The sequence below is a fragment of the Uloborus diversus genome, chromosome 3 (genome assembly GCF_026930045.1).
Source record: "Uloborus diversus isolate 005 chromosome 3, Udiv.v.3.1, whole genome shotgun sequence".
Lineage (NCBI taxonomy): Eukaryota > Metazoa > Arthropoda > Arachnida > Araneae > Uloboridae > Uloborus > Uloborus diversus.
In genome coordinates, this window is record NC_072733.1 from 105,429,124 (window position 1) to 105,567,548 (window position 138,425).

The 138,425-nt window shown below is 33.5% G+C and overlaps 1 protein-coding gene across 1 annotated transcript; it reads left to right on the top strand.

Moving 5' to 3' along the window:
- Positions 1 to 48,358: 48,358 nt before the first annotated feature.
- On the top strand, positions 48,359 to 121,035 carry LOC129218876 (lysine-specific demethylase 6A-like). Its single transcript, XM_054853197.1, has 21 exons — positions 48,359 to 48,426; positions 72,364 to 72,574; positions 81,507 to 81,600; positions 82,606 to 83,004; positions 88,897 to 89,072; positions 89,425 to 89,526; positions 89,670 to 89,759; positions 90,582 to 90,686; positions 90,965 to 91,192; positions 93,679 to 94,230; positions 96,560 to 96,659; positions 99,690 to 99,760; positions 100,888 to 101,022; positions 103,131 to 103,207; positions 103,292 to 103,418; positions 108,218 to 108,432; positions 110,195 to 110,339; positions 112,523 to 112,707; positions 115,842 to 115,968; positions 118,926 to 119,093; positions 120,874 to 121,035. The coding sequence occupies exons 1-21, from the start codon at positions 48,359 to 48,361 to the stop codon at positions 120,898 to 120,900; spliced, it is 3,402 nt and encodes a 1,133-aa protein (XP_054709172.1). The 3' UTR covers positions 120,901 to 121,035.
- The last annotated feature ends 17,390 nt before the right edge of the window (positions 121,036 to 138,425 follow it).

Sequence of the window (138,425 nt, forward strand, 5' to 3'; positions counted from 1 at the left end):
TGAAGAGAGTTAGAGCTATCACAACTAATTATTGACAGGTGAGTAATTGTTAAAAGTATTTTATTAATTGTTTTTCATATTTGTTAGTAACGGATTAGTTTGTTTTCTTCAAAAACATTTTTATTATTGGACTAGTGGTATCCGCACGGCTTTGCCCGTATTTGAAAATTAAAAGGTCTTTTGCCTGTATATTTACAAATAATGTATGGTGAATTTCTCGCCAATTGGCTTGCCCATGTTACGGTTCCACGTTATGATAACTTGGTAATTTACTCGTCCGTCTTATGATAATTTAGCTCGGGAAAATTTTCTTAAAATTGGAATAGGAAAAGAACAAAATTAAATTTTTGAAAAATCGCTTCGAGGTGCACACTCCCATGCTACAAACTAATTTTGTGCCAAATTTCATGAAAATCGTCCGAACGGTCTAGGCGCTATGCGCGTCACAGAGATCCAGACAGAGAGACTTTCAGCTTTATTATTAGTAAAGATGTTATACCTGAGATTGTGAACGGTGATTAAGGGGCTAAATATTTCAGTTGATTTATCTGATAAAGTTCATTGAATTTTTTTTAAAGAATGTATATTTAAAAATAAGGAAGAAGAAATCACATCCTGTTCATAAGTTGAATGATAGTGCACTATTTATTTATTTAGTCAGTTACTTTCGCATTTTGACAATATTTCATGTTTATGTTGATACTACATAATTTTTCTTTTGACATAAGTTGCTTTTGAATAAGTTACAGTTTTTTTTTTTTCAAACCAATAACTGATTGAATTTTGTGAATTTTTCTTCAGAAATCTCGTTTTTAGTTACAAATTTGTGCTTGTTAACAAACCTTCGCTTCAGAGCAACAGTAGGATATCTTGCTGTTGTTTTCAGGCTTAGATATTTTACTGTTATTAAGTTTTTTTTTTTTTTTTTTTTTTGATTTTTTTGGCACTTTTCCGCTGTGTGTGTAATAAATATTAAACATTAAAAATGATTAAAAGAAAAAAAGAGCTGTTTTAAGTTTTAAAATTGCTTCGAAAGAATATAATACACACACACACACAAAGGAGCGGGGAAGAAAATCTCGTTTATTTGACCAAGTGTAAGATATCACTTTGAGTTCGAAATCGAAGAAAAGTTAACGTTTTTCTTTTTATAATTCTGTAAGTTTTTGAAGAGAAACAGCGTTCGAAATGTAGTGAATGCTAAGTGCTCAAATATTTTGCTTAACTAAACTTGATATCATTTTTTTCTCCTTCAGAACTGATTTTTTTTCCCACTTTACTTTAATTGTTCACTCTTGCCAACATTTATTAAGATTTTCAAAGTAAATATTTGTTTACAGATTTTCCATGATATTTGATATAGTATATATATATATATATATATATATATATATGCAGTAAAACCTGTTAAGTTGACCACTAAAGTAGTGCACCTCAAGTGGTCAACTTACACAGGTTTCACTGTATATAATGAAAGAGGGAAATTTCACAGATAAAGAAACGTCTTCTTTATAATATGTTCATAATTTTGTTTTTAATTTCTGATAAAAAATGTAAAAAATTACTTTTCCTTCTTTTTTTAATGTTTAAAACTAAACTAGATTCAAAATAATATGTGTTTGTGTCCATTTTTTCTAATAATAAGCGTTGCTTCATTTTACTCAATTTTACTTCATGTACAAAATCTTTAATGTCACCTACGACATAAAACACGTGATTGCTGTTTAGAAGTAGTCTAGGAATGATGTCGCACTTTGAGAGGGGAGGGGCAGGAGCGGTTTCATATATTTGTGACAAGCGGTAGGACTAGTGTGACGTCACGCACGTTTTAATTACCAGTATGGTAATGAAAAACAGCTTGACATGTTACAAGGGAAGGAGAGGGTGTAAGACTAAGCGTGACACTTTGATAGAGGGAGGGGGGGGGGCAAATGTGAATAGTGTGACTTCATTTATGGACAGTCTTTTAACAATTCTTATCAAATTGAAGATTTCTGTAATAGGTGTTTTACCTCAAAAGATCAAAATTTTTACTAAACATGACAAAAAGTTTTTGTAACCTTCAAACAAGTGTATACGATATTTCGTGCCATTTTTTGATTTAATGACGTTGTCTTTATTGCTTGAAGTTTATTTCTTCTGAATTGATGTTAACAATCGAAATTTGTAAGTTGTGATTTTTTTTTTTTTTTTTTTTTGACTTTCCCTTAATCCGTTTCAATGAACAGAAAAACAGCAAAAAAAGTAAATTAAATAAATAAATAAATAAATAAATAAAATAAAAATAAATAAATAAAAATAAATAAATAAAAATAAAAATAAATAAATTAATTAATAAATAAAATAAAATAATAATAATAAATTCGGTTGAAAACACTAACACTTGTAGTAATGACAGTACTGATGGTACTTAAACATCAGTTAAGAAGATCCAGTAATTCGAATTATTCAAATTTTAATTTGAAAGAGTATATACACTCTACTATATTAGTTCCCCCTCCCCCCTTTTTGGAAGCACAGAATGTTTTAAAGTGATTTTGATTATTTTGTTAAGAGATGTGTTTTGAATATAACTTCAAAGGTATTTAAAGATGCTGGTTATTTTAAAATCCCTCGATTTACACTGAAGACTGGTAAACGAAAAAGAAAAAAAAACCTAAAGTGTGCGTAAAACAAATGTAAGACATCTTGTTAACATAATACTTCATTCACAAAACAAAAAATCTATATGAGCAATATAAGTACATATTTAATCACACCAAAGTCAAGAAACAACAAGGTGTTACCACTCAAGCGATGGTGTGGCAAATTGTTTTTTAGCTCTTGTTTCGGGGTTAAGATTTTTAAGAGATGAATTCAAAAATATTTTTCTCTTTCAAAATTCATCTTTCCCTTTCTTTTAAATATCACTTGGTAGCATATTTAACTGCCGTTTTATTACTGAAAACTTGTAATCCCAATTAAATATTTCTTACTGGATGCATTATAACAGAAAGTATTGTTTTATAGGAATATAATTCAAAAATTTCTTAAAATATTTGTATATGTGAATCTGCAGGGTATTTTACCACTTTTTTTAAAATCATTAATTTAGCAGCCGTTTAAAACTGAAATCATGTAAATTTGCGTGTAAATCGGAGGATAAGTGTATATAAACAAACTACTCTGAATTATTTTAAATGTTTACATTTTATTAGTTACAATTTCTAACTTCTGCTGTTTCTGTATGATTAAAATGGGAAATATGAACATCAAAAAATTAAGCGAAAATAATAAGAGCTCAGGTGGCGTCAATGCCTCTCTAGCGTATATTGTATTTTTATTGTCCTTCTCCCCATCATCTAATTGAACTCGCTTGAGTTATCCCAGATTCTAATATCCTTAAGAGTTGTAAATGTTATGAGCGGACGCACTCTCTCCATTTTATTTCTTTTTTACACTCTCAACACGACATAAGAAAAGTAAGCCGCACCTGGTCTTGGGTATCTTTTCAAAACCCCCAAAAAATCCACGTGACGGTTCGATTTTCGCAAAGTGCGGCTGCGTCATTCCTCCGCTGGGCCATCTGCTCCCAGTCCCAGCCAATCAGCTGACTCAAGAGACGCATCTTTTTTTTTATTATTATAAAAAAGTTGGTCTTTGTCTCCTTTCGTTACCCTCCCTATTCTACCTTTAGTTTGGCCTACGTGCGAATCTACGAAACAAGCATGGCGGCCAATGCCTTTCTAAAAGTCTTTTGTATTTTGATTTCTAGTGTAGTGTGCCCTACTTGGCGACTTATTGCCTACACCTTGGCTGAAAAGGAACAAAGAAATCGATTTTTCGGTACGAGCAGAGATTTCAGCGCTGATTTCTCGCTTATAGAAATTCTAGTATCCCTTGGGGGTCTTACCGCTGATGACGTCATTTTGTCTTTGTTATGTATATTTTTTGATAAAAAAACGATATCCTGAATTGTTTTAACTACCTCAAAGGCCAAATTGTCCTGTAGTTAGATTGAAATTTATTTGCGTACGAAATAGATCATCCTGGAGATTGCGTGAGAGTTTTCATCTGATTACTTCCTTTCGATCGATGCATTCGCGCACGCATTCAGCTCCAGTTGTTTAGAGAGCATTTGGGATCACTTTTGCGCTTAATGTTTTTTGTTTCTAACTTGGCGGGCAACAGGTGATTCTAAAAGTTAATAGCATTTGCTGGAGACATTTAACTTGCTCTTTATTGACTCCGAGAAAATTTGAGTTCAGCAATAATCAAATATCGAATTCCTCACATTGAACCTTTTAAAATGTGTTCATTCATTTTTTTTTTAAATAATCAACCAAATAAAAAGGTGGTACTTTTCACCCCCTCTTCCCCTTTTTTAATCTTTAAGCCTTTTTATGCTTCAGAAAAATATCAAAGATTGTCATCCTATTTTACATTTAATGAATAAAAGGCATACATTACATTTAATGAATAAAAGTGTGGGCACTTTATCGCTGCATGTAGAATTTTCACTTCAGTAATAAGAATCGATTTTCTTTTGTCAGTTTGGCTTTTAATTAGTTTTTTTATTTAAATCGTAGTCGCTGCTTATCCTTTTAAAATCAAATCCCTGTATTTTTTTAAAAATTACTCTTCCTGTTCCCCCACTCTAAAAATGCTTGTTTTTTTCCCTCCTCTCTTTGGTTGAATTGCTGTGTGAAGTAGCATTCTTAAACGCAAGGACACCGATATTATCGTGCTCAAACATAAAGGATTTTTTTTTCTTCGAGTATCAAGTTGCACAGGCAACTAAAATTCGATTTTTTGCAATGAATTTTGCATATTTATTTGTTTCATTATTCTCGTAAACACCATCGAATGAGCGCCAGCTCTTTCGAGCCTTTTATTAAAACAAGATTTATACTATCTTTTATTCAGTGGTGTTAAAATATTTCCGTTTATAGCTTCCGTTTAACTCTAGAAACGCTATCAATTTTAAACTCTAGTTTACTTCTGTGTTGTAAATAATGATTATTTTGCAATCCAATGCCGTTTCAGTTATCCGTACTGTCAGATTACGTCACAGGTAATGAACTTTTCGTTTCGCTCAGTGTCTTTATTTTTATAATACAGTAAGAACTTATTATTCGTTAAATTGATGTAAACACCAGGTTGTACACGTTCTTTTTATCTTCTTCGTGAAATAAGTAATATGAAAAGGAATATGAGAATATATTGTGAAACCTCGATTTTACGTTTCTCAGGGAATGGGATAAAAAATGTAAAACACTAATTCGTCATGGTACCCGATGAAAAAACGTTTGATGCGAAGAAAACGTAGATTCCGGGGTCGCAAAATCGAGGTTGCTATGTACGCAGTCGCTCACACAGTGAATGCAGCTTTTTGTTATTAAATCATCATGTTTTAGTTAAGGTTAATCAAAGTTATGTAATTTCCTTTTAACTTACCCAAATTTCAAAAATACAAAACCTCACTAAATGTTATAGAATCCTCATTTTTAGTCATATAAAAATAACTGAACACATTGTGAATAAATCACGCTATATAAGTTGGATTTTTATCCATTTTATAAGATTTTTATATTACTAACAATAAATTATGAATCGGTGCTATTTTAGTACTTCGAGGAGTACTTACACACCAGCCGTTTATTTATAAGTTTCGTCATCGCCAACGTTTATGACATAAAAATGTGCCGGCATTTATGAAGCTACTTATCTCATCTCACGTGACTCGAGAGAAACACCGGGATTTTATTTCACAATTAATAATCAGACTGAGATTTAAATGGCACATCATGTATCTTATTAATAAATATCCTATATCAGAATATTAATGTTTATCACTTCTCAAACGAAGAGATTAATGGATGGTGATGTTATGGGACATATAAGAGAGTTCGAGGAAATGAGTTTTAAATGATCTTGCTCATATTCTTATATAGTTTATAATTTTAGCATTTTTACAGCACAGTATTGTAGTGTGCTGTTGATATAAAAAAAAATGTTTTCGTTTTTTCCCCTGGGCAGTGCACCTTTCTTATACATACGCTTCAATGGATGGGTCTTGTCGCACTTCAGCATTTAAAGAGACTATTTTGAAGAACTAGTTGAAAGGGAAACTATCCCATACTTAAAATGTTTTCCCCTCGAAAATTTCCATTACTTCACCCAACCGCTCTTATGTTCTAAATTAATGCAAAGTTGTCGTTTTGGTATGTTTTCAGATTATTATTCTGAGGAATTAAAAAAAAATATTGAACTCTGAAGTAATTGCAATCTTTTTTCCGCTATGCACTACATAAAAGTGAAATTATAATAGTTTTTAAAAAATCTACTTTACAGGGTAGTTAACTTTATTTGCTTTAAAAAAAAAAAAAATATTTGCCTTAAAAAAAAAAAAAAAAAAAAAAAAATCAGTTGTAAACTTGCCCATTCAAGAGCAATATTTCACGCTCAACATGGTTCTTAAATATTTAATTTTTAATGTAACTGTAATAATATTAATTGAATCATTTCAGTCAAAACATGCTTCAAACCAAAATCCACATTTCTATAATCAACGTTAAGAAATAAAACATTAGTCAAAGCATGCTTGAAACCGAAATCTTTTCTACTAATTTTATACGTTTCTATTAGCATCCCATGACAACGGAACGAAATGAGGTAGACAGACGTCAAACGAAAACGGGCTGTTATGTTTTTAAATTTATTTTGCTTTGGTTGGAGAGCAGGTGGAGCTGCCGAAAATCGATTCTAGCCAACGAACGTTGATTAGGTAAATGGCCGAATAGCATATCCAATTTGCATGATGAATTGCATTTATTGCATGTGTAGCGGAGATGGGGAACAAAAAAACCATGATATATAGCATTTTACCCTCCTATTATAGCATGCGCAGTTTATTTTTGTCGACGATTACGTAGTAATTCATCAATATTTGATAGCGAGCTGGCTGGAACTTCTTTCTTTTTCCTAAGTAAAGGACGGGGTTTTCTATGTGAGCAAGTAAAATGTACAAATCCTAGAATGTCATGATGCGTTAAAAAATGTATTAGTGTCATTCATTCTACAATGGGTCGTTCCATGTGTCCACCGAGAACTCTACCAGATCGTCTCAGATTTTCATGAAACTTTTAAAAATCTTACTCTTTGATATCTTAAATAAAGATATGACTAAGAAAACCAATCCTTCGTTGATGATGGGTAATTATTTTGAAATATGTTTGAAATCACTTTTCTTAAAGCAACTTACCAGCAGAGCTTTAAATTGTTATAACTTAAGTTCTATGGACGCTAGAGTTGTGTAATAGCTCATTTTAAAGACAATTTAATGCGCTTTGATTTAATAAAGAACTTGAATAATTTTCAAAAAATTTTTTTTTTCAAAGTTTTTAAAAAAAATTCTGAAATTTTTTTTAACGAAATTTTAAAGAAAACCTTTCAAATTTTTGAAAAAAAAAATAATTATTTTTGTAGTTTAATGAATGCATCCGAGTGGGACCATGAACGGATCAACAGTTGCAGTAAATAATGTGTTCCTCCTCAACCCCTTCTCATTACTCCTGTGGAGGCTGTAGGAAAACGATAACTATCACTCGTTAATGTGCCGCAATAAAAAAGCAACCCGCACTTATAAGCCTTGCAAAAAAATCTTTTCTGTTAAAAATCTAGATTCCTTAAGTCCAATGGTACTGATCTCAAGAATTCCGCATATTATTCTGCTTCTAAAAATATGAATCCCCTCCCTGCCCCTTCCCTTATTATTCTGATTAAAAAACACATTCGTCTACCTTAGTAGTGATTGAGCGTGGGTGGTCTCAGTAATAGCGCTTCTGCTTACGGCAGCCAAAAGAGAGATTCGATACCACGTGATGCTCTTTGATAACAGAAAAAAATAGGAACTATTTCAGTTCTGATGTCAAGGTTGCATTTTAAATTAACGAAATGAACGGTATTGACAATTTCGTCAAAAACGAATATTATCTAAGAATTCGAAGAAAAACTGTGGACCTCGAAATTAGTTTTAACAAAGCATTTGAGTTTCCCGTAATCGGCACTCGAGGCATTTTTTAAAAAATTAAAAAATAGGTTGGTTTTAATAACTGTTATTCGAAAAAGAGAGATTCAATCTGAAAAAAAAAAAAAATATATATATATATATATATATATATATATATATATATTCTTGCTGTAGTTAAAAGAAAGTCGTCGGTCTGTTAACGAACAGCTTACAAATTCAACCGTAAAATTGCCAAAATGTTAAGAGGAAATTTCTTCTTTCTTATTAACAACTAGCCGCCTGCGGCGACCAGCTGGTCCGCCTTCTTACGCAATTCACCTTTTTGCGCCAGGGTTGCCGCCTTCGGCGGCTGATTAGACAGTTTAGCGACGGTATTAATCATGTTTTTCTCTATATATCAATATTATCATTCGCCTTTTTAAGCCAACGTTGACTTCTTCGGCAGCTGCTTAAATAAATTTTGTGTTGAATAAAGTATCTTCTCGATCTATCCCCCGTTATGTCCTTTGTAATATTTTTAAAGGGGGGAGGGAGGCACAAAGGGACTCTTCATGCAAATTTTGCCGGAAAATAACAAAAAGCACTTCCACTTTTATGTGAAAGCATTGTTTTTTCAAAGTCATGGTGTGTGTTTGTGTGTGTGTGGGGGGGGGGGGCGGGGTCATTGATCCCCCGTTGAAATTCCTCTATTTCTTACTGTCCATCTACTGTATCCACCTCTATATTTGTCCATATATAGTTCCTCTTTCTCTCTAGCTATCTATCTATACGATCCATGCATATCTACCTCTGATAGTAATTAACAAGCCTTTTCTATGTAAAAAAATATTTAAAAAAAAAACATTTTTTGCTCACTTAATATCATCTCTCTATCTACCAAACCTAACCACCAATCCCTACAAAAACCATGCAAAATACGGCGGGCTTTATTTATTTACTTAAAATTGCACGCAAAAAAAAGGCTCTAAGTACCCATAAATATAGCAAAACGTCCAGAAAAAAAAAAAAAAAAAGAAGTTGGGGAAAATAAAAATATGAAATCTTTGAACGTTGGAAAAAAAAAAAAAAAGTGAAAAGAAAGCAAACGATTTCAGTTAGGTCACGTGATTAGGAAGTGCGGAACTCAGCCAGCAATGCTTACAGGTCGCGTCGTGTTCTGCATTTAAAAAATTGTAATAAAAAATCTTTTGCGTATTTTTAAAAACTTTTTTCTTCTGAAGGGGGCGGAATGTTTTTACTATTACCAACTAAAATTTTGGAATTGAGGGCTCAATACTTTTTGCAGGATGGGTTTCGAAAAAAACTAAACCCAGAAAAAAATGCGAAATAAAGGTTTTTTTCAAAAATTTATAAAAAATACAAAAATTGCTCTATCTTCAAAATTTTTTCATTCATCCTATTTAAAATTAAATTTCCTACACTATAGTACAAAAAATATTTGTGTGGTGCGTTTGGTTCGGGGTCTGTGAGGTAAAAAGTACTAAAAAGTGCAAAAGAAACGCATAAAACATTAAATAACTTTTTTTCTAATTAAAATATCAAAAATCGAAGCCCGAGGTGCACAACTTCAGCAAAAACTACACCTGTATACCAAATTTCATCTTTCTAGGCCTTAACCGTTTTCCCAGGATGCGCGCCACACACACACACACACACACAAACAAACATCTTATTTTATTATACGTATAGAAGATAAGTCCCCATTTCATTTCAAGCATTTTTGTCAATTTTTATCCATTTGAGTACAATATTCCATGCGTTATTACTTTTTCAAATGTATACTCATTCTCTGGTCACCCGGTATATATATATATATATATATATATAATATATATATATATATATATACATACATACAGTCGACGCTCATTATAACGACCAGTGGTAGAAGTCCCAACTTTGTTCTTATGAACTTTATGTTAATTTGCTTTCGTTATAACGACCGTTCTGTATCGTCTAATCCAATACAGCGACCGAATCAGCGGACGCTACTTCTTGTGTTCTTTCCAATAAAACAAATTTGTACACTACTGGCCATTAAAATTGCTACACCAGGAGGAAATGCAGATAACAAAATGATATTTATTGGACACATATATTATGTTAGAAATAAAAAATGATTAAATTTTCAAGAAATTTGGGTGGATAGATCCTGAGAAATCAGTACCCAGAACAACCACCTCTGGCAGTAATAACAGCAGTTATACGCCTGGGCATTGAGTCAAACAGAGATTGGATTGCATGTACAGGTACAGATGCCCATGCAGCTTCAACACGATGCCACAGTTCATCAACCGTAGTGACTGGCGTTTGGTGACGAGCCAGTCGCTCGGCAACCATTGACCAGACGTTTTCGATTGGTGAAAGATCTGGAGAACGTGCTGGCCAGGGCAACAGCCGAACATGTTCCGTATCAAGGAAGGTCCGTACAATACGGGCAACATGCGGTCGGGCATTATCCTGCTGAAACGTAGGGTTTCGCAGGGCTCGAATAAAGGGTAGAGCCACGGGTCGTAAAACATCAAAAATGTAACGTGCACTGTTCAAAGTGCCGTCAATGCGAACAAGAGGTGACCGAGACGTGTATCCAATGGCGCCCCATACCATCACGCCAGGTGATGGGCCAGTATGACGATGACGAATGCACGCTGCCAGTGTGCGTCCACCACGATGCCGCCAAACACGGATGCGACCATCATGATGATGTACACAGAACCTGGATTCATCTGAAAAGATGACGTCTCGCCATTCGTGCGCCCAGGCTCGTCGTTGATCACACCATTGAAGGCGCTCCTGTCTATGACGCAGCGTCAAGGGAAGCCGCAGCCATGGTCTCCGAGCTGAGAGTCCATGCTGCTGCAAACGTCTTCGAACTGTTCGTGCAGACACTTGTTGTCTTCCAAACGAGCCCGTTTCTTGACTCACGGCTCGTGACGTGGTTGCACGATCCATTAAAGCCATGCGGATAATATGCCTGTCTTCTCGGCTGCTAGTGATAGGTGGCCTTTGAGATCCCGCACGGCGTTCCGTATTACCGTCCTGAACCCATCGATTCCATATTCTGCTAACAGTCATTGGATCTCGACCGACGCGAGCAGCAATACTGCGATAAGATAAACCGCAATCCCGGTAGGCTACAATTCGACCTTTATCAAAGTCAGAAACGTGCTGGTACGCATTTCTCCTTCTTACACGAGGCATCACAACAATTTTCCAACACGCAGCAACGTTCAAACTGAATTAGCACGTGGGAAAATGTCTGTACAATTTCCTTATTTAAACACATTGTAGGTGTCGCTGCGGGCGCGTGCGCTGTCTAAATGCGCTGAAAAGCTAATCATTTGCATATCATATCATCTTCTTCCTGTCGTTTAAATTTCATGTCTGTACTATGTCGCCTTCTTGGTGTAGCAATTTTAATGGCCAGTAGTGTAGCTTAAAATGACATTGATTATTGTTTACGGACATCTGCCTGAAGTTTTCAATGTCAAATCCAACTTTAAGAGGGGGTGGGGGGGGGGGAGATTACCATTCACCACAGCTAGCACAAAAAAAATACTGGAAGGAAAAATCGAGAAAATTCCAGATTCCTAAGAAAAGGGAGTTGACAGATGTATTGGTAGTTTGGTATTTGAATCTACTATTTTTAAAGATTTGGGGTTCTCGGGGGACTTTTAAATGTTTCTTTGGAAAGCAAGAGAAACACAATTTATCACCTATATCTGAAACAGAAAATAATGATTTGCAAAAATCACGTCTGTTAAAAAGGCAGACCTCTGTTTCTGGTTTTATCTTCAGAAATTGTTGTGGTAGAAGTAGTAGTAGTAGATCTGAAAGTGTGTAACATTTTCCTCCCTATATTTTCTACTTTAAAACTTGTTTAATATTCTATCATAATATTTTGCACACTACTTTTCTAAAAATTCCTATGATAAAAAACATTTGGGCATTTACTTGGGCATGCATGATGACGGTGTACATTTTTTAAATTTATACCTCTTATAACGACCACTCGTTATAAAGATCTTTTTCTCTGGGACGGAGATGGTCGTTATATCGAGCATCGACTGTGTATATATATATATATATATATATATATATATGTATATATATATATATATTAAATAAAATGATTAATTGATGGTTTAGGCTCTCTCGATTAACCGGGATTTCTCTTAACCTTGCTATGCTTACGTTCGGTCTCAATTAGAATGGTTAAAGGAGGTTGGTTCTACAATAAGTCAAAACAGCTTTGTGGTGTGTTTGCTTCTAAATAAAACACATGTTTTTTTTTTTTTTTCATTTAAAACTTTGCGAACTTCTGCTATTGAACAGCTATTCAACTTATGAAAAGAAGCAAAAAATGGATTTCTTCCAATTCGTTTTTGTCAACACTTCACAGATTTCATTGTACCTGCATTCCTTTATTAGATAGATTTCTTTCTTCTATAATATGGTCTGTCACGTAGAAATAAAATCTAGTCATAATTTTTATATATAGTGTGGTGGTGTCGTAAAGTATTATAATATATTCTAGTCCTTCTATTGTTCTTCACTCTTTTTTTGAGCATAAGCATTTCATATTTTCCCCCTCAATTGCAAACTTAGTTCAAGGCTTTTCTAAGTCGGTTTCGCTTGTAACTGTTCATCATAAATATTTCTTTTAAAATACCGCAGTGTGGAATGAATTACTGAAATTGTTTATTTCAGTTCATGTTTCCCTTTTTTACTTATCAAGCAGTGCAAGTAGAGTTGAGGTTTGATCAATTCCAATTTTTCATATGTTGTAATATTGCTAGTCGAATTAAAAAATAAAAAAAAAATGCTCAATTCAACTTTTTTTGAAAACACATTAATTTTTGCTTGTAAATGATAAATGATGATTTAAAAAATATATATATTTAAAATTGTATGTCATTGGCTGAATTAACCATTGACATTGAGAGGGATAAAAGGTGGAGAAAGTGAAGAAGGATCTCAAGTCACGTGATATATTTTAAAGTTTAGTATTGGAAGAACTTGGTTTTCTTTGACTCGCTTCACGTGAAACGTGTGTTCTATTCGTCCTAGTTGAGCCATGTGACTTGGGATCTTCGCCTCAGTGTTCCATAAGCCAATGATTGAATTTTTCTCTCCAGGTAAGAATTCCTGCTCTAAGGAGGTAACTAGTAGGTACTAACTGCAAATTTGAAAAAAAAAAACAAACAAACTTTAGTTGAAAATATTTATTGGAAAGAAGACATAAAATACTTCTAATTAAAATTTAAAAATAATAGTCTAATAACATTTAATTCAATTCTTCACATTCCCCGAAAATCATGATAAAACCTTAATTCCCATTTGTTGTGCTTTCATAGAAGCAGTATTAAAAAACTAAATTGTAGTTACCTACTTGGGTAGTATTCACCCCACGATATGTTTGAACATGTGTGCAGGGGGGGGGGGGGGAGTTTTGGAATGGTGAAAGGTGACGAATCTGTTCATTAATTATTAAAATGGGCTTTTAACTCTTAAACAATTGTCAATTTAATTGTACTGGAATAAAGAAAAAGATGAATATAACACATACTAATTTCGTTCATTAATGTTCATTTATGGCTGGGTAAAGGAAATCTTCCTTAATTTATGTCGCTGTTATTACCAGGGCTGCGGAGTCGGAAGGAAAATGACCGACTCCGACTCCGGATTTATTTTTTATTTTTTAAAATTGTAGTTTTTCAATTCCCTCTCACCCTTCAAGGGAAGGGGGAAAACCTCTAAACAGAGATTGAAATATTAATTCCTTTTTATGAAAATTCCGCGTTTTGTTTTTTATTGCAAATCCAAGACGCATACAACGCTGGAAATTCAATTTGAAAAACAAATTTTCCAATAGTTACGAGTTTAAAAGTGTGATGACTTAAAAATCTCTTAAAAAATGAAAAGTATTACTGTAACCCCCCCCCCCCCTTTATTGTTTAACTAATAGATATTGATCAAATCGTGTGCTTTCAATTTTTAAAAGCTGTAACTTGAGAGAAAAAAGCTTTTTTATAAGTCCAAGTTCTTGAGAGGGGTTGTTTGCCCCGGGTGACACCCATCTGGTGACACCCAAAGTTAATTTCAGAGTTAATAAAAAATGTAAATATTTTATTTTTGAAAATTTTCTCGAATGTATTTTAAATTATATTTCATCAATAAAATTTCAACGAAAATAGGGCACATATACGTCAGTAGCTAATTTAACACAACATGCGGCGGTATACTAATTTGTACGAATAGCTTTTACTATACCTGTATTTCTTCTTCGCTAAATTTTTAATTTAAATTTTATTGGCTGCTTTAGAATTAACCTTAATATGAAGATTTTAAGATTAACTGCAATTATTGAGTGTTGTAATCAAGAAATTATTTACACTTATTTCGTTTCATACTTTTTAGTGAGAACCAAGCTTATAGAAATAGTCTTAATAAAGAAAAAAAAAAAAAACATTAGATTATTTCATCGGATCTTTTGGATTCGTACTTTCGCGCCAGAACTTATTTCAATTTGCCGATCACCCTCAAAAGTTTCCACCTGAGCTACGGGCCTCGACTTACTAAAGTGTTACGTTCTTTTTACTATTTTATAACTGAGATCGAACATAACATTATATTTCTATTTTTATTTGAAAGTGATTACTTGAAAATGTTAGGCTACAAAACCGTTTTGCTGACAGTTGCTATTAATTAAGTTAAAAAGCAAGCAAACTAGGGGACGGCTACAGAAAGTTCGGTAAGCACTGAAGCTAGCTGATTGCCATAATGGCAGTTATTTTCTCATTAGTAGCTTTTTATACATGTAATCGAACCAATTGGTAGTCAGTTTTTAAAAAAATGCAAGGAGAGTCAGTGAAAATGAAAGAAAAAAAAGAAGCCCGTAGTCCGAGTCGGCATATTTTCTAACGACTTCGATTCCTTTACCCCAAATTCAGTCCGACTCCGACTCTTCGACTCTGAATCCACAGTCCTGGTTATTATACTACTCTATTATAACTACGCAACGGAAAGGGTAAAGAAAATCGTGTCATTTCAAATTCTGTCCACATTCTCTTTAACATTAATATATCTATTAATTAGAACATATATATTCATATATCCGAACTAAATGTATCTGTATGCGTTGTTTCTATGAAAATGTAAGGATTGTTTTTGCACCAACCCTCTCCCTCCCTCCCCTCGCAAAAAAAAAAAAAAAAAAAAAAAAAAAAACTTTTTGTGCTTATTTCCTTTTCTGCTTTTTAGTATAATCGATACTTAAAATTTTTCTTAGCTTATAAGGTTGTTAATACTGTTACTATGCGTATGACGGATTATATCAGAGGTGCCCTACCCCCAAAAGGAAGTAAGACTCAGGGGCGCCCCATGGAAGGTCACTGTGACATCCCAAAAATTTCCTTATTCAGCGAATGTTCTCTGACTATATGGCAAATTTGGGGAAATTGCAAATAAAATTGCAATTTTTAAATGCACGAGTGCCCCATTTCATTCGATGTTCTTATATGTGCATACCTGTAATTTTATCATTTGGCAAAACTTGGGGTTCCATCCGGCAAATTAGAAATTTCTGCCCTCCCAAAAATTTAAATTCAGGACACCCCTGGTAAGACCCTTTAAACATTCTAAAAATTACAACGGCTCAGTCAGCACGATGACCCCTTCCCCACTCCTGGACACCCCAGTCTAAATTGATAGTTACATGCTATTAGCAATTGATGGTGATCTGCAACGATGATCTTGAGTTGCTTTGAGGTTGCATTTTGATTAGCCAGAAAGAAATTAATCCCTAAATAGGTTTTCTTTTTGAAGAAGGAAGGTCCCACATTTTTTTTTTATTTCAAAACATTATGAAGAATCAGAATTAAAAAAATGCTACGGCCGCGCTATTTCGGCCTCATTTATAAATGTCAACTGCATAAGTATTTGCTAATATCTTAAAACTACATACTTTATTTGTGTGCATAATTGAACTTCGTTTATGGATGTAACTACGTTTGAATTTAAATAAATATATATTTTAAGAGTCTCACTTCGAAAATTTTCCGCCCGAGACAGGTATTTTTATGCGCAAAAAGGGAATTTTTATTTGATACCATCCAAGATTTATTCTCCTCTAAGTTGTTATGGTACCGACCCTTTTAAAGATGCCCTTATTAGTATTCATCTAACGCTATCTTCGGAGAATGTATTATAGACATCGTTTACAATGCGATTGGATTCTTGGAATGTTGAGAGGTGTTGTAGACGTCTGTGTGATGGTTGTAAGAATATATCTGGGAATTTTGCAGACAGGATATACGACTCATTTGATTTTATACGAGGTTTTTTTTTTTTTTCCCCAAGGTCTGATCGATCGCAAAGTGAAAACCAGAAAGTCAAACCGATGACGCTGTGCGTAGATTTGTTGCGCCGTCTCTTAAGTAAGATTGTGAAGAGCATCAGGTCACTGTGGTTATTCCGGAGCACGCAGTAAACGAGGAAACATGCCTCAAACAATTGCGTCTCCCGGTAAGTGCGAAGTGCGTGCTGTAATTCAATTTCTGAAAGCTGAAGAAAGGGCAATTCATAACAAACCTAGAGGAATGATGTTATCAGGCATTGTCCCTCTGCATGACAATGCGCGCCCACACACTGCTGTTTTAACCAAAAATCTCCTGCAGCAGTTTCGTTGGACAGTGTTTGACCATCCTCCATACAGCCCAGACTAGGCCCTATCCGATTACCATCTCTTTGGTCACATAAAACGCTAGCTAAGAAGACAGACGTTTGACTCCGACGCCGAGCTGCAGACCAGCGTACAGAATTACAGTCTAAAAGCACAGGCGGCTGCCTTCTATGACGAGGGTATCTAAAAAATGGTACCACGCTACGACAAATGTCTTAATCGGAGCGGCGACTACGTCGATAAGTAGTTGGAAGGTGTACGTACATATTCCAAATAAAAGAGTTTTCATTGTCTTTGCGGTCTTCATTTCGCGATAGATCGTACCTTGAAAAAAAAAAAAAAAAAACTTGTATCTACGTTTTATTTTACTTCTGCTTTGGCTGTATGCATATATAATTTCTTAGTATTTTTACATCTCTCTCACTCTCTCCGGTAATGGTTGTGGGATCTCTTGCTCGTATATATTGGGCAATCAATTTAATAATTGTATTTATCAATGTTGTATAATTACTTCGTATTGAGAAAAATGAAGTTCACGTTGCAGGAAAAAAATCTCAAAAAATAAATGGAAAAACCAGTAGCGGGAAATCTTTCTTAACCGTGAATATAAAATATTTAGACGCAAAAAAAAAAATAAATAAATAAATAAATAAAAAATAAAAAATAAATAAAAAAATAAATAAATTAATTAATTAAAAAAAATTAATTGATAAATAAACAAAAAACAATTCAATAAAAGTTAATGAAGACCTTTCTTGCTTTAAATATGTAAAATGATGTATTTAAATTATGTTTACCAAAAACAGCCAAACATCGGCCAGAGCCTATATTTCTCTCTTTTTCTCTCTCTCTCAAATACACGCACACACGACATTTAAATTTCTTTCTTAATATTTATTTAGTTTTGGCTGCAGCGAAGATAATATTAACAAATTTTTTCTTAATAATTTTCTGCTTTTTAGAACGAAGAAATTTACTTGGAAACATTCTTATATTTCATCAAGCTGTACCCTTTATCTTTTGCCTCTACAAATGTTTCGCAGTTGGAAAACATTTCGATTTTACAAAACTATTCTTAAAAAGCATTGTTCAGGAAATATTCTTATGTGTATCAGTATCTTCGCCTAATGAAGGATTCATATTTCTGATAACGTATGGCTTTGTTTTATGTTGTTTTATTTCATTTTCCCCAAACCTTTATCTAATATCCAATACAATGGCGCGATGCAACTCTTGTGTCTTTTTGCGATATTTCAAGCAAGTTTTTATTGCTTTGAAACATATGCGTGTGCCGTATGCCCAGATAATATTGTTTTTCAGGCGCCAATTGATTGACTCGTTGCATATTTGTTTGCAACAAATGTGCAGTTAATGTATAGCTTAATTGCTGTTTTTTTTTCTTTTTTTTAACACGCTTTTATTAGCTTCACTTGCATGTTTGTGAGTAACTCTCCTTTGGACTAAGAGCTAGTGGCTTATTACTGTTAATACATTCCACCACTTTATGAGCGTTCGTGGCCGAGCGGTCTAAGGCGCAGATCTTCGCTGACGTTCACCTCCGGGAATCATTGGGCGTGCGTTCTAATCCCGTCTACACCGAAATTAAATTTATAATCTTGCAACTCAGTTTTCGCCCACTTTTTGTGATCGGATTCTTTTAAAATTTGGAATGCAACCTCAGACCCGATGACAATGCAATATTCTATAATCAAATTAATTTATTAACGATAAGTTATTAGTTTTTTCTAATTAACATGCTTTTATTAGCTTAAAATTTATTTTTGTAGGTATGTTTGTAAGTCCAACTTTCCTTTAGACAAATAGCCAGTGGCTTATTAGAATTACTTACAACGTACAAATCAGAGCTGCGGGATGTAACAATGTTTGCACATGAATTTACTAGAAAGCATTCAAAATGTCCGATGCAAATAATGCAATAGAATACTAAGATACATTCCATTATAAAAATCGAACTCACGCACAAAGATTTCATTTAAGAGTTACAAGTGTTAGCAATATTTAGTATCTAAATCTTATTTGAAAAAAAAAAATAAATAAAATAAAGAAATAAAATAATAGTTTAAAAAACTAAAAAGACACGCTTTAGTAACAAAATGAACTAAAAAGTTCAAAATAATCTTTGGATGACAAGTATATAAAGTAATTGACCAAGCACTTAATTTTACTGTAATAGAATACGAGCTAATGTGTAAATCACATGACTTCCTTTTACCCCAATTTAATGTCATTTCCCCATTACTGCCAATTTTAATGTGATTCAATAGTTTACTCTCTAAATATCACCAAAAGTAGCCATATTGAAATCAGATTTAAAAAAAAAAAAAAAAAAAAGCCAAATTTTTCGCCTGTTGGCAACAAAACTTGACGACCAAAAAACTGGCGATATATCGCCAAGTGTCCGCCAAATTATAACACCACTTGAGTTTACATCGAAATTAACAATGATTTCCCCTCAAAAAATGGGCAAAAGACCCCTTTAGAAACACCCGAATGCAACCAAAAGGGGAGGTGCACAACTAGACCCCACCAAGAGTTTACGTACCAAATTTCAACTTTCTAGGACATACTGTTCTTGTGTTATGCGACATACATACGCACATCCGCACATACATACGTACATACAGACATCACGAGAAAACTCGTTGTAATAAACTCGGGCATCGTCAAAATGGATATTTCGCGTGTCTATACATTCTTAGACACTTATCCACGTGTGGTCGAGCCGAAAAAAAAAAAACCTCATCAATCATTCGGGGGTGAGTAAAATGGAAATTAAGGTCGATTTTTGAGTGAAAATTTTTTCGCGAATACAATACTTCCTTTTTTGTAAAAGGAAGTAAAAAACGTGGGGGGCTTCTGATCAGTTGTCTAAGTGTTTGGTCAATTACTTTATATATTTGTCATCCAAAGATTATTTTTTAGTTCATTTTGCTACTAAAGCGTGTTTTTTTAGTTTTTTAAATTCTGGAGGAGTTTTGGTAGTTACTGGTAATTTTATCGAATTGTGCACTAATAACAAGCAATACTGATTTTAGAGAGTTTGCAGGTAATACTGTATCTGAAAATGTATGTTATTCCAAACAAAATTATGATTATAGTTAGTACTCTCGTTTTCTTTTTTTTCCTCCACGATTGCTTATTGTTCTCACTTGACCGTCATTGATGTCCGGTTCCTGTTTCAGCTAGGACCAGGGGCCTCTGCAGCACCACCGCAGGCAGATCCCGCTTCTCCAGTTCGGATGCTCGGTTGCGTCATGTCCTACACACACGCACGCTCGCACACTCACACACGCCTTCACACACATACACACACGCCTACAAGTGTATACACAGGTCTACGCATACACACAACTATACACACGTGACCGCCCAGGAGGAGGGGCAGGTTTGGGGGAACAGGAGCCGTTTCTAGAAACAATAACTCGAATGGGTAGGGTTCTGTCGCAACTCGTGATTGAAATTTCAGAATTCAAATTATTTTTTTATTTATTTTATTTATTTATTTTTTGAGCAATCACGATTGCTAATTGTTTTCACTTGACCGTCCTTGATGTCCGGATCCTTTTTCAACCCCACCGCCTTCTGCAGGTGAGGCTCTGGCGCGACTCCTCTGGTCCTGAGCACTGTCTCCCGGTAGCCGCTGCTCCTGGCCGGTGGCGTCCATGTACTCAGACACGCACGCTCATACACACTCACACACATACACACACGCCAGCATGCATACATACAAATCTACGCACATACACAAGCCTACATATACATACACAACTATACACACGTAACAGCCCAAGAGGAGGGACAGGAACCGTTTCTAGAAACAAGCGAGTGGGGTAATGACCAATGAGTAGGATCCTGTCGTAACTCGTGATTGCGAAAAACATAATTTGAATTCCAAATTTCAGAATTCAAATTAATTTTGAAAAATCGAAAGTTTTGTTTCCTTTACGTTACAGAAAGGGGGGGAAATGTTCATTTAAGTGTTGGTAAATTGACGTTTTCAAAAAAAAAAAAAAAAACCTTTGATAATTCATTTTGATGTTAATAACACTGAATGTAATTAATGCATTCAAAATTTTACTGTAAAAATGGAAATTATTTTTATTTGCTTCATACAGAGGCACTGCGAGGGGTTTGCTTTTTAAAGTCCTTGTGTGTGTGTGTGTGTGTGTGTGTGTGTGTTTTGCCATATTCCCAATCCTAGTCACGAGAGAAGAAACTTGTCCAGGGTGAACTTTTTTTTCTTCTTTTGATGACAAATCCCGTTATTCTAGTAAGAAAAACTTTTGAATAGTTTATACCGTCACGTCGGCGATCAAAAATTTTTTTACACCCTTTTTGACAATGCACTTATTCTACTCACATTGATACTTTTTATGAGCTGACTTAACTTAGGCATAATTCTGGTCACAGCATAAAATAACTCTATTGATTCTGAACTGAGAGCAAAACTAAAAACTGAAGCTTATAATAATAATAATAATAATAATCAAGTTTCTTGCTACGCGCAAAACATCGCTTACCCACACTGTAAAAGGACGGTCTACTACGGAAAATAATTTTAGAAAATGGTTAAAACATTTTTCTTTGATCTCTACGCCATCTTGCAAGATAATTTTATTTTGCATTGTTTCTTTGTGCTTAGTGAAAAGAATAGAATCATAATTCCTGTCATTTTCAGCTACTAAATAATGAATGTTCAAAATCTGTGTTTAAGTCTTGTTTGTTGTTTTCATCCGGTCAACTTTACTGTTTGATATTGGCACGCTTAATTTATCTGTTGAGTTATTTATAGGTTTTCTGCGATTCCGTTATAAAATCTTCTGTTCTCTACCTGTATTATTTTATTGATGTATTTGTTTATTTATTTATTTTTTTGTGCAAGATACAGTACTGAGCCCAGTGGCGGATCTAGAACTCGAACAGGGGGGGGGGGGTGACTTAGAGGGACAGATACCCATGTTTAAACAATAAGAAATTTTCTCTACAAGCGATCCCTCGTCCTTCTTCCGAAAAATTTAGGACTTTAAATGTGGTTTTTTAATTGAAATAAACTCATATAGAATGTAATCTGAAGAATATAGTTACTTCGCGAACGTTTTAAAGGTCTGAAAGCACTATATACATCTCAATTGGAGATATAGCTACAAATCACCGCGCCATTGCCAGAGCTAAGGCGGAATTGGAAGCAAACACCGAAAAGGTCAGTTACCTCATCCAGATATTGCAGCTTTGCTCTAGCTTCATGCTCAGGAGTCTAGAGTAGCTAAAACCATGCTCAGGCAAAAACCTCAGATAAAGCTGAGTATATTATCACATTAGTAGGTAAAAATACATTCGCATAACAGAAAGAGGTATGCTAACATGATGGTATGGCTCCCGATCGAAAAAGTGAAGATAAAAGCTTGGGATAAACATTATACCCCAGCTATTGCTAGAGAGAGAGAGAGAGAGGTAGTGAAAAGAAGCGGATGCGTGATGGGGGTCAGGACCCTCGCATAAACATTTAGAAAATTGTTGTCAAAAACGCAATTTTTGGAACGTTTTTGTGGTAAGGTTAGGTGAGATGGGGTTGAGGTTCCTTCCCGAGTATTTTTCCTAGCTATAGTCAATTTCAAGCTTCTTTAGCGAAATTAGGCTTTAGGGGATCGAATGTGCTTTCCAGAAATTTACAGAAATAAAAGTTTAAAAAACGCAATTTTATTCTGTCTGTGATAACATTAAATTGATGGAGAAGGTCCAGTCCAGGGTCTCTCTCTGAAAGTTTTTCGCTGTGAAACTCGGGGGAAACACAATTATAGGCTATTTTTGGGAGCGTTTAGGAGAAGAATTCTTTGGTGATTTACTTTGGAAATTTTTCAAAATTTTAGTCTTTAAGAAGGAGTTATACTCAATTCCTGGTGAATCTATGTTACTAGGCGTCTCTCCTCCGGATATTTTTCGACATTGAACACGTAAATTTAGGCTATAACTGATGACGTTTAGGAAATTCGATCGGAGGCCCTCTGGAAAGGTTTCGCCGCAGTAAAGTCTGAAAGACACAATTTTAGTCGATGTTTGGTTACGTTTAGGAATCGGAAAGTTTTGGAGGCTCTCTATGAAAATGTTTTAACAACTAAAGCTTCATAGGGCTGTCTTTAGTGGCGTTTCATTTGGGAAATGGGAAAGGTTTATGGTCTGTCTCTAGAAGTTTTTTGACCCTAAAGTTCGAAAAAAAAACTCAATTGTACGTCTTCCTCGTCAACGTTAGGGGTATGTCGAAAGTAAAGTCAGGTCTTTATTCCGTTTTTTTTTTTTTTTCAAAATTAAGGTCCTAAAGAAGTGACTTAAGGTTTACGTTTCTTAAAGATAGAGGAAAGAGGAACCCGGCCTCCTTTTTTGATCTTTACCTCCTTCTCTCCCGAAATCTCTTTCTAACAGTCATTTTTAGGTTGTATATGAAGAAGAAAGGTTCGGGGATTTTCCAACGGAATTTTCTGAAACGAAATTTAAAGCTATCTGTGCTGATACTAGGGGGGAGGTGCTCGAGGGGATCCTCCGGAAAATTATCAAATTGAAGTCTTAGAGGCGCAATTTTTGGATGCGTTTAAAGACTTTAGGCTCGTAGGGAAGAATTTAGGTATCTTCTTCGGCTAAATTTAGAAATTGAAATTTTAGATACACAATTTATTTTATCTTTTATAGTAGTAATATTAGAAAGAGTGTTCGGAGCTCTTCTCCAGAACTTTAAAACGCGTTTCCGGCTCTCTTGGACGATGCTAAATGACGCGTTGGGGTTCGAGGGCTATCTTCTGAAGTTTTCGTATATTAAAGTTCTGAAAATACAGTTTTAGGTTATATTTTGATGGAATGGGTTGTCTCCCAAGGAAATGTTTCAAGCTTGAAGGCCTAAAAATGAATTTTTTTATTATTCATGTTAAGGGAACGAAGACTTTTATTTTTTAAAAATTTTAGCTAACTTTAAAAATTTTTCTTTTTTTTTAAATTAAGATTTTAGGATTATGGCATTTTTGGAGCAAAATAATTATTTGCGCAACTATTAAGTGTTCACTCAACTGTTGTTTTATTAAAGTTCATTTTGCTCATTCCTTTGCATTTTATGATAAATATCATTTGAATGGACGAAATGTAGGCGTGGCTAAGAATTTATTTTTTAAAAAAACTTACTTCACGGTCATTGTTGCACTTGCTAAATACTATTTGACTTTGGGCTTACCCTCAAAAAAGCTTAGAATTTTGAACAAATGTTTTGATATCATATGATTCAAGATACGAAAGCTTCCCAAGGTACAATTATCTCCTCTATATACAGTAGAGCCTCAATGAACCGAATTGAGATTGAGACTGAATCACTTTCAGTTCATCGGAAATTCCGGATAAAAGAAAGACAAAAAAAAAAAAAAAAAAAAAAGGCTGTCAGAAGACTGCAGGAACTTTTAAGACTGGATTTAAATGTATTTGCAAAATAACAATTATTTCAAATGTATTACAGATACGCTGTTAAATTTTATTACTGAAAGTATAAAGGTTAACTTGCTCAATAAATGTAACACAAGTCAGAAAACGGCTTATTTAATAGCACAGTGAACTTCACATTTGTTTTTCAAAAAGTAATTAAAAAGCAATAAATAAATAATAATTATACAGCAATACTTTTAGTTTCGATCGTTTCTGACTTGAGTAGCATTTTAAAAACTTGGCATTATTTGGAGTTTGCATTTCAAAAAATAACTGGTTGGAGTGAGGAAGGGAAACCTCTCCTTAAAAAACACGGCAGTGAAAAGCAATAAATAAATAATAATTGTAGAACAATACTTTCAGTTTCGATCGAATCTGACTTCAGTTGCATTTTAAAAACTTGGCATTATTTGGAGTTTGCATTTCAAAAAATAACTAGCTGGAGTGAGGAGGGGGGGAAACATACGGCAGTGAGATATAACGCGGTGCATTCCGCAGAATCGACCCTTTTCGAGTGACCTTGAGTGATATTGTTGGCTTACCGAAAGAAATAAATTGAGGAGCTCGAATTCAGCTAAAAGAATTTCTGATAAACGAGGATCTACTGTACTAATTTTTAAGACACATTTTTTTTTTTTTTTTCGTTAGAAGCAGAAGGGACCGAGTCTTTTCGGCGCAGATGTTCAGATGTCACAGATCATTGAAAGTTACAGAGCATAAAAATTTCCATTCGGTGCAACATTTGTCTTTCAAAACATTACTCTTTGACCTTTCACAAGCCATCTGTTCCCTTTAAGTTTACGCCGAGTACGTGATTTTTGAAGTTTTTCGGTAGAACTAAGGATAAACACTTGCTTGATTTCCCACGGAATCTTTCTGTTTCGGAGGCTCACTCTGGGGACTAGAATGACATATTTAATGCCGCCACCCCCTTTTTTCGATATGTTAACAAATAAATGTTAGGATAAAAAAACGGAGACATGTTTATTCATCATCGGCACACCTTTGATAATTCCGGCATCTGACCCCGTTTGTGTGCTAGCATAATTCAGAAACCAATTTTCTTGCAAAGGGTGCTATATGAGCCGAGACGATTGAATAATGGCAGTATTTTTTTTTTTTTTTTTTGCTGCATGTGTTATATACATATGCGAAGCTATCAAGATTTCTCTCAGTTGTTTCAGTGATGTTTCCTTGCACTGTCGCGTTGTCTCGTTTCTGTGCAAGGGGATTCTAAACTATTTCTTTGAATGCCCGATTGTATGATCATGGCCTGCCCCGTGCCATGGTCATTGTCCTAGAAAATTATTTCAAATGAACTTTCAATTGGTGGACTCATGGATTTCTAGAATTAGTGTATTACTTCTCTATTTCAATCTTCCGTCTCTTACCTCACGAATTCTTTATTTAGCTAGTAGGATTTCTAGCAATTTGCTCTCTGGCAACATATTGCACTAACAGTAATGGAATTATTGCAAGAAAGCTATTGGACTTTTTTTATGTGGTGCACTTAAAGTTGTGTAAATTGTTGCTAGAAAACTGCTGGGCTTATATATAAGTGATGCACTTTCTAGTAATGTAAATTATTGCAAGCAAACTTTTGGACATGCGTATAAGTGAACTCGTTTGGACAGCTGTTTTACTGTAGTCCTGCTGCACTGATATATCAACTGCTCTCCCCAGCAGATTAATCCTGGTATGCTTTTTGTTGCTCCAAATAGTTGTCAATTAAGAGATTTCTGATGAGCAATAACTTTTCAATCGTTATATCAAGTTTACTATATTTTCGTACATTTAAGGTAAAAATTCATTTACATTCTTTTGATTTTATAACATATTTGTCTTTTAGTTTCATGCAAGTTATTCAAGCACCGTAAGTTCCTAGTAATACGGCCTCAAATGTATATTTTGTTGCTACAAAAAAGCAAAAAATGGTTATACTGATATTCTTCACCGTTAATTTATTCTTTTTGTAACATCTTAGTGGAAGGAAGAGCAGTACGAAAAATTTAGTTTGAGTAATAAATCAATCTTTATTATTTTGCGTAAAACTCTTTGTCAATTTATTCTTTTTTTTTCTCTCTCTCTTTTACCAGTATCAAGTGACAGTATATGATTCATTTTGTTTCTTTTAAACTTTTATTTCGAAAATTTTAATTATAAAGGGTAAACTTGTCAATCGAATCTTACTTTGTTGACTTTAATTCCCTAAAAAGATAAGTTTCAATCCTGTAACTATCGATTACGAATGTGAAAGTGCTCTTGACCTTCTCCAATTAAACATTTGCTATCGTGTTTTCTAACATTGACTAATTCAAAGTTCAAATGTGAAAGATCGAAATGAGCTGTTGATGAAATAATCGTTCAACTTAAGTCAACAATTTAATGAAGGGAACTTTTTTTTTCTTTTGGCACTATGATCAAGGTGGGGAAAAAAAACGTTTCCGTTAGTATAATTTCTTACATATTCATTAAGAGATTAGTAATATTTTTTAATGCCGAACATGGCAGTTTTTATTCACGTAATTTATTTCACATCAATGTCATTAGTAATAACGTGCTACATAATTATTAACGAAATAAATAAGCAAAAAAGGGTAATTAAATATGGATGTGGAAAAATGTTATACTATTGTTCTAGGTTTCTTTTCTAGATTTTCAGAATGTGAGGGAAGCATAACGTTTTCATTTGTAGATTCAAAAAATTCTTTAAAATCAAATTGCTCAAACTTAATATAATCGGCAGTCACCTGTTTTGAGACATTGCTAATTTAAGCTTTCGAATCGTTATGGGGGAGATAAAATAATGAATAAAAATTAATTTACCGACCAATCACTCCTACAGGAGAAGTTTACTGATGTGACTCTCAAATTTTATATAATTGGCTGGTATCATGAATAACTAACTGGCTGTGAATTCTAATTGACTGGCAGTAGTCTTTCGTTCTTTCTTTCTTTTTCGGAGGGGGGGGGGGAGGATAAATGTCTTCGTCTGAATACATACCGTATGTTTAGAAAATTGCAATAAAATGCTTGAATTATAAGAGCTTCATTTTAATGTTGTTAAATGTCTTTTTATTCTTACAATGATTTGCTGTACATTGTATTAAGTGACATGTATAAAGCTTACCAAAAGGAAACCTTTATTTATTATTTAGATGCAGAGTATTTTACATGTGAATCAAAATAGATTTTGTTTTCGTACCTGTATTTATTATATTAAAAATTGCAAGATTTTCAATAAATAAAAATTTGTTTCCCGATCCGTTTGATATTTGAAATTGATGCAGGAGTATCTGTAAGTAAAACCGAAATCAAAACAGATCTTCTAAAGGTGCTTTTCCAAATGTCGCCAAATTTTGGCGATAAATCTCTCTCTTATGGCAGCCAAGCGCCACTGTTGCAGTACTACGGCAACCCTACTATTTTCCCCCTTCCCTGGCGATAAACTGCTCTCATAGCAAACCGGCGCCACTACGGGGATACTACGGAAACCCCTTTATTTCTCTGACCCTACAACCCACCGTACGGAGCGGAGCGCCCTCTGCCTTTCCCCCCACCCCCGCTTTTCGCATTTCGGATGGGAGTGCAGTGGTAAATTCAGGCCAAATTTTTTTTAAATTAATTTAAATTGGGCGTCTTTCTTTTTTCAAAAAACTAAGAGGATCTTATTGAAAACCTGCAAGCAGTGAGTACAACTTTTAACTTTTTTTGAATTTAAATTTGTAAAATAGTTTTTATAAAACGGCATGGGATTCAGTGATTTCATTGTTACATAACCACCCCCTCTTTTGTAGTGCTTCATTTTACAAAAATAATTAATTTCTTGGAGTCTAATATCTATTTTAATCCTAAATTTACAGAAGTTGGTCGGTGCTTCATTACATTTCCGGCGGTCGGGTCTGCAATATCTAGTTTTCGCAGTATTTTATTGTATTGTTTAGGGTTTATTTATTTAGATTAGTTTATAATTAGTGTTTTTGTGCATAAAATTATTCGAATTAATTTCTCTTTTAATAGGTTAATTATTTGTTTTAATGCTTTTTACCGTTTTTTTAAAGAATTTTTTTTGCCTAGTTTTCTTTGCATTTCAATGTAATTTTCAGTGTTTATTTGATTAGATTTGTTCATATTTAGTGTTTTTAAGCTGTTGAGTTTTTTAGTATTTTTATCGAGATTTAGTTGTTTTTGAACCTTTTGTTTACATTTTAATGCTCCAATTTCTTGTATTTCTGATGCAAAAACTCCATTTCATTCATTTTCCAGTAGGTTAGTAAAAAAAACATACATGTTTCTCCCTTTTTTTCATTGGCAGAGCGGGAAAAATAGCGCCTAGACTTTGGCGCCAAAAAATTTGGCGAACTTTGAAAAAGTCGCCAAGACGCACCTTTATCGAAAACTTCCCTCTACTTTTAATATTATGACACTTAATATCAAATTAATCTTTTGCCTGTGTGGTCTTAAATGTCCTACTTATATTTTGTGATGCTAAAACACAATAGTTTAACTGTGTGGCACATTTAGCGCAGAATTCACCTTGTCACTTGACAAACTGAAAGCGTCATCGTGTGTTCTTCCCCTTCCTGTCGAACTCTTTTATTTACCCCTAAGCATTGGCGATACTTGATGTTTCAGCAACCCTGTATAGCGACCATTTTACTCATTGCCCCGATGTTACTTTTAGCATTCCGGCCTCGGTACAGGCATATCCTAGCTTCTTCCGGCTTTTCTTGGATTCCGTGGGATCGATAAAAAGCACTTGAAAGATACCGAAATCATCGAGCGTTATTAAAGGGTGTTTGGCAAGCACAATTGGTGGAAAGGAAGTAGGGGTTTTTGAGCGGGACAAACTGAAGCTTTGGTGACTTGGTGGGACCAGCCTAGGGGGTTATTCCGCGAGAAGAAGGGCTATGAAAACCAAGGTGACGTTATGCATTTTAGGAGATTCGATTCGTTCGCCTGAAAGGAGATACTGGCTGGGTGATTTTGTATTGCAGTATGTTGTCATCAGAGTTTGTAGTTAATTATGGTGAAGATGAAACTTCATTAATGGAGTTTTACATCGTAGAAAATTATTTTTAGTATTGTGACCCTTGATCAAAAATTTTTCGTGATATTATGACTCTTGATCAGAAATTATTTTTAATTTTATAAGAAGGCCCCGAAGTAGATGTCTAAAAAATAAATAAATAAACCAAAATTGTTCTGAAAACACGCAAAAGTGAATTAAAATTGAAAAATGTTTTTAAAATTTTGAAAAAGCACTTAAGGTATAAGTAAACGAGCTGATGTGTGCATCACATGATTTCCTTTTACGCCAATTTAATGATAACAGCGCCGTGGAGTAAGCAAGGAAAACACTAAATACTTTCACCCCTAGTTTTTTGCGAACCGAAGCAAAAAAAAAAAAGTTTCGCACAGATTTATTTCCCCATTATTGGCAATTTTAATGTGAGTCAGTGGTTAACTCTTTAAATATCACCAACATTGGCCAAATTAAAACCAGATTTAAAAATTTAAAAAGAAAAAAAATCGCCAAATTTTTCGCCATCGAGTCACTCACTCTTTGTATTTTCTCCACTTAAAACACCTGCGACGTTCACTTTACTTCTCTTTATAAAGTGAACAAACAATGAGTAGGATTATTTCCTCCAACTGATGGCATCATACACGATGTTCATGATAATTGGTACTGTAAACTTTTGACTTAAAATTTCAAAATTTAATTTATACATCAAATTTTTTTTCGAAAGGAAGAAAAGACTGAAGCTAAGAGAAATGCCCTGAAAAATCATAAAAAGTTTTTATGCACGAAAACGGGAAAAACGTAATGTACGTAAAAAATGCAGTGAAAAGTCCATTATCATAAACTTTTGGGGCCTAGTTGTGATACTTGATCGAAAATTTTCTACTGTTATGCCAGTTAATCCAAAATTATTTATAGAGTTATGACACTTGATCAAAAATACAAAATATTTGTGAATAAATGGCGAAACCTGGAGTTAACTTATTAAGTCTTCTTATAATTTTTAGTTTATCTTATTTAGATGAGAAATTATTCAATAGATGAGAGCTTACAATGAATTATCTTCGTTGTGTTACACAAAAAAAAATAAATAAATAAAAAATAAATAAATAAATAAAAACAAAAAAACCCGACTGCGTAAAAACCAAAAAAACTAAAAAGGAAAATGTATAAGCCCAGTAGTTTAGAATGTATTAAGTACTACTGAATAACTACACCGTTGAAAACTACTGGGCTTATACATTTTCCTTTTTAGTTTTTTTGGTTTTTACGCAGTCGGGTTTTTTGTTTTTATTTAATATTTTTTTATTTTACACTTTTTAGTTAACTTTCATTGACTTAGTTATTATGGTTATAAGACGGTACATTTCGCAACCTTGTCATTTCTTTGAAAGAGTTTGTTTGTATCGTGAGGTTTATTAAGTAACTTGCGGTGGTCTAAACTACTGAGTAATTAGTCCCTCTAAGGACCTAACTCGTCTTAAAGCTACATGTGCTTGACCTTCGGCAAAAATGCGCGAACTTAAGTCAACCACAGCAAAGCTATATAAACAGCCGTGCATAAACAGTATAACTGATGATGACGCGAAATCGGAAGCGTCCCCCCCCCCCCCCCCCCCACCATCAATCAAATCTTTCTCACAAAACTTAAAAAGCCTCTCAAGAAAGTACACGTCGCGAAACTCAGTCCCTTGAATCAAAGCAAAAACAATTGCAACATGTTAGAGATGGAAATCGAATTAGTAGATCTTCTTTTGGTGCTTATTGCACGGGTTTGTTTTGATGAGGACTACAATCTGAGTGTCTTGCCTTCGTTACGCATGATATATTTTTTATTACAGTACAGAATGCATATAAAGAACACATGAAAGAATTTACATCAGAAAGAGGGAAAAGTACATCCAGAGCGAGGGTGTCTTGACCCACCGCCTCAAGTGGGAGAAGCGATCGCTTAGACCACTCGACCATTGAGACCCCAATTAGTAGTAGACTTAGTAAACAAAAAAATTCAGGCAGCGAAAACTACCTGCATTTTTCACACGCAGGTAGCGTGTGACACAGTGTGCAACACCCAACGTTCTCCGATCCCGAAATGACAAAATGACAACCGGTTTTTGAAATGGTACTTTTGATTACTTTCATGTGTTTAGTGACACTCCCAAGGTTAAGAGAAATTGATTGACGTAATAATTACAAAAATTGGCCAAGGCGTTTAGCCTGTAGAACGCCACATAGAAACGGACATACATACATAGACTGAAACACATTACCCTTCTTTGCGTCTCGCACGCGCAGTCGGGTAAAAACAAACCTGACGGAAATATCTTCAAATAATTTTACCGAAAACTTTCTTCCAGTTTACAACAGCTGTGCATTTTCCACAGAAATCTTACCGATTTTTCATCTCGCCACGCGTAGATTTTCTTTATCAGGGGTTGGGGGAGAGGGCGTAGAGAAAGAACATCCGTCTCCTTTCTTTTCCTAAACCTCTTACCAAAATATTAAGTGATGCACCTGGCTTTCTAATAAGCACGATTCTTGTGGAAAAGGATTGGTATTTGCCTCCGGCTTTCACGATCTTAAAATTTTGCCCTTAACGGACAATTGTACGTTCACATTTCATTTAATGAAATGTGTCTCGTTGGTTGTATATAGTAAATGAGTCTTTGTGCCGTTGATATTTTTTATCCATCAAATCCTCCATTACAATTTGCATCGTTTACTTTTTTAACCTTTTTTTTGGGGGGGGGGAGGGGGGGAGTATGAAATATAAAAGAAAAAGGGAAAAGCAGGTGTTTTTCAGTGTAACTATTATAGTGTTATTGTTATATTATCATGTTTTCATGTGAGATGCATGCATCAGGATGCAGTGGGAGGTCCGTCTCCCAAAAATTGCCAATCCTATATAATATCACCTGAGCTGCTATCTTTTACTCCTCTAAAAGGTTAATATTGATATATAAGTATCTTTTTCTAAATCATTGTGGCAGTACGGTTTATTTACGTTTTTATTTCATTTTTGTGGCTGGTATTTCTGATATTTTTCTGTTGTTTTGTATTGCTTTACTCATATTGTGGATAATTCGAAGGTCGAGGCGTCGAAAAAAGCTCGAAGTTCAATTTATTAAATCATTTGGAAAACGAAAGGGTGAATGAAAATTGAACCACAAGTCATCATAGTTAACTATCGGAAAAATCTTTTTTTTTCCCTTCAAATTTTTCAGGTTACCAGATCCAAGTCAATGGCATTGTTAACCATTTTTAGGGCCAAATACATTGTCCTTGGCTTCTTTCGTGTCATTTTTCCCCCGCGATGACTTAATTTCTTACAGTCTGACGGGAAAGATCGTCTCTGTATTTTCTTTTTCATTATCTTCGGCTGTGTTACCCCCCCCCCCCCCCCCCCCCAAAAAAAAAAAAAAAATAGAAATCCTGAATCTTATTTCTTAGTAACATTTACCCAATTGCTTTTGTGTACGCTGATAATATCATCTCTGTTTTCTATTCAGTATTTCTATTTTCTCAAGAATCGTTACGTTTGATTTTCATCTCGGAAAAGAGGATGTGTTCTTGTATTTATTACTCAAGTAAATATTATCACTGATAAGGTTTCACGCCGATTAACGCAATAGTTTTGTTTCTCAGGAGGGAACCTGAGATGCACTGCAGTTGACTTCCTTTGTTTCATGTAAACCGCCATAGGGTTCGTTGTTTTTTCATTTACCTATCTATTTGTTGGCAACCATTTTTTCCGGTTAACCTTGGTGGGAAAAAGTTCATCCGCCATTCATAATAGGTAGTTGCTTAATATGACGAAAAGGAAATGAAACTTTGTCGGTTTTAGCTTGCACATATGCTCATAAGTTATAAGTGTCAGTATCTTTGAGCCCCGGAACACTAAAGTTCATTTTGCTCAAGATGTACTTGTCTTTTTTACCTTTTTTTCTTTTCTTTTACTTTTTGTGAGTGTGAGCGTATCTTGGATGTTGATGATGACCAACAGGATATGATCTATCATCTGCATGCCTTTCATTAATCTTTATTTATTTATTTATTTGCATTTCGTATTAATCATAAACTTACGTGTTCTAAATAACTAGTGTTGCTACCCTCTGATAAGAAAATTTAAAATGTAAAAATGTATTGATAATTTTCCAAAACGTTTTTCACTCGATTAAAAGAAATTTAATTATTTACTTTGCACTAACTCCCATAAATTTATTACAAAAATCGAACGGGAAACCATTCGCTCCCAGACTATTTCCTAATCGTCTATACTGAATTTGTACAAGATTATAGCAAGCTTATATATTTTATCAGCTTTCTGATATCTTTCTGTATCTTTTCTTTCAAACGGTCTCAATTGAGTGCCTATGTGTTGATCTCTGTAAATATAATTCTACATTCCTGTTTTTATTCAAATATTTTGGACAGCAAATGATTTTAACAGAAAATATGAAGTTTTTCTGTTCTTTTACCTAAAATTTACAATGTTGGCATAATAAAAGAAAAAGTCACAGTTTCAATAAATTTTTTGTTTCGTTCAAAAATACTTTCTATAATCTACAACTGAAAGAAACACTTCTACAAATCGTTATAAACTCATTCATAAACTCACATCTTTTACAATGAAAGCTCTTAATAGCTCCGAAACACACTGTAATTTAATTCGGATGTTTATGCGTTATAATAATGTTATTGCTGATTTTAAGCATTTTACACTTTGAAAACTTGTTGTAAACCAAGAAATGTTGAATATATAACTGTTTTATGTTTGCAGTTACAACCACCCTGCCTCCCCCCCCCCCCTGCGGTATTTTTGGGGGTAGCAACATCCAAATTCGTTTTCCTCGTGCCAATACCCTTCAGAAAAACTAACTTCCATAATTGTATCACAAAAATTGAACGGAAAACAACTTGCTCTCCAACGCAGTTATAACCCCCCCCCCCCCTGCCCCCTCTGCACCCCTTTTCGGGGTTGACAACATCCAAATTCGATTTTCTCGTACTAATACCTTTCAGAAAATCTTTCTCCCATAATTGTATCACAAAACTTGAACGGAAAACCACTTGCCCCCTGGCGCACTTATAACCGCCCCCCCTGCATCATTATCGGGGGTGCCAACATCCGAATTCGTTTTCCTCGTGCCAATACCTTCCAGAAAAACTAACTCTCATAATTGTATCACAAAAATCGCACGGGAGCCAAATTTTGACCGTTTGCGCCTCCACTAAAAGATGTAAATAATAGTAAACTATAGATAAAATTAGTGATATTCACCCTTACAACAGTCCAAAATTAAAGAGCGAATTAAATATGTACGAAATTATTTCAAGTTCAGTGTTAAAATGTTGAAACAAATAATTTGATGTGTTTGTGTGCGTAAAGATATAGTTAATGCTCTGGTAAAAAGATCTTTGACCTTGGACGCGCTCTTGGGATGAAAAATGAAACATTTTTAAATTGGAACAATGCAAACAATCGTTATCGACAACTCCTCATCCCTTATCTTTTTAACCACTGCCTAACTATGTAGCTTATTGGTATCGCTAATGTCTGAACCCAAACTGCCTTTTTGTCAGAAAAATATAATGATATTTCTATCGACAGCAAATATCGAAAAATAAATCGAACTTATTTTCCCGGTATTTCCTGGAAGTAGATTTTTAAACCGCCTCTCCCTTCCATTATAGACCAATAAACTCAGCTTGTTTGAGAGGAAAAGAAGGGGTGAGGTTTGATTTTATGCTTTTGATCAATAACAGAAAAAATTCTAAAATCGAATTCCATGTTAGGTCAACAGTGGAGCGTGCGTAATTTTTAAACTTGACATGTTTAAAACATACTACAATTTTCATGCTTGTTTAAAAAAGTATATTAATAAAGTAATATACTTGCCGTGGGAAGGTAAAACACATTATCTGCAAATATTTCGTTGTTTTGCTTTTATGTCATCTATTATAATTAAGGTTTAACTCCAACATTTCTCTATCATTAGTATAGCATCCAAAACGCGTTTCTTCAAATATCTCAGAAACACATTTCTGCAGATACTACACTTTACCTTCCTACACTGTTAAAACTACAGGTTGCATTCGGCACCTTTCAGGGGTGAAACGCTTGTTCACCAGCGGCACCCAATACGGAGCCGAAATTTCACCTCTAACTAGGGTGAAAAACAGGCACCTTTCAAAAAGTAGGCAGCCGGGGTGAAAAGAATGAACCTTCGGAGAGAGAAATGGCACCCTTACTGTAGATCCTCCCCCCCTCCCCCGTATTGTGTGCGTTTTTGAATACAGTTGTGTATTTTTCTTTTTTTAATAGTTTTGTTTTGATTCATGATAGTCTACGTTTTGCACACTTTTCACATTGCATGAATTCAGTACTGGAAATGATTAAAACTTGTAATTACAGCATTTGACCATATTTCAGAGTTTTCAACATAGTTAAGAAGTGCTCATTGCTTTAATTCATCTGATCGTTCTCTACATCAGTGTTTCTCAACCTCTTTTGACCCACGGGTCGGTAAAAACAAATGAAAAACATTGCGGACCTGTGAAATTTTTATCCTTTTCTTAAAAATAAATAAAATAAATAATAATAATTATAGTAACTCTCGGGGCGGGAAAAAACTTGTAAAAAAATTCTGCGTACTGATGAGTTTTTTTTTTTTTTTTTTTTGTTTTACAAAGTAATATTAAAGATGAATAAAACAATAAATATCTACAGACTTTATTTGGTATCAAAGAGTTGTCACAAATATATTTAAAGTTAAAGACGAGTAATTATTTGAATAATCATAGTTAAGTTAATGATCATTTGTGAGAAATAACCGCACCGAAAGTAAAGTGTAGATGTACTTATGAATTATTTACATGAACAGCCAAAAATATTCTGGAATATTCAAGTTACGATAAAACAAAATCGTTTCTCAAACGTTCAACATTTCAATCAAAGTAACAATAAAATAAAATGCGCATAAAATTTTTCGACAGTTAAAAATTTAAAGAAACTCCTAACACTATCGAATAACCGCTAACAGGAAATGATTCAAACACTTGAACGAAAAAGCAAAAGAAAAAGATAGACGGAGAGAGATTTCTTTTTTATTTTTTACGTTCGCTACACGAAGCACAAGAATCATTTTTATTTAGGTTCTCACTTGTTGGTTATTGAAAATATCATTGCGGTTACTATTTCGGTGATTAAATGTTGCTTATCGAGTACTCAAGAAAATAATGATAGATACATTTAGTAGCGTTTTGTGTGAATGATGGAATTTTCACGATAGTAACGGTAACCTGAAAATAAACAACTAACGGTACTACGGTATCGTAACGGACTAACGGTAACTGAAAAGCATTAAACGTACTTTTAACTATGTTTGAAAGCCCTAAAAGCTACAAAGTGATCAAAAGCTGTACTTACTTGTTATTTTAAAGAATTATCCTACAAAAGTTGAGATTTAATCCAATAGTGTACTTCATTCAATGTGAAAGACGTAGAAGCCACGCGTAGTGCAACCTATCATTCGTCCGCCATATTGAAGTGGTTGAATGGTGAATGTATGTCGGAAGCGCATGCGCCAGCAAGTCATTTAGCGATTGCTTGCTGTTTTGGCACCCCTGTCTACGACTGTCTGCTACTTTCGCACCTCTGCTTTACTTCCTGGCCAGTATGGCACCCTTGGTCACCATGCTTTCACCTTAGGGGGAATATATTCACCCGTCTGGAACCTCTGGTTATAACAGTGTACTGCAGTACTGGTTAGTAAATATTTGTCAAACACATGATTTTCTGTTTAAAATGCTTCAAATAATTTGCTGTTGAACATTTATGAACATTGCATTTGTGTGCGTAAAGTTATAGTTTATGCGTATGAATAATAATGATGAAAAGAGTTTTCAGTTTCCTCGTAAACTTATTTATTAGAACTTTAAAACTTTCTGGTAAAACGACAAACAGTGGTAAATCATGTTTTTAAATCCTGAAAAGAAATGTGTAACTTTTCATTCATTTTATTTTCAGTACTTTCACAACGAACTTAAATGACATTACAAAAATGGGATCATGATCATACACAAAGGGATACATAGGGGGGAATACATAAAGGGATCATGTTGTTTAAATTTAGTTTCGAGAAAAGGTTATGGGGGGTGCACTCGATTTTATTTGTTTTTTCGGTCATAGGCAGACAGTGCCTTTAGTAAATGTACGAAAGTATTTGACATCACAAGTGAAGTTACCGATTGCCGTGGCGCTAAAATCAATATTACTGATTAAAAGTGCGTTGATTAAAAGTCTTTATCGGTTTGTGATTCGGTTGACATTCAAATGTATACGTAAAACATATTTTTGATATTGATTTGATAACGATAAAAAGAATCATGTGCATTGTTCTAGAAAATCCCCAAATTATAACGACTCATTTCCTTCTTATCTCTTGTTCATCAGAGCATTATGAGTGTTATATAATGATTTTATCTATTTTTAAAAAGAAGAGAAATACATAACTCTCGCTGTGCTGTAGTCAGGGGCGCCCCGATGGGAGGTCACGGAATGGTCACTGTGACCTGCCCAAAAATTTCTTCATTCGGCTAATTTTTTCAGTCGATTCGACAAAGGGATCATCATTCGGCAGAATTTGGAGTTTCATTCGGCAAAATTATCATCATTCGGCAAAATTTCGAGTTCTAGTCCACAAAATTATCATAATTCGGCGAAATGTGGAGTTTTATTCGGCAAACTTATCAGCATTCGGTAAAATTTAGAGTTCCGTTCGGCAAATTGACTCTCTGCCCTCCCAAAAATTTCAAATCTGGGGCGCTCCTAGCTGTATTTTGTACATCTTCGCCACAACTTAAAGCAAAGTTGTCTTCTTTTACCTTATTCCCAATAAAATAACCTTTAGAGCTTTTGACTGGTTTCAAAAATATTTTCTAATAGGCACGTTTTAATGCTATAGTGTAGAGCAAAATTCAATAATTCTTTTTTGCACTCGCAGCCTATCTCATTTTTATTGAGAAAATAAAAATGTTATGTTTTTGTTTTCATGGGCAATAATAACTAAGTTAAAGAGAAAAATTTGCTGCTCCTAAGTACCTACACTGCCTATTAAGAAACTCGGTATTGCACCTTATAATATACTTTACTCATTTTTGTTAAAAAACAACTTAACCGGTTTTGCAGACGCAACCAGAGTATGTTACTGTTACATTCATTAATGAAAGTAAACTCTCAATAAGTCAGTAACATTCTCCAGTGTAAGAGCCATTGTACACAGTAGCGTAACTTCGGGGTCTGACGTCCCTGACGAACTTAAGAAATTGCGCCCCCCCCCCCGCAGGGTCACCGGAGGTCACCGTGACCTCCCTACATGGGACATGGGGGGGGGACATGGACTAATTGATTCGACAAATTAGGAGACAGAATTGCAACTAAAATATTCTCTTTTTTTTAATAGTTTTCAATGATGCCCAATGTTCCTTCGCAGTAGATGTAATGTATGTATATGTGTGCATGTTCGAATTTTATCATTCGGTAAAATTGGGATTTCATTCGACGAATTGAGAAATGTTAAATGTAAGATACGGTAGACGAGCAGGGGAAAAAGAGAGTCAGAAAAGTGTTCCCAAAAGACCTTGAGCAAGAATTCCCCTTTTATGGAATTTTTCAAAATTTTTTAAAAAGGTGCTAAAACAAAGATTTCATAACTCAAGTTGTAAGTTACTTTTTATAATTTTCATACCTACTTGTAATATATATATATACTAATTATTAAACTATTTTTTTTTTTTTGTTTATTTAGCTTGTTTCAAAAACTTTTTAGCAATAACATTATTTCCTTCATATATGTAGCTATTGATTTATTATTAATTCGTTTCAAGACAGATGTTGTCAATTTAGAGAGGTAAATGAAATTTCCCCGCTTAATCAAATACCCCGCTTAATCGAATAATATTTCTTGTGGAACCGACGATATTAGGCGGAGCCGACAGTATATATATATATATATATATATATATATATATATATATATATATATATATATATATATATATATATATATATATATATATATTTATTTAACCCCCCCCCCCCCCAGGTTTTATACAACGAGACATATATTTTCGACATTGGGCTTATAACAGTAATTCCTGTACACAGGTTTTATGATAAAAAATAACTGAAAATATTATGAATTAATTTCATGGAAAAAAAATCGAGTTGACCATTTTTCTAATATTTCAGGGGGTAAGCCCCCATAAGTCTCTCAACTTGCCCCAACTGTTTAAAATTTTGAGCTTTGCACTTTTCTAGCTAGCCCCTCAAAACAACTCTCCAAATAAAAAAATATCTATGAAACTGCCAAAAAGTGTGGGGGGAGGGGGAAACGGGGTTGCAATTTCAAAAAAGTGGAGGGAGGGGTGGAACGGTGGTCATATTTGGATTTAGATTGACACTTTACATAAGATCAGCACAGACAAATTTTTCGGTGTCGAAAATTAGCTCGGTGGACATCACTGTCGTTGCTGGTCGCGCGTTTGGTGTAGAAAGATAATGCTGTTTTTATAAGGAAACTCTCTGCCCGGCAAGCTCGACTTGGAACACTAGCAGCGGCCAAACGCTCAAAAAGTTACGCCAAAAAGCCGTTTGAAATGATCCAACATAAGCTGCAGGAACCTTATCGCTGGTCATCAATCAGAGTGCTAATGAGGGAGGGTGCTAATCAGTCGCTCTCAGTAGCGTCGCGAATTTACGCGGAGTGTAGAAGGGCTCTAAGTGACTCGAGATTATATTGCTTGTGAGCAGTACGTAATGAAGCACTGGTAATTAAACTGTGACTTTTTTTTTTTTTTTTTTGAAAGCGTCCCACTGCTTCGAATACCTGGCCACTTTTCAACCTGCTCGAAGAAAGACCAGGCTTGAAAGGTATAAAAAATCGAGTTTATAGAAATTCCCTGTGGCGTATACCCACCCCTATTTGGTTCCTCCTGCACTGAAAGTTTGGAAAGCTATCACTTTATATAACTAATTGCCCCTCCAAGCGACAGGCCATTTTAGGAACCATGGGAGAAGAGGGGGAGGGGATGCACCATCGCTTTCTCGTTCACCTTCCTCGGCTTGTGTATAACTTCTCTTGGGTGGTTTTAAATTATATTGACGTCCTAACTGTCCTGGTGCTATTTGGATAGAGTCACTAAAAGTTTTCTGACTACAGATGGCAGTCTCTCAAAAGCAATCACCTTTAGTTCCATCCGGTACCCTACTATTAAGGAAAACACGTTGTCACTTGTCAATGGAGGTCCTTTGAAAATGAGTAATAGCGTTAAGTTATGAATTAAAAAAAAAATCTTCAATAATAAAAGTTTTAACTATCGCCATAAATTGTAGTAAAATTTTCTTTAGAATTCATGCATTTCAATCATTGTTTAGCATATTGAGGCTGAAATTTGTTAGGATTGAGTTAAATAGGGACTTCTAGAACTGGGAACTAATTGTTTAATCCTCCTTGAACTGAATATTTTAGAAGTGTTACTTATCTCAGTTGTGTATCGTTTCCAGGTTCGTCATTTAAGGGGGTCAATTTTCCCCTGGCTTCGGAAACTTAATGTTTTTACATATAAGTGGGCGTTATTTTTGCTGTTTTCGATAACATTTTGGAAAGGGGGGGGGGGGAGATGATTTCAATGAAAATTTTGTTAGGGTACCGTATACACGCGTATATATTGTAAATGTCCAAGAATACTTTGTTGCGTTAATTGTCATTTGTTTGTCTACAAAATGTTTAAATAATAATGAGTTTATTAGTATACTAAAGAAATAAACCAATTTCAAAAAAAGTAACTTTATATAACGTATAGTCAGAACTTAATTTGCATACAGGCTATTTACGTATGAAAATAAGCTTACAAAACTCTACGGTTCCCGCACTTGTTTTGTTAAAAACTAAACTGTGCTTGTAGTAGCCCCCAGTACTTTTTCTATACCACATATTTCGATTCGAGTATTCCTGGCTTGGTTTTAGAAGCTTTGAACTGCATGCCCACTTACCTTGAAAAAGGAAAGCGAAAATAATTTTCTTCATTCTCCCAAATAATGATTATGTAGTTGCTTTAATGGTCTTTCAGATCCCCAAAACTTATTTTTTGAAGGAATTAGCCGGAGGCTTGTTCCTATCAAATGCACATCACGCACCTTGTCTTTGAGGTCATGCTAAGGTCATGTAGCCAGCTCTCACGTTTCCCTTTAAGGCCGAAGGTGCGCACTGAACTTGAAATCCAGTCAGGTTTTACAATTAGAACGCTGACTTGATAAAAGTGGCATGTTCTGTTGTTGACTTTTTTTTTCCAATGTGTCTGTCGCGCGCTTGTTGTGGGCATCCTGAAATTAGTTCTGACTCTTTTAAGTGGGCAGAAGTTGAAGCATTTAATCTTCTCTAAATTCATTCATAATACTAATCTAGAACCATTTTCACTAATATTTATTATTATATATTTTTTATAATTATTATTTTACTGCCACCTGGATTTAGTTTTGAACCAGTGATTAATGTAATTACATCATTACATAATGTCTTGTATGCAAGTAAATATTTTTACAGACACAAAATGTTTTATTGTATATGTACTGCGTGAAAGTTTTCAAAAACATTTCGTGGAATGTATCACTTTACATTAACACAACTGAGAAGATGACGTTCAAAAAAAAAAAAAAAAAAGTTCAATCACAAGCATTATATCAGTATAAGCAAAAAACTCACTTCAATATGCTACATGAATAAGCAGCAAGGGAATTTTTTTCAAGCGCATTTTAGTTGAAGTATAATTCCATTTTTTGAAAATTTCTTTTCTTCTAAAATATTCATAATAACTAAGTTATTTTATTCGAAGTGTTGGAATACGTTGCTTTTAATAGACCTGTTAGAATTAAATTCTATTTTACTGGACCTATAATGATGGATTAAACCCTTTCTGAATAAAACTATGTCTAGCAGTTAACCGCTGTATTAAGTAAAAATGGAAAATAAAACATCTTTCTTTTAGTTGACAAGCTGTATTATGGCCTTTGGCAAAGGATTATGGGAGATTAAAGTCTCTAAGATTGTACTATTGTGCAATAGTTCTTCTTTTTTCTTTCCCTTTTTTTTTTTTTTTTTTTTTTTTGAGAACGGAAACAGAATACTTTCTTTTCGAGCAAAACTGATTTTCTCTACGCGATTTTTATTTATATATTTATTTATTTTATTATTATTTTTTTTTTGTTTATTTATTTTTGTTGTTGTTGTTGTCGGTGTAAACTATTTTATAATGCGGTTATTCGGAACTCCAGCGCTCGAATACGCTACCTTGCGGTGATTTACATAACTGCCGAAAAAACTAAAACATGGCGTTCCACGTATGTCTGTTGACGTAAACATAGGCAGTTTGTTATGAGTATTTATTAGCGCATTATTCGATGTGTCTTGGATTGCTTTCAGCAACAGAAAGTGTTTTGTTCCTTAATGGTATTCTCGAGCTCCTCAAAATAATGTTAGTTTTCATTATTTCCCTCTAAAAAGTGAGTTGACTGTCGTAAATGGAATGTCATAATGCCCTAAACACAAGAAAATTCTGGATTAACAAACTTCGCATTTGCAAGTCTATTCGAAGCATTTTTTTTTTCGAAGAGGATAACTTTATGTCAGGTAATTTTTTTATTGTTTTGTGTGAATTTGAAAGAATATGTTTTCTTTGAGCAATCACGATTGCTTATTGCTTTTATTTGACTGTTTTTGACGTTAGCTGATTTTATTTTCCCACCGCCACCCTCCGCACCATCGCCGTCGACAGGCTCCTCACGATGCTGCACCTATAGCGAAAGCCGTCTCCAGGTTGCGTCCATGTCCTACACTCACGCGCATACATACACGCACACACACCCATACACACACAAACACATACACATACATAAACCTACACACAAACACATATGCCTACACACATACACATACCCCCCCACACACATTCATACACACAACTACCCACACACTTATGCCAGCACACACATACCCCCTACACACACACACACTCGTGATTGCGAAAAACATAATTTGAATTCAAGATGTCAAAATTCAAATTAATTTTTTTTTCTTTTCTTTTTTTTTCTTTTTTTTTTTTTTTTTTTTATCTTAAGCTCAAAAGAAGAATAGTATGCAAAATATTTTCTTGAATATATTATCGTAGAACGAAATGAAAAATGTTTAACGCTGAGAATTTTCATCACCAAAATAGTGGTATTTTAGTTTAGGGTTATGGTTTTAGTATTGTGCGTGCGGAGAACAATTGGCGAGATTTTGCATGTCAGTTGTTTACCATTTTTATTTTTTATCCTGTGTGGATTAAAATGGTAGAAAGATAACAGAATTCGATAAGTTTAAAGAAATAATGGAAGATCAATTAAAAAGAAAACTACCGCTATGTATCCGTGCGAATTTTGTTGATGATGCATGACAGAATTAAATCATAATTCAGAAAGTAGAAACATACGAAACCGAATGTAAAACAATTAGCGCTAGCCAAACAAAACAAAGAACTTTCGTCTTCCTCTTTTGACAACACTGATAAACAAAGGTTTATTTACATGAAATATTTATAGTGTTCATATGGCTACAATACAAATGTAGTTTCATCAAGAATTGTTAAATTTCGAATTCAACATCGTGGAAATGGCTGCTTCAGAACAACTTACTGTGTGTTCTGCATTAATTTTTTACTTTCGTAATACCTTTTGATTTCTAATCTCTTTCTACATGGGTCAGAATAACCAAAAGACTTTGAAAAATATTTTCAAATGAATAAAGAACAAAAAAATCATGCATGCGAACAAAAATTACTCTCATTTCCTAAGTTTAGAAGCAATTTACACGTTACAGCGTGTGTTTGTTTTAGTTTTTTCGTCCGCCATTAGACAGTGACTGCAGCGCCCCCTATAGTTTGTTGGAGTTGCGAATTAACTAGCTAAAGAAGAATAAACCTCAAGTTCTCATTTTCTTTCTTTCTTTTCTTTATGTGATTAAATTTGTTTTGAAAGTCAACACCTCAACTCTCCCTAACGCGGAATGTTTTTCAGTCAAATAAGTTTTTGCATTGTGTCGCAATAAGGTCATTGTGCTTTTGCCCGGCTTTTATGCAAATTATTTGCCGCACTCTGGCTGTGGTAAACTTTGTTCAAACCCCAACAGTTTTGTTTTCATGGTCGGTTGCAAACTGCATAGTCACTGTTGTTTCCTATTTCTACTTTCTTCTGGTCTTCAGTTTTACGTTATTACTTACGCTCGTCAGTTTGTCTTTATAAGCATATCATTATGTGTGTGCTATCTGGCATTTAATAATGGGGAGGGGGATCCACGCTTTCATTCTGCCGACATATTTAGTGCTGGATTATTGCGAATTCCAGGAAAACTAGAAGAAGCCGGAAGCGTCCCAAGTTTTTGCATCTATGTACTAAATACTATAATATCCCAGGACCCTATAATATCCTAGTCCTGATAATATCCTAGCTTCGTTTTATCGTATGAAGTGTTCATTTTGCTTCTACACCGTTGCTGGTATACCGTTTAAGTACAAGGTTTTTTAAAAGTAGAAAATGTGGTGTGTTAATTTTAAACGTAGAAACTTATAGAAATATCCCCCCCCCCTTCATATTTTAGCTATAGTGTTTTTTATTTCGAAAGAAAACCCAGTTTTGCAACAATTTTTAAAAAAATACATATTGAAGATTTTCTCTCTTTCTTCTGCATACACGATAATTTTTAGCTGGAAAAGTTTTAAACATAACTTCTGAATACAAGAAACTATTTGACTTAACTTTTATAATTGAAATTTTGTTTATTTCAGTAGAGGAGTCTTTTGAAAATGCTAAAATGTTCTAATAATATCAGCTAAAGTGATTGCATTGTTAGCAATTCTTTGCGGTCATCGCTCGTTATTAGACTCGGTATGTCATATCTGTAATGGACAAAATTGCTTATTTTTCTTTCTTACTAAAGCTGAAGTTGTGTGTGTATGTGTGTTTTTAATAATAATAATAATTATTATTATAATGATAAAAATAATAATATTTACAATAATAATAATAGTTATTATTATATTTTTAGGCTGTAGTTTGGTTTTAAACTCAAAAGCCATAGAAAAACAAACAATACTTATCAAATAAATCCAATATTTAAATTCAATTGAAATTACTTGAATGATATTTTAGGTGAACCATTGCTCAAATATAAAAAGCTATATTTTCGATCGCCGTGTATAAGACCTGTGTACCAAACAATGCATTAAAACACAAAATCATGAGAAAAATTAACAATACTGTTCTGTGTTCTAGAGTTACATGGAATCTCTTCATTACAACATAGAAATAACGAAACTTTTTCTATTTGCAATTTGACCAAAACTTTTTGTCTGATAATCGGATTGCTAAAATGTCCAAATTACTTTTGTGGGGATTTTTTTTTAATGCAAGTTTGGAAATAAAATTGTGGTAACGTGTTTCATTGAATGCCGAGAATCTTTGTCGTACAACGTCCTTAGGCAACAATAGTTCGCTCTTACTGTGTAAGAAAATAAACTCTACCTGAAATTAAAGTGATACGAATTGTTATTTATCTGGAAATAACATTCAGCATGAAAAAACATTCAATTCGTGTAATAAAAATATGCTTCATAGGCTGTTGAAAGTGTCGAGGGTTCCTGAAAAGCGCGTGCGCCAATTTAAAATGGCTTCAGCAGACGACAGGGATATTTAAAGACATAAATGTTAATAATGCTAGAGTTCAGCTGTATTTTCATAGAATGTTTCATTTGAGAGATCACATGCCGCCTCAGCTGTTTATTTACATCGAAAAGATTGTCTAATCTTGCGTCTAGAGACAGGCCAATGCTCCTTACGCTTGTTGCATAAGTATCATTTTTCACGATGACTTTTTCGTTCGACACGACAGAATTTTCAGCTGTTTTTTTTTCCTTTGCATTTTTTTACTTGATTAAAAAATGACAGTATCGAGCACAGCCTTCTATATATCAGGCCTACGCGCTGTATTGCGCAATCGATGTCACGTGACCTCAAGGAGGCTTTGAGCGGGAAAACCCATTTAGTTCAAACAGTGTTGTGGACTTCAAGTAGCTGCTCGTTGCGGATGCAATATTGTATTTCATCTTACAACTTTAGTATCAAATAGCAAAGTAATATTTATTCCAAATGTGTGAATACGTTATCAACTGTCTTTATGGAGACTTGAAATGATGTTTTCTTTTTTGCTCTTTGTATTTGACTGTGCTAAATCGTTACGTTTCGTCAAGTTTACATTATAAGCCGTTGGGATACTTTGGTGGTGAAAATTTAACGTATCAAATGTTTAACATCTCCAAATATGTTTGAAGCTACTATTGTTGGATTAAAAAATGTTAAGAAGGTAAGTGTGGTTACCAATGGTTATTTTTAAGCAGAATTGATAATAAAAATAAATACAGTAAAATCCCTCCTAACGGATACCCCTCATATGTGGACAGTATTTAATTCCTCAATTCTAAAGTAAAATTAAAAGGTATTAAACCTTTGTCATGCGGACACCCCTCTATTGCGAACAAAAAATTTTGTCTTGTTAGTGTCCATATTAGAGGAGTTTTACTGTACTTGTTAAATAATATTTTGAGGATTTTTTACTTGTAAGGGACGAATTTTTATGTATGTTCTTTCATGCTACATATTTTTATCACTTTCAATTTTAATGACGAAGCTTTTTTGCCCTCAATTTGTGTAATGATTATTTTTTGTAACTATTGTTTCAAGGAACTTTTTAACATGAATTGGCTGAAGAGTGCTGTTTAATATATACATTAGATCGCGGTTCATTAAAAAGAGCAACTGTTTTAACTTTTAAAGCAGTTTCTATTTCTGTAAGGTACTGTACTCTATCATTGAAAGGTACACATTTTTATTTATGTTTTTTTTCATGTAATACACATTTATTACTTTCGATTTTAATGACGAAGCTTTTTGCCCTCACTTTGGTAAATGATTATTTTTTGTAACTAAAATTTCAAGGAGCTTTTTATTATGAATTCTCTGAAGAGTGCAGTTTAATAGATACATGAAATCGTGACTTTTGAAAAACACCAACTTTTTCTTTTAAACCCAGCTTCTATTTGTATAAATGTATTTTAAAATGTTGTGGATTTTTTTTTTTTTTTTTTTTTGGAGGATTTCATAGCAAATGAAAATGAATTAAAGCTTTTAACAACTATTAGCGAGCCATGCATTAGAAATGTGGTACATGACCATTACAAGCTTAGCTCTCACACCATTTTCTTGATTTTGAGAAATATTATGCAAACGATTTATAACATACTGTTAAATAACTTCTCCAAAAAAAAAAATCTCACAGATAACTCATGATAAATCTAATTATATTTTTTACTCTGAAATATATGCATCAGTATTGTCCTTTATACCAATTGTTTAGTTTGTTTCAATTGTTCAGATGTTTTGTAATTATTATTGGGTATTGGAGTGATTTTTCTCTCAAAAATGTATACTGTTTCTTTTGTTTGTAACAGTTAGAAATATGGCTAAATATTGGTTTATTTTATTCCATCTTATTTTTTTTCATTTGTCTGTATTTTTATCAAAGGAAATCAATACTACTGTAAATCATTCGTGTGAAAAATTCAAAATATTTATTAGTTTATGAATAAGAAATATGCACTTCCCGTTTATCTTCCCTGTCTGTCTTAATCATTTTACAATTTACATTAAGCAAAATTTATTTCGTACTTTCTTTTGCATTATGATTTGAAGTTGAAGTGTATTTTCTTTTTACCCATTAAAATTTTCATTTTTATTCATTATCTATATATTTATTACGAATATAATATGTAATGTGTCATGCATGAATTTTAATTTAGTTTACTATTTAAGAACTATTTGTGTCGATATTAAAACTCGAACGATATAAATTTTTAATTTAGAGATGTATCGGAGTATTTCATGTAAAAATTAACTTTTTTTTTAATGGATTATAAAAAAATCTAAATTTTTATTCACGGTAGAGCTATTATGAGATGTAAACAAACCGCCTTCACGGGCGGCCATGTTGAATGAGCGCGCAGGCCTTGTGTTAAGATGGCTGTGTATCGAGTGACGGACGCGACTTCCGCTTTAGCTTTGAAACCACGTGACGTGTATGAAAGGTTCTGTTGTTTTTCCTCGCAAAATTTTCTTAGATATTCTGTTGTTTCCGGATTGAAATAAAAAGTGACATTTTGTAACCGAAAGAAACGATCCGCCCGGCATTGTTTTTTCGTTGTAGTTTTTCGGCATTTTTGCATTAATTTTTCAAAACCAGGGGAGACTCCTTTAAATGACGAGCCTGGGCGGAAATTTTGCTAATTTGAAAGCTTTAGTAAACACGAAGAAATGTATGCAACTGCGTTCCTTAAATAAGTCAGTTTTTCTTGAAATGTAAGCAATTGACAAACTAAGAAAAAAAAAAAAAAACAATCATCGATAAAACTACGGAAGTTTTCTATAAGTTTATTAAATGTTTCTGTATAAACATGCTTAGAAAACTCTGCGGAACTACATGGGGATCAAGACCTAAAACCCTAAAAAGTGCTTATTGCTCTATCATTAGACCAGAACTTGAATATGCTGCCCCAATCTGGTGTCCGGCATCCGCCACTTCCAAACTTAAATTAGATTCAATACAACACCGAGCATCAAAAATTATTATTGGCGCAGTCTCTTTCACTAATAACGAAAAATCTGAACAGGAATGTGGTCTGCCTCCTCTGGAGTGTAGGCGCAATCTTACCACCATTACAAACTACATTGCTACAATAAAGACCATATCTCCACCAGAGTGTTCAACGAATGGAAAGACAGAAAAAGGCTTAAAAGATCATCAACGCTCCAACTTGATGGAGACATCAGGAGCCAAATAAAGTTAGAGCATTCCACCTTGAACTTTTTGCAAGAGCCTCTATTTCCCAGAAAGCCACCAAAGGAAACAAAGATTAATTTGAACCTCCTACAGCCATGCTCGAAAAAAGAAGACCCACAGACACTCAGACAAAAAGGCCTTGAGACGATTGAAAAGTTCTCCCAGGGTAACTTTGACTGTCTATACGGACGGCTCATCTGACATATCCCTCAACAAAGGAGGTGCTGGCATTCTCTTCCTCCTTCCAAATGGAGATAAATATATACATAAAATCAACACAGGCATAATTGCTTCTAACTTCACCAGCGAACTTCTTGCGATTAAGGAGGCACTCACTTTTTACATGACCAATCAAGAGATCTCAGTCCCAACTGATGGATTGGCAATCTTCTCTGACTCAAAAGCGGCCTTAGAAGCAATCAAAAACGGAGCAACCAACATCACCTCTGCCATAAATGCCCTACTCGAAGACTTGCACGGCAATGGGAAATCCTGCATGCTGCAATGGATACCGGCACACGTGAATATTGAAGGGAATGAGTGTGCGGATTCCCTAGCAAAAGAAGGCAGAAACATTGGCAAACCTTGCACCACCATCACGCTAGCAGACGCAAATGCTGTCGCAAAACATAGACTTCTGCCACATACCTTTAAGAAGCCCCTCATCACCGACTTTGATTGCCCCAGAATCCTAACATCTACAATTGCAAGATTAAGAACAAACCACTATAAAGGGATGAAAATTCTTCCCGACAAAACGAGAACTTATATTCCCTGCAAGAACTGCACCGATGCCCAACTGACTCCGGATCACATTCTTGAGTGCCCGGCCCTTATCCCAATGTTCTGCAGCTGGGTATGGTGCCACTGGCTTCAGAACTTCGAGAGGTCCTCTGCAGCACAGATGCGTTGCAGCTAGCAGACGCGGTCTTGAAGACACACGGAGCCATTTAATTGTCCATGGACACGACAAAAAAAAAAAAAAAATGTTTCTGTAATGCATCCGCTGTGATACCGTTTTGAGAAAATTCTTGATGAAGCTTTCAGAGCTAAAGTAGATCAGTTCAAAATTATTAAAAAATAAAAAAAAACTTGTTATCTGAGATTAATGATTTAAATTATGTACTTTCGGAGCTATAATGATTATCTGCGATTGATATTAGCAACTTTTGCTACAAGGTCAAAGTAAATCAAGTCTAGTGAAGTAGCTGCTTAGGTCAGGGGGCGAAAAAAAAATACAAAACAAAAGCACACAAATTTAATAGCGCCAAAAAAATAAAAAAAAAGACGTCAGTCCCCCCCTGCAGTTTAACCTGATTTAAAAATAGAATGGCTACCTTAATAACTCCTGTTGAGGTTTAAAATTATGACCCATATTTAAGATAGCGTTCATGCTACACCAATAAAAAAAAGAGATTCTCCTATACCTAATGATTAAATTTCCTTCAGGTTTCAAGTGGTAATAAACTTTTTAATCTTAATTATACCAAATTTACAATTTTTCAACTTGATCCACTTCAGCTCTGAATGCCTCATCTCATGTGATGATAGGTAAAAGTGCTAGTTTGGTTTTATCCACAGCTATTTAAATAAAGATGAGCCATTTCTAGGATCTCCGGATGTCTCTTAAGGTCAAGTTACATCTGAATGAATGAAAGCAAGTTATATACTCTCCATTTTACGTTTAACCGCGAAAAGAGAGTTTTTTTTTTCCTTTTAATTTTTTATTTTTTATAAACACAATTGCGTTCGGGCGAGACCTTCGAGACAGGAAGGCCATCCAACTAGCAAATGACGTCATCGTTTGTCGATCCACAATGTTATTGGGAAGTGAGCACTTCGATTAATATTTTGGTTAAATAAAACTATTTGGTTTATTTATTATTGACTTCTGTTATTTTAGTAGCATTACAAGTTCTACTTTTTCATTTGAAAACATAAAAAGGAACCGATAATCATACATTAAAAAATACACTGAGCTTAATTCATAGTATTTGACATAAAAACATTTATAAGTATTACAAAGTATTCAAATAACTAAACACGATTTTATTTTACAATCATGTTAAAACAAAGTGATAAATAAACACAGTTTCATTTTTCATTGGAAATTGTTTTTTAACTAATCGCATTTTAACTACTCGTATATTGTATTGAAACATTAAGTCTTAAGAAGTATTCAAATAAATAAATGAACTTTCATTTTACAATTACATCAAAACAAAAAATAATATTACTATTGTATTTGAATAAGAATTCAATGAAATTTTAAAAAATAAATAAACATTTTTACTTAAGAAAACGGGAAACATGACTGCAATATGTTTCAAAGACATAACATCAAATTAAAGTACATAATACCATATTATTAATGTTAACTTAGCTGAGCAAATTTATGCTTTTCAAAAGACGTGAATGCTTGGGTGCCATCCCCCAAAGTAGACGGTGCCCTACCCCCTTCAATTATGAAAACTTCCAAAAAAAAAAAAAAAAGAAACCCAAAACATCCCCATCTCCCTTAAAATTTCAAGGGCACAGTTATTTATAACTATAGCCGTTGAAAAGCTATCATTACTATGAGACTATGATTCCGACCCCCCCCCCCCCTTCGGTGGGCACTCTCGAAAAATTACACAGGAATTCAACTTGAAAAACGTTAATTAAAGAATGTATAATACAACATCATGAATACTGTATGTTGTACATCCAAAAAATGTATTCAATATCTAAACCGCCCTTTTTTTTTTTTTTTTTGGAATTCGGCTACTTTTCCATTTTCAGCTTTTTCTGCTGCTAATGATTCTTGTGTGAGGGGGGGGGGGGGTTAATAGTTCATCATTTTAGGCTTTTGAAAAATTATTTTAAAAAGCATTAATTGATGACAAAGTAACCTTTTTCAAAAAACTTTTCATAAAATGACCATTTTAGCAACTTTCTTTAATACTTAAAACCACATATATGTTAAATTTAGATCAACATTTTGCTGAGTATGCTCTTTTAGGAAATCAATGTGACAGTTTTGTGACAGGGGGAAGGGAGGGGATAACAAGAAGTGTGACATCACGCGTTGTTTATAACAATATGCTCATGTTGAACAGCGTTACATGTAACAAGGAGGAGGGGGGGGGAATTTGTTCAAAAGTTTGCATAATACTTTATAGACAGCCCCTTAATTTAATTTATGTTACAGTTTCAGAGTTCCTGAAAGCTTATTAACAGAAAACCCAAGGAGTTCAAAAAATATGTAGTTCAAGATATTTTGCCCTTTTTAAGCATAAACAAACAAGCACAGAGCATTTGGCAAAAACACGTTGTGTATCCACTGCTCAAAACTAATCTTTCGCAAGCCCAGAAATTATGAATACCGTTAACTTAAGCACAATGTGTGCATAAATATCATAAAACTTAAAGACAACAGTGAAAAAAAACCGTATATATTTTTTTTAATTTACGCACAGAACCAGCTTGTTTGAATAACATTGCAGGGGCGTAGTTGGGGGGAAATGTTTGAGTATCGGACCCACGACCTCCGGCGTTCAAATCTAATCTTCTATCTCAGAACTACGGAAGCCCATCAAGGAATGTTTTTTGATCAAAATAACACATGCTAGCGTATGAAACAATTTAATCGAAACGGAAAATATAAGATTAGTTCAGTTAAAACCCTGTTTCAATAAACTTGCTTACATATTAACTGAATATCAACACCAAGTTACGTTGCTTCTGATAGCAACAAGTATATCTGCAGAAAATTTTGACATATGTATATTGTCAGCTTGGAAAATCCATTTCGAATAAATGCGTGTACAAAGTTGAAAAAATAAAGAAATAAAAAGTTGCAAGTTAACCGTTTCAAATATTAAAGCAGTATACTAAAATTACAAATTACAGACAAAGATATCAGAAAGGAAACTGACAATTGTTCGTGTAATGGAGGAAAACTTAAGTAATCTTAACTGCATAAAATGTAAATTGGTTTATCTGAGAAAAGTACTTACCTCTGAACTTTAAAATTTATTCCATGAGACGCCCAGCTTTTTTCTTCACATGCAGGTTGTTCGGAAGCGGAAATCGCTGACTCAAATTCACTCAGCAAACACTTATATTATATATATATTTTTTAATTGCCTCTACATTCCGGTACGTGGAAAGGATGAGATAAATCCAACAGTATTGTATTCAAAAATGTGCAGCCGAAGTTAATATTTCCTATTTCATCTATTTCAACCAGACCAAGAAGCACTATTGTTTAACTGGTAGACTGCACTGCTTTCAAAGTTTCGCGCCAAGTTCAAAGATCGACTACTGGTGGCGTAACGAAGCGGGGGGGAGGGGAGTTGTCTGGCCTGTTATCACGTGGGTCTCGGTTCGGGTTATTCCAATACCCGCTTATCTAATCACATTCATCCGCGGTTACAAATACGATTACTCACAGTTCTTTCTGTTACGCAGAGCTTGTAAAAGTGTCTTCCGGATTCGTACTTTCAATGCAGTGCTTTTATTTCTCGGTTTATCCAGTATGAGAGTCAAGTTCTTTTCTTTAAAGCATTGTTTGGGTCAATATTTTTGATTTAGTAGGTTATTATCATTTGTTTCTTGCACTTTGCTTTCTGTTATTATCGTATTTGTGATGTTAAAGAAGATATTTTGATATGTCTGTCAAATTTTATTTCTAAAAGGTATTGTGTTTTCAAGTGTTTTAGCATTTTCGTATATTTTATTTCAATGTTCTTGCTCTTCAGTTATGCCAATTAGGATTTCAAGTGATTTTTTTTGTTTAGGTTTAGTATTTATTTCATCGTTTTTCATGTGTAAGATTTTTTTTTCTATCCAAATGTATTGTTATTTCATTTTAAGTTGGTATTTGAAATTGTTGCTATCATCATATATTGTTCAATAAACCCATGTTCAACTCATACCATGAGTTGATTTTACAAGCTATTCAAAGTAATAACGACAATAATGTAATAAAAAAGAAAAATATTTAATCATTTTCACGCGGTGTCATTTACCGATTTGATTTTTTTTCATTCAAAAGCAAATTTTTCTTTTTAATTAAATTGTCATTTAATTTAACGTTTGTATGTTAAACGATTTCTATTACTGTCTTATAAGCATTTTCATAAATTTAATCCGCATGGTTAGTTGATCTTGATAGCTATTTAATACGAAACCGCTTATCATTTTTGCGCGGTATTTTAGTACCTAGCTGATTTCAAAATACTCTTTGAGGCAATGTTAACACTCATGTTGATCCATTTAAATTACGTTTTGCAGAAAAATAATTGGTTTTATCAGCATACTTTTTTGAAAGGAATAAAATGGCCAAAGGAGTTATGATATAAATTGGTCATACCCTGGCGTAATGTTTTCCTGGAATTGCGTGTGGAAAACATTTCCCATTCGCCTACCCTCTCTCGCATCCATGGAATTACTTATATTGTCATCACGATGAGAATTGCACTCGGGGCAGATTACCCCATTGACATTGTTAGTGGGTGTTTTTAGAGGTCTCTTTTCGCGTTTCGGGTTGTATCATTATATTGGGGGGGGGATATGGCAGGGGTGCCCACCTAGTTTTGACACTTTTTAGGGGTTGTTTTCACTTAGTTTTTACTGGTAATTTTCACTTTTTTTTGGGGTGGTCTTCGCGATAATTGAGGGGGGGGGGCGCACTTGGTTTTGGAGTTTTGTTTTTTTTTTTTTTTTTGATGAAAATCGGCTCACTGGACTCATGTGAAAATTCTTTTCCTTTTAACTTTTTTTTATTAATTTTGAGAAAATATTTTCTCTTGAAGACATCACTTAGTTGCAGTGATTCTTAGTAACTTGTTATCTGTTGGCTTTGACCTCTTTTATTCATTGCTTCGCTTTTCAGGCGGAGATTCCATCCGCTTTACAATCGAGTTGACCTTGACTTTGTCACAATATAATGGGTTGTCCCAACTTGCCTGAAGCTTTTGCTTCAAGCCATGCACTTTCTTCTAGCTGGAAATGGCTGCCATCGGAAGAGTTATTGTCGAGGGAATTTTTGTGTGGCTTTTTAGCTTTCTTCCTTCAAATTGTAAGCATTCTAGTATCAGGTGTTTGTTCTTGGTCAGGTGTGTCAAGTGGCATAAATGTCTGTTTTCACGCTCGTTTTTGTCCCCAAGGGCTTATATCTATTGTTCGATTTCTATCCAGATTTGCGCATTAAATAAATGCCATTCTGAATTGCTCCAACTGCTGGTAATTTGTATGAATCTGAAAATAAGTTGTAATTGTTCTTTCCAATACTTTATTCATTTTATTTAAGTATATTTTAATCTCATTTCTTGCAGGATTTCAAGCGAGCTTTAATTTTTTTCTTCGGTATATCACCCATGTTTTTTAGTCAGTGCATGTTTAATAGTTTTCATTAATTGTGTGATTTCAAACGAGCTTCATTTTTTTCTTCAGTTCATCTATATTTTTACTTAGTTCTATTAATTATGAATTTGGTTTCATGTTTTTTAGACTTAAATTTTTCTGTTAAGTATTTTTCATCAACTCTCGAATAAGTACAGCATAACTTCACTGTTTATTCTTTTAACAGTCGTATTTCAGTATTATATGGTATCTAGGAAATACGTGACTTTTTTCACATTGTTTGTACTACTAACTATACTTTTTAGAAGAAAGACGCATAAGCAAACATTATGCTCGATGTGACGCTTTTCGTTTTAGTTGCAAAATGTTTAGTATTTGGGGCTTTCTACAAATGAGGTAGGGAGAAGCAAAGGGATGCAAGTGGCAAAATTAAAAATTTGGAGATAACCAGTACAAATGGTAGGTGAACCTCTCATCTGTCTTTGGGGCGAGAGATTGTAATAGTAGCCCTGGTAGGTGCTGCAGTACAGCATGATTTAGAAAAAAATTTCAATGAAAGCCTACCTAGCATCTGATCTTTAAACGCGTTTTACTCGAAACTTTAAATAGTCCACTTGCATCCCTTTGCTTCTCGCTGCCTCAAATGATGTCACGCTTTCAGGGGGGAGGGGCGTTCGTGAAATTGTGAGTTTGTGACTAGGGGTAAGGAAGGGGTAACAAGAAGTGTGGCGACACACATTTTTTTTTTTTTTAAAAAGAATATTTTTGTGATTATGTCACCCTTAATTTTATCCCTTGAGAACTAGTGCCAGTTCGAACTACTCCTGCGCTATAGTGCCTAGAAAGACTAGTGTGCCGATCGACGGGGAAAAAGTGAGGTCAGATCTGAGGAAAAACCAGATGGCGCTGCGCTCGAGGTGTACGTTATGCTCCTCAATCAGACTCGTTTTAAATCAGCGATTGCATGCTCATTTCGCAGTTTAAAAGCCCCGTTTTTCGGATTGAACTTATTTCTGCGCAAAAGACAAATTCTGTAATAAGTGTGCTATTTGTTACGTGGGTGTTCATTTATTTTTTGAAGAATATAAAATGACCTTATGCTAATTTATCTTCAATGAAAATAGTAGACTATAAGGGGCCATTCATTAAATATGTAAGGGTCCCGAGGGGAGGGGGGTTGGAAAAGCCTCTACGTACCTTTGGGGGGTAGGGGTCAAACTCATTCTTACGTAATATTTTCCAAGTCGGTATTTCACATTAGAAATTGCGCGGTCAACAAGTGATATGGCGGAGATTATGTTCCATTTGCGTATGGAAGGTAAGAAACGTGTTAGGATAAGATGTTTTTTTATTTTTTTTACAAAGAATGAATAGTGTAAAATATAATAAAAGAGTCGCATTATGTATGGCATGTTTTATTTTTAATTAATATCACATCAAAAAAAAAGTCGAAAAAACATTCAGTTTAGATTCTAACTTTTCAGTAACTATTTCTTTACGCAAAAAGTTAAATTTAATGACGTGAATTTATTAACGATTCCAGTGATGTAACGATTCCAAGATTTGCTACTTTATCGTTTTGAAAAACGAAATGGAATCTTACGTAAGAATAGGGGGGGGGGGGTGAAAAATCTTACGTACCCGGGGGGATTTTTCGTACGGGGGGAGGGGGATCAAAAATTGCCAAAATCATCCTTACGTAATTGGTGAATGGCCCCTAAGTATTCAATAACTGCGCGTCTCTTATTTCTCTACTAATAATAAAGCTGAAAGTCTTTCTATCCGGATTTCTGTCTGGATCTCTGTGACGCGGACAGCGCCTAGACCGTTCGGCCAATTTTCATGAAATTTGATACAAAATTAGTTTTTAGCATGGGGGTGTGCACCTCAAAGCGATTTTAAATTCGATTTTGTTATTTTTTTTTATTTCAATTTTAAGAACAGTTGCCGGAGCAAAATTAGTAAATTACGAAATTATAATGACGTGGAACCGTAACGTGGGAAGAGCGAATGAACATAGCCAATTGGCGAGAAATTCATCATCCATTATTTGTCGAATGGTCGGTCGCTAACAGTTACCAGGCGTAGCGTTGCTGGAGATTTCCAACCTATTCTCCAGACCTATAAACTGCAGAGGTGGTGCTACCATATACCGTGCCCAAGTCGGGCTCTTTCTCATTTAGGGGCCTCATTGACTCAGGAGTCGCTCCATTCTGCTTTAAACTCATGCTGGCTACATGAATGGGGCTTGAGTCTCCCAAGTGGCATTAAAAACAACAGACTGCGCCCTAAACCATCTCGATTGATAATACATTTGCCTTAAAATATAAATATCAAATTTTCAGTCAATTGTGTAAAATTTTGTTTTGAAAACATCCTTGTCTTTGTGTCTACTTCAATAATGATCTTTTTATCGTTAATGTTATTTTCCACATAATTTTCATTATATACAAAAACTACAATATTTGGAGATTTTTTAAATTTTATACAAACCCAATATTCGTTAGGAAAATTAATATGAACAATTTCATTTATAATAGATTTATACGTGGTTATTTCAGTTTCATCTGCGGAAAGATCAGGTTTTATTTTTTTCAAACAGGGAACATTTTTCTTAACTGCATAATTCCTGATGGACCTTTTCTTTGGTAATTTTTTAGTAAAGTATGTTGGCAGACTTGGGAAAATGTCGGAATTGCCTCATCTTTCAAAAAAGTTTTTCCCCGAGGAATCAAAACTTCCTCACCATTTATAATATGCTTAAAATGCGTTTCAATAAAATGTTTTTCGAAATGCAGAGCACAAATTGAGCAATATTTATCAAAAACTTTATCTAATCTGGGAATTAACGGAGTTCAACTTTAGTTTTTCTTCATCTGCTGTAGCTTTAAAAAGCGTAACTTTTTCCTTGCATGTTTTGTACCCACTTTTGCACCCTGGTACGAAACAAGATGAAGCTTTATTTCTTCCAATGTTCAACTTTGATGCCTCCATTAAAAGTCTTAAACGCTGTTTCATGAAATATTCACGAAATGAAGGTAAAAAACAGAAACGCAGAACTAAATTGTAACAAAATCCCGCGTCTACTAATGAAAACACCGCGAAATTGAACGTACATCTCGACCGCACTGCCATCTAGCGGTTTTCATACAATTTGTCTTCAAGAATCGTGGGGAAAAAAGCGCCGGTCGGCACACTACTCTTTCTAGGCACTATACCTGCGCCACTGCTACTTGATGTAGTTTAGGGGATGTAGGGGTTGCCGTTCTCCAAAACATTTAGTTTGTTATTTTAAAAATAATGCAAATTTAATGTACACTGGTTTTAAACCACATTTAAAGAAAAGTAAATAAAATGTCTGCTGGGAAAATAAAGCAGGCTGAGTAATCTAAACTGCTGAAGAAGCTTTTTGCTCACGAAGCAACCACTTCACTTTGAAAAGTTCCCGCCAAACAAGATAAACAATTTAAAAGATCTATCCACATTTCTGAGGAGTTGAAGGTGGGAGGAGGTTCTAATGGAAGCAGCTGTGATGTAAAAGGAGAAGAGGGAGGATGATAGTTTGACAGTTACTTGGCGGGCAAACTAGATATCATAACTTTTTATGACTGTGGGTTTTTGGGTTTAGGATGCAGGTTTTCTTTTTTGTGCGGAAACGTTAAAGGTTTTCTTGGCGGGGACATTTTACAACAGGGTTGTTTTTGATGAGGTATCACAACTTTTTGCATTGATATTATTACTTTGTCTGTATTTTTAGAATTGAGAACTTCAAGTCAGAAAATTTTTCAGTTGAAACAACGCTGTTTTGTTTTTTTAAGGAAAAATTATGGCTAGCCTAATTTCACGTCTAGTTATTTTCTGACCATTAAGATTCTATGCTCGTTTTGCGAGAATTGGGCGGTTTAAATTTTATTATAATCCTTGTATCCTCTCTGTTGCAAAGAAAACTTTTTGGATAATAAAATACTATATTTTAAATTATATTGTTTTCGAGTATTTTACAACTTCGCAATATATTCTATTACAGTTTCTTTATTTGACAGATTATTCAACATTTTCATGAAGGTTTCTTTAAATGTTTTACAGCTTGAGGGCTATTTTATCTAGCTTTTCACTTTTTGTTTAATTACATTTTTTTCTTAAATCGTGGATTATTTTACGTTTTATGGGATACTTTTAATTGTTTGGTGATTTATCTTTTTCTTGATAGAAGCCTTTGTCTTGTTTAATACCTAGTTTTGTTTAAAAGTTCATTTAAAAAACGAAATAACGCATGTTATCACCAAGCAAAAAAAAAAAAAAAAAATCTATGCCATTAAATATTTTAAATTTAAATGTGTCAGAAGATCTATACAACTTTACTCGATGTCAAATCGCGGATATCCCAAATTTGCCATAGTGAATGCGCATGTTGCGCGCGGACTAAGCTCATTAAAAGTCTTGCCTAAATTAATTGCAAATTATTTTTTCAGCTAACAAATTACTGCAAAGCACGGATATCCACACACGTATTTCATATACTTTCAATTCATTATGTGTTGTTTGTGAAAAGTCCATTAATTTAGAAAGTAAGCAAACCAATAAAAAAGTGCTATTTTTCGCTTTCAATTAAAAAGTTATACGTGCCGTATTCATATGCGTACAGTTTCATATAATTTGTCACTTAAATATTGTAATGGTTTAACCCCAGTTTCGCGCCGACATTTAAAATTTCTTCCCTCCATAAATATATAAAAACTGAAAAACAGGGGGAAGGAAATTTCGTATCGGCAAAACTTTGGGGGAGGGGGGGACAGCATTCTAATCTCATTCATTAATTTGTTTCTCTGCTTAAGTATAAGCAAACAACATAGCTCATTGGGCTTTCTGTTTTCAGATTCTAAGTCTGCGCGCATGCGCAGCGCAGTCGCTGTGGCAAATGTGTGATATCCGCGATTTAACGTCTAGTTGCAACTGTTGGATATGTTTTAGTCTTGATTGAATTTCATTTCCTAAGACAACTTTGAAATAACTGTTAGATCTGTTCTAACCTTGCAATTCAAGTCCGAGATAAACAAACCCTATGAACTGAGAGTAAGTACATAAGAATTTAGGGAAAATTAGTGATTTTCAAACTTCAATTACTCCGGCCCATGATGTCCCTGGGGGGGGGGGTTGAATTTTTGTATATGTACTCAATGGCCCCCCAAGAATATGTTTACAAAAAATGATTACCGTAGCCCCCTGGGGGGCTGTGATAGAACCCCGGGAAGGTACAATTTGGGGGGTAAAAACGAGGGGGGAGGGGGGTCAAATGGCACAAAAGGCACATCAGTAGGGCACAAGGAATGTCTGTGCGAAATTTCAGCTTGATTCCTTTTTTCGTCTGGGCTGTAGCCCTGTCAAAGAAAGCGAAAACTTTTTTGAACAGCGATTTTATAACTTTAATACCTCCTCCCCCTGATGGTCCAGGTTTTTGTATTTTGGTTTACGGCGTCAGGGGCCACTAGAGATTGAGTGTACCAAAAATCAACTCCGGGGGTCTTCGTGGGGCTGAGATACAGAGGAGTGGAAAACCCCAACTTGTTCTGTCGTGTAATTTTGTTCTTGGTCGCTTTTATTTTCTTTCGTCTTTGGCGGTGGATTTGCTTCTGTTGGCTGCTGACGTTTGGTTTTCTTGGCGGGGCGGGACGCTCCCGCGTCCCGTGATTGGGGAGATTTCACCTTAAAGCGCATTTTATACCTAATATATCGACATAAGGTGCAGTATTTATTACTGAAACTAAATTGAAACCTATAAAAGTACTGCAAAAATACTTGCCTATCAACAGTAATGGATTGTTACTGAAGTAATACAAAAAATAGCATCTATCTACCTATCTTGACGATACTCGATCTTACTATTTTAACAATGAACAAACAAACAATGAACTTGACGAATTTAATTATGGAACGAAACTATCGAATGTTAAACAAACAGCTAAACAAAGAAATATCGGACTACCATTAAAATCATTTTCTTCGAAGAACGTTAAGTATGCTGCATATTGTATCCTTCTAAGCATTGCTGCAGTAGGGGACCTTTTTGAGGGGAACTTATCTTTTAACCCTCCGTTAGCACAAAATCTGTCCGATGTTAAAAAGGGAGTGTAAAGGGGGAGGAGTAGGTGGTCGTATTTGGAAACAAGGGGTCATTTTACATGAGAATCAGCCAGAAGAATGTCTTTTTTGAATGAAGACCTGCAACTCGACCCTGCAACTCGTATGCAATGTGCAACATTCAAATGATAGTTTTTTTTATTTTTTTTATTTTTTTTTACATCTTGAAAATTTTTTTAGACATAGGAGTAATAGAAACGAGCCTTATACTCTCATTCTGCACCGAATTTTTTTTAAATAAACATCTTTAAAAAAAAAAAGAAAGAAAAGGAAAAGAAAAGAATAAAAATATCGTTTTTCGTGATGTTTTCTAATATTTTTTGGGGGGGAGGGGGGTACCCCCAAGTCCCTCTTTTTGTGATAGATGTCCATGATCTTGAATTTTAAACCTCTCTTGCCCACCAAAACTATGTTAGCAGTTAATATACAGCTCCTTTCACCTCCAAAAAAAAAACTCTAAAACTAAGGAAAATTGAATAAAACTTGGGGGCCTTTAAAAATTATTGGTACGCATTAAAAAAAATTGGTACGTATAGGGGGAAATGGAAGTCATTCGGATTCAGGGGGTTATTTTACATAAGAGTCAACCGACGAAATGTCAGAAGCATTTTGAAGTTTTTTTTTTTTTGCCGATTTTATTAGATCAGTTTCGAGATTAATTTTTGTGCTATAAGTTTTAACTTATTAAACAAACTTTGTCGTGCACGTGCAGTAAATTGTTCCTGTAGATTTGTTACCAAACATACTGCATTTACCTTGACATTGATAAAAGAAATACGGTTAACGTGTAATTATCACGAAAGATATCCCTAAAGAACCATGCGGAAAATCTGTTTCAATCATCAATTATGAAAGGGGAAAAAGGGGGGGGGGGTTAAGAGAAAAAGGTAATTCTTCTCTTCGCCCACGTCCTTACCACTCCTGAAGCATGTTGCTGAATTTTAATTGCACTCAAGTTTAGTGCCTCTTCTAATGATGGCAGTGGTTCGTTCACATTAGCTAGTCCTCTACCTTTCTCTAGTTATTCAGCCGGAGGCTGTACAAATAACCTTGAACCACCAGAAGAGCAACAAACCTGTCTTAAAACTCCAGAGTGGAATAAGTGGAACTGGGATATCCCCAAAATGGGAAACCTGCTTGAAGTTTTTAGTGCAGTTTTTTATTATCAGGGATGGGGATTCTTTTCCAAAATTGGAATGCTTATCACCAACCCTGAAGGCAGGTCCCACACTGTTATATATGAGGGAGGTGGGGGACGGTAGATCATTTTTGTCAGTTTCAGAAATAGGTACCTTAAATAAGAGTTTAAGAGTTTCTTTCCAAACACTTATTAATTCTTTTGTTTGGTTAAAAGCTGGATTTACAGGACGCAAAATTATAAGCAATGTTGGGGGAAAAAGGCCTCCTACAGCTAAATCCGAATAATAAATAAATATAAATCTTAATATCTTTACAGATTTTTCGAAACTTATTACATGTTTATCATTTATTGAATTTATTTGAAATTTCTTGTTCTAATTTGAATTCATTTGGTGTTTAATGTAATGAATTAACTTTGACTTTTGAGCGCTGGTTTTAGGCACAATTCTCTTTGTAAGCAAATAGTGGATTTTTATTTATTTATTTATTTATTTATTTTTTGGTAACAGTATCAGTTTTTTAAAATTATACTTCATTTAATGTACATTTATAATAATAAACATGAAAGCATAGACTCGAGTGCACGCACACATTTGTTACAATTTCGTATACTGCATGTAAGTGTACAATTTTATTTTTTCCCTTTCTCTGAATGCAGTTTTTAAGTTTCGTTTTTTTTTCCTACAGCATTTTTTCAATTTTATTTTATTTTAATTTCGTAATTATTGTAGTTTGAAACACACTTTAAGTTATGAAGGGCTGCTTCACATGTTTTATTTGATGTTAAAATTTTCATTCTTTGAAATGCTTTTAGATAGTAAAAGCGTGCCAATGAAAACCATATTTGTTATATTTTACTACTCATAATAAAAATACATTAGAAGAATTTTACTCATCATTTGGCCCATGAGCCAGGGGGGGATTAAAATTAAAATAATCATAATAAAATAAATAAATAAAAGAAAAGACGAATTAAAAGCTTTTTGTTCTTAAAATTTTGATTTATTTTATTTATTTAGTAGTTAGCGATCAATCTTGATCGTCATCGATATTCTGTAATCAGACCTGATTAGGTGTTTTGACCTTGCCATTATAACTAATGATGAAACACTTAAATCTATTTTTTACTTTCTTTGTAATTGCCTCCTTTACTAATGTAGAGTAGTTTTTTGTGACTTTTTCTATATGCAGCATATGGTAGTTATTTTATTTATGCACTTTAAATGCGCAAGTAAATCTAGGTGTGCCTTTTTAAAATTTATCGCTCATTTGTTGCAACAACGTCAGAATTCGAAAATTTTGATTTTATAAGTTGATACTGCATGATAATTGCAAATGAAAAGTTATATTATTCCTAGCTACATTATTGTTGCAAGTGAGCTATATATACATTTATTTAAAGGTGATTTGTTTCATATGAGGCCCCTAGTTTCAAAACCGGATACTTGTAGGATCGGACAAACGCTCAACTTGTAAAAAGTCCGGTTTTGAAACTGAGGCAGACCTTCCCGCCCCATTTCAAGGGGGAAAGAAGCGGTTTTTGAACCTAATATTGAGCAGGCAAATAGGCCTTATGATTCTCTACAAAATTAACAAAAAAAAAAAAAATCGAATTTTTTGCAAGTATCCGGATTTGAAACTAGGGGCCTCATATGTCTGTAATCATAATCAAAGTCCTAATCGACATGCTAAAATCGTTCTCAATTGATTTTTTACGTCCTGTAATCGTTGCTGTAATTACTTTTTGACTTCGCTTATAATCTTATAATCTTAGACGATTACGTTTTCTCGTAATCGACTCCAAGCTTCGTGTGTGCATGTGTGTGAATATATACACATACAGTAGACCCTCGTTTTACGCGGGAGTTACGTTCCACGGAAATGCCGCGTAAATCGAAACCGCGTAAATTGAGACTCAATATAGTAGTGTTAAAATAGGGGTTAGGTTTCGTAGATAAAAAAACTACTTCATTCTAGTGATGACTAATTGTATGATAAGTTTAATGTGTACTTAAATCAAATTTTATGCACAACATGCATAAAGAAAACATAAAATATTTTCGTGTTCTGTTTATAACGAGGAGCAGGCAATGATAGTCATTTGGCAGTCATTAAGAATTTTTCTCTGTAATTCTTTGTAGAGCATTAACGCATCCATGACCACTTGCGCTATATTTCCATGATAGAATCTTCCTTCAGTAACAAATCAGAAAGATCATTTCTATTGTCTAGAAATGGCTCAAAATTTTTAATGTGAACGTTTTTGGTTGTGTGTCACCGATGTCGGTATCCTCGTTGGTTTTGGAAGCCTTTGTCATTCCTAAAAGCTCTTCTTCCAGTGAGTTCTGAACTGTGTGAGTGTAATAACTTTACTTCTGGAAAAAGCTTTGGAACCAATTACATAAAATGTCTCCGGTGGCCCAAGCTCGATTATTAGCACGCCAAAATGCAGTTTATTACGTGTAATTTGCTATCTTTTGGAGTTTGGATTTTGAAAAAGGGAAAAATTTTATCTATTTGCATTGCCGCATCCGCGTAAAACCGAAACACATCCGCGTAAAATAAAATAAAAGTGTTGAAACTTAAACCGCGTATAATCGAAACTTCGTATAATAAACCCGTACAGTAGAAACGAGTAAAACGAGGGTCTACTGTACTATATAAGGTAAACACACCAGTAGTGGCCAGTGCTTAGTAGTGCTTCAGTAGTGGCCACTTTAAGATTTATATTTGAAAAAAAATAAGATTCCAGGTTTCCCCATGGATTCAGGCGTACAGGAGGTAACACCTCCTGCAAATATATATATATATATATATATACCTCGTGGTCTTAGAACGTATTTATGTTTTTGTTGAGTCCTTGCAAAATAAAGCTGTTATTGTAGCATCGAATGCCTGCTTAGGTACTCCAAATATCCCTCGAATGCCAGTCACGAATGCTAAATGATTGCGCGACCACTTGCGTGTCGTATTTGTCAGTGTCTTATTCTTTATTCCTGTAGTCCTCGACATGTTGATTCAACTTCCGCAACCTATGGCTGAAAATTGGTCACGTATATTGTTTCTGATTGCATCGATTATTTTTTTTACGGTTTCTTATCCGTTTATATACCATTCAAAAGTAGCTTAATTGTTTTCTCCTAGGTTTCTGGTGAAACACGTATGAAATACTTCCTTCTTAATATTCAGGTGTACCCACCTGGGGGGAGGGGGTCATGGCGTAAATTGCGCCATTGTAATGTTTAGACGGGTTGTTTTAAGGGATATTTTTTCTTGCTTTTGGGGGCAGGCTTCGCAGTATTTTGATTGGGGGGGGGACCCCTGTTAATATTGATACGCCGTGAAAGGGCGTCTGCTGATTGAAGAAAATTGATCTATATGGGAATCTGAATAGAATTATGTCACGAAAGCAACCTTTCAAAAGTGTGATATGTTGGGCCCGAGTTTGATATTTTTAGCATTGTCAAAACTCTCGTGCTTTAATAGTATGAACTTAAATGTCATTTTATTTAAAAATGTTGACTAGCCTTTGAGTGAAATCAATTTTGTTTAATGGCTATGTGAGAATTTATTTTGTTTTAGGGAACTTGTATCCGTTCAGAACCGATTCGGGTCACTAGGCGAAATATTGGCGCATTCTGGTTCTTCCCCATGCTTCCCTCAATTACTTCCCGAATTCGTGCAGATTCCCACTTGTTATCGAAAAATTTAAATGCTCCAGGAATTTAAACCATTTCCCTCGAAGGGGAGGTGCATACTTACAAGCACTATCCCGTACGCAGAACTCTCAGTAAGCCCTCGAATGGCGAAAAAAAAAAGGGGGCAGGGGGCTCTAGATGGGGATTGGGGTCATGACACAAAATTCCCCATTGAAATTTTAGAGGGATGAGGGTTTTTTGCGACGGGGGGGGGGAAAGGGGGGAGCTCGTTCTTGGGGAAACTCCTAGGGCCACATAGAGCCAAAGCAGGCCCTCTGTCTGTTCGGTCTCCGGCCTCCTCTCCCCCCGCCCCCCAAAAATTTATGAAATTTACACTACTAAGATTCTGAGTCTTGTCTCCCAAACACCAGGCCCATGGTATCCGACTAGCCTGACATGCTCGTCGGCTCTGTTATATTAGTAAAAAAAAAATGTCAAGATGTTTCGTGACAGAGCGTTCTGCGGGTGGGAGAGGAAAAATAAATTATTAGGAGAGGCTAAAAAATCATTGAATAAATAATAACTTATATTTTTTTTATCTTCACTATATTTCCTTTTATTTTTATGCCTCGAGAATATTTATTTTTCAATGCCTATTTTAACCAGGTTACGTATCTGTATTTAAAAAAATAAAGAGCTTTTTTTTGGGGGGGGGGATATGCTTTTTAAGTAAATATTTGAATGATTAAGAATTTCCAATAGTATTACATTTGATTTTCGGTAGGTAAAGTAGGAACAAGAAAATTTCTGAAAAGTATTTCAAAGGATTGTTATTCATGATAATCGACCTGAAAGAAAAGTATTTGTTTTTCTGCATTTTTTTTTTTTTTTTTTTTTTTTTTTGAGAAACGCTATTGCTTATCGATCATGGCAAATATTCCCGTACCGCCATCTGTTGGCGAAAAACGAACTCTTTTCTATAAAACACATTCATATCATTCAAGCCGTTATTTCCAAAAAATAGATAAGCAAAATAAAAATCTTTCGAATAGAAAATAATGTAAAATGTCAAAACATGAATTTTATAGATTCTGTTGATGATTCTGTTTACGAACGCTCTCAGACTTTTTTAGCAAATATTTTTCGTATCAAAGAACGTAAAGATTTTCCATCAAAAATAGCAATTGTTTCATTTTTAATTTATAATAAACATGTTCTTTAAAGTACGTAAAAGAATTATTTATTTTTTACCATTATTATTTTCATTTATTTATTTTTTGAAATTACTCTTTTTTTTATTATTTTTAAGAACAGCATTTATTTTCTTCAAAAACGTTTCCGTCTATATTCGCAACTCCAGCGAACTATAGGGGGCACTGCAGCCACCGTCTAATGGCGGACGAAAAAACTAAACCAAACGCACGCCGTAGCGTAGAAAACGTTAAAAGCCTAGTAATTTTTGTTTGTATGCATGACTTTTTTGTTTTATTCTTTTTAAACTAATTTTCAAAGTCTTGTGGATATTCTGGCCCATGTAAAAAGAAATGAGAGTTCAAGAAGCATTACTAAACGTCAAAACTTAATGCAAATTACGTAGTTCGTAGTTGTAAGCAGCCATTTCCACGATGTTGAATTCGAAATTTATCAATTCTTGATAAAACTACATTTTTATTGTAGCCAAATGAACACTATAAATATTTCATGTGAATAAACCTTTGTTTATCAGTGTTATCAAAAGAGGAAGATGAAAGTTCTTTGTTTTGTTTGGTTAGCGCTAATTGTTTTACATTCGGTTTCGTATGTTTCTAATTTCTGAATTATGATTTAATTCTGTCAGGCATCATCAATAAAATTATCACGGATACATGGCGGTAGTTTTCTTTTTAATTGAACTTCCATTATATCTTTAAACTTATCAAATTCTGTTATCTTTCTACCATTTCAAACCACACATGATAAAAAATAAAAATGGTTTACAACTGACATGCAAAATCTCGCCAAGCATGAAGTGTTCTTTGCTCGCATAATACTAAAACTATAACCCTAAACTATAATCGCACTATTTTGGCGATGAAAATTCTCATGTGTGGTTAAACCTTTTTCATTCCGTTCTACGATAATACTGCATACTATCATTCTTTTGAGCTTAAGATTAAGAGAGAAAAAAAACCATATTCTTCCAAATTCACACAAAACAATAAAAAAATTTACCTTGTATAAAGTTATCCTCTTCCAAAAAAAAAAAATTCTTCAAATAGACTTACAGATGCGAAGTGTGTTAATCCAGAGTTTTCATATGTTTAGGATTTCACGATATTTACGACAGTCAACTCACTTTTTAGAGGGAAATAATTAAGACTAACATTATTTTGAAGAGCTCAAGAATAACATTAAGGGGCAAAACACTTTCTATTTCTGAAAGCAATCCAAGACACATCGATTGCGTTAATAAATACTCATAACAAACTGCCTATGTTTACGTCAACAGACACACATGGAACGCAATGTTTTAGGTTTTTCGGCAGTTATATAAATCACCGCAAGGTAGCGTATTCGAGCGCTGGAGTTGCGAATACCTGCTTGCTCATTGTAACTCAGTTTATTAGATTTCTTTTGGAGGAGAGTAGGAGGATTTTGATTAAAATTCGTAAGAAGCGTTGATATTTTAAAAGATGGCATAAAATTTTTTTATGTGTTTTATCTCTTTGCTTTCAGTTAAAAATCGATGTTATTATTTATTTGATTAGTTATATATATATATATATATATATATATATATATATATATATATATATATTATAGCACCAAACTATTTGTTTGTGTATGTTTTGGCTGTGACCTTGGTGTAGTAAACAATGTAATACGGCACCTCATATGCATCAACTTTCTGAAATTAATTTTAACCAAAACATAATGCTTGTTTGTTAATCAATTAATTAAATATATTATTCAATATTTATTTCATTAATCAATTTATTTATCTATAATTTTTTACTAACCCTCTACTGCCAAAATTACTATTACTGTGGGCTGCTGACCCTGCTCGTTAACGCTCTGCAACCCCCGGAACTGCTGCGCAGTCTTATAAATATCGCTGCGCGATCTTAGCTTGTTGTGCTCGCTCACTGGTCACCAAAGTTTTAGTTTAAGCCAAAGTATAAAGTTTTTAGTCTAACCCCCCTTTCTCACTTCTTTAATACAGAAATTACAATTTATTTTTTAAACAATTATTTGAAATCAAGAGAAATACATAAATTATAAAAGCAACTAAAATACCTAGCGGTTAAAACATTTTAAAATTAAAGTAAAAAAGTTCACCAATCCATATGCTTTGTGTTAAAGTGGTTTTGAAACAAAGGAAACTTGTTTTTGTTAGGAGTCAAATAATGTTCCCCTCGAATCCTATTGTATTTATAAACGAATATTTTTTACTCCCCCACCCAAATTTTAATTCAAATGTGCTACATTGAGTTCTTGCTTGAATAAAATGTCAAGTATTTTCAGATTTCAGTGAAAAATACGACTAGATCACATCTGTTGGCTCCGTAGTAAAAAAAAAAAAAAAGATTTGAATGTGCCTTGCTCAATCGATATGAATTAAATTCGATGCGTAATCATATCGGTAAGTCATGAACTTCAGCATCTTTTAACTTGTCGTCTTCTCAATGTTGTTTATAGACAAACCTCTTGTCGTGACTAACGTGTTAAGTCTTGGCGTATGATGGCATTCTGCATTCTATTTTCTCCTGCAGTGAGCGGGACTATTTAAAGACCGGTAGGTTTGTTGCATCACTAATTCCTTGTTCCTCCAAATAGTCTGAAGAATAAATGTTTTTCTATTCATTCTACGTTTGGAGTCGGGTGAAGATGTGTTACAAACCATTGCCCCGTCATAATGACTTGGCAAAATGCCGTTTTAGTGAATGAGTGGGAGTGTCGGAAAAGACCTTGACACAAATTCCTGTCTTGCATAACTACAAACAGATGAATAACTCCGGTGTCCTTCAAAGGGGGTCTCCCGTCTTCGCTCGCTTTCGAACAATTCTTTTTCACATTTCGCTCTTTGACATCGAACCCAATCGGAAGTGTGGATGATTTTCCGCCTTCAGACTTTTTATATTTTCAGGTCTAATTAAGAGAAATGTGTGTTAAGGAGAGTGTGTTTGTTGGCTGGTTGAGTTGTCTGTTTGAGTGTGGCACTGAGGAGAGCCTATGGCCGGGGGGTTTTCATAAGGGGGCGGGGGGGGGGGGGGGTCATACAACATTCTGCGTCATTGAAATTTTTAAGGAGGGTTGATTTTACAAGGCTTTTTGGTTTCTTTCGTGAGTGGTGTTCCGTACGTTTTAAGGGGAGGGGTAGGGGAGGTTGGGGAGGAATAAAGGCAACTACTACTGGTATAGCATCTAGTCTTGAAATATAGTACAAAAATTATTTTCACCCTGGTCTGGAACAGTGCACCTTGAAGCATCTACTACATTTTCAATTTAAATTTTCACTTAAAATCCTGTATCTTAATAAGGGGGGGGGGGGGGAGCGTAAAAACGACAGCACACCTTAATTTATGTATCATTCAAAAGGACTTTTTTTTTCTTAATTGTCCTGCACAAGAAAAAAGAAGCTTGTAACAAATTTCTTAATTAGAACATGAGTTATTAGCATTTCTAAGTTGGCTAAACTCAAACTGCCTTGTCACTATACTTTAACTGGACTGCCCTTTGAGTGTACTAATTCCAAATTCTGCATTTTCAGCATTATTATTGGGTAATTGTTTGTTACATTGTAGGGAGTAGGCTGCTGTGATTTTTAAATATTTCTTCAGCGAGGAGGGGGTTTATTTACTGTTGTTCTCTTATTGTAACAGGTTTTTTTAAATTTATTTATTCGAAAGCGGGGGGGGGGGGGGGGGGGGGGGGTCGATGAATAAAATATAAAATGAAAAAAAAAATATATTTTATCACTTAAAAAAATGAACTTAGCAATTCATCACCATCTATAGTTGAGGCAAACCTAACCTGACAGCATTGTAAAGGCTACGCAGATTCTAATTACGTTACAAAGCTGCCAGGTTAGGTTTGCTTCAACTATAGTGATAAAAATATAATTTATTATCTTTGTACTACTTTTATTCATTGATATTATGTTGAGTCATGTTTTTAAAGGCAAATTTTTACATCAATATGAAACTGCAAAATAGCTGAATATACCAGTATTTGGTATACCAGTATTGCAATCACTAAACGTGATAGCTAAAAATGATCTGTATGATTGGACAAGCTTTTTTCACAAAGCATAGAAAAAGGCTGAAAAATGGTTATTTTTCACAAAAATAAAGTTAATAAAAAAATGTTACTTATTTTCTCAATATGTGAAACTAAAAATTAATGTTTGGATAATAATTGATTGGATTAATAATTAATTTTCTCCACTTTGTAACTCCAATCCCTTTTAGGCCAAAGTTCCAAGTATGCATAACAATTTGGTAAAAGCGCTTAATAATTTTCTATGAAGGTGAATGTTGCATCAACTCATTAAGGATCATTATGGGACATATGTGTCCTCAGTTCAAGTTAATTTCAGCTCAAATTTGTTTTATAAAAAATCCAATTGACAAAATTGGACTAAGTTAAGTTTTTATTTTTCTTCTATGTTGTGACATTAGAAGATGAATATTAGCGAACACAAAAAAAGTTTTGGTTTAAAAATGAGACTTTTTTTGAAAAAAACAAACAAACTACAAAGTTTCACTTCAGAGTTCATATATAATTATACATAAACTAGAAGTATTTGCTTTGTTTATTTAAATTATTTTTACCTAACAATTATGTGTTGTGTATATAAAAATATTTTTCTTTAAATTTTATTTTTGAAAAAATATCTATTAGTCATGTTTTAATTCTTAAAATGAATTTTTTTCTTCTAGGGCAATCAAAGTGTTCCAGCAGCTTCTTTACCTCAATCCTTTTTACAGTAGAAGTAATGAAGTTCACCTTCGATTAGCTTTAACTTTTAAAACTTTACAAAACTATCAGAAATCATACAAGCATTTTCAGCTCGTTTTGGCTGACTCCAGCCCCTGTTCCCTAAGCAGAGCAGCGGTATGTTTTCATATTGCACACTTGTTTGAAGTTGAGGTAAGTTGGTCAGTTGACATTATCATTTGTTTCTGTGGACAAAATGTTTTATCTCCAATCTGCAAGAGTGTGAAAAATTTAGAGATGCCAATACAAGATGTGAAATTCAATTTAAAGAATTGAATTCATTGAAATTAAGTTATAGAATTGTCCATTTTAATTAGGACGTAGCTCCTAAATGTTTAACATGTGCCATAAGGAAAAGGACACAGTCTGAAAAGTCTCTTTTAGAGTAAGGAAACTCCCCATAAATATCTTTAGACAGTAAGAGTCCTTAAAAATCTCTGTTAAGTTAAGGACAAAGCCTCTTAAAGTGTATTGCAATTAGTGATGTGGATCGGGTAAATACCCAGCGGGTAGGTAAATATTTTTTGGGTATTTACCCAGGTATTTATCCTAGGCCTGGGTAAATAAATACCCAAAAACTGGGTATTTTACAAAAAAATGCAAAGGGTGAGTGGGATTTTTTTTTTAAATCTAAATATGAAATAATTGGTAAAACTGATACATACATATGTATTACACAGTTTATAATATTTTTTATTGAAAGACTTGATTAAATTATGAAAGAAACATATTGTGAACCAAAGAATCTTTCTTCTCAATGTCATAATTGAAGATGTTTGCTTTTTTTTGTAATCAGTTAAGCTTTTTACTTTTTGTAGAATGGCTTTTTATATCTGAAATTGGGCTATCAACATTGATTAGGCATATCCAACACATTTAATGTGAATATCATATTAGATTGCTAAGTTGTTTCACACAATAATTCTTTAAATATGTGATCAAAATACAATTTTTCTCCAAAAATTTATTGTTTTGTATATGGTTGGTTCTGAAAGTAATGCAATGGTTTTTACCAGGCCGCTTTTATTGGTCGGAGTATAATTGAACTACTTGTTTAGGTGAGGCAGATCCTAAGGTTTTCCGGAAAACCAGTCGCAGGGTTCTCCGAGCTGTGGAAGTGACCGGACTAAGTTAATGTTAACCTCTGCGCATGGACCGTGTCACGGGAAAACTAGTAAGAGATTAAGTTTTGTTGCTTAACCAACAAAATCTCTTGAGGAGACTAACAAAATAATTCGTGAGGCTTACGGGGACTCTTCTCTGTCCTATTCACAAGTTTTGAGGTGGTTAAAGACCTCTAAAGAGGGCCTGGAAGAGGTTCAAGATGAACAACGCTCTGGGCGGCTGTCAACTGGCAAAACCGACGGCAATGTGGCTCGTGTTCCTCAAACCTTGAACTTTGACCCTCGATTGACCATCAAGATGGTTGCAAATGAACTGAACATGTCATCTCCTGCTGTGTTTCGCATTACTCAAGATTTAGCAATGAGTTAAGTGTGAGGCAAGTTCGTCCTGAAGCACCTTGCCATAACGCGCTGCGAATCTGCAAGCTCCTTGCTAAACAGGAACCAGGTGAAAACACTGTCCCAGCCCCCTATAGTCCTGATGTCGCCCCCAGAGACTTCTTTTTGTTCCTTCAGATTAAGGCAGGTCTGAAATCAACCCATTTTTCAACCCTAGAAAAGATTCAATCAGCCGTGACAAAGACCTTAGGGGAGGTCCCCAAAAACGCCTTTCAGGGCACTTACCATTCATGGCAGAGACGATGGAAGAAATGTGCAGAAGGCCAAGGACATTACTTTGAAGAATTTTAAGTGTTTGTGCAAATCTGTTCAATAAATTACTTTAAAAAAAATTGCATTACTTTTGGAATAGACTCTGTATATATACATAGTGGAATAAATACAGAAAAGTATTTTAGTTGAATATAAATTTTTGAAATAAATACCCGGGTAAATATTCATTTTGGGTATTTACCCGGGTATATACCCTGGGTATTTACACGGGTATATACCCTAGGTATTTACCCCTAAAAATAAATACCTGGGTATTTTACATCACTAATTGCAATAATGACATCCCTAAGTGTTGTCATATTTATACAGTCAAACCCCGCTATAACGAACCCTCAACGGACCGACTTGAGAGATCGCTATAACCGGGGGTTCGCTACATCCGATTTTCCAAAAAATAGTCAAAATTCGGTAATATTTTACAGTAATAATCATCATAATTGCACAATGACTTAATTAGTAGTTAGGGTAATAAAATTAAGTTTTAGAAATAACTAGTAACTATATTTTACTCAATAATAAGCAAATTAAAATTTTACTTTTTTTTATTTATTAGTAGCATGGAAGAAAGACGTTATTTTCGGTTGAAAACTTTTGGATTTTATATACATATCAATTTTTTTCTCAACTACTGCAAAAGAATCCACAATATGTTTGTCAATGTTTTCAGTCGCAAAAAAATTGTTCAAAATGTTTACAGCTGCTTTTGCAGCAGAAATGGACCCAAGATTTTTTGTTTGATTTATAAACTAGAGAGAGTTTCTTCACGTTCTTAAAGCACCTGGGTTTATTCGATTTTCCAATAACCATCAACTTTCGTTTTTCAGAGCCAGTCATGTTAGCACAAATAAGTGGTTATCCGTGTGTTGGAGTGTTTTCCGCCGACACATTTTTCACCTTTTAACTTCAATGTTTGATTTGGAGTCAGCTTATAAAATAAGCCCGCTCGTGGGCGTAAAAATATCCTTTTCGTCGTAATCTCGAATGATGTCCGGCCACACATTTTGCATCCAATCCTTCACATCAGAAGAGCACACACTTGCAGCTTCACCCACAACTTTTCCACTCGTTATGTTGTGCCGTTTCTTGAATCTATCCAACCACCCGTTAGAACAGACAAACCCTTTTTCATTAAAATGTTCGGCAAATTCATTTGCCTTTGCCTGCAGAATGGCTCCCGTTATCGGTACATTTCTGTTCCTCTGCAGAGTGAACCACTTAAATAACGCTTCGTCTACATTTTCCCTTACTGCTTTTCGCATTTTTTTACAGCCGTTTATGTTTGTTTCATAGGCAGAAACAATTGCATCACGGTTCTGTCAAATAGTGGCTACAGTAGATTTTGAGAGCGAAAATTTTTTGCAAAGTGAGGATTGGGTTTCGCCACTTTCTAATTTGCGAATTAATTGCACATTTTCTTCAACAGAAAATGCTTTGCCTTTATTTCGCCTGGCCATGATGATTTCTACCTAGTTCACACGATTATCCGCAGTGGAAATTAAACTAAAAATCAGAGCAAACGCACGAGTGGCCAATTATCTCGTCCTCTGACTAAAACCAGTTGCGAAAATTGAGGGAGCTTGAAAACCGGCTCGCCCCCCCCCCCTGAAGAAGCAGCTGCTCTTGCAAGGAACAATAAATGAGGAATGTGGTTTGGACTAGAGATTTCCTAGAAAAAGGGTTGAGAATTGTAGAAGATGGAGTTTGCTGAGAGAACAATCGCTAATGAATTTCATTGGGGCATGTGCAAAGAAGAACTTGAAAAATCAGACATTTTAGGATCGTTATAGCCGATTTTTTCGTGTTTCTGGATCGTTATAAGCATATGAAATTGTATTAATGACATAGGGCTTCAGTTCGGACCAATTAAAAGGTTCGCTACAACCGGGAGATCGCTATATCCCGGGTTCGCTATAGAGGGGTTTGACTGTATAGAAACATATTCCCTAAGCTTTCATTAAGATAAGAATAGTTGCAAATAGTCTCAGTAATACAAAGGCAAGTTAAGTCTCTATCAACTTTTTCGATAAGGGCAGTCTTGAAAAGCCCTTATTCTATGGGTGTAGTTGCATTTTGTGTCCAGAAAAGGGTTTTCATCTTTATCAGAGGTACAGTCGAGTCCCAACTTACGCGAGGGATACGTTGCAAGACTCCTCATATAAGTCGAAATTTCGTGTTGTAGAAAAATGTACATATACAATTTTTTGGAAACATACCAAATTCTTTTAGAAACTGTTAAACACCTCCTAAACTGCTTCAAAGCATTTCTCAACTATACATTGCAGTTTCTTACATAAAGAGCTGAACTTTTACTGTTTTTAAAAATTAAAAAAATAAAGCCGTTTTATTCAACACTAGCGGCACCTGCACGGCTTTGTCCATAGTAGAAAATTAAGAGGTCATTTGGTTAGCTTATACTAGCTTTATTTGGTTAGCATATTTACAAATAATGGATGATGAATTTCTCGCCAATTTGCTATGTTCAATTGCTCGCCCATGTTCCACGTTATGATAATTTGCTCGTCCATGTTATGGTGATTTGCCCTCATCCATGTTATGATAATTTGCTCGGAAAATATTTCTTAAAACTGGAATAGAAAAGGAACAACATTGAAATTGGTTCAAGATGTACACCCTCATGCTTTAAACTAATTCTGTACCAAATTTTATGAAACTCAGCCGAATGGTCTAGGCACTGTGCGTGTCACAGACATCCAGACAGAGTTCCAGACTTTCAGCTTTATTATTAGTAAAAAAGATAAAGACAAAATACTTGAAGATTCACAAAATAAATGATCAATAAGAGGGAAAGACATAAAATAAAACAACATGGCATGCACATTATGTAGTAGGATAATAAAAGCTGCACTATAATAGTACTGTGCCGTAGATACAGCAATAATATTTATGAGTTGAAAAACAAAGATGGTGATGATTTATGCTCCATGATCGGATCCTTATTCTTTTTTAATATAATTTTAAATACGTTTGCTTCGCCTTTTCTTTTATAATGTTTCGATTTATGCAACAGCCTCTCTCCCTGATCTCTTTGATCCATGGTACAAGGGCAGTTTCCATTTTCAAAATACTTATTTACTTCATGCTTTGCTTAGGCACTACTCAGCAAGCTTTAATATTGAAACTAAGATCTGAACTTTTACTGATATCTTTTTGTTTTGACTTTTAATTACACATGGAAGATTCCCTCATACTTATTGTCGTGCTACCTTCGGCTTTTCGTAGTTGTTCAAGTATTTCGAGAATCTTAACCTTTCTTTTTTTTTTTTTGGCAGAAACTTTCTTTTTCTTCCCATCTTCAAACTGGATGAAACAGCGCACTAAGGTGTCATTATATTTCATCAACTTTAATAATTAGAATAAAAAATAAATAAATGAAAGATGCTGAGTGGTTATTTGATGCACTAACAAAGCGATGAGTAGACTAGTTTGGTGTGAGAACTTTCCCTGTCAGTGATGCTAAAGGGATGTAATAACATTTCAAGAAATTAATATTTAGTCGCCAATAACAAAACCAATTCATCCTTCCAAAATAACTTAATGTTGTCTACGAGGAATTCGCGTTAGCTCTAAAATTCGTTGCTCGTGAAAAATTAGCGTTATAGCCCTTTCGCGTAACTCGAATCGCGTTGTAGCGAGAGTCGACTGTAAACAATATTTCTTTGGTGATATGTTGCACAAACTAAGTTGTAAGTACATTGCAACCATGATATCTCGAATCTTTCAAGAAGAGAAAAAAATTCGAAATATTGATTTTTCAAGTTATCAAGGTTTTGAAAATCTTACAATAGTAACTCTCACGATTGCACACACATGCAATATATATATATTTATATATGTACCTTGCAACCACTTTGCATAACTTTGCATAACTATCAGTTATTTTGAAATTTGTGGCAATTTTGACTTATTAGTTTCTTTTTTTTTTTCATCTACAGACTTCAAAGTTCTAATTTATCTTTAAGCACATTCCATTCAGTTTTAAGTTTTTCATCAGCTATTTTGTGGAACTAAAAGCACAGAATGATGAGAAACACAGTTTCCCGTTGTCACTTGAGCTACGGAAAAGTCATCTCTTGTCCTCAAACAAGTGTTCCAAAGAAAAGTACAGAATTAAACTTTGCGGAAAATAGACAAAAAAAGACTACAGCACCCCCTCATACTAACACTCCCTATTACTCACCTCAATCTCCTATTATACTTTCCAGGAAAAGGATGAAAGCTACAAGCAGATGTCGCCAAAACTAAGTCTACAGTAGATCCTCGTTATACGCGGAGGTTACGTTCTACGGAAATGCTGCGCAAATCGAAACCACGTAAATTGAGAACCTAATACTATTGTTGAAATAGAGATTTGGTTCCGTAGATAACAAAACACTTCATTCTAGTGATGACTAATTGTATAATAAGTTTAATGTGTACTTAATCAACTTCTATGTGCAACATGCATGAAGGAAACATAAATTAATTTCATGTTCTGTTTATAAAGAGGAGCTGGCTATGATAGTATTTTGTCAGTCATTAAGAATTTTTCTCTGTAATTCTTTGCAGAGCATTAATGCTTCCATGATCACTTGCATCATTTCCATGATAGAATCTTCCTTCATTAACAAATCAGAAGGATCATTTCTATTGTCTAGGAATGGCTCAAAATTTTCAATGTGAACGTTTTTGTTTGTGTGTCACCGATCCTCGTTGGTTTTGGCCGCCTTCGTCACTCCTAAAAGCTCTTCTTCCAGTGAGTTCTGAACTGTGTGAGTGTAATAACTTTACTTCTGGAAAGAGCTTTGGAACCAATTACATAAAATGTCTCCGGTGGCCCAAGCTCGATTATTAGCACGCCAAAATTATTACGTGTACTCAGCTATCTTTAGGAGTTTGGATTTTGAAAGAGGGAAAAATTTAATCTGTTTGCATTGCCGCATCCGCGTAAAATAAAATAAAAGTGTCAAATCTTAAATCCTGTATAATCCAAACCGCGTAAAATAAACCCATACAGTAGAAACGCGTAAAACAAGGGTCTACTGTACTATATAAGGTAAACACTAGTAGTGGCCAGTGCTTAGTAGGGCTTCAGTAGTGGCCATTTCAAGGTTTATATTTGAAAAAATAACGTTCCAGGCTTCTCCATGGATTCAAACATGCAACTGAAACTCATCGGCGTAAAATAAAATAAAGGTGTCAAATCTTAAACTGCATATAATCGAAACCGGGTAAAATATACTCGCGTAAAACGAGGGTCTACTGTACTACAAATATTGCCTAGGAAAAACAGCAATTAAAAATTTGCCTCTGTGTGAAAACGTATTGAGGGTTTCAGAAAATAAATTTCAAGATAAATATGGAAAAAACATCAGAATTTTTATGTAAAATGCAGGGGCAAATTTTTTTGGGATGTCAAGGGTTTTGAGATAAGGAGCTAGAGGAATGTGGGGTAATGTGAAATAGCCAGGCAAAGTGAAATGGTGAAATATTTACCCTGCTTTTAGTGCCACCTATCTGGTAATATTTCACCTAGATAGTAGCACATATAGTCTATTCGAGTCGGGTAAAAAATACCATCAAGCATTATGATTGTAATATTTTGTAAGTTAAAAAGTATTTTTGTTATTACAAAATGAAAGTTCTTATTATTAACATTTTAAATATTAATTGAGATCTTCTAATATTTGGTGAAGTATTTGTTTAGTTAATATTAATCTAATTTGTATTTTAAGTATTTTGTCAAATTAGTCAAGTACATGCGGGGCAAAGTGAAATAGTTTATTTACTAAATTAGCTGCATATTCAATTATTAATTAATTCATTTTTATTCCTTCATTTAGTAATTCACTTTTTGTTCATTCATAGACTTATTTTCTTATTTATACACTCTTTTACTCACTCATTTGTTTTACTTCAAATTGAGGCAGTTTGAATCAAAGGGATGTAAGTGACAAAATTAAAAATTTGCAGATAATCAGTACATGATAGGAGAACCTCTCCTCTGCTTTGGAACCGAAAAAAAATATATATAGTAGGTACTGCAATAGAGCATAATTTAGAAAAAAATTCAATGAAAGCTTCCCTGGGATCTGAACTTCAAACACATGTTACTCAAAACTTTAAAACATCCGCTTTCATCTCTTTGCTTTTTACTGCCTCATAACTGCCCGGCTGGTGGCGTGATGGTTAGCTGCTGGCCTTTTACGCCTCTGGATCCAGGTTCTGACCTGGGCTGGCTAGTCAGTGGATTTTCGAGATGCAGAAAATCAGCAGCACCAATGCCGCATAATTATTTGGCTGTAAAAAATCCCTTGAGTATTCATTTGGCTTAGAATATCCCTATAGAATATCCCTATATTGGCTAAATTAAATTCCTAGTGCCATTTCGCATCAAAAGAGAGCCCAGGTGCCTCCATCTGGTGGAAACTGGGCGTCCAAATTATCCGTGCCATTGACATCCTGTGCCTAAATGGTGGCACATGAAAGACTGGATACCGTATCAGGGGATCGCGCTAGGTCTGCATAAGGCTTAATAGGGTTAGAAGGCAGCCACCATTAGAAAAAAATAAATAAAAATAAATTGTTTATTATTTATTTTTGTTTATTGTTTCAATATCTTTTCATTTATTCATTGAACTTTTTCTTTACTGATTTATTTGATCAGACATATATTTTTTATAATCAAATAGGAAATATTTCATTGGAAAAATATTTTATTTTTCACTTTGCCCCCATGAAAAAAAAAGTGAAAATTTTCCACTTTTTTTTTAAAGGCACAAATTTACTGCCAAAAATAAAAAATACTGTTTCAATGGATGTTTTACTATAAAATGCAATGTTCTTTCTTTATGTACTATAAACTTCAAAACAAATTTCCATTCCGTTCATTTTGAAAAAGCTCAGTCATCTCTTATATATTTCACTTTGCCTCATATTCCCCTACATGATATCAAGGTTTGACAGTACAATAATATAAAAATGTATTAAAATACAAGTGTGAAGGATAAAGAGTGAAACAATCTTCTACTGCTTCATTGCCATTTTATTTACCAGTAATAAAATGAAATTGCCAAATAAAATAAATTTCTTAAAATAAACACCTTCAGAATGTTTTTGCTATTTTATATGTGTCTTCTTTATATCTTTTTATTACATGCTCTCACAGAAACTAAAAACTACTAAACTGTCCAAGAATTTTTGTCAATTCTAATTTATAGATCTATGACAGTATATATATTAATAAAATTTTGGTATAGTTTTTAATTAAAATTGATGTTCAATGTGTTTAGGGCAAGTACCAACAAGCCAAAGAGGCATATGAACAGCTTATTGATGAAAAAGAACTGCCTTCGATTGTCAGAGCTGAAGCATCTAAGCAGCTAGGTTGTACTCCTGTTGTTCATTATACATTTATTAATATTATTTTAAGAAACCAATTTAGCTTTATTTTGTTTTACTTTATAATGAACTAGAATCACTTTATAAAAGGTTTTTTAAAACCCCTTCTACAAATTACATGCGTACAATGTATCACAACATATATTCATACATCTGCATTCAGGTTTAATAATCATGTCTAGCTCTTTTGTGTATTTATTTTTATTTAAAATTATATGTATACAGCAGGCTCTCTGTTTAACGACGCTCTATTTAACGACTTAATCTGTTTAAAGATGGTTTTTCACAGTCCCAGATGGTCCACTGTGGTGTTAAAAGCATTCTACTTAAGGGACGATTTTTTGTGGTCCCTTGAAAGTCATTAAACAGAGAGCCAACTGCATATGTTTATATTTTACATTTATTTTAATTTTTAATGTGTAATGGATTTATGAGACTGCACGTTTGATTAAAAATGATATCATTTGCAATTTTTGTTTTTTTAATTTTAAAATTTAAATACTTCCAGTGATTTGGGCTGGGATAAACTAAAGATAACGTTTGTGGAATAACAGAAACTTATCAGAAATTGTTGCAGCAAAAATTGTTGCAATTAAATTAATCAATCACAAAGAGAAAATAATGACTTCCACTCTCTTCTTTTTTTTGCAATTTACATTAATAAGGTTAGCAATCTATTGGTAACTTGCAAATTCTGTCATATCATTCCTTTAACATCAGAGGGGAAAAAATCATTCATATTAATCACTGTTGGATTTTTTCATTAAAAAAATTTAAAAACAATATCTCTATACACTCCTCAGCTCAACAATACCCCTATAAGTACTCGATAATAATGTCATAAAACTCCTCTTGATGTACTTAATATATATCTTATCAAATAATATTTAAGAAATTTAGTTTTAGTTTTTTATATTGAAAGTTTTTACTATCTTTTCAATGTCTTCGTCTTAAATATTTTTCTTGCATAACATCAAACATTACTTTCAGGCTGGATGTATCATACCATTGATGCTCTTGGTGACAAACAGCAAAGACAAAACAGTTGCATTCATTATCTAGAGAAATCTATTGAAGCAGACCCAACGAATGGACAGTCTTTATATTTCTTAGGTCGCACATTTGCAAGTATTGGAAAAGTTCATGATGCATTTGTTTCATATCGAAACTCTGTGGATAGGGTGGAGGCCAATGCAGACGTTTGGTGCTCCATAGGGGTCCTTTATCAGCAACAAAGTCAGCCAATGGATGCTTTGCAAGCATACATATGCAGTGTGCAACTTGAAAAGAAGCATACTGAAGCTTGGACAAATTTAGGACTTCTCTATGAAAGCTGTGGAGAATCACAAGACGCTCTTAAGTGCTATTTAAATGGCAGTAATGGAAAAGGTGTGTAAATGTGTATATCAGTATTTTTTTTTGTAAAATTAAGTGCATACACACATGCTGAATTCTGTATGCAATAACTTCTATCAGCGTTGAAGATTAAGTTGGAATTTTAGTTCCAATAAACTAAGCCCTTGAATTCCAGCCCTATTCTAGGAAAACAATTAGTAGCATTCTGCTTCTGATTGACTTCATAACGAATCTCTTATCTCTGTTAGCGAAATTTCTATTCATTGACGGGGAGTTTAAGGGAAATGTCGTGATGTCAATTCAAAGTACAATCTACCAATTTCCGTTTTATTGTTCTTTTTTAACTTTTATAAATGTAAAAATTTACATTTGTTCAATGTTATTGTTTTCGCTATAATTTAAATGTATGTGTGAATGTTATTCATATATTTAGCTATAGCACTAGTATCGCTTTTTACCTGTCATTCGGATTATCGGTGGTTTTCACTTATCCATGATTACCATGCCACCCTATTCTGTGGATAGTCGTGAGTTGACTGCATTTAGAAATATCTCAGAATGTGTTTTATTCAGATTACCCAACTAAAGGCCGCCAAGTTTTATTAATTTATTTATTGAATTTTTAAACGAAAACAGAAATATTCAGTACATTATTAAAATCCATGATAAGCTTCAATTAGAAAAACCGAATTGATAATACACTCAATAGCTTCCCAGCAGCCGCTGTCATGTTAACATTTCCGATATTTTTCAACTCATATCATTACAAAAAGCACAGCAAAGTGGAAAACAATAGGTGGCAGGGGTGATTGTGTTCCTGTATTTTACCGGATTTCCGGTATTTACATCTTGATTTCCGGTATCTTCATCTTCGAAAATACCGAAACCATCCTATATTCTCAGAAAAACCCACTTTTGTAAAATTTAGGTCGATGCTTAATGAAACGCCGAAAGTCCAAATTGAAGATGTTTCGTTTGGTATAAAGCGTAAGCTACCGTCATGTTTTCCAATCTCTATAGTAATTATTGAAGAACAGCTGGGGTGAGAGATGGAATAAAGGCTACATAAGAAGAGAAAGGAGCGTTACTTGATATTTTCCCCCTTAATATTTTCTTTTCAAGATGTCTAATATCGTTTCTCTGTTGCATATCTTAATATGCAGATGATGTGACTAGGGTTGCCCATTCCACCCGACTGCGATGGCACCCCTCAATTTTACCAAGCCCCCTTTTCCCTCAAGAATTGCCACCCACTAATAAAAAGACTTAAATTCTTCTAAATTAATTTCTCCAAAAGTTTCTGTGGTATAATCTGCTTCATGACCCCCCCCCCCCTCCCCTACCGACACCAACACATGAAAATCCTTGCTATAACTATATTATTAGATTAAATTGCTAAAATATTTATTCACCAAGATGGCTTATATCTTTTCTCTGTTGTAGATGCTTATGTAATAGGTTTTACAGTCCCCCCCCCCCCATTAAATATTGAATTTAACGACTTATATAATTGATATTTGGAGAGCGATATATCGTGGCATTAAAATTCGGATATCGCCTAGCTCTATTGCGCAGTGATCATAATACATTCTGCCCCTTTTGCCCCAAACTTATTTAATTCTGAAATATTTATGCACTTTTAGAAAATGAATGTAATAAATGGTTAAGGATTCAGATACAATGGAGGAAAATAAAACATTCTTTGAAAAATTTTTAGAAATGAGAAAAATTAAAGGAATTTAATTCTCTCCATGCACATGGACATTAAAAATTCCAATTAAAACTTCGAGTTTTATCCCCAACAAATAATTATGTATATAAATAATGTGTGCATACACGTAATGTGTATATGTATGCCCATCAAAACACTTTTTCTTCTTGGAAAAAAGTTCAGGTATTTTTTCATGGAGTCACAATCACCCCTGAGATGGGCCGCCAAAATAGGTTTCAAATAGAAATTGTACGCATCAACATTGTTGTTACTTTGTCTGCAGAAGCCTGTAATTCAAATTAAAATATTAGAGTCAAAATTGAAAAATCCATCACAAATAGTTCTTTTTCTTTAAGAATAAAAAGATGAGAGAAGCAGGCCTGTCATTTCCAAGAAGGGTTTAACAAGGAATTAAAAATAATGTGTGTGAGTAGATTGTTTTTTCAAATTGTACTAGCTTTTGTAGTGTGTTTTTATGTATCACAACATAGCATTCACATTTATTTTTCAAAAGCAATTAAAAATATCAATGTTTTGCTCTTTTACTGCAACAACACATTTTTTTGAAAGGGCGATAGGTTCCAAATCTCATCTTCTGCATGGTCCTTACTATTTTACAAATGTCTTTCAGCAAAATCTTTGTAAATGTGATATTTTTTCTTCTTGTTTTATATTTACAGTGCATTTTCTTGAAAATCTTGAACATTTTATCACATTATGCAATATATTTTTGATGAAACAAATGAACATAATGTTTTAATATTGTTCTTAAGTTTATTGTTAAGTCATTATTTTTGAGGTTGGTTAACTGTTGTGAATCATATTGCATCATGGGTTAGTAATTGATTTAACAAAAAGGTTTTGTGATACATGAAAATTTATAACATATTTGATCATTTTTTGTCCTTCAAAAGTTTAAAATTATAAAGTAGATTTTAATAAATTATACAGTCAAGTTAGAAATTTTCTTTCAACAAGCGTTTAAAGCAGAGGTTCCCAACCGGTGGTTCGCGAACCCCCAGGGGTTCGCGAGGTGCAGGAAGGGGGTTCGCGAAAATTTCGGTGCAATGGCGGATTTTTCCTAGTTTGGTAAAAAATTATAAAATATTCAATTTGCACACATAGTTACTAATTTTTTTTTTAATTTGAAAATGCGCCAGACTCTTGTATTAAGCTCAAAAAAAAAAAATCTTTCAGCGGTTTTATAATCTTGGTTAAAAAGAAATTTTCTCATTTTTTTTTCGATAGACAACAAAAAGAGATATGCTTCCTTCTTTATTGCGAGGCGCCATGCAGAAACGTTGTATTAAGCTGTGGCGGGGATCACGATGACCTTAAAAAGGCGCCATCGCGTGGAGTCAATCAAACAATATACATAATATACATATGTCGAAAAAAATAAAGAATTCTCAAACAATGCATCATAGGGGTATTATTTCTAATCTGGTTGAAATATAACTCGGGAATTTCCGTCGAATTCAGTCATCGAATAGCAGACATGACAGCAAAAGGCTCCAAACTTAAAATTTATTACTGGATTTTACCCATCTGTTCGTTTTCAAAAATATATAACATCAGCATGCTGATAGTTCTGGGGAAATAGTTGTTAACAGACGTATTTAGAGATACTTTAGAGATGCTTGAAAACAAGTGATTTTGTTTGCAATTGGTTTTGCTACGTGAACTTGCTACTCTGTTTGTGAAGTTATAATCGTGTTGGTAATTTTTATGATTTAATAACTTTCTACTGTTATGGATCGATGGTTGAAAACTGGTAGTTTGGTTGAGCGACAAATGGACAAGCAGTCAATCGATCAACCCTCAACATCAGCAGTAACTTTCGAATCAACACAAGATATTGAAATAGATAGCTGTAATGAACTGCCGCCTCCCCCGACTAAACAGAAAAGTGAACTAGGGGAGAAAAAAGCGAAAATATGACAGTGACTATTTACAAATGGGCTTTTATTTTACTGGAGAAGAGTCTGAACCTAGACCGCTTTGTCTTCTCTGCAACGAAGTTCTAGCGAACAGCAGTTTGAAACCGTCACTTCTGAGAAGACACCTCGAAACAAAGCATCCGACACACAAGGACAAACCTATCGAATATTTTAAAAGAAAATTGGAATATAATAAAAAGTGTAGCGTCTCTACGTTCCTGTTAGAATCCAACGAAGATAGTAAAATGGCCCTTGAAGCTTCATATCGAGTCAGTTATAGAATTGCAAGATCTGGAGAGCCACATACAATTGCAGAAAATTTAATTGGACCGTGTGCTAAAGATATTGCTAAGTGTATGCTGGGAGAAAAGTCAGCAAAAAAAATTGACCTGGTTCCGTTATCCAACAACACAGTATCACGCAGAATTACTGATTTGGCAAGTAATGTGAAGAAAGAACTTGTGAATAGAATAAAAGAGAATAATTTTGCGATCCAGCTTGATGAGTCGACTGATGTAGCAAACGCTGCAATATTACTTGTCTATGTTAGGTATATTTTTAACGATACAATTAAAGAAGATGTACTATTTGCAAAACCTTTGAAAACCAACACAACTGGAGAAGCAATTTTCGAACTGGTCAACAGTTACTTTGAAGAAAATGGAATAGATTGGTCTTTGTGGGTGGGTGTGTGCACGGATGGTGCAAAATCAATGACAGGAAAATTTGTTGGCTTTGTGGTGCGAGTAAAGAAGATTAACGAGAAAATTGAATGGACTCATTGCTGCATTCATAGACAAGCATTAGCATGTAAGCGTATTCCCGCAGAATTATCCGCTACTTTGAATGATGCGGTAAAAATTGTAAATTTCATAAAATCACGTGCCACAAATCGCCTATTTCACGCGCTTTGTGAGGAGTTGAGAAGCCTTCATGTTACTTTACTTCTTCACACAGAAGTTAGATGGCTTTCCCGTGGCAAAATTTTGACACACTTATTTGAATTGAAGTCAGAAGTCCAATCGATCCTCTTTGGATGCAAAGGCTTGCATATTTAGCTGACATCTTTTCAAAATTAAATGAATTAAATCTATCCTTGCAAGGTGCAGTTGTTAATATTTTCGTTGTATATGATAAAATTGAAGCTATGGTAAAAAAATTGAATTTCTGGATCCAATGCCTGGAAATGGGTGAGTTTTCTTGTTTCACTTCTCTTAGTAGTTTTTTATCAGAAAACTCAATGAAACTTGATGTAACGTCCCTCTCTCAAACAACTGGATACGCAATCCTTTTGAAGGAAATCCATGCTTAGAGAACACTCTGACATTACCTGAAAAGGAAATGCTTATCGAGTTATCCTGTGATAATTCATTGAAAACTACCTTTAAAGAGCTCTCGTTAATTGACTTCTGGCTCAGTGTAAGAAATGACTATACCGTTTTGTCCAAAAAAGCCATTCGAATTTTATTACCATTTTGTACAACATATCTGTGCGAGAAAAGATTTTCCTCCAGAACTTATCTCAAAGATAAATGCCGAAGCAGATTGAATGCAGAGCCTGATTTAAGACTCAAACTGTCAGACATTGAACCAAACTTTCAGTTTCTTTGTTCCGTCAAACAGCCACAAATATCGCATTAAGGATTTTTTCCCCAATTTAAAGTATGCTTAAAAAAAATAAATGGTTTATAAAACTTCTTGTTTATAATTTTTCTTGTAGATGTAGTTTTAACTTTTTATTAATGTTTGCACTTAATGATATTTTACAATTATATTTTTGTTTATTGCAATCAAATGCTGCAAAAAATGGAAAGCAAACATGCTGTTTTTTTATTGTTTCTTACATGTTACTAATTTCAACATCAGGGGGTTCGCGAACTTTTCTGCCTGTTCCAAGGGGTTCGCAAAGAGAAAAAGGTTGGGAACCGCTGGTTTAAAGGATAGAAAGTAAAGAAAATTTATTGTGAAAAACATATTGAAGAACAATTTTACGGACTGCATTCAACACTTTTAGGCTCAAAGAATGTTTTCTTTTTAATAGGAAAAAATTTGAGTTCTCTGAGCAGTTTTACTTAGTACACTTAAAACATATAAACTAAGCATGCTACTTTGAATGAAAATCACTGCCTTAAAAATGCTAAAAATATTTTCTTTTAAGCTCATTTTCATGTTAAATTCTCAAATCAGTGGCATTATGATGCTGATTATGAAAGTATATGATTTTAAGTTTGCAATGCTGTTTCTGAAGATTTTTTTGATATTCTATTAATGTAGGTCCTACAAATCCTAATCTTTCGGCTAGGATAAAAGTTTTGCAAAATCAGTTGACTACATCCTCATCAAGTAATATACAAAAGCCTAAGCAGTTGCCCTGCATTGAGGATGCTTGGAATTTTCCCATTTCACAGGAAATGGCTTCAAGGCAAAATGCAAGTTCACAAGGACAAACAGTATGTTTTCAAATATTAAAAAAATATTTATTTATTCTTCAAAAGTGTTTTGAGTAAAACAGCTTTAATTTCTCTTTGTTAAAAAAAAATGCATTTTTATATTTGTTTTGTCTTTCACAGAATCGAATTAATTCTTCAGCTTATAATCAAAGACACAGCGGTTCTCATTCAGCTATATGTAGTGGGCAGGGAAACGTGAGCCATTCTATGCAGGTTTGAGCTTTTTGTTTGATTGTTTTCGTTAATGTTTTGTTTATGGTAGAGAGTTTCTTAAGTTTTTTTGCATAAGTATGCTGCATCAGTATTAAGCATGAGTTTTAAAAGGTTTAAATGGACTTAATTATTTTTTTAGGGTCAGCAAGCTCAGCTACGGCCAGGATCTCTTCTTTCTCCTCAAGATCAGCCAGCGGCTAAAAGGATGAAACTGAGTCAAGCTGTTGGGCCTATTTCTGATGTAAGTTGATATTTTTTACTTATTTATTACAAATTTGTGTTTTAACTATGTTTTTCATATATCAAAGCATGTTGAATTGCAGTTAAGAACTGCTTAAAAAACATCTATCTAAGTTGTTTTCATTTTTACTATTTTGTATATAGCAAGGAACAAGTCCCGAGGCAAATGTAAGACCACCATTTTACTTAAACCAGCAGCAGCTTCAACTTTTAAGCTACCTTCAACAAAATCAGGTATGTAAAATGTGGCATGACCCAAAAACATTCTACACAAATAAAGTGCAACTGCTTTTTCTTAGATAATCTTTCTTTTTTTTTTTTTTTTTTTTTTTTTTGTACATTAGAGTTAAAATATGAATAGTACATTGGTTCTGTTGCAATAAACATAATTTTCCATTAATTGAATGCCTAAAGGGAGGGATATAGTGGTCACCACTATATCCCTCAATTGTAATTGTTATGAAATAATTACAAGAATATGCAAATTTTAATTTTCAAATTGATGTTCTTAGTATTAATGCAGATTTTAGAGCTGCATCAATGTTCACTGAACAGCAATAATTAAAGTCTGTTTTGATCTTTTCCATTACTGGAAAAATGTGTTGTCTTCATCAAAGCTTTTGGTGCAACTTATTTGTGTAATACCAGATATAACAAAGATAAGTGTGATTTAGTACCCTCTGGCTTTGATAAGATAACTTTTGGTGGACTCAGGATTAAATGATTCCATTTGTTAATGTAGGAGTGAAAAAAGCTTGCTTGCTTCATGATAACGGTTATTGGAGTTCTTTATAGGAATCTCTCCTCCTTCAACCCAAGCATAAATGAACTCATCCAAGGTCAAGTGTTTTATTATTAGAGCCATACTAAACTTTGAAGTTCCAAATGCTTGAATTCTATGTCTTTATTTTAGAATTATGTGAAGTGCTTTTAAAATCTGTTCCTTCACATTGCTACTGCTATATTTGACAGCAAGATTAATGAATCTGTTCTTCAAATAGCTTAAATGTTTTATTGACTTTAGTGCTTGATCTTAATTTTTTTTCTATGTTTCAGGCTAATTTATCTCCTCAACAAAGAGTACTCTTTCAGCAGTTGCAGCAGGAGTATGAGCATATGCAACAACATCAGCAAGAACAGAAATTATTAATGCAAAATCAGGTATGTGTACAAAACTAATAACATTGGTTAGCTCTTCACTTTCTTGAAAACTTTAAAACATATGTAATGACGATTTATTCACTTGAGAATTTTAATTGCTAGATGAAGTATTTCTTTCATATTTTCTAAGGGCAAGCATATCATTTCTTTTAAGCATTACTAACTTGATGAGTTAATGTTCTGAAATCAATTTTTAAAAAAAATTGAATGTTATGTCTACAAATGGTCTTTTTAATTGTCTAATTTTGTAACAAAAAATTTTGTTATTTGTGTTTTAGTTATCTGCTGCACAAACTGCTGTGTCCTTATGTACTGCAAGTGCTCAAGCTTTAAGTACAGTTACTATCACAACTTCAGTTTCAAGTAGTAGTAACACTGTATATAAAATGTCTCCTGATTCCACTGCCATACTTGGCTTGAGGCCTTCATCTTCTGCAACATCAGAAACAAAAGTTATTAATGGCTGTATTACCACAGCCACAAAGTCAAATCCTGCCAGTATTCAGGTACGATCAGCAACAACTATGCCAGCTTCTCAATCCTGCCAGGTTACTACTACAACAGGTAGTCCAAACCCTACTAAGCCTTCACACTGTTCTAATTCTCACATTCGTCATTCAGCTGGCCAAAAGTCTGTAGGAACCCCTCAGGTAATACATATTTATTGAAAGCTATTTATAATGTGTAATTTTTCTTTTCAACTTCTCTTTTAATTTTACTTGCCAGTGAGAATACCTAAAGAATTTAAAAGGTCATGGGATCTTACCTTCCTTATCAATACGAACTTCATGAAATGAAACTATCTTGATGAAACTATCAAGCATGAGAACAGTTGGGAAAATTTTTATCCAATTCCTTCAATTTTAACTTCCCGGCCATTAGGTCTCATGCTCCCTCCCCACCCCTCCTGGTTCTTAACGAATTGCATGGTCAGAACTTTTAAATTGAGGGAAGTAAACTTATTTTGAGGAAAATCTAGTTTTTTTGAGCAATCACGATTGCTTACTGTTCTCATTTGACCGTTTTTGGTGTCCGTGCCTTTTTCAACTTGGACCAGGGACACCAGCACCACCGCCCACCGTCCTCTGCTAGCGGCGGGGCGCAGCGCGGCTGCTCCGGTTTTGAGCTATCTGATCTCCTGGTCGGAGGCGTCCATGTCCTACACACACGCACGTTCACACACATACACTCGCACACGCCTACGTGCATACACACAGGTCTACGCGCGCACACGTAGGAGGAGAGGCAGGCTTGGGGGGGGGGGGGGGGACAGGAGCCGTTTCTAGAAACAATAACTCCAATGAGTAGGGTCCTGTCTCAGTTCGTAATTGTGAAAAACATAATTTGGATTCAAAATTTCAGAATTCAAATTAATTTTTATTATTATTTTTTTTTTTTACCCTAAGCACTAGAGACATCAGTTAGCACTAAAGCATTTTACTTTATCCATTGTCATTTTTTCAATCTCCTGTTTTATTATTGACATTCTTATGAAGATATTGAAGAAAACTGCACATGCAGGGCATAAAACTGGTCAGTAAAAGTCAATAGAATTCAGTAATCTTCAATTTGGTCAATATTTGTCAGTGTTTTCAGAATTTAGTCAGTAATGTCTGTATTTCTTTGCAAATTTACCAAATGAATCATTTTAAGAAAAATATCAGCATAAATGATTTGCCAACTTAGTAAAGTATGCATTATTAGCAGGGTCGCTTCAAACTTTTGGGTGGGGAAAATTTCTCAATTTTCTGATTGGTAAAATACAAACATGCACATTAGACACCTACCTACATCTAATGAAAAGAAACTTTAAGGTTCATTAAAAAAAATCAAAGTTACACTAGCCTATAAATTTTCTGAATCTTCAGACAAAGTGTACCAAATAAGGACATTTTTTGTGGGATAGCGGAGAGATCACTGCAACCTCCCGTGGGGTGCCACTGATTACTTAATGAGAATCATTTGCTGTTTTTTCATCAAATGGAAATAAAACCTATTTTTTGGCAAACCTAGCTTCTTTTTAGTCTATTATTTTCCATACAAGTAAAAAAATAACCATTGTGAAAAGATCTCTTAAAAGAAAAAAAAGTCAAATGCCTGAATAAACATTGAAAAGTAAAAATTTTCAATGTACATTCAACCCTTGTTTATCGCTCCATTTCAACGACTGCCCTGATGAGTGAATTTCCGCAAAATAGGCTTCTTTACTTATTAATCAAATATTTTCTTAGCTAAAGCATAGAAAATTCTTTTAGTCTCTTTAATGCAATATTTTTAGGTAATTGGAATCCTGTAATCATGCAACAACATCCTTTTGTCCCCATTACTTTCACAATCTGAGAAAATTTGATGTTTTAAATGTAATTGTTGTTTTTGTAAATTAAACTAAACACACACACACAATTCAAGTACATTTCCACTGACCTATGAAAATCATGCCCTTTGTTCGATGATAAAATAAGTAGAAATATGGCACCTCTCTCTCCCCATGCTTCTGCGTTCTTTCCTTTGATAGTAATGCTTACTATTTGAAAAGGCTTGTGGTTGAACATCATTAATGCATTTATCCTATTGCAATGATACAAAGTTATACTCTCTCCAGCAAGTGCCTAATGGTTATGCGACCTGCGGATGGTAGGTTAAGCTCAATAAGATAATCATTTTTTCTCTGGGGGTAGCTTAAGAAAAGATCCTAACATTATACCTTAAGTATGCAGAAAAAAATGGAAAGTAAACAAAGAAAAAAAATCTTAGTTTTATTTCTTTTCCTTTTAATTGTTTTTTCTTTACCTTTAAAATTAGAATGTTGACAGAATTTATCATTTGGAGGCCCATGAAAATCGGGGGTCCTAGGCCATGATCTAGTTGGCAAATTTGGTAATTAGGCTCTGTAGTTGCTAAATAATTAAGAGTGATTTGTTTCTACCCTGTGACTGCACATGAATACAAAGCACAATATTTTTTTCTAATAATTTTCTTTAAAAATTTTTAGGTTTCAAGTACTTCTCAACCTACTGTAGTATTACGAGATTTAAGCACAGCAATTAGTGAAAAAGATCTTAAGATTTTGCTATCTCAGAAGGACATTGCTTCATCACTTACTGAGGATCTTATGGTGCAATTTTCTAGAGAATCTCAGTCTAGAGCTTCAAAATTTGGACTCTGCTCTAAAGACTCAACAAAAGATGAAGTTTCTCATGATGCCTTAAAACTCTCATCCGCCTTTCAGTCATCATTAGAAAAAAAATCTTCAATTTCTCATGACTTTAAAATTGAGCAAAGTAAAGAAAAAGCTGAACTAAGTGAATCAAAAAGTTATTTATCAAAAGAGAAAATAGAGTCTTCAAGTGTATTTTCTCTTCCTTCATCGTTATCAATAAGTATGAGCTCTTCTCAGCTGTTAGCTACTTGTAAAGGAATTGGTAAAAATGGCGTGTCTAATACGAGTATTATGTGTGAGCTGTGTCCTGCACCTTCACCCCCAGAGGCGCCTTATCCACCTGTACATAAAGATAAATTGTTACCACTTGCACCTAGTGTCTTTGTAAGTAGTTTTTAGTGTCTTTGTAATTAATTTCAATAGTTTTTCATAAAGTTCTATTATGTGTGAAAAATACTATGAAATTGTTGTTCAAAGAAGAGAAAAAAATCTCTTAAGTTCTTAATTTTTATCTCTTAAAGTGATTACAATGCTAGAAAAAAATTGTTGGGAAAAATTTAATTCTGAGGGTTTTATTCAGCATCCAGACTACAACACAGTCCTATTGAGAACAATGCTGTTAAGAAGGAAAATAGTTTCTATGTTTCACTAGCATCCATTTAGGTGATCCAATTGCAATAAACTCAATTTGAGATGTGCTGTAGTATGGCCGTCATATGGTGTGTGTGTGTTCAAAGAACAGAAACTTTACTTTCATGATTTACTTTTGTATTTGCTGCTGTTGAAATTTTTAATGATTAACTGCTGAAAATGTTAATATCCTACTCATGTAGAAGAAACGGAGCCACTCTGTTGTCAAGTTGTCTGGAAAGCAGTTTCGGCAGAGGGACTTTCTTGATTGAGCTTAACACACCGATTCTGTTTTGTCAGTGAGAATAAGGGTGTAACAAGTTGTTCTGCAGTAAATTTCTGATTATTTGTGGAAGAGGGTAGCACGGTAACCACATACAAGCTTTGTTTGATAACATTAGGGGGAAGAAGAGATAGGGGTTTTAGGTTCTTTCCTGAAGTCTTTTTCAAAACTGAAATTGGCTATCTTTAAGAAGGAAGAAATCAGGAACATTCCTGCGAAATTGTCTAAAGGCAGAATTTTGAGCTACGATATTTTCCTGCATGTTATCTGCAGCAGCATATAATCCGCAGTTCCTAAAATTGGCATGAAGATGAAAAAATCTTTGTATAATTCACCGACAGTACAATTGCCAATAAGAAACGGAACATGCAATTTCAGCAACTAAATTAACGTAAAGAAGTAATAATTTTTAAGCTGTAATCAAAATTATTCTAAAAAATTATGATTTTTTTTTTGGAAATAGGGATTATAGAACCTTAATTACTTAAAGACAAAAAGTCAAGGCAATGGCACAAAGGGTCTAGTCTATTTCCAACAGAGAGCATATTTCTAGCCGGTAGGGCTTTTTATTTAATGCACACTGAATCGTGTGAGAAGAAAATTCAAGCTACATAAAATAAACAAGCCTACAGTCAACAAAAGAGTCTCGATTAATGAATCCTGCTGTAAATTCAGTATGTTTGGGTTGAGGTACCACGACAGTGTATAACCCCTACCTCATTCAATTTACACTTTTTTCACAGATAATAGTAGAAATTTTAGTAGCTGTCGTGATTGTAGGAAAAAGTGTGAGAACTTTACGAATTCTTGCTTTTGAAAATGCATTTTAAAACTATTTTTAGTGACCTTAGACATCATAGGAGTGAGTTGACCCTTACCGAAAATTGTTTTAAATTGAAGTTCCAAAATCCATTCCATTCTATATTTAGCGGATATCAGTCTGTATTTGGTAAGGTATCTTTGATGACATGAAGATTAGGGATTAGGCATGAGGGTCTACACCCCCTCCCCCACGGAAATTTTCCGAAATTAAATGCCAAAAAATTCTTTGAATATTGCATGTACACAGGGCGGTCCGTCCTTAAAGACGATGGCACTCGGACGAATATTTTCAAGTGCACGTCCCTCCACACACAGTGAAATCAAGCAGGTTATAAAAGACTTCATTACATAGTAAGATGAAGACTTTCAGCTACCAAACTCACGCTAACAATTGTGGGCCTATAATGAATGAAAAAATACAGAAAATTTTTACATTTTGATTATTACATAACTGAATATGTAATCTCTGCATATCAGAAAAGACAGGAAGTCAATCGAAATCACTTGCATTTTAAGAACTGAAGAAAAAGATTGATGCTTAGTAAAAATGAAAAACACTAATTTTTAATGCATCAAAAGTTCTGTTCTCTTGTGCCTTAGTACCCAGGGCATTCGCCCTGCTCATCCCCCTCTTTGAACGGCCCTGCATATACTTACTAATGTATGCCCAAATATACTTTTTCGCTTTATTGGGAGGGAGGAGCCCTCAGGCTACGCCACTGCAGGTGTGGACTGAAATTTTATTTTTCATTTTGGATTAGAAAAGGCTACAATCTCTACAGCATCAGCCGGTTTTTATTTATAAAATGAAAAATGTAAACTAAAGATAAATGTTACTTTCAGTGTTTCTGAGATAGCATGCTTTTATTTTTTGAATTTGAGTGCAGAAAATGAAAATTTATAGTTATACTATTTGTATTTTGAAACCTGAGTAGAACATTTAGCTAGTTAATCTCACAAAACAATGTTTTCTCATAGCTTGAAAATAAGAAGGATGCTTTCTCCCCTCAACTACAAGAATTCTGCCTAGCCCACCCAATAGCTGTGATACGGGGCTTAACAAGTGTTTTAAAATTAGGTAAGTATACTTTTTCTGTATACAAACAAAAAGTAAAAAATGATGGGGGGGGGGAGCTAATGAATTGTCTGAAGCTCACTAGAAAGAATGGATAAATTATTAAGCTAGAAAATAAGGAATTAAATGAGAAACAAGTTGATTTGTCAGTTGTAAGTGACTGAAAAATTAATTTTGAATGTGTCCTGGATATTGTCCTTAAATCAAACAAATGTTTCTTGAAATTATTTTTTAAATTTGGTATGATCTATGATGTAAAGTTATGTTGATTTGTATGCACTGATCCAAGAAATGAATGTTCATCTCAAACAGTTCAATATATAGTAAAGCCTGTAAAGTTGACTACCCTAGTAAGCTGACTTGTTTTATCAGCTACAGAATTATTCCTGTTTCATATATATATATCAACCTCTATAAGTTGACCACTGAAGTACTGCACCGTCATGGTAACTTAAACAGGTTTCACTGTACTTTGCAATTTATGATGTACGAGGTTGGTTTCATCATAAATTATTTGTGAGTGATGATGAATGTTTGCTTCTTATTGTTGCTAATGTGATTATTAAGCGAGTTTTTAATACAGTGGTTTTCAGGATTTGTACATTCTTGGAAAACCATGAAAAGTGCTTGAAAAATAGTTTGTTTTTGAGTGCTTGAAAGCCTTAAAGTTTTAAAAGCTAATATCTGTACCTCAGAGCTTGAAGGATGTAACTCACATTATGGTAATTTTAAAGGGGAGAAGAAAAACTTTTTTTCTGGCTCATGTAAAGGATGGGACACACACTCTTTTAACCCCCAATAAAAAATTGCAAAGGATTTTAAAAAAAAAGAATTACATTCACAAGGCTCGATGTAGAATAGGCTTTTGCATACAATACACTTATAAATGGAAAATCACAATTCTTGGACTTTCATCAGTCTGGCTCTGAGGTACAGAAAAAATGCTTGAATTCTGTTGAAATTTATTGATTCAATGTGCTTTAAATTTTTCAAAATCATTTCATTAATGCTAAATCGATATGCCAAATACCTGTGTCCTGAATATATGCTTCTGACACTTGAAATTTCATTCCTTTGCATCCTTTAAATATTTTTATTTTATGGACAAATCATAGTTGTTTAGCTTAAATTAGCTTATTTAATATTTTATTTTAATAAATAATTTAATTTTTGGAAGCATGCCAGCATTTAACATGCTTCCTGAAAAATTGCTTCCCATTCTTGAGATTTTCAATCCTTGTGCATCTTATAAATATTTCATATTTTGGACAGTTGGAATTTTACACTTGAGTTAGCTTGTTTTACTTTTTATTTTACAACACAAAAAAGTTTTTTGTTTAAATATTTGTTTTTTTATGTTTTTTGAAAGCTTGATATGAATCCTTATTAGCTTATTATTGGCTATTACTGATATTTGAAAAATATGTTTTTATTTTATCAAATGAGTGTGTATTTTAATTTAAAATTTTTGTGTATTTATGTTTGTACTATTTCATGAAGTTGAATTTATATATGTCATGTTATTGTTGTCTGTTAAAGTACTTCATTGAATAACGTATATTACTAGGCAGATTTCTCGGTGATGGGGAGGGGATCACCTTTGTAAATTAAAGTTCTAACTCAAATGTTCAAAATATGCATTTATTTCAAAAATATAAGTATTTCTTTTGTCATGTGTATTTAAATTAATATTCAAAGTGGGCTCAAGTTTACATTTGGGGTATTAATCATTTTTGCAACATTAATTATTTTTTTTGGTATCGCAACTTCTATAAAATATTTTCTTTCTTACTAATTCTTAAAGTTACTTGAAAACAGTTACAATGTTTTGGTGGCAGAACAGCTTACACATACATATCATTGAGTTGCATACTTAGCATACCAATACATTATTTGCAAGGCTCAAATACCGTATATACTCACGTATTAGTCAATCTTGGGTATAAGTCGACCCCCCTCCATTTAGGAGGAAAATGGGGAAGCAATCCAAAACCTGTGTATAAGTTAAGCACCACTTTCACAAAAAATCAGTAACTTTTTGCCGCTAATTTTGAATATAAACGTTGTAAAAAGGAGGAAAATGGAATGCAATGAACATTTTTATGTTAAAAACGTCCGATTATTATTCTTTTGCACAATAATGGTTTACTTCTGCAATCGTGATTTTTGTAAAGGGTTTGATTTCACTGTTACGATTTTTGTTGATTGTTACTTTTATTTCAAATAAATAGCAATAAAATTCTGCGCTGTAGCCATATTATATATTAATTTTAGAAAAATAAGCATTAATTCATAATTGTCGAGAAAATTCGCGAATATGGCGATTCCTGCGTTTTTTGCGTAGTCAGCAGTTTACTGTAACTATATTTAGACTTTATTTCACAGTCAGACCATGTACAGTTATAGCAGAGTGTATGAGTATTTAATTCTGCTTAAAAGAGTTGAATTAAAATCAGGAAAATTTTCACTCTTTCAAGAGTTTTTGTACTAAATTTCTCCACCTATACACAAGTATATACAGTATTTTAAAACTTAGTAAATTTGGTTTCTTCTCATGAAGTTCAAAGCACTAATGACTCTGCGATTATGGAGTTGTTTTTCAATTATGAGCTTGTTGATGCATGAAACTATTATTTAAATGTAAAGGATACAAAATAAAACAACATGGGATCTGCTCCCTTTGACAGAGTTTTTCAGAAATTTTTAGAGAAACTTTTGATGCAGTAGATTTTTTATCTTATTAGTAGATCAAAGTTTTTCTTGCTGTAATAAATACATTTTTGTTTTCCTATACTTTTTATGGTATTTCTTATTTTTATATGTTTAAATTAAATAAAATCTGTATATAATACTTATAGTGCAAATTTGTGGCAAAACCTTAAGAAATATTTTTTAAATTTTGAAAAGTGCTTAAATTTCTTTCCCCTGAAGAGTTAGAACTCTGGTTTTTATCAAAAAACTAAAAAAATTTCAATTTCTGTCACATTCCTGTTCAAAATATATAAATATATAATTTTTTTCTTCCAATTTTAGATTTAGGATTATTTTCAACAAAATCACTTATTGAAGCCAATCCAGATCACTCTATAGAAGTGAGAACGCAGGTAAAAAAAACTTTTCATTACTTAATAATTTAAGCATTCGCATGCAAAAACATCTCTGTAGTATACATTTTAAAATTATATTTTCTTGCAAATTGGTTGTGAAAAGCAAAACTCTTAATAAAAAATGATTTTAAAGCACTCTACAAATTTTCAGAGTAACAATAGACTTTGGCACTTAGATCATGCTGTTAATATATTAAAGTTTTGCTGTGGTCAGACCTTCACTTGGCATTTAACCCATTATAATCTCTTTTTCTCCTCTTTTTAAAAGTAATCTCCCCACGCTTTTTTTAAGCTCTTAATTTCATCTTAGAAATATGGTAGACAGTTAGTATTATCTTCTCTTTATTTTCTCTTTTAACATTGTGCAGAATAAGTACTTTGTAGTGCCGTAAATGTGACAAACACAAGTCACTACAGTAAATTTGTGGTTATCTTCCTTGGGCAGATAAACCACAGTATCTGCAAAAATGAGTTCCAGATGTTTGAAGAAACGTTTCTGATCCAACACAAACAACAGGGAAATGTTGGAATCTAATGTTTTTTTCCCTGTTTTTTTTTTTTTTTTTTTTTTTTTTTTTTTTTTTTTTTTAGCAGAAACCAAATGTGCAAGCTTGTAGAATAAAGCTATTGCACAATAAATGACAAAAATGCAAAAAAAAAAAAAAAATCTTGGTTTCATTGAGTTTATTAGAGATTATATGATTATATGAAGATTATTTTCTTTGATAAATGTATGTTTCACTGGAAAGTACAATTAACTTTCGATAGCTCCAAATCCCAGGGAACCAGCTGAAACATTCAAGTCATTGGTAGTTTGAGTTATAGGAAGTTCCCACAGCCTTCTACAAGAGTTTGAGACGCAAACACTGTGAGATAATATTATATTCAAGATATAAGGCTTCGAGCTATTGAGAGTTGACTGTAAATATTTATTTGCTGCATATTCTATGGCATCCTGTTATTCTTACCATTTACAAGATTTTTTTTTCTTTTTTTTTTTTTAAATGTTTAAACAGTGGAAATAAATAAAATCAACTTTGCATATACTATAGTATTGTACAATTTGTAGCCTGTGTTTGAAGTACCAGAAGTAATTACTCTTTGCATCCTACATATACTTACAGCTCATGCAGTCTTCTGATGAGAATTGGGATCCAGAAAGGAGGAAACAAGTTTGGCGTTGCGAAAGTCATCGATCACATACTTCAATTGCACGTTATGCACAGTATCAAGCATCATTCTTTCAAGAATCTTTAAGAGTGAGTTTTTTTCCTTAGACTTTCTTACGGTAAACTGGGCCGTTTTGGAGCGTTAATGTTTTGCTTTTCAGTCAAATTATTCATTGACTTTCATTCATCATATTATCATTACAAAATGGAGTAACGGTTTTTTAATTGTGTTTGGGCAATTCCACAAAAATATCAACATGCGCATCAAAATTTCAATATTAACAAAACTATAAGTATTGTGTATCATTTAAAAGCTTGAAATTTATATTTTAAAAGTGTACCAAGTTAAATCTTAATTTATAATTTTTTGTATAGAAAATAAGCCGTAATATATGCCTATGTCTTTTCCGGATTTTTTGGGGAAAATTTGGCATGTCGTAATCAAATTCAGCTTAAAAAGTACAATAATAGAGGGGAAAATATCTTTTTAAAAATTAAAACACTCCTGTTTGTGAAAATTGCAACACCACGAAGGACTTACATGAATGAGCTGAAATAAGGCAGGAAATGTAAAGTATGGCATGATATGCAAATGATTAGAATTGCAGACCGGTAGCGCATGCGTATGCTGAGCAGCGCCCTCTGAACGGTGAATTGAACCAAATATAAATAGATGGCTGTAGCGAAGCGTGTTTGATTATCGGTGGTTATATGCTAGAGTAAACGTTAACTGAATATTTACTATGCCTCTTCGATGAAAGAAAGCGAAATTTGAGCAAATTTCGGAGTTTGAACGGGGCAGAATCGTCGGCCTTCGTGAAGCTGGATTGTCTTATCATGCAGTAGCTGCTCGTGTACAGCGTAACAGCAGCACAATCATGCGTGTTTGGAAGCAGTGGACGGCCAAGGGTTGGAAATCCGGGAGTGGACTCCAAATTTTGACGTCAGCTTGCGATGAGACACCTGGTGCGTATGGCGCTGACAGACGGCACAGCTTCTTCTAGACAATTGGCAGCACACTGTTCAACAGCTACAGGTGTTTCATTGTGTCCTTCATCAATTTGGAAACGTTTGCTGCAGCGTGCGCTGCACGCAAGGATTTCTTCATACAGGATTCCGCTTACGCAAAACCATTGCCGCCTGCGGCTACAACGGGCCAATATACATAGGAGCTGACTTGCTGATTGGCAGCAGGTCATCTTTTCTGACGAATCTCACTTCAATTTGTGGAACCATGATGGCTGAATTTGTGTCAGGCACTATGCCAGTGAACGGCACATTCTGGAGTGCATTATCGAACGCCACAGTGGACGAACACCTGGATCTGAGATGCCATAGCATATCATGGACGATCCCAATTGCTACCAATTGTGAGCAATTTGAACAGTACCCAATATGTAAACGAAGTTTTACAGAACCAAGCTATCTATTCCCTTCCTGCAAGAATTGCCAGGGGCTGTATTCCAGCAGGATAATGCCCGTCCACATGTCGCTAGGGCTGTCAAATCCTACCTTGATTCACAGCAGGTACAGCTTCTTCCTTGGCCTGCATATTCCCCAGATATGTCACTGACTGAACATGTGTGGGATTTTGTTGGGCGGCGTCTCGCTCGTGATCCTCGTCCTGTTGCTTCGACAGACAAACTTTGGTTGTGCATTCAAACAATATGGAATACTCTTCCGCAGGCAGATATTCAAATTTTGTTTCACTCCATGCCGGGTTGTGTAGCAGCTCTTATTGCGGCGCATGGTGGCCACACAAAATACTAATTTCTATCTCTTTTTATTGTTTGTTTGGTTTGAAAATGTAATCATTTATTTGTATCATTGCCACTCAACTGTGTATTAAATTTCATTCAACTACGATGCTTCCTTCATGGTGTTGCAATTTTCACAAACAAGAGTGTATTTTGGGGTTTATGTTTCAAAATACTAATCGTTTTGCTGTGTGAATGTCTGTCAATTACCCGTCGAATTGCCCATTTAGTAATTTTGCCCGAAATACTAGTGCTGTTGCTTTGTTTGATCATGTGCCAAATGCCATTTTCAAGTTTTTATAAATGATTTTTAATCAAATGAGATACATTGAAAAAAAAATTCTCTCAAGTTAATGTATGTTTTTTCTTCATAAGCTCAATTTCAGTTGAATTTTATTCATGGAGTTAGCATTAAAAGTTTCTTCTTTCTTCTTTTCCCAGGAAGAGCAAGAAAAAGCTCAATCTGCAGCCCATACTACTCGTGAGTCTGATAGTGACTCAAACTCATCTCTCTCACGGTATGGTTGGACACTTGGTTTGCTTAATCATTTTTCTCATTTCTTATGATTCATCAAATAATAGCTATTTTAAATTGATTTTAGGAGTAAAAAAGGAAGGAAAAATGGTGTTTTTAAAACCATTAAATTTGGAACCAATGTGGACTTGTCAGATGAAAGAAAATGGCGAGCACAGCTGCAGGAGCTTACAAAATTACCTACTTTTTTTAGGGTAAATACCTTTATCTCAACTATTAGAACAGCTCAATTACTACAGTAGAAGTATTTTTTAGTCAATTTTTTTAACCCTCAGCTATTCTTACATATATTTTCTCATTCAAAATATCACTAATAATGATTATTAAAATCAGCATGACTTGTTTAAATTAATCTTTCCTAATAGAAATTGCTTGTTTCCTAACATTTCTGCATTTTAATGATAAGGCTTTAATTAAAACTCATTCATAAATAATAAGAATCATTAAAATAATGAATAAAAACCTTCTTTTTTTGATGAATTTTTATTAAAAGTTAGATGTCATTTCTTATACATCTGTTGTATTTACATAGATTTTTCCAGGCTCCAAGAATTCTATCGTATGTTGGTTAATTGAACTGTTTATTTCTAAAGCCAGTCAAGTGCCAATCTCTAAAATTTTGAAAAATCATTTTTAGCATCCTGTTTAGTTTCTATCATTATAACTATTTTAAACTGTAAAGGATACTCAGTTAGGTATATTTCTTTCAGTAAAAACTGTTATCTCTTTAGCATATTTTTATACATTTTATATTATTTTGACATTTGGTTTCTGAAATGAACAATTCAATTATAGAACAATTGGACAGCGCTTATCCCTCCTGCAACTTTTTTGAAACACCTAAATTAACATTTTTGAAGTAGAATTGGGGGTGGGAGCAAAGCGCTCAAACATCTAGAAACATCAAATTATGTAGAAAAATGTCCTACAAAGTCCCAAAGGGGAAACTTAGGTTTCCTTTTTACGTGTTTGCATGTGCGCAATGCAAAGGAGGGTAATGTGTTTATGAGTCTATATATGTTTGTTCCTATGTGGCGTTTTAGATGCTAAATGCATTGGTCAATTTTAATGATTCTTATGTCAATCGATTTGTCTTAACCTTGGAAATCTTACTAAACACATGACAGTAATCAAAATTCACCATATCAACAACCAGTCATCATATTGTCAGTTCGGGGACAAATGCAGGTAGCGTTTTCTCAGCTTGAATTTTTTTTACTAAGTCAACTAATTCGATTTTCATCTCCAAGAAGTTGCATTTGTGTTTGTCGGGATTTGGGGGACTGAGTTTTGCAACATGTGCTTTCTTGATGGGCTTTTATAGTTTTGCATGAAAGATTTGACTGACGATGTTTCTAAGCTGGCGCCATCATAAGTTATACAGGCTGTTTATATAGCTGTGTTTGACTTAAGTTCACACATTTTTGCTAAAGATCAATCATGTGTAACTTTAAACTAAATTAGGTCCCTAAAGGGACTAATAATCAGTAGTTTAGACCTTTGCAAGTTACTTAATAATCCTCAAAATATAAACTCTCTCTTAATGTCAAGGTTGCAAAATTTATTGTCCTATAATCATAATAACTAAATCAATGAAAATTAACTAAAAAGTGTAAAATAAAAAATTATTAAATAAAAACAAAAAACCCGACTGCATAAAAACCAAAAAAACTAAAAAGAAAAAAAATATAAGCCCAGTAGTTGAGAATGTTATTAAGTACTACTGAAGAGAACTAAACCATTAAAATACTTTTATAATCGATACACACATCAGACAAATCATAAATTCAAAAGCAGAATAGAAGGATCAACAGTCAGGGGCCCATTCTTTTTTGTCAAATCAAGGAATTCTGTGAAATTTGAATAAGTTATCAGTAGTGAATAAGTAGCCCTCATAGATGGAGAAGTATGGAAGTATTTTTGTTTGGGCGATAAGCATATGTTTTTGGGGGTATGAGAGTTAATGAGAGGTGTGAAACAAAAAGTCTTTCTCTCGACTAGGCCTAAACCAGCTTTTAAGGTTTCTTTTTGGAATGCTGGTGGTTGAACAAGTTGCTTGAATTGAAGACTGATTTTAAATCAATTGATCAACATTTGTAACTATTGCATTTTAAATAGTCAAAAAATTTTAATGTAATGGGCATTGTTAAGAGTGGTGCCGCAGACACTAAAGAATGTTTTAACATACCTGGATATCTGAAGTTTGTGTTAAAGCGTTTAAGACAAATTGCCACTGGTATTATTGTTTTTGTAAAACTTTCACTAAAGGTAAAATTAACAGCATCTCTCCAGATGACTGCTGAGGATACATTAGAATTTGTGCAAATCCATGTTTAAAGACAAGATACTCAATTTAAATTATTCATGCTGTACAGTTCTTCAAAGAATAAACCTGACTTTGAGAGAATATTCGTGATTGGGATTGTAAATCACTTATTCTTGGAGATTTCAATGCTCCCTCAGTTGGTAGTGTAGTTGAACATCATACTTATTTAACACTAGAAAGACGGCGTTTTGTGTATACCTAGAAAGACTAGCAGCGGTCACTTTGACCACCATACTGAAAAGATTGGAAATTTCCTCCTTTCGGGATTCTTAACCATAGAAAAGATATGTTTTAACATATCAGAATTTGATTTAACAATATAGTCTGCAAATAAGTCTCAGATAGCTTTTTTTTTTTTAATTTTATGTTCGATCAAGTCAAATACATGCTTTACACAATTGGCATTGAGAAAGAGCAAATTTGTACAAAAAAGAGGAAATTTTCTTAGCATATAATAACTAAAAGTACTATAATCAACCATGCATGTGTTTGGTGTAAAGAAATTTTGAATAACGCAAGATACCGTACATTACTATCTTTTACAGTGTTTCGAAATACTTATATTATCAGGTCACCTGTATATTAGCCATTGACGTTTTTTTTTTTTTTTTGGCAATCAGAACAAATGCTCATAGATTTATTTCTGCACACAATTTTAATCTTTTTCCTAAGGTAGATACTTATTTACATGCAGCACAATTGATCGGTGGAGGTAACCTGGAGGAAATTAGAGAAATATTTGCTTTATGTTTTTGAAAATTTCCCCCTTTTTTTCGGCGTTGGGTCCTTTTCCCCTTTTGTTTCACTGCTTTTTATATACTGATCATCAGTTTTTATTAGTGAGGTTCTTCTGATTCTAACTCAGAAGAACAATCCTTTTCCACAAATCTAGGCTCTGAAAAATATTCGCAATAATCTCATGAAAGCTAACTATTCTTCGCTAGGAATATGTTTCTCTTCAGATAAGTCAGACTGTTCATTCAAACCATAATCTATTTTAGATAAATCTGCAACAGTTTCAGGAATTGATGCTCCTATAAGTTTTGCTTGTCAATGGTTCTTCTCGACATCATAAAGATAATTATGTGACTAAGCACTTCATTATTATCTAAGAAAACAAAGGTCAATGTCTCAAGCAAAGCACATGTTTTGGGGCACAAAAGTATTCCAGCAAACATTTTTGGAATTTACCTGTTTATATTTACTTCTTTTTAGACCCAAAGTAATTTCACGTGTCCAGTCACATGCTTTTCAAATTTACCTTTCTCAACTTTCCCCCCTGTGCAGATAGCAGAAAACTGAAACCATGCAACCAGCAGGTGTTTCGCATTTTCCTAACAATTCAAAGAACTAAACTTTGACCAAAGAACAAAATGACCGTAGTCAGTCTTTCTAGGTATAAACCTTTATAGCGACTATAATAATAACCCTAAAGAAAAAAAATACTGTTGTAAGATCTTAATAAATAGTTAGGAAAAGTCAATGAAGGAAAAAGAGTTTGAAAATTAAACGCAGCAAATATGAGCATTTGAAAATCGTTTGCGGTTAGACGGTCGAAAGACGGAGCGGTCAAAATGACCGCTTCCGTCTTTCTAGTGTTAAATCATATTGATTTTATTGAAAGTAAAGAGGACTCTCCAACTGTCCTGTCTTTCAGTAGAAGTGTCTCCCATCCTGATCTACTTCTAGCCCATCCCACTTTTAAATAAAATCAATCATTAATTAATTAATAGTCTGGGTCATGCTAGTCATAAATTGGAAGACATAGATTCCCTTGTGGGGAACCATCATTAGGACTATATCATTTGCTATTGATAATTTAAAAAACAATCCGGAACACAACATGGTGTTTCTTATTGATTCACAAGCAGCTATTTTGTCACTGACAAGTACAAAAGTATAATGAAAATGCTCATGTCCAACTTAAGAAAACTAGGAAGTGTCGCACTCCATTAGATTTCGAATCTTCGTTACACTTTCGGAAATGAGTAGGCAGATCAACTTGCTAAGGCTGGATCTCTGATGATCCAGATTCTCCTCTGCCTTTGCCTAACGTTAAATTATTTTTAGCAAACTAAAAAATAACTTGAGCTCTTCATATACAGTTGACTCTCTGTTTAACAACTTTCAAGGGACCACAAAAAATCGTCCTTAAGTAGAAAGCATCCTTAAATAGAATGCTTTTAACACTGTAGTGCTTTCGTGTAATCACTGAACATGACTATTTGCAAAAACATCTGCATAAAATTGGAATAAAACTCACTCTGTTGCCCTCTGTGTCACCAGGGTGAGACGGAAGATGATCTTCTCAGGAATTGCCCGATTATTTTAAAATTTATAAACAACAACTTTAAGGACACTAAATTTTATTCACATTTTTATGCTTCTTCTTCTTACTGGGCTGCTCGTTGATTAATAGTAGAAATGCCGCAGATGGGCGTAAGATTAAAATATATGGCCTGAGATAAAGATTCATAAAATTACTTCAATTATTTTTGTGACTTTTTAAACTTCATTTCAGGTGTCATATTTCAGAAAAATGTATTTCCTTTTTTTTTGTACTGAGAAAGTTTTTATGTACTAAGATCCCAAACTGTACATTTTTGTAAAGTGAAATGCGCAAGACGGTTCTAAAAAGTGTTTTTAATTTTCATTTGATATCTTTAGGTGGTTTCTGCTGGAAATATGCTCAGTCATGTTGGTCACGTAATTCTTGGCATGAACACTACTCAATTGTACATGAAAGTCCCTGGTTCGCGTACCCCAGGTCATCAAGAGAATAACAACTTTTGCTCAGTAAATATTAATATTGGCCCAGGAGATTGCGAATGGTTTGGTGTTCCAGAGCCATACTGGGGTATCATGAATAAATTGTGCGAAAGGTAATTTTTAAAATAACATTTCAGGGTTCTCAGGGCTCCTTGAAAATCCTTAAAAGTGCTTTATTTTAGTGCTAGGTTGTAAAGTGCCTTTGGAAGTGCTTAATTTTTAGCAAAAATTTTTTTATTTTTTGACAAAGTGCTTTAGTTTTGATTTTTTAAGTAAGTCTTTATAAAATGAAAAATTCTGTCATTTTTTTCCCAATCATTTCTTTCTGTATTATTTCAAATTCAATTGTTGATTTCTTTTACTGGAATTTCACATTTCAAGAATTATGACGGTTACTTTGTTAATGAGATTTCAATTATTTTTTTTCTTGCCAAATTTATATCCAATATTTTCAAAAAGCCTTCCCTGCTCCCATTTTCTGTGTCCTTTTTTCATTTGCAAAAACTGAAATGCAGCAAAGAAGTTAATTTACTTTGCATATCTCACCAAAATTCATTGAACGAACATTTTTAAGCAATTGCATAAATACCCATTTTTTCCTGCAAAAATGTTTGCAGACTTATGTAGACTTTTTTTTCTGGTCTTTTCCCTTGTATAATTGTAATTTTTTATTTGAAGTTTTGAAACTACTTTAAAACTTTTAATATTATTAAGTCTTTTCTACTATTATTATACTTTGTTATTTTAACACTTTAATCACATGTATGTGGATAGGAAAAATCAAAGTTCTTTGTGCCCAGAGTTTAATTTAGTTTTTAAATGCTTTATTAATAAATTCTTATAATTTTTTTTATGCTAGTGTTTTAAATTATCGATCTAGAAACACAAACCTTAGGTCAGTTTTTTTAAAAATAATTTTTAAAGGCAATATTGAACCTTTCTGCAAAATCATAAAACGCTCCACAAAACCACTGTTGACGGTTCTCAAATCCTTTGTGTAACAATTTCAATCCTTTGCATTTTTGTTCTCAATATTCGTTTACGCTGTTGTCTTAGTTTTTGAATTTCATTCAACTGAAATTTATATTTTCTGTATTTTTCTGTTTGTTTCTGGGATCTTCAGGCAAAGAAAATATTATGATTTACCAAGAACACAAAGAAATCACCCTAGTTGGAGCACAAGTAGGGTGCTTTAAAGTGCTTTATTTTTATTTCCATTTTGAAGTGGGAAACCTGTTTTCTAGTAGAGAAATTTTTCCTCACAAGAAAAATTCAAGCAGGGATTTGTATGAATATTATTATAGTTCTGTCTCCAAAATCCAGACATCTAAAGTCTGAAAACCTCTAAAAGCCAAACTTTACAAATAGTGCCTAAATCCAAAGATAGATGGTGCCATCAATCACTTGGTTAATTTTTTTGCTAATACCATGATTGTAATCTATGAAGTAGGAAAAGTCAAATTTTAGCTTATACTCGAGTTGCAAAATTTTTTCGTTCTATCTTCATCCAAAAGTAGGATGCACATTATTATTAGTGCACATTCGGGCATACAGTACAAAGCTGAAACTCAGGACATTTTTAACTTGTACATCACTATCACAACCTATTTCTTCTCTAAGGAAGCATAAATTAATAAAGGTGCCAATTTCAAACATATTCCAACTTACATTTTTGTTTGTAAGCACATGAATTATTTAGACATTTTTACCCAATTAATATATAATGGAGATTTCTGAAATTTACCTAAGACCATCTGTTGCTGAGAATCGCATTTAATAATGAAGACAATTTTTACCAATTACTTGATTTAAAATTGAATAATAAAAATGGGAAAAATAAACATAAATGAAGATAATCTTTGTTTGTTTTTTTAGAAATGGCTCTAACTTTCTGCATGGATCTTGGTGGCCAATTCTAGACGACTTGTTTGCAGAAAGTGTACCTGTATATCGGTTTTTACAAAGGCCGGGTGATCTCGTTTGGGTGAATGCTGGCACTGTGCATTGGGTTCAAGCTGTAGTGAGTGTACAATTTTAAATTGTACTGTTTTTAATGATGAAAGTAATTTCATATATGTCCGTGTACCTATGAATGTATTTATAGAAATATCTTCTTTTTTTAAATACTTTGTACAACCTGTAAAATGTCTTATTTTGTAAAAATTTCCAAGAAAATTTATCAAATTTATTTATTTTTCTTAGAAAATAACTGCAATAAATGCAATTCTGTTCTCTTTTTTTCTTAATGTATCTATAAAGCTTCCTTTGCTTGCTCTTTTCTTCAAGAAGCTTTCTTTCAATTCAATAAACGTAAGGAGCCTAAAAATGATGCTGTAATTTATTGTGATAGAAAATCATACTAACAAAATAGAAAAATAAAGTACAATCTTCACAAGCCTTTATTATGTGATCTGGATAAATCTAACTCATATCTTATACATGCAATGTGTGCAGAGCATTAACTAAAGTGACACCTTCTTGCTCAAGGCAGATTATCTAATATTTCTGTTGGATGCAAACTTTTTTGTGTGTGCAATTAAAAGCCCCACAATTTGCATAAGCTTAAGTAAAATGCTATTGCTGTAGCCAAAGTTTCAAACAATACCTTAATATTCTAACAATAGTTTAATTAATATCTAAAATATTACTAAAATTGATGCCTAATTTTCTGTCTTGCATATCAATTAGTATTATCTCAGTTGGTCTTGCAAATTTTAGCATTTAACTTAAGATATTTTTTTTGTTAAATCGCATGTATGTAAAATTTCATTTCCTCTTAGCTTTAAGTAAAAAGAAAAAATAATAAAGGTCAATTCATTTGCATCAATTTTAAGATATCTTTATCTGTTTAAACATCCAAGCAGTATTGAGATTTTGCTTTAAAGATGTTTGCATTTTGAAGGATGTGACACCAAAAAGGGGATGGGGCAAAGACAAGTCACTATACCATATTTTTGGGAGTATGCATTGCACCTCTTGTAAGCGCCACATCGTAAAACTTTCTAAAGGAAGAAAAAATTTCATTGTATGCCTCGCACCCATCATCAGCACCACACTCAAAGTTAAGCAATTTAAGAGCAATATTAAAACAATGAAATCCCATTACAGCGAACTTGAAGGGACCGCAAATTTTGTTCGTTGTAACAGGAATTTTGTTTTACTGGAATTCAAGTAATGCAATGACAATGAAATCTGGTCTGAAAATGTATTTTGTTAAAATGGATATTTCGTTGTATTAGTATCCATTGTAATGGAATTTTGCTTTAGTTAAGAAAACTGGAATGCAGTTTAAGCAAATTAAACATTCTGAAGATGTTTGTTAAATAATATATTTACTCATAGTTTAGGATCTTAAATCCACCAGCCACAGGCTTTATAGATTTTCAGATCGCTGGTGAACATTTCAGTGTGGTGGATGTAAAAACATTTAACGATCCCATTAATAGGTGTTTCAAATTGCAATCTTTGTGGCCAATTCACGTCCCCTTTGTGAGAGAATAACCATTCTCTCAAATCATTCATGCACAATGCGCGTTGTGACGTCCACTGTGTGCCATGTAGCACCGTCCTGCTGGAACCACATGTGTCGTTTGTTTCTATATCGTTAAGTTTGGACCAGGGAAATTGGTTGTCATCGTTTTTTAGTGCTCACTGTTGACTGATGGCCTCATGAACTTCCTTTTCAAAAGAGTATGAACCAGTGCATCCACCGGCCCAAAATCCCCACCTGTGAAGGGCTACCCCATCTGCCGTGAAATGGGCGAAAGGCATGCAATCCTTGCTCAAACAAACACTCATTTTGATGATAAAGTTTTATTATTTGGACATGCTGCTCAATTGCATTACTTGCCATGGGGGTTTAGCATCAGTGAGTGAATAATTAACAGCAGATTAGATAGATGTTAACAAAACAACATGGACATCTAGGCCACCAACATCTAACTGCACCAATTGAAATATATTTTAGATTAAAATACATAAAATATTACCTTTATTAACTTTGAAGGTTGATTATAATTTTTAACTTAGTGAATTATCTCTTCTGAGCCTTGACTTTTACTTCTTTGTGGTTTTAAATTCTCTTCATAAAGTGTTACATAATGAAGGAGAAAACAATTCTATATTGTCAGTAGCTTTATTCTATTTCTTCCACATAGATTATATATTTGTCAACATTTTTTATATTTCTTTCTTGTTTAACAGGGATTTTGCAATAATGTTGCCTGGAATGTGGGACCATTGAATGCAAAACAGTACCAATTAGCTGTTGAGAGATATGAATGGAACAAACTTGAAAATTATAAATCAATTGTTCCTATGGCCCATTTGACATGGAATCTTGCAAGAAATCTGAAGCTTTCAGACCGGAAGCTGTTTGAACAAATTAAGTAAGCCATCATGACTTAATAAGTGAAATGTGCCATTAATGGAGCTTTTCAGTATATAGCCTTATTTTGCATTTTTCTCTCATAAAAAAATAAATTAAAAAAAAATCTGCTTATTATGTATTTTTTTACTGCTGCAAATAGTTTCAAACACTCAATTGATAATAAGAAAGGTATTTTTCATTTGAATTGCATGGTTTCATAAAACATACATTTTTTGATTGGATATATTTATTTGAATGTTTGTCAAAGAGTTAGCACATTTGATCCTTCTCTTGTGCATTTGAAACAGCATTCTAGCTTATGATTTAAACTTAATCTTACAGTTAGAGTTAATGTTTTCAGTACTGAACCAAAAATACAATTCCAATGCTGGGTATTTTAAAAAAGCAGCATACTGATATTAATACAGATATTTAAAAGGTTTTCAAAAGGAACAGAAACATGTTTAGTTTTACTGCCATATTTTATAGTTTTATGCAAAAAATGCGTGAGCAATTAAAATAAAAGCAATTTTGTTGTGAACAGTTAGGACTTGTAAAATGATAGAATGTATAATATAATGAAATAGTAATAATAATAAGATGAGTATTATAATAATTTATAACAAAACAGTAAAAATTACCTGTTATAGTATGATAATGCAAGAAGGAATTTTTAAAAAGTTATGAAATGTATAAGCATTATAATGAAAAAAGTCAATAGCATTATGAAGTTCAGTAATTCTGTTGTGTTGTTTATTAAGCAGGAGTGCACCCTCCTTAAGAGCAAGCCACTCCCTAATTATTGCAAAGACATCTCAAAAGCAAGAGCCCCCCAAAGGGAAAAATACCCCTTAAATCACCCCCTTAAAATTTTAATGCTGCAGCACTGTATAATTGCTCAGACATTGGAGTGTCTTGATCTTAAGCAATTGTAACATAAAATACTTAGGCAGAACCACTGTTAATTAGTCATCCTTCTGACATACTGCATCCACATCCAGTTTTATTGAAAGCAGAGCTGATGCAGCTTTACATATCATACATAATACATATATAAGTCAAATACATTATGTATATAAGTCAAATTTCCTATCAGAAGAATAATGTAAAGCATATACAGTGACCGCCGCTTATTAAAATCACATTTGTTCTCAGGACATTTAATTTTATAAAGTTGCTGATTTTATAAACCGGCATATCTACATTTAAAAAAAACGGAAGGTTTTAAAATTTAAGTACTTTAAAAAATGGTATGAATTACGTCATTTTTTTTTGTTTTAAGTATTTCAAAATATCATTTTAACTAAACATAAGGTGTTTTTTTTTTCAACACAAGGGTCTTGGCTTATTGCAGTATGGGAAACAGAATTGGAGTACAAAGACACAATATCTTTTGAGATTTTATTAAATGTTTTGTAACGTTCAACATTATATTATCTTCTTTCATCGAAAGTGCATCTTATATCATCAAGCGCTTTTCTATTATCCATTGAAGAGGGAAATTTGGCACTGAAATTTCCTCCTCTTCTGAAGCATATTCCTTCACTTCCTAGTGTTTTTTTTAATCAAATTTTTACTTATAATGTCCAAAATTTTGATTTTATAAAACGGCGATAATGATTTTATTAAAGGATGGTTTTAACAAGTTTTGGTATAGCAATGATTCTGTTCTTCCAGATATGATTTTAAAAAGCGGCTGATTTTATAATCCAGTGATTTTATTAGTGGCGGGTACTGTAATTGACTTCTGAACTGGATTTTTTATTTCAAAAATGGTTCCATAATTAAGGACAAGTGCTCTAGCTTGTTTTAGAGTTCAAAATGATCAAAAGTTCTTTTAGCATTTTAATAAGTACTTATCTTTGTATGTGTAACATATTGAAGTTATGAATGACAACAGTCTTAAGAGTCAAATCTTAAAAACAAAAAAATGCTCATGATATAGATATTATTACTTAAGTATTATTATTAGTTGGTTAATATGGATGCTGATGTTGGATTCAGTTTTGATAAAATAATAGTTGAAATATTATTGTATATTCGTTATGGCATATTAAGAAAACATAATAGTATAACGACATTTCTCGAAGGGAAATGTGGAAATGTTTGATCATCTAAATAAAATTTCCTGTTTCCATATTTTCTGCAGATATTTCTGTTACCAGTATGTATCTTAATATAAAGTATCAAACTTCTAGATGCAATTTCAAGCATCAGATATGATGTTAAAAGCATTAAGTTTTCAATGCATAAATTATATACATATTTTTTAAATGTTTTTTGCATAAAAAAGTAAAAAATAAATAATTAAGTAAAAAATAAAAAATCAACATTGGCCTACACAAATTGTTGTTTTGCATCTACGAGGGCAAATCAAAAAATCTTTGCGCCTATTTTTTATTCACCTAGAGCAGGTACATACAGGTATTTGCAAATATACGCAGTGTACTACGTACCTTACATTATTTCTCCACATAGTCACCACACCAGTTCAGACATTTGTCCTATTGCAGCACTAAATAAGAGATCCCCCTGTGGTAGAACTCTTCCAACTGCCTGTGGAACCACCGTCGGACCGCGTTCTTGGCTTCTTCGTCACATGTGAATCTCTGTCCTGCAAGAAAATTTCTTCCGGGAAATGAAAATCTGAAAATCACTAGGGCAAGGTCTGAACTGTAGATGCATTTCCCTGTGAATTGCTATGGGCTCCCTTGCTACATAGAAAACAAATAACACTTTGCTGCGCATAAGCTGTGGATGTCTAAAGAACAACTGTCATCTTAAATGACTGATAGCAACTCCGCTCTCCCGAGCAAAAAGCAGATACGGCTGGCGCGGTTCAAGGAACTGTCACTGCTGGGAATGTATATGTTTGCTTTGTATTCGCAGTCGTATTTCAGCTCAAAAACATAGGCGCAAATACGTTTTGATTTGCCCTTGTATTTTTAAGCACTACCATGGAATTATATTCTGAAGTGAAATATACTATTTTTATGATGTTGCTGTGCTTAAAAGGCCCATCTCAATACATGACTTAAAATTTAAAAAATATGATTTTTCATTACTATATTATTTTCCTCATAATGTTTTGTTCACGTACATATAAATTGGTTATATCCTAGGTACTTAATGGTTTATATATTTTTCCTACAGATACTGCTTATTACGAACACTCAGACAATGCCAAATGACATTAGAATTTTTAAAAGAGCTAAAGAAAGAAGTCAAATGGCATGGAAGAGGGAAAAATGAAGCTGCACATTACTGCGTGGGGTGTGAGGTAAAGTTTGTTATAGATTTTACCAATTGAAAGTGATTCTTCTTTTAATCCTCATAAAGCATACAGAAAAGCAAGTGAAATATCCTAAATAAGACTTATTCAAGATATTATGACATAAGAAAAATATCAGTAAATTCTGGAGATTTATTGCTCATCTCCTGATATGACAGACATTTTCTTTCATCACATTTTTTAAAGCACATGAAATGTGAGACATAAAATTTAAACTGAGTAGAGAAATAGTAAATCATAAACAATAGCACTAAGGTAAAAGCCGGAATCTAACTTATTGCTGCAGGGGTAGGAGTTGGACTATATTTCCTATATTTTGCAACAGCAACTGTCTTACATTTCCTATGTTCTCATAGTTTGTTGTAAATATTTTTAGAAAATGACTATTGCAAGAACTGTAGGTCAATTGATTCACACTTTCTTTCAAGGCTTGAAAAAAATAATTCAAGACTGCTTAAAACTGAGATACAGTATAACCCCTGATTTAATCATTGTCAAGGGACTGGAAAAAGTTATCCTTAAATCAAGGATATCATTAAATTGAGGAGCATATACATTCAATGCAGGCCAGACCAGTGAAATGTATCATTAAATTGAGGAAATTGTTAAATCGGCTATCTTTAAATCGAAGTTATACTATATTTGGCTGTTTAAATTTTATTACAAGTGTAGAATACTTTTCCAATATTTAAAAATTGTTTCAAGAGAAAGCTTCAGTGATCAATAAATTTTATGACAAGCTCTTCAAACTATTGATGGTGCTCTTTGTCAATGAGTTAGCATTAACCACAAAATGTTGGGAAGATTTAGCTGATATTAATATGGAAAAATGGCCAATTTCAAATACTTGAATGTAGGTAGGTAACTATGCAAAAAAAAAAAAAAAAAACCTGTATATTCAAAATTTTAATTTTCATGTATTTATTCAAAATTTAAATTTTAATGTCCTATAAATTGCAAGTTGATCACTTCTATCCCTATAGCTGAAGAAATGATGGTATAAGTTAACAATTGCTACTCTATTGAGAATTTTTGTATAATGTTTTTTTTTTTTTTTTTTTTTTTTGCCATAGCAATTGCTCTTCTGTCTAAAACATTTTATATGTGAACAATGTTGTAAATTAGCTCCTGAACCTTTTGTATAATAGAGAGGAAATAAATAATAAAAAAGATATTTAAAACAAATACTACAGTTCATAACACCATTTCAGTTTTAGTAAAAATAACACGCAGGAGAAAACTAGTATAAAAATCATTATACATATAAGTGTGTATAAAAAGTTTTGGAAATAAGTGTTAAAAAAAATTTGTATTTGAGATTGCGATGAAACATCAAAACTAAACTAAGTTCTAAAAAACAACCTGAAAACTCTTTAAAATATTTATTGAAAATTCTATGAAATATGGCTTGAATTTTTTTTAAAGTTTGCCTTAAATATTTCTCGAGCGCCACCACACATCTTCCAGTCCCCGCTGTCTACATTAGTGGAAAAATGGATGTTGTCATCCATTTTTCCACTATTGTAGATAGCGGGATTCCTGAATGTTATTTAGAAACTGCAGATGATCCCTTCTCACAGCATCTAGGGTCCCATGTTGTCATTCTTTTAAGGCAATCGCATAGTCAACTAGTCGGTCAGCAGGAAGCAAAAAATAGCTTGAGTCATAGTTGTGATACAATTTCCATTTGGCATCAGTGCTTCTAATTATAAAAGTTACTGTGCATTAGTTCTAAAAATATACAAGTTATAAATGGAATTAATATTTATGTATTTAAAATATTCGTATTTCTCCTTCAAGTTAGTTGTGTTTCTGTAATCCAATATTTGTTTATGAGGTCTAGATGTAATACTATTAAACTATAAACTTCAAAAAAAAAAAAAAAACTAAATAAATAAGTACTGTTGAACCTCGTTATCACGTCACCTTTGGGACTGTCAAGGAAGTGTCCTCATAGCGGGAGCGACGTCATAACGAGAATGGTTTAAAAATTCACAATTAAACATTAGTTTTTTTTAACAAAGTTAGAGTTTTAATAAAAAAATGGATGTTTTAATGTTTTTAGTTTGATTTAACTGATATAGTTTTGAATTATTGGTGGATAGCACGAAAATTATAAGAAAAAAGTACTTGACTTTTTTTCCCCTTCTAAAATGCTTCTCCAATAAGGCTTAATTCTTAAATAAACCCTCCTACTTTCCACAGAATTCTTTATTTTTGGCAAGAATTTGAGTGGATTTAGACGGCTAAGCTCCACCATTCAAAAGTGGGAAAACACGTTCTAATTCTTTTCTCCATATTTTTGTTCCTTTTGAATATAATGAGGGGCTCTTATCTCTTTTTCTCGTATGGGAGAGACCCCCTACAGCTTAAGGTAGCTATGAGGTGGCATGCGTAGTCAATAATAACACAACTCTATTATCCTTTGTCAGAGTCGGAAATTCCCACAATAATACTTTTCCAGATGTTTTCATTATTTTACTGAGAGTATTTCAATTGCAAAGAAAAATTTGATCCTGTCTAAGCAGCTCAAAGTGCCATTGTAACCGGAGTTTCACCAATTAACAGGGTTGTAAAATCTGGAGCCATATGGCACAAGTTCAGGACTTTGAAAAAGTGACGTGACATCCATAGTGTCATGAAATCCGGGTGTCGGGATAGCGAGGTTTGACTGTACATATCCTCACCTCAGAGCAATAGTAAGACATCTAATCCCAGGAATAACAGTAAGATATCTTACTTTTGTTCTGCAGCAATGATATATTGACTGATAAAATTGAGCCGTTTATGCTAAATATACTATAAATATATATATTAGCTGCATATACTTATGTTCAAACATATTTTACTGCTCCTGTAAAAAGTATATTACTGCATTTGTTATGCTTTTCTGGTTCATCAATCATCATGCTTTAGTGTTCATTCCAATCCTTTATTTTTTTCAGGTTGAAGTGTTTAACATACTGTTTGTAAAGGAAGTTGATAAAAAACATTTGGTTCACTGTTTAGGATGTGCTCGAAAAAGCAGTCCTATTTTAGAAGACTTTGTTATGCTTGAAGAGTACACAATGGAAGACCTAATGGAAGTTTACGATAATTTCATTCTTCACCCTGTATGTTTTTTTTTTTCACTTTCCTATGTGTTTCCATTATGTGATTAACATTTTTAATCATATTTGATGCTTGATAAAATTAAATTAGGTTATTATTTCATGATGTATGCTTTGACTTAATTTAACTAAGCATATCTTTTTCTATTCTCTCTCTCTTTCCAAGTCCTAATACACAGTTAAAACATGATGCACATTCTTAACCTGTCACCCATAAAGTTTCAGTTCAGAGTATCAATGTTACTAGGTCTTAATTTTACAGAAATTATTGAATGGTTTAAATTAAAGAAAGTGTGAGTTATGAGGTAGGATATTTCAATGCTTTTGATGAGTACAAAGGTTAAATCATGGTACTGTTTTAACAGTACCATGTTTAGAAAAACTGTAGGATAGTAAGAGTGATCGTAAGTAGTATTTCGTTTTCTATGTTTTGCCCTGGTAACCAAAAATTCTGAGTGTTAGTATAAAAGAAAATTGCATCATGTTTGGTTTAGTTGCTTTTACCAGTTTCTTTTTCCATTGTTTATAATTATTAATTTTTAAATTTTAAATTGCCAAGCATAAGTATGAAAATCCATTTTACTCCTATACATTTGCATCTACACTATCACACACACATACACATAAATATACACATACACGCAGCTTGTCCTTGTTAAAACTCTGAGACCTCTATTTTGGCAACTGTTAGTCCTAGATGCCTATCTCCAATTGCAAGAAAGGTGGAAAAATCCATAAGCCCTCCTAACGGACACCCCTCCAATGGGGACAGTTTTTAATTTCCCGAGAGTAAATGTATTTAGAATCTCTCATGTACAGACATGGAAACTATTTTGGTAGTCATTTACATTGACACATCCCTTTTTGAGAACAAATTAATTCAAGAATAAAAAATTTAATTTTGAGAATAAAAAAGTAAAGGTTATAATTTTTATAAAGTTGATGAAACCCACTTTGTTTTATAGAGCTCTGCAATATTAAACTTTGTCTTAATGTACAGAATGCTGCTCTGGTGAGACATTTTCCACAGATGCTTAGCAATTTTGTTTAAAGCCAGCATGGATGGCACGAAATTGAAATCTGTTGTCATCTGAAATGCAGTCATATGCCAGTGCTTTAATAGTTTGGATATTAAGCATTTACCAGTTGCCTGGTATTCAAATTAAAGAGCCTGGAGAACAACCAATGAATCAGTATTATGTCCAATTGGCTTGTGACAAGGGGCAGTTGCCCCCCCCCCCCCCCCCCCCCCCCCCCCCCCAACAAGGTGCCTGCCATCGTTGACTCCCTAACGACACACAGATTTGAAGGTGCAAGGGGAAGAAAAGACACGAAGGTGCACACGTTCAAGGGCGCAAACCAAATATATAGAGTTAACTGACAATCAAAAAAGCACTATTTTAACTCGCTAATTATTTTTATTCATTTCTTATACACATTAAATAACGTATGTTTCATTTAATATTAGGTTTGTGTGTATTCCTTACTGCTTGTATAATTTGCTTATTGATAATTTTTTTATGTATTATGGTAACACTTTTAGCATGTTTCAATTTTTTGTGTCCCTTTCTATGATATTTAATGTGAATAAGAATTGGGTCAATTTCTTACTGCTTGTATAATTTCTCTTTGAATAATTACATAATGTATTTTGTTGGCCATTTTAAAGTTTGATATTTTATGAATTTGTGTTCACCATAGAAAAATTAAGTAGCCTAAGTATCATAGTTTCAGATCACATTTTGAATGTGTCAGTTGGTTAACCTTTTTCCTTCTCTTTTAGGAGCCCCATTCAAGTACTTCTATGTAAGGTGCCATTCCATTTTTGAAACTGTTATCAAGTACTAACAGCTACGCAAGCTGCCATTTTTAAAAAAAGTATAGCTGCCACTTCACAATCATATTCATTGTTGCATTTCATGAAATTTGTCGAACTCATTTTACCTGAAAAGAAGGGACTGTTGCACTGTTGCTTCCAGCATTTGAAGTTTTGTACAGTTTGGAATTGTAAATTGCACGTAAAGTAAACTGCACTGTTGAATTGGCTTGTTTTAAATGCAGTGATCATATTGTACAGCTTTATGGATATTATTGATGAGTTGGTAAGGTATGCTGAGAGAAGAATTTGTAAATATGCTATTTGTGGTGTCGTTGTTGGTTGCTGAAGCATTGTGCACATATATTCTGAGAATGTATAGAACTTAACCATACTAGCCAACTGATCATTTTTTGAGTACCATATTTTTAAAGTAGTTGTTTCTAACATGAATTTATATTATCATTTAAAAAATTAACCATAATTATTTTAGTAATTTTCTGAAAGTTTACATTGTAAAACTGACATATTGATCAAAAGTTGCCTACTTTTTAAACGCATTACAAATTCCACGATATTTTTTGTACCCTCTATTCAAGTGTAGATAACTTATTTTTTAATTATTTCTTTTCTACTCCTTATGAAGTCTTTGAAATAAACACATTATGAACTAATTCCGTAGAATGAAATCCATTTTTAGTGTGAAGCCTGTTCTCAGATCTTTAAAACATCTGTATTTTACAACATTTCTCCTTAAAGACTTTTAATAAGTAATTTGAAATGATTCTAGCTGAAACATCATGACCCACACCTTCCAACTTGACTGGTTTTTCCAGAGTTACACCATATTTCCCAATCTTCTGATTTTTACTAAAATCTCCTAATTTTCATAAATCTCAGCTCATTTGATCTACAATTCATTGTTTATTTACCCCTACATAAGGTTAAATTATATATTGAGTATTACTTTAATTTTTCAATTTCATGTTGCATTTAATTTTATTTTGAGCGAGAGTAAAAACTTGCTTTTTGCCCCTAAACGACAACGAATAATGCAATACACCATTGCATCACTCATCACAATAATCTCCTGGATTATTTTCTGGGAGTGTCAGCAGGTATGTCATAACCTTTACCATCATAAAAGGTGCAATGCATTTCAGGCCTTTTAATTTTTTATTATTGAAGTAATGAAGCCCACAATGAATGATAAAACCTTTCTGCATGAAAAAATTGATGCTCCTTTATATCCCTCCTGCAATATATATATATATATATATATATATATATATATATATATATATATATATATATATATATATATATATATATATATATATATGTGCTTCTATAACAGAATCAAATATTTCTACACATATGAAAAAATTCCAACTTACTTTAATGCACTTCTATAACAAATGACAATGCCTAGTACATACTTTTTAATAGATTATACTTAATAACTTGAAGTTATGCAAAAGTTTTTAGTGTCCTTTCAAAACTGTTTATTGATATTTTTGAAAATCCAACTGATAAATTTAATTTGTGGAAAATGTGCATTTTGGGGAGAAAGATCATCTGATACTTTGAATGTATTTAATATGAAATATTTAGAACAAGTTCTTGATTTTGAGAATAAAAACATTAACGTTAAATGGAAGTGTATAAGGTACATGAATTCTGTAATTTGTTTCCTTTATTTTGATTATGACAAAATAAAAAGAAAAGAAGAAGAAAAACATTCAAAAAAGGAAAATGGGTTTCTCTCGAAAAGATCTAAAATCTAGGCTGGATTCTAAAAAAAAATGTATCATTCTGACTCCTCTGAATTGCCGTGAGCACTCATGCCTCAATTACACAACAGGATTGGGTTTAAAGTAGGAAATGTGACGTCAATCCGAAGCAGAGTTACCCATTCTTTTCCATAATATTGCCCTTATACTATTTGTTAGTAGAATCAGTTTCTACAGAAATGTAGTCACTGATTCTACTAATTCAAATTCAAACTAACTGATTCTACTTTGCAAAAAATATATGCCATCTTTCCCAAAAGTATTACAATAGTTGTAAGAATTATTTTTGAGCTAAAATATTCAATAATAGATTGTTGACAATAATATACATATGTAGATGCAAAACTTGAAAAATTTAAGAAGCTTGAAATTGTTTTTGCATCTGCCAAACTACAGTTTGTGTTGCAGTTAAAAAGTGACTCAGCAACTTTGTTATATATTTTATAGTTTAATCAATAAAAATCAAATTTCAGTTCAGATCAAATACTGAGAACACATACATGTTTCCATGAATTAAATGGTGTAAAATAAAGCCATTTTCAATATTAGTGGGAAGTTAATGAATTTTAGATGTCTTTGCACTTTTTTGCACAAATTTGGGATTTCTTGTATGCATTATGAAATTTCCTTAGTGCATCATGCCTATAAAAACAATTAGAAGTCTGTAAGTGGTCAATCTTTTTCAGTTCTCATAATATTTAGTGCTGCAATCATTTCTTGTAGCATTAAATTATGTTAGTGGTTACTTCTTATGTTGCTGTTATTGCTTAAGAGAAGTTATTGAAGATTTTTTATTTTGCCTTTTCCTTTTTTTTAAACTCATTCTTTAGCAAATGGTTAAAAAAAATGCTACCTTGAATCACATAATAAACGTTCTTACTTGCTCATGGTAAGTATTATTGAAAGTAATGCAAATGTGTAATTTGTTAATTATAAAGTATTATTTAGTTCATGGTTTAAATAGCTACATTATGGCAAATTATTTTGCAAAGAACATCGTGGATAAAATTGTGCTTTTATGCTTGCATTAAATTGTATTTAACATGATTATTAGAAGAAAACATACACCAAATATGCTTGACTTATTTATGCTAGATTTTTCTTCTTTTTTAAAATTATAGCTTTTCTTTTCATATTTCAAGTTTTAATGAATAAAAAATTACTATTGAAGTTATATTGCACCCTTTTACTAATAACCTAATTCCTAAAACAATTTCAAATTTCCTCAAGATTTTTTGGTTGTAATATACCATGCGTAGTGTTTTTTTTTTTTTTTTTAATTCTGTGTGACTATAACTGCTCATTTTTAAAAATCTACACTGGCTGTAACTTCAAAATTTTCCAATATTGAATCAAAATTTTCTTTACTACACTGTGACATACATTGGTGCTCAATATCATACGCTTTTATATTTCAGTGTTGAAAATTGACTCATTAATATCCCTTAAGTAATTTAAGTAAGCAGTTTAAAACAGTAGCACTACTTTTGGAACTTTTGTCTCATTCAGGATTAATTACAATTCTACATAGTTTTTTTTTTTTTTTTTTTTTTTAAAGCATTGCCTTTTTTAACATATAGAAAGGTATTTTTACAGTATTGAGTTTCGTTGTATGAATGATTTTCTTACCACCATGCACTCAATCATATATTAAATTTTTCATTGCATTTTTTATGTACTAGATCATCTGTGGAATCTAATGCAATGGTGTGGTTGAGTAGTTCCTATGAAAATTAAACATGCTTTCTAAACTGTAGATTTTTTTTATGTATCAAAATAGTTAATAAGGAAAAAAGAAAAAAAAATTAAGCAAATAGTTTGTTGAAGAATATTTTTCAATATGCAGCATAAACACCAAATTTCATGCATTTAAAATCAAATTTGGTCTTTCAAAGTTATTGATTTTAAATCTAGACTATTCTCTTGAGCAATCATTGTTATTCTGGAACCTTTTAAGTATCCTAAATATGCTAAATTTCTTTTGCTTGGTTAAACTACTTTAATCTAAAAGTATAAACAGCAAATAAGTAGGTTAAAGATTAATGTATTTTTAATGAGCGATTAAATTAGGTTTGATAAAAACTTCCTATTTTTATGCTGTTTTGCTTTATATCTCCTACTTCTCCTCATTCTCTTAAGCATTGATTTCAAATGTTCTACATTAATATTTGTTGTGGAGCAATTTTGTGTGCATCATTAACTGTGTGCTGTAACCACATTGCAGCTTGTTTTTTTTTTTTTTTTTTTCTCAAAATGAGGAAAAAAAAAATCTTAAAATCAAAATGTTTATATATCATATATAATAGAAAACTTCTTTTCTCTTTGAGTTCACTTTTTGGCTTCAGATATTTGTGATGCATTTTTTTTTTTTTTTTCATGTCTTTGTACAGTGTTCTGTAAATTGTATTGGTAATATCTGTAAATTTGATTATGTGTATAAAATGTTAATTGAATTTTAAAAGTCAATATTTTGTAGATATCGTTAATGATTGGCTAGAACATCTATTTTAAGTTTTCAAAGAAACATAATATGTGGTCTAGCAGTTTAATAACAAGCTTGTTAATATTTGTATTAGTTTGGTATGATGGCATTTTATGAAAAAGTTATCTATGCATTATCATAAAAATGTATTTTTAACACATTATTAGTATAATGGACAGCTTTTGGTCCATTATTGATACACTGCCAGGAATTTTGAACTGAGTAATTGTTCAATGCTAACTACAACACTGCCAAGAAACCAAACAATGTGATAACTGCTGCTGCAAGTAAAATGAAGCAAGACTTTCTGTAATACTTTGTGTGTCTATTGCCTTAAATTTCATTGAACAAAATGTTTTATTTATTTACATTGTGCCAAGAGCAGATGCAATAGAAATTCTGTATTTTCTGGTTAAATATAGCTTTGCATTTTTTTGTCAATATTTTCCAGTCATAATTTATTATTAATCCCTTAATATCAGTTTCTCAAACTCAGGAACATTTTGTTTGTAAACTGCATTTTAGGTAATACATTATCATGTTTAAAAAGCTATTCTTTTTTGCTTGCTTATTTTGATTTGTATATTTTCTAATGCCTTATGTGGAAAATTTTGTGTTCTTCGGTAAAGCCCATGTTAGTGAAAAACCTAAAAAAAAAGCATGTTTAATTGTTTTTTGTTCATTTTTTAATTTATACAGTGTTGTTTATATTTAAGAAACTGTGTCATAAATAAAAATTGTTTTAGGAAAATTTCTTGTACTTTTTATTTGGTTTTCATTACCTTTTGCATATTTTCAAGATATGTGTGTCACCCAGGGCAACCTGAGTGTTTTCCAGAAACCTGACATTTTTCAATCATTTTTTAAAAAAATACAAATGCTTAAAGAATTCTGAAAAAACTTACTCTTTTACTAACTCTTTGTTAGGAACTTATGAATAAAAAAATAGAGGGAACTCACTTTAGCTATGCTACATAAATTTTCATACAACGGGAGAGGGACAAAATGAGTTTCATCAAAGTTAATCAAAAATTTAACTATAGTAATAAAGAAATAACTGTTATGTGAAACAAAAAGTTTGTTAATTGCATGACAAAACAAAATCTATGTAAAACCTCCCTTAACGGACATATCCAAATAGCGATTATTTCTTCAAGTCCCACTCCTTCATATAAGGTGTTTCCATATTCACTCTGCATAGCTTTCACTTGGAATCAAGCCTTTCAAAAAATGAATTTTTCACATCTTGAATACAAATTATGTCTTCCTCAATCATGAGAATGTGTGTGCAGGCGCATGTGTGTAGGATATGGACACAACCTGTAGATTGTGCTCGCTGCAGGAGCAGCACCGGTCGAGTTGGATCCAGTCCAAAAATCAAAGGACATGGAGGCAAAAATAAAATCAAAGGACGTACGGACGCCTAAAACGGTGCAGTGAGAACAATAGTGTCTGGAGTAAAGTGGTCATAAAATGCGACTTTTTCAACTTAATTAGACAATAAATACAGGAAATTCTCAATTTGTTTTGTTGTATTTACATTACATTAATAAAGAACATGCTGTACTGAACTTTAGGAAGAAAAAAAAATATTTAAATAGCTTAACAGCATTTTCTTTTTCATGTGTGTTAATGACCTGCAGTGGGGTAAGGTGGTCATAGTTTAAAAAATTGATCTAAAACCATCATAAATAACCGTAATTTTTTTAATGCTCAACACGCCTAGTTATTTTGAAGAAATTAACTTTATTTAAACAAATTTTTGATCATCAAGTATGGTCAAAGGTTGGTTCACCAAGAATTTTAACTTTATTTCACTACTGGATTCCATCAATATCATCAGGAAATGTGTGATAATTTGCAATGTTCGTTTAGGAATAAATTAAATGTAGTGTCTGAATAATGTCTTACCTGAATAACATAAACTATTATACTGCCGTGTGCAGGTAAAGGGCAGTAACTGCAACTTTTTCATTTTTTTTGCATTTTTGTCATCTATTGTACATTATTTTTATTGTACAAGCTCGCTTATTTGGTTGCCTTTGAAAAAAATGTGAAAAAGATGTCTAATTCCAACATTTCCCCCATTGTTAGTATGGAGTCCAAAACACGTTTCTTCAAATATCTCGAAAACTCATTTCTGCAGATACTGCCGTTTACCTGCACACGGCAGTATACTCAAATAGAGTTCCGAAAAAATATCACTTTATTAAAAAACAAAAGGAGAAAAAATGATTGTGTTTTATCCATGTATTCAAAGTATGCAAAATACTTCTAGTTCTAAGTTTCTATTTTTTACTGATATTCAACAGATGATTTTTTTTTTTTTTTTTTTTTTTTTTTTTTGAGAGAGAGAGAGAGAGGAAGGGGGTGGCATAAATTATTCTATTAGAATAAAGTGAAAGCTGTGGTTGCAAAAACAGTTCTATGGTTTTTTTTTCAAATATTATTGGATTACAATGTAATTGATATGCTATATCAAATTTAAACTCAAGTTGTATTTAATTCAGTTTACCTTAAAAACAGTAAATGGTTAGTAAACTGAATATTTAACTAATATCTGCCTTATAAGTGTAGCTTAAATGACTTTAGATGAAGAATATATGTTAAGCTTAACTAATGACTACTTTACCCCACCTGACTCAAGTTGCTCTAAAATACACTGGCCTCAAAAAGTTAAGGTACAACATGTTTTTTGTAGTTCACCATTAAACAATGGCAGTAACAATAAAATGCATAGTTTGCATGAATGAATAATAACAAACTTCAAATAATAACAACCATTTATGAAAAAACAATAGCTGCTACTTTTATGTTATTGAAAAGTACATATCTTTATGAGTGAGAAAAAAATATGCAAATATCAAGCTTTCGTACGTTTGTGTGTAAGTTGTGTTGATTTTCAACTTTTGCTGGCAGTTTCGGTGACAATAGTCAATAGAGCTTAGATAATGTCTCAGAGACGTCGTTTTCTCGGTTCGTTGACGTGGAAGTCAGTTGGATGGATGGAAATGGAATTGTCTCTGGCTGATGCTGCTAGATGTCTCAATGTGTCTCGTAGTATTGTTCAGCGACTTTGGGATCAATACCAATCAGAAGATTCGGTGTCCAGAAGACCTGTTCCAGGCCGACCATGAGCTACAACGCCTGTAGAAGATTGTTTTCTAGTTCTTTCGACCCGAAGGAGAAGAACCACTACTGTGCTGCAGCTCGTTGCAGACCACTTTGTAGCATCAGGAAGAAGATTCTCTGCTACTAAGATGCGAAATCGTCTTCACGATGCAGGACGATCTGTTGTGTGTGTTCCGCTCAACGGACCACAGTTAACGATCTGCTTATGCTGTGCAAGAGAACATGTTTCCTGGACCCAGCAGCAATGGGCTTCTGTGCTGTTTGCAGACGAGTCCAGATTTATATTGGAGAGTGATTCAGGGAATCGACTGATTTGAAGGGAGCAGCGAGCGCATTTGATACCTTCAATCCAACACTGTTGAAAGGCACAGTTATAGAGGTGGTGGAATCATGGTTTGGGCAGGGATATCACTCGGTGGTCACACTGACCTTCATGTGTTCCATGGAGGAACTCTGACTGGTCTGAAATATCGGGATTATATCCTTGATCTATATAACCTCCCATATGCTGGTGCTATTGGTAATGACTTCATTTTGATGGATGGTAATGCACGACCTCGCTGAGCTCAGATTGTTGAGAAGTATCTTGAGGACCACGGTTTGGGACGAATTGGAATGGCAAGCTCGATCTCCAGATCTGAATCCGATAGAACATCTTTGGGACTATCTTTGCAGACAGGGCGCTGCTTTAAATCATACTCCAATGTCGTTAGATGAGCTGGAACAAGGCTTACTCTGTGAATACTCTTCACTTCATATTCCGCTGTCTGACAACTTAATAAACAGCATGGAAAATCCATGCCGCCAATGCATTCAATTTGGGGGGGGGGGGAGTGAGTCCTTATTAGACTTTTAACACTATTTTATTAGCTTCACTTGTATGTTTGTGAGTAACTCTCCTTTGGACTAAGAGCTAGTGGCTTTTTACTGTTAGTACATTCCACATTTTTTATGAGCTTTCGTGGCTGAGTAGTCTAACGCACGGGTCTTCGCTGACGTCCACTTCCGGGAATCATTGGGGGTGCGTTCTAATTCCATCTACACCGAAATTAAATTTATAATCTTGCAACTCAATTGAGTTATCACGGAACGCGGGAGAGTCCCGGCCGCCCAGAAAACCAAACGTCAGCAGCCAACAAAAGCAAATCCACCGCCAAGAAAGACGAAAGAAAAAATGCGACTAAGGAACAGTTTACATGACAGAACAAGTTGGGGTTTTCACCCCTCTGTATATCAGCCCCATGAAGACCCACGGAGTTGATTTTTGGTATACTCAATCTCTAGTGGACCCTGACGACATAAACCGAACTGAGACGTAGCTAGAACTTTGTTAAGGGGGGGGGGGGGGTCCAAGGTTGCACGAACTTCAAAAGAGGAGCCATGCTAAAGCAGAATTAGTAGCTAATAATTACACCAGATAAGATAAATCCAATTAAAACTGATTATTAAAATATGATAATTAACTAAAATGAATTAAATAATTGAAATTAATAGTCATTAGTTAAAATTAGTTGACAAAAATTTTATGTTAAGTGGTAAATTAATTATTGTCAGTTTGTAAATTAACATTAAACTGAAAGTTATCATATACAAAGTTTCCAAATATGGGTGAACCTCTGTCCTCCTGAAAATGAGTGATATATTTTCTATTAGTAAAAAGGGCACAATAAAAGAAAAACGGAAAACGAAAACTGTTCTAGAAATTACTTGGAAAATGCATGCGATAATTTAATAAAATATTAAAGCTTTGTAAAATATTTCAACAAAATATGTACATTTGTACTAAAGCCATTTTATTTGAAAACTAGAAAGTCATCCGTCAAGGCATGACGGGTGAAAATTGCTTCAACTCTTCTTTATTTGAACGAAGCAATTGCCTGTTTGGTGATATTTTGACAGTTGAAATTTTAACTCTAACACCAGTGGATTAACCCTAAACTGCAGTAGATAGCGTTCATTGTTTTCGTTTATTCATTCCTCTGAGATGACACAGTCTTACCAATAAAACTGTTAAGTTACCGGATTGAGTTCAGCCTTGTCATTGTCGCAATAAAGCCTTTCCCTGCATGTTAAACATTACCAAAACATATTATCAAATTACATATCATGCCGTGGCGCGAATTCATTGTTGAAACACGCGGGTTACTCGATCACCGCCATTATTTATATGAGGATAAATAAATCTATATCTATAGAGTCGAATGTATAACTATATGAATGTTACATAACGTAACCCTGTCCGATTTGAACAACATTTCAGGCAAAATCCCACTCTCTCTCAACGAAAATATTAACAAAGTTTCATTTAAAAAGCTTGAATTATTTTTTATTTATTTACATTTATAATATTCTTTTGAAAATGCGAAATAGAATGATATTTCCAATCTTATCCGTTTCCTAAGTATCATTCCTAATCATCAATTAAAAGCTTGAACAAACTATTAATTCTCTGAGGGACGGAGGCTTCCTTTGATGCAACCATTTATATATATATATATATATATATATATATATATATATATATATATATATATATATATATATATATATATATATATTCTTTCTTCAGCCAACTGATACAGTGATTTCAGTTAGCTGAAAAAAAAAAAAAAAAAAGAGAAGCAAGAAATAAATGGGGTTCTCAAGTGAAGTCACTATTCCTCAAAGGGTGAAAAATGTTCGAAAAAATTTTAAATATCGGAAAAGGCGTATTGCCGTTTTTTATCATTATTTTTTTTCTTTCTAACGGGGCTGTGTTAGAGGCTTTAGCCTTTTGCGGAACAAGTGCGAACCAACCATATGGCATCCAGTCATTCATATGCCACCATTAAAGCGCAGATGTGAATGTCACAGGAAAATTGATACCCAGTTTCCACCAGATGGAGACACCTGAGCTCTCTTCGATGCGAAACTGCAAAAGGAATTTAATTTTGTCTAGAGCATTCACAGTCAAACGACCTAAGGGATCTTTTACATGCCGATTAATGGAATGTATACCTAAAGAATTAAATTAAGCATCTGTGTAATTTTATTTTAGCAACATGTTGTTAATTTTAAGAACAATACATATCATATTTTACAACGCAGGTAATGATTTTTTTTATTTAATACGATGTTAGCAAAACACTCTATTGCAAGAAATAGTAAATATCTTTAGCTTGAAGAAAATAAGAGTTAAAAAAAAAAAAGCAATATAGAAACGAAAAACTCAAAAAAATTTACCTCGTATTCACCTTTTTTGTTTCTTTGCTTGTAACGCAGTAAATAGCGGCAATTTACACCTAGTATTTTATAGTTAAATGCACATGCCTGTTTTTTGTTACGTTTAATGCTACCTTCACAATTTACTAAAGATGGATGCATAGATACTAATTAAATAACTCCTTAGTGCAAAGCCAGTGAATAACAATCAGAAAATGTATTCCAATGATGCAAATACAAATATGTTTTATGGAACAACCTCGAATAATAGATTTTTTCGTCAATTAAAAACTGTTTTTTCTTTTGGGATCATAGAATCACAATTCAGTAAGATTTATAAGTAATCATTTCTAAAAAATTACTTATTACATGCGTTAATATGACCGAACTTGTAATTTCATAAACTGATCACAGTAAAATATTCAAGTAATTTTCAATTTTATTTTTCTATAAAATTCTGATACCGCAAAAATATTGTTACATCAACTTCAAGTTTTATTTATTCATTTATTTTATTTATTTTACCTTCAAACATGAATTCTTTTTGGGCATTTAATATGTTCCATGATCATGCTTAAATATTGGTGGGAAAACATTAGTAAATAAAAAAATTTTGAAAAAAAAAAAAAAAAGAAGAAATAGAACCGACTTCAAAATTGCTCTAAAAAGTGAAAAATAATTTTATTCTTTAAACACCATCGGTAATACTTTTAAACAAATTTTTTGAAGTTTGCCCAAAAACAAAAAGTGAAATCCAGTGTAACGATGCTTCGTTCATACTTTTTTCAGAAAATGGACCTGGTTAAATTTATACTTGTAGTTGAGTTATGGCTGTGAATGATCTTATCTATCGTTTTTGCGACAACTTCAAAAATTATGTTTAAAAGTATTATCGATTTTGTTTAAAGAATGAAATTATTTTTAACTTTTTAGAGCAATTTTGAAGTCTGTTCTATTTTTTTTTTTTTCAAAATTTTTTTAAATCATTCTTTTTAGTGTAAATGTAGATATTTCGGTAAAAGTAAGAAGTTCGGCTCTATATCACTGTTTTGCTTCAGAGAAGCCTTCATTCAAAATTATCATTACAATTACTATTAATGTTACTGTTATATGGCACCAAACTTTTATAACAATGGGTTTTATATGTAATCATTTAATAGGGAAATTACATGAAATTTACTGTTTCTTGCCCATAACTTTTTGTCTTAGGAACAAATATGGTCAAACAAAGTAATGGGACCTAAGTTGAGCCGTCCCTTATCCATTAAAAAAATAATCATCAAAATCGGTTCACTAGGTGAGACGCTGTGAGTGGACAAACAAAAAATAAAAAAAAAACATACATAAGGTATGAACTGATAACCGCCTCCTTTTTGAAGTCGGTTAAAAATATACGTAATTTGTTACTCAGAAAGGAGAGAAATGTTAAAATAATCTTAATGTTCAAATAAAATTTTTATCAAAATATAAAATGAATCTGAAATGAACCATGCTAAAAATATAAAGAGTTAAAATGAAAAAAAAAATCAATAATTATTTTTTCTCATCTTCAAACACACGAAATGTGTAGAATTTCATTTTTCGCAGCTGGCTTAGAATCTGAAATTAGTTTTTAAATGGAAAAAACACATTAACACGTAAACTTGCTCGTATTATTAAGAAAACTTGAAGAGGGAGCACTGCGACTTACCTAGTTTGGGTAAACTTAATTTTCTTTTGCATACAATTTTGTTCAAGATATGTTTCCTATAAGTATGACGCAGATAAAACGACGTGTTAAAACAGAAAAGAATCGGAATTCAATTACTGATTCACCAGGAACACACCTCACTCTGGCTGTCTTTCGTACAACATGCGTCTACGAAATCCACGAAAATCCAAAAAGAAAGGAGAAAGAAATAAAGAAAACCACGCCAATGAGACTGTGGGATCCGGCGAAAGTGGCAATAAATGCTTGTTTTTACTTTGCCGATGGCAATTTGATGGACCAAAGGAGAGGGGCTGAATTTCAAGATCGCACGACCCAGCTAGTTTGAAAGTCGAATGGGACATCTCCCCGTTTCCGACGGAGTACGCGACACAGCAAAAAGCAGACGAAAATTGGGAACCTGCAGTTATTGCACGAGGTTCTCGTGTTCTGAATTGACTCAAGCGCTGAGAAAACTGCTGATTAATGGGAATATTTAAGGGGAAAATTCTGTGTTTTATAAAAACATTCTTTCGGAAAAATTTTGTTGATTCGAGATGCAACAACTGAGAAAAAAGGACAGGGATCTTTAGGGAAGGGGGGGGGGGGTCCGGACCCCATGGACCCCCCCTTGGCTACGTCCTTGAACCGAAATACATATTATATGAAACTGTATGCATATGAATATGATACATCTTAACTTTATAATTGAAAGCGAAAAATAGCACTTATTTATTGGTTTGCTATTTTCTAAATTAATGCCTTTTTCACAAACATAACACATTATGAATTGAAAATATATGAAATATGTGTGGATATCCGTGTTTTGCCAGTTTTTGTGTCCGTGTTTTGTGTCCAGTAATTTGTAAACAGAAAAAACTTTTGCAATTAATTTAAGCAAGACTTTTGAAATGAGGTATGTTCACGTTCATGCGCAGTCGCTGTGGCAAACTTGTGATATCCGTGATGTGGCAAATTTGTGATATCTACGATTCAACGTTGAGTACAGTTGCATACAACGTACCCCTTCCCCCTGTAACATCCCCCCGGTGGACTGTGATAATGATTTTTTGTATACATATTCTTGGGGGCCCATTGAGGACATTTACAAAATTTCAACCGCCAGGGGCATCATGGACTGGAGTAAATAAAGTTTGAAAATCACAAATTTAACCTAACGCTGAAGTGTAAGCGAATCTAATATGGCCATGCATAGATCTTCTGACACATTTAAAATAGGGAGTTTAAAGCAGGGTAAGTGTTCCTCCAGTAGTCGGCTACACTGTCAGAACTACAGGAGCCGTTCATGAAATGATAAAAGTCATTTTCATGCATTTTGTATTATTACGTTTATTTTTCAAATTTATTCTTCGTGATTACAGTAGTAGATGCCTTCTTCTGACGACTCGATTTTACTAAAAGGAGCTTGTAACCCTGTAACCGCTGTTCCATACTTGTTTACAAGTCAATGTGAAACTGGACCGTTACTACTTCGCTAAGTTTCTTTTGTTCTTATATTTATTTCACTTATGATTATTTTGTTTCGGTCGCTATTCTTTTGAGAGATGAGAAAATTATATAGTTTCGCTCACAATTCTGTAAATATCTTTGACTTTTTTTCGTTTTAATGAATCTACATCGCGTGTGCTGATACATATGTGCTGAATTTAAGGTGAAACATTTTTTGACTTTGAGATATTTACCCACGTGATTTCATGCTGTCAATTGTTTCGAAAGCTGAATTGAATGCATTTTTATTTCGTTTCAAACTATTTGGGTCGTTGCACAGTCAGAGATGTTTTAAGAAAATTTTCTGCCTTGCGAACGATCCTATTGGTTTGAAGCACTGATTCTCCTTGAACGAATGAAGTTGAAATTTCTGAAGATTTGTTTACTTCTCGTCAAAAAAGTTTTAAGACTAAACTTTAAGGCTTGTGTAGTAAATCAAATCTTGACTAACATGCTTCATTATAAATAATGATGTGAAACACCTCTTAGCTGCTGCATAGGTTTTAAATTCAAATTTGGTAGATTGTGGCAAATAGAAAAACATGCGTTGCTCTAGCAACGGAGCAATTGATATTTTTTGTATTTCCATTGACCAAAATTGTGGAAGGATCCTGATTGAGGAAGCAGTCTTGAATTTACAGTCAAACCCTGACTTAAGGCCCACCCTTTGAAGCACCAATCCTATTATGCCACCATAATTGTGTCGCTTGTTATGACGCAGACCAATACCATGCTCCAAAAAAATGCTTTTTCAAAAAATTTTCTGATGCTTACAGTAAGTTGACAATTATTTAATTACAAATACTGATTATTTTCTTCTGTATCTGTAGTGTAATAAGCACTCCCATCCAAGTTATTCAAAAGTAGAGTACACCAAAATGTTTCCAGGCAAAAACGCTTTGTGGAGAGCTCGTTTGCAATAAACTTGTGGTCTACTCTCTGCCGAAAAACACTATCAGTGGTTAAACAGGAAAGTGGGGCTTCGTTAACATGTGCCTGCATAATGGGCTTAAATTTTACACAACCTTTACGACGCTTTTAGCTAACTGGGTTTATGGGATGAAATTACACCAGAAACTTGTCAATAGCTGGAGATATGTAGATTTAGTTGAAGGTGAAAAAAACAGTGCAGAGTAATGTTGAAATGAGAGATTCAGAATAACATCAACATATAGATTGTTTTGCAAAATCTTCCACAGTAAATAAATACATTGATGCCGAAAAATCAGTTTCAACTTTTGAAAATATGGCTCTCGAGGAAATTATTAAGTTAGCGATTCCGATCATCTGAAGGAGAACTTGAGAATGTAGAAGGGAATTTTAAAGTCAGAAACTGTAAAACGAACGTCGCATTTAGAAACTAACAAAATTCTTAAAGGAATATGTGACTGATAGAAAAATGTTGAACAGCCCTTCTTGCATTAGAAAAGAAACAGAGCTATCTTATTTTGAGCAAAAAAAAAAAAAAGTCAAACTGAAACTAAAAAATATTAATATTTTGGACCAGAAAACAGGTAGTTTAGATAAACTAATGTTGGAGCCTGAAATCTATTAATTTTTTAAACTTAGAGAGGTAAAATCGTGCTTTAATTTTATCACATTTCTTAACATTATTTGTAATCTTACACTTTATATTTCGATATATATTGCCAAAATCGATATAACGTCACCAAAAGATGGGATTTGACAGTGGAGTTATATCGGAGTTTTACTGTAAGTCTATCAAACAGTCATATTAACATGATGACAGACTGCAGGGTTTTGTCGAAGCAGAAAGTGGCTCAATCACATAGGCATGATCTTACAGCATTGTATCCCAAGATGTCACGAAATAGTGCTCAAAGAACAACTCCATAACTTGAAGGTGAAAATTCTGGTTTTTAAAAGCAAAAGCATTAGGCTCAGAGCTGAAACATTAGGAGGTACAGTAGAATTACCTTGTATAACGCCGACCTGTATAACGCAATTGTCTATGTGCTGGCACTACTTTTCAAAAGTAAACAATAGGTTTTGAAGAAAAAAAATCTCTCTGGTTTGTCTTGCAAACATAAAATATTGTTAGGTAAATTCAATTTTGAAACTGTTTTTCATCTTTTCATCTTAATTCAAAGCTTTTAAATAAAAATTAGTATTCATAGAAAAAAGAAAATACCAGATGGCTCTTGAAAATGGAGCTGTTATGTTAACCATGGAGCTAGCAGAAGTGCAGAATAATTCACTTTCTTTTTGATTGTGAAACATATTTATTTGTGAATGACTAATGGTTTATAATTAGTGCTTTAGGACTCATTGCAGATAGAACTCATTCTGAAATGCTAATATATAGATATATTCTGAAATATTAGTTTCAAAATTTGAAATGACCTATATAATGCCAAAACCTGTATAACACAAAAGCTCTGGTCCCAAGGTGTGCGTTATAACGGTCTTCTACTGTATTATTTATTAATTGTGGGTACTAATAATGCAATATATTCATTAGGTTTTTAGTTGTTGCTTTGTAGGAATTGAAACATTTTTGTATTCTGTCACTTTTTTCTTACCTGGGTGCAATATGCTGTCAGATAATAGTACCAGGCTTGATGGTGCACTGATTTGGTGCAAGTAAAAAACACCGTAACAAGATTAAAAAATAACTTTATAAAGTGCACAAGAAAGATGTTGGAAGAAAAAAAAAACATTGTCTAGCGTGCATCATATACAGGGCCCTTGCTAGGGATTTCAAATTGTTAGCCAACAAATTAGTCAAATTTTAATTGTATTAGCCGAAGACCTAAATTTAGTTAATTTTAATTGTGAATTTAAAAAATTTTCCAGAAAATTTCAATTGGAAAACAAAGGAGTAAATTTATAAAATAGACAATGCAAGTGCTAATATTTTAAATATGCAGTATACACTAACATTTTACTAAGCACTTAATAACAATGCATACGACATGGGAAATCCCAATTTGTTTTTTTTTTCTTGCAGATTTTCTAATTATAATTTTGAGGGCGGAGGGAAAAATCTTTTTTCTATTTTTTATGAAAATTTCCGAAAATTTTCCGTTTGCCAAGAATTTTAGCAAATCGGCTTCTTTTGTTGAATTTACAATTTTATCACTTTTGGGCGCAGTGGCGAATCTTTAGCGCGGGCCCTGACATTTGTAAGTAAGTTTTCATTTATTCTATAATTCTGCATACATTATTTTCTTAAAAATTACCGAAATGATGTACAACAACTTTGTTATATTCAGTTGGACTAAGCAATGTAGAAATTTCTACATTGTGATGCATCGCCAACCTTACATGGCAATGTCACAATACATCACAATGTAAGTTTTTTTTTTTGAAGATACAGTGAAATCTTGTCACAACAAATACCAATAAAACTAAATATCGGTTTCAACAAAGGAAATTTTCTGTATATTTCATTTCCATTACTTTGCTCTAATTCAATTGCCAGCGAAATATTCCGTTACAGTGAGCAAAATTTACGGTCCCTTAAAGTTCGTTGTAACGAGATTTCACTGTAAACTGCTTGTTTAAATTTTATAAAATGTGTTCCAGATGAAAAAATATAAATTATCTCAGATACTACAAAGTGATTCTAACGCTAGCAGGAAGTTGCCAAAAAAAAAAAAAAAAACTGTTTAAAGGGACAAGATAGCAATAAATATTTCAGGTGTTTTGGTATTACAATGAATCTATTTTCCTAATGCAAAAAGATGTGAGC

Excerpts from the sequence above, each read along its gene's own strand:
- LOC129218876 (XM_054853197.1), top strand. The coding sequence starts at position 48,359 with ATGGCTGTGTATCGAGTGACGGACGCGACTTCCGCTTTAGCTTTGAAA. Across the intron at positions 96,660-99,689 it reads AACAAGTGTTTTAAAATTAG|ATTTAGGATTATTTTCAACA; the intron begins GTAAGTATACTT and ends TTCCAATTTTAG. Across the intron at positions 108,433-110,194 it reads ATGAATAAATTGTGCGAAAG|AAATGGCTCTAACTTTCTGC; the intron begins GTAATTTTTAAA and ends TTGTTTTTTTAG.